The 138,843-nt window shown below is 46.6% G+C and overlaps 12 protein-coding genes across 20 annotated transcripts in view; 3 read left to right on the top strand and 9 right to left on the bottom strand.

The window, feature by feature from the left end:
- Window positions 1–3,772: 3,772 nt before the first annotated feature.
- Window positions 3,773–14,079, bottom strand: masp1 (MBL associated serine protease 1). The gene is made up of 12 exons (XM_061782463.1): window positions 13,319–14,079; window positions 12,135–12,363; window positions 11,773–11,956; window positions 10,435–10,566; window positions 9,899–10,095; window positions 9,692–9,839; window positions 9,224–9,339; window positions 8,507–8,588; window positions 7,605–7,739; window positions 6,713–6,960; window positions 5,735–5,914; window positions 3,773–4,505 (listed from the first exon to the last, which is right to left on the bottom strand). Exons 1-12 carry the CDS (start codon window positions 13,321–13,323, stop codon window positions 4,110–4,112), a joined length of 2,052 nt encoding a protein of 683 aa, XP_061638447.1. The 5' UTR covers window positions 13,324–14,079; the 3' UTR covers window positions 3,773–4,109.
- A 5,439-nt stretch (window positions 14,080–19,518) lies between these two features.
- Window positions 19,519–26,644, bottom strand: tsen34 (TSEN34 tRNA splicing endonuclease subunit). The gene is made up of 5 exons (XM_061780879.1): window positions 25,295–26,644; window positions 22,441–22,699; window positions 22,075–22,198; window positions 20,648–20,947; window positions 19,519–19,941 (listed from the first exon to the last, which is right to left on the bottom strand). The coding sequence occupies exons 1-5, from the start codon at window positions 25,342–25,344 to the stop codon at window positions 19,757–19,759; spliced, it is 918 nt and encodes a 305-aa protein (XP_061636863.1). The 5' UTR covers window positions 25,345–26,644; the 3' UTR covers window positions 19,519–19,756.
- A 145-nt stretch (window positions 26,645–26,789) lies between these two features.
- Window positions 26,790–43,974, bottom strand: eif2a (eukaryotic translation initiation factor 2A). Its single transcript, XM_061780878.1, has 16 exons — window positions 43,861–43,974; window positions 42,742–42,811; window positions 42,595–42,666; window positions 41,868–41,986; window positions 41,513–41,612; window positions 41,311–41,393; window positions 40,116–40,189; window positions 39,891–40,035; window positions 35,478–35,594; window positions 32,622–32,778; window positions 32,457–32,541; window positions 30,404–30,724; window positions 28,850–28,954; window positions 28,164–28,277; window positions 27,315–27,380; window positions 26,790–27,000 (listed from the first exon to the last, which is right to left on the bottom strand). Exons 1-16 carry the CDS (start codon window positions 43,886–43,888, stop codon window positions 26,935–26,937), a joined length of 1,722 nt encoding a protein of 573 aa, XP_061636862.1. The 5' UTR covers window positions 43,889–43,974; the 3' UTR covers window positions 26,790–26,934.
- Window positions 43,975–44,427: 453 nt separating this feature from the next.
- Window positions 44,428–47,044, top strand: LOC133481778 (stress-associated endoplasmic reticulum protein 1). Its single transcript, XM_061780880.1, has 3 exons — window positions 44,428–44,730; window positions 45,406–45,478; window positions 46,665–47,044. The coding sequence occupies exons 1-3, from the start codon at window positions 44,647–44,649 to the stop codon at window positions 46,703–46,705; spliced, it is 198 nt and encodes a 65-aa protein (XP_061636864.1). The 5' UTR covers window positions 44,428–44,646; the 3' UTR covers window positions 46,706–47,044.
- Window positions 47,045–54,580: 7,536 nt separating this feature from the next.
- mmp23bb (matrix metallopeptidase 23bb) lies at window positions 54,581–65,641 on the bottom strand. 4 transcript variants are annotated; one of them, XM_061782163.1, is made up of 10 exons: window positions 65,563–65,641; window positions 60,572–62,972; window positions 59,540–59,637; window positions 59,268–59,434; window positions 58,622–58,681; window positions 58,243–58,410; window positions 58,006–58,170; window positions 57,738–57,848; window positions 57,535–57,658; window positions 54,581–55,689 (listed from the first exon to the last, which is right to left on the bottom strand). In XM_061782163.1, exons 2-10 carry the CDS (start codon window positions 60,626–60,628, stop codon window positions 55,497–55,499), a joined length of 1,143 nt encoding a protein of 380 aa, XP_061638147.1. In that variant the 5' UTR covers window positions 60,629–62,972; window positions 65,563–65,641; the 3' UTR covers window positions 54,581–55,496. The 4 variants fall into 4 exon arrangements, with proteins under 4 accessions (XP_061638147.1, XP_061638148.1, XP_061638149.1 ...); XM_061782164.1 differs by having other exon boundaries at window positions 59,301–59,434; XM_061782165.1 differs by lacking the exon at window positions 58,622–58,681.
- Window positions 65,642–66,348: 707 nt separating this feature from the next.
- LOC133482392 (segment polarity protein dishevelled homolog DVL-3-like) lies at window positions 66,349–73,951 on the bottom strand. Its single transcript, XM_061782462.1, has 11 exons — window positions 73,930–73,951; window positions 73,780–73,881; window positions 73,184–73,266; window positions 72,723–72,792; window positions 70,481–70,824; window positions 67,956–68,032; window positions 67,821–67,888; window positions 67,662–67,742; window positions 67,455–67,583; window positions 67,224–67,388; window positions 66,349–67,037 (listed from the first exon to the last, which is right to left on the bottom strand). The coding sequence occupies exons 1-11, from the start codon at window positions 73,949–73,951 to the stop codon at window positions 66,862–66,864; spliced, it is 1,317 nt and encodes a 438-aa protein (XP_061638446.1). The 3' UTR covers window positions 66,349–66,861.
- rnpepl1 (arginyl aminopeptidase like 1) lies at window positions 73,358–85,893 on the bottom strand. 2 transcript variants are annotated; one of them, XM_061783233.1, is made up of 13 exons: window positions 85,447–85,893; window positions 84,756–85,337; window positions 84,278–84,418; window positions 82,306–82,457; window positions 82,119–82,235; window positions 81,059–81,294; window positions 80,842–80,955; window positions 76,506–76,618; window positions 76,332–76,425; window positions 76,024–76,257; window positions 74,662–74,804; window positions 73,780–74,361; window positions 73,358–73,664 (listed from the first exon to the last, which is right to left on the bottom strand). In XM_061783233.1, exons 2-12 carry the CDS (start codon window positions 85,251–85,253, stop codon window positions 74,131–74,133), a joined length of 2,073 nt encoding a protein of 690 aa, XP_061639217.1. In that variant the 5' UTR covers window positions 85,254–85,337; window positions 85,447–85,893; the 3' UTR covers window positions 73,358–73,664; window positions 73,780–74,130. The 2 variants fall into 2 exon arrangements, with proteins under 2 accessions (XP_061639217.1, XP_061639219.1); XM_061783235.1 differs by having other exon boundaries at window positions 85,492–85,893.
- Window positions 85,894–87,217: 1,324 nt separating this feature from the next.
- rpl35a (ribosomal protein L35a) lies at window positions 87,218–94,338 on the bottom strand. Its single transcript, XM_061783236.1, has 5 exons — window positions 94,244–94,338; window positions 92,525–92,563; window positions 91,688–91,840; window positions 91,401–91,545; window positions 87,218–87,311 (listed from the first exon to the last, which is right to left on the bottom strand). Exons 2-5 carry the CDS (start codon window positions 92,533–92,535, stop codon window positions 87,288–87,290), a joined length of 333 nt encoding a protein of 110 aa, XP_061639220.1. The 5' UTR covers window positions 92,536–92,563; window positions 94,244–94,338; the 3' UTR covers window positions 87,218–87,287.
- A 510-nt stretch (window positions 94,339–94,848) lies between these two features.
- lrch3 (leucine-rich repeats and calponin homology (CH) domain containing 3) lies at window positions 94,849–111,608 on the bottom strand. Of its 4 annotated transcripts, none has more exons than XM_061783231.1 (19): window positions 111,261–111,606; window positions 106,115–106,259; window positions 105,877–106,003; window positions 105,694–105,799; window positions 103,859–103,995; window positions 102,980–103,089; window positions 102,751–102,844; window positions 102,529–102,619; window positions 102,308–102,450; window positions 101,824–101,882; window positions 101,681–101,726; window positions 101,516–101,611; window positions 100,121–100,174; window positions 98,864–98,897; window positions 98,679–98,786; window positions 98,514–98,608; window positions 98,290–98,427; window positions 98,141–98,218; window positions 94,849–96,744 (listed from the first exon to the last, which is right to left on the bottom strand). In XM_061783231.1, the coding sequence occupies exons 1-19, from the start codon at window positions 111,529–111,531 to the stop codon at window positions 96,592–96,594; spliced, it is 2,085 nt and encodes a 694-aa protein (XP_061639215.1). In that variant the 5' UTR covers window positions 111,532–111,606; the 3' UTR covers window positions 94,849–96,591. The 4 variants fall into 4 exon arrangements, with proteins under 4 accessions (XP_061639215.1, XP_061639216.1, XP_061639213.1 ...); XM_061783232.1 differs by having other exon boundaries at window positions 98,864–98,894; XM_061783229.1 differs by lacking the exon at window positions 94,849–96,744 and adding an exon at window positions 97,698–98,011 and having other exon boundaries at window positions 111,261–111,608.
- Window positions 111,609–117,652: 6,044 nt separating this feature from the next.
- Window positions 117,653–132,587, top strand: abcf3 (ATP-binding cassette, sub-family F (GCN20), member 3). 2 transcript variants are annotated; one of them, XM_061781483.1, is made up of 21 exons: window positions 117,653–117,808; window positions 120,233–120,380; window positions 120,463–120,539; window positions 120,615–120,670; window positions 122,453–122,550; window positions 122,740–122,862; window positions 123,922–124,188; window positions 124,716–124,796; window positions 124,878–124,937; window positions 125,006–125,062; window positions 125,173–125,195; window positions 126,727–126,782; window positions 126,853–127,053; window positions 129,077–129,153; window positions 129,248–129,292; window positions 129,379–129,511; window positions 130,119–130,207; window positions 130,323–130,414; window positions 130,494–130,626; window positions 130,696–130,783; window positions 132,193–132,587. In XM_061781483.1, exons 1-21 carry the CDS (start codon window positions 117,682–117,684, stop codon window positions 132,349–132,351), a joined length of 2,190 nt encoding a protein of 729 aa, XP_061637467.1. In that variant the 5' UTR covers window positions 117,653–117,681; the 3' UTR covers window positions 132,352–132,587. The 2 variants fall into 2 exon arrangements, with proteins under 2 accessions (XP_061637467.1, XP_061637466.1); XM_061781482.1 differs by having other exon boundaries at window positions 122,453–122,862.
- Window positions 132,588–134,571: 1,984 nt separating this feature from the next.
- On the bottom strand, window positions 134,572–136,538 carry polr2d (RNA polymerase II subunit D). Its single transcript, XM_061781486.1, has 4 exons — window positions 136,384–136,538; window positions 135,609–135,789; window positions 134,895–134,990; window positions 134,572–134,820 (listed from the first exon to the last, which is right to left on the bottom strand). The coding sequence occupies exons 1-4, from the start codon at window positions 136,454–136,456 to the stop codon at window positions 134,742–134,744; spliced, it is 429 nt and encodes a 142-aa protein (XP_061637470.1). The 5' UTR covers window positions 136,457–136,538; the 3' UTR covers window positions 134,572–134,741.
- Window positions 136,539–138,065: 1,527 nt separating this feature from the next.
- Window positions 138,066–138,843, top strand: part of LOC133482003 (protein FAM222B-like) — a 6,544-nt gene continuing 5,766 nt past the window's right edge. Inside the window, exon 1 of the mRNA XM_061781485.1 lies at window positions 138,066–138,385. The gene's annotated coding sequence lies outside the window, so the exon portion shown is untranslated. The remainder of the gene's footprint in view (window positions 138,386–138,843) is intronic.

Here is a 138,843-nt window from a genome sequence, read left to right as displayed (position 1 = left end):
AACAGAACAAAGTTTCTCGAAGGGAGAGCGAAAGAAAGACAAAAGACAAAGCACTCATTGTAAACAGGATGAGAGAAGTCAATCATTACATTATCTACAACAATGAAACATTCAATATGAGTGTTGCATGGGGCTGCAGTGCTACACCCTGTGAGGGAAGGACAGGACAAGGACAAGATAGAACAGGACAAGGACAGGAGAAGAAACAGGCAGGACAAGGGTCGTGAACCCAACTGTACGACTGTACTCCAGTACGAGAGTATAAGTGAGGGGATACACACGCGATATGCATATTCATGAGTTATTTGCAGTAAGTGCGTGACCCCACACCCAGTGAAAGAATGCTAGGGGTGTGTGTCTGCGTATACATGGATTCACTTTACCAAAGCTAAACTCAACCACAAACTCCCTAAATACAAGCAGCACATCGACTGTCCTACCAGGGAAAATAACATTTGAGACCACTGCTACACGACGCTAAAAAACGCATAGCGTGCTATACCTCGTGCAGCCCTGGGCTCGTCTTAATTCACTTAATACCGACGTACAGGCAAGAACCGAAATGCGCGAAGCCCACAGTGAAAACAGTGAAAAAGTGGACCAATGAAGCCAAGATGGAACTTCAAAGCGGTTTAGACTGCACAGACTGGAGTGTCTTTGAAAATTCAGCTGGCAGCCTGGATGAATATACGGACACTGTCACATCCTATGTCAGTTTCTGTGGAGATGGGTGTGTACCAACAAAGTCATTTCGCACATTCAATAAAGATGAGTTGTTGTTGCCAGTGTTGTAGCTGAACGAGTTCATATTTTGGGCGAACGTAAACCGAATTCACTTCATTTCTGCCAGTTGAACGTTATTGAGAACGTTCATTCTCATTCTGGCGTCGGTGAACGGTTTTCGAACGAAAGTTAATTTTCATTCACGAATGCCAGGTTTTCCATGGGAAAATGAAATGCCAGTATTTTAAGGGGCATAGCCAGTCAGCAACATCCATGCATCCATCCATTTTCTGTACCGCTTCTCCTCATACAGGTCGCGGGCGTGCTGGAGCCTATCCCAGCTATCTTAGGGCGGGAGGTGGGCACACCCTGAAGTGGTCGCCAGCCAATCACAGGGCACATATATATACAAACAACAGTTCGCACTCACATTCCCACCTACGGGCAATTTAGTTTTTTCAGTCAACCTGCCACGCATGTTTTTGGGATGTGGGAGGAAAGCGGAGAACCTGGAGAAACCCCACACAGGGAAGGGGAGAACATGCAAACTCCACACAGGCGGGGCCCGGATTTGAACCCCGGTCCTCAGAACTGTGAGGCAGATGTGCTAACCAGTCGGTCACTATGCCACCCAGTCAGCAACATATTGAGAAAAAAAACAAAAAAGAACTATGAACTCATTGATTTTTGCAATGGTAAACTTAGTTCAACATTTTGAATTATGAACTATGAACTGAACCAGTTTATTTTTGGAGCAGTGAACGGAACTTTGAACTAGTTTGCGTAGAAAAGGAACTTTCGCAACACTGGTCATTGCGCTCTTGGGAGTCATTTTGGTTGGCCGGCCAATCCTGGGACAATTCGCCAGTGTTCCCAGTTTCATCCATTTGGGGATAATGGTCCTGACCGTGGTCCGCCGGAAACCCTAAGCCTTGGAAATGGCTTTGTTAACTTCTCCAGATTGAGCAAGATTTCACTCTCTTGGTTTTTCATTTGTTCTTGAATTTCTTTGGCTGGTGGCATGACAGGTTTGGATTATTTTTCTTTCTTGAGGCCGGCTGGGCAGCTCCTGGGCCTCGTTTAGGAATTCCTTACAAAACAAAGTTTGGCTATCTGTGACAAATATACCCAAACATAGTAATGTTTAAATGTGTAATTCATTCTACAGCAAATGACCACACAGTTTGTGTGATGTCATGAAAATAATAAATGTTTGAAGAGCCAAAACCTTTTGTTTACTGTTATAGATAGGCCAGAGCTACTAAAACATCAGTTTTTCATTGCTGTATCCAGCACAACCACAGACGGTATGAAGATTACATTCAATCTAAAAATATGAATGTATCGGTTATCGGTATCGGCCATGAAAAGCAGAAAATGAACGGTATCGGTTGAACTTTTTCATATCGTGCAAGATTAGCTGGATTAGGGTTACGAGGGTTACTGGCCTCACTTGAGCCAATCGGAAAGATGATCCCCGACAGCAGTTTGATGGATTGTCACAAAATTGGTCGGACATGCCCATTAAGGGAGGCTGCACCAAAAGGTCTCAACGAGCTATGCCCGCAATTGAACAGGACGTTAGCCATTTTGGACGGCTATTTTGCCCACGCCGTCATGGCTGCTTTAAAATAGATTATTTTGGACTTGGAATATATTTCAATTACTAAATGACGTGTTGGTCTCAATGCAAACGTGCGTGCAAAGGTTTTGCATGTTGTTGTTTGCTTGTTTGCGCATCCATTGGCTCGTCTTTGAACTTTTGCTTTTCTTATCCGAGCGAGAGGACCCACAAGCACTTGGAGGAGAAGGTGTTTGAATTCCACAAAGCCATTTACTGACTAAAGTTTCACTCTGGAGTTTTTTAAATTATTTTTATTTTTTTTAAAGTACTAAGAAAATACCACTGTGTATATATATATCAAACATGCATCAAGAATAGTCTTAGACAACAGCAGCAATGTGAAAACAAAATAGCTTCAATAATTATAAGACTAAAATTACTATCCGTACAGAAAAAAAAACAGCTGTATACATGACCGGTTATAAAATATAGAAAGGTGTGAGGTGAAAAAAACTGAGTGAGAGAACTAGTAGACATTCCAACAGCTTCTTCCCTCTTGCGATCAACTTCTTGAACACCGAACCTACGATTCCATTGCAACATGCTGGCAATTGTTTGACTTGAGTTTGTTGTCCCATTTCTGTGGGGCCAATTCTACATGACTCGTGCACTCACTGTAGTCGTCTCGCCACGCTGCACTATTTGCATATCAATACTGGCCACTCATGCCAGAGTAGCATCTGCTCCATTGGCACACGGATTGAGGAGTATCTGCAACATTTGCACAATCGACATTGTCCCAGATGATCGCACTACTCGTCACTTTAAACCGCATACACTCCTTGAAGTCTCGGCACCCTTTGCACAAATGGTCATCGCGCCGGACTATTGCAATATCAGTCATTCCAACTGCTCTAAGTGCTAGAGTACTCTGCATCTTTTTGCACAATTGTCCAAAAAAGAAAATAAAAAAATGTACTGGCATTACCAGACAACTAACTAGCAACCCTTTATTGCTCAGTGACTGTTTTTACTCAATGTCTTCCTGTCTCCAAAGTGTTGTCGTACTAGAGCGGCTCCAATTACCGGAGACAAATTCCTTGTGTGTTTTTGGGACATACTTGGCAAATAAAGAGGATTCTGATTCTGAGAAAAAGGACAGAAAAATTCAACAAAAAAAACGCCAGGGACTTCCGTCAGCAAAACTTGCCGTCGCACAATGTCAAATTTGAAGCCGTGCTGTCTTCGAACGTAAGCTTCATTTCATCTCACCTTGACCCCATGACCTTTTCCTCAAAGGTTATTTGAGATTTGACTTTCTGAAGTGGCCCGAGAGCAGGGGTGTGAAACATACGGCCCGCAGGCTGGTTTTGGGGGTTTATGCTGAACCGCAGGATGAATTTGAAAGTGTAAAAATACATTTGGAGTTGGAGAGAATTATTATGCTCATGTAAAAGTGGGTGGGTGTGAAAATAATTTCTAGACCTTCATAAATGGATTTAATTGTAATATTTTTCAGTTCCAAATACCTGTGACTTAACGTTTTGTGCCTTTAAATACAATCATTCTGATCAGGTATTATGAACACATGTAGATGATAACCTGAAGCAAATCGTTAAAAGATATGAGGTTCATTTTCGACATCATCAAAAAATGACAAATATGAAGATTTCCTCATGTACTTGCGTAGTTTTGCGTTCAAACTTATAATGCATGCAATGACTTTGTTTTGTTTCGGCAACGTGTCAGCCACAGTGTTCTCTATATTTACACTATATAGTCGTGCAAGAATTGTAAGACACGTGTTTTGTGTGTGATGTAGTCATATGACCACCAGGAGGCGCTCCTGTATCCATTTGAGGTATTTGTTGACACGCGTGTAGACGCCGTACACCCGACGACTGCCGCACTCCTCGGGCCCCGCCCACGACACCAGGCCGAGCGCCGCCCACTGCCGGCTGACGGGGTCCTGGGCCACAAAGGCGCCCCCGCTGTCGCCCAGGCAGGTGTCGCGCCCGCCCTCATAGAAACCAGCGCAGAACATGTTGTCGCTAATGTTGTAGCCCCCCGCGCGGGCCGCGTAGCTGGCACGGCACTCGTCCTGCGGTACCACCGGCAGGCGGACAAACTGCAGCAGGTTGGAGGTCACGTCGGGGTGCGACACGCCCCACCCGGCGACCACGCCCAGAGAGTGGGGCAGTGGGGTGGGCGCGTCGCCCTGTGGGACGCAGAGGTGGGGGGGAAGTCACAATCAGAAACAGAATCATCTTTATTTGCCAAGTATGTCCAAAAAACACACAAAGAATATATATATATATATATATACATATAAACATATATATACATATATATATATATATATATATATATATACATACATACATATATATAAATAAAATTTAACAATAGTATCGTTAATGTTTTTTTCTGCCACTGATATAATGATAGTAAGCATAAAAAAAAAAAAGAATTGTACACCTTACAAATTCAGCCCTGGTAATCAGGTATATGGGCACAACTGTGTAATGTTCTCTCATTTACTAAATAAAAGTAGGGCTGCATTTCACAATAAGAGCAAGTCAATGGAAAGAAAACTTATATAAGCGGCATTCCCACATTACCGGTCACCTTTCATTGCTCCGTGACTTTCCGTGCATTGTTTTTATGTCTCCAAAATATTTTCTGTCAAATGGGTGTCTGTTGTTGTACTTGAGCGGTTCAAACTACCGAAGACAAATTCTTTCTGTTTTTGACAAATAAAGATGATTCTGATTCTGAATAGTGCTTAACTTCAGAAAAATAAAAAAAATAAAAAAAAAGGTTTGAATTTCCCCCCCTCTCGTCAAGGTGCTAAATCTTGACACAACAATGAAGTCTCAAACAAATGTACATATTTTGATTTAACAAATCTTAACTGAACCGTTTTAGAGGTTATGTTTATTCAAAACCTTTGTTTTGGTTCATAATGGCCTTTCACATATTATATGCACTTTTAAAAAGTGAGAAGAAGAATCCAAAATGGCTACCTGTTCCATTTTAAACACCATTTGTTCCAAATCTTCTCTTCCTTTGCTGCTCATTTTCTGATCTCGCTCTGTCTTTCACTCAATTTACACGCTCTCGCTCTCCTTGTCTCTGTCTGGTCTGTACACAGTCAATTATTTCAGTGATTACCGCCTGCGATGCAGATTTGATTGGCTGTAAAGTGTGGGGGAACGCGCATGTGATTGGTCGGTACGGTTCATCACTACCGTAAATCCTGAAATATGTTTCGCCGCTTAAAATAGAAGCACCCCGTATGACTTGAATCATAGCCTTTTTTTTTTTTGGTTGGGTCCGTTTGGGACTGCTATATACACACACACACACACACCCCCGCCGCCCACCACCCAACCAACCAACCCCACCCCGGCTGAGGGGTCACATGACCCCCACTACTTCCCGCACCTGCGGCGGCAGGCAGACGGGACGGACGGCGTCGTTCAGCTCCACCCTGACGCTCAGCTTCACCAGGGCGACATCGTTGTCGAAATCGCTGGGCCGGAAGTCGGGATGGATGAGCACCTGGGAGACGGCCAGGCCCGCCGACGCCTGCTTGTCGCGCACGTCCACCACGCCCGCCAACACCTTGCAGATAGCGCAGCGTCATGTCACCACCCAAATCCCCTCGAGTACACACATTACCCTACTTACATTTGATTTTATATATATATATATATATATATATAGTTTTACCTGCCATTCGCAGGGCACGTATAAACAAACAACCATTCGCACTCACACCTACGGGCAATTTAGCATCTTCAATTAACCTACCATGCATGTTTTGGGGATGCGGGAGGAACCCGGAGGACCCGGAATAAAGCCGACAAACTCCGCACAGGCGAGGCCGGATTTGTACCCGGGTCCTCAGAACTGTGAGGCAGATGTGCTAACCAGTCGCCCACCGTGCCGCCTACATTTAAACTTAGTAAGATTCAAACACCAAAATGTTCATCCAAATTTTATTATTTGATAGCTTAATGCCAGAACGCCAAATACGGTTTCATGGAAATTAGCATGAATGTTGTGTTCTTCTAAATCTTCAAGTAACTGCTGGTATATGATTACTGTAACATCAATGAAAAATTCCGTGAGCCCAGCTACGACATTTCACATTGTACAGTATGTTAGCCTTAAGCTAGTGGACTATTCGTTGGTCAATATCAAATGTTTTGGTTTTAAATTTTGCTCTTGAACTACACAATCTTGTCCAATGTTCTCTTTTGATTTGTGGAGACAAGTCTGCGTTGCCTCTTATTTTGCCACCCACGCCCCCCGTGCAGTGCCACGCCCATCCCGTTTTGTTCACGGTGGCCGGAAACATGATTGGAATAAGTAGATTTAGGGTGTTGCCTGTCATAAAGTCTGTCTGCGTGGCATCACCTTAACGTGTTCGGGGGCCACGGGGACCACCCGGCCGTCGCGGCGGCGGGACCGCAGGACGTGGGCGGCGGTCAGGACCCACGTGTCCGACAGCAGGGCGCCCGACCCGAACCGGCGCTCCGCAGGAACGCGGCTCAAATCCTCCACGCTCAGAAGAACCTGCCAGGGGAAGTTTCCGGGCTCGGCCGCGCGACCGCCGACGATGCGCTTCACCTGGACGGCCAGAGGACGGGACGGACGGCCACACGCTAGCGGGGGACAGTGAACGAGGCGACGTGACAACATTCCAACGTGACAGCGTAACAACAATGACAACGTGACAAAACGCAACCGTGACAGCCTGAGCTAATTCTAGGCAGGCAGAAATGTTATGAGGGCATCATGTAACAGCATATTTACATACATAACTTTATTATTACATTTTTCTTGCTGATAAGCTTGTTTTTCTTCTTCCAAAGCAATTAGAAGCAGCGAGCCCTGGATATTTCTAACCTGTGGGACTGTACGTTTTTTGTAGATACAGACAGTTGTTGTCATATTCCAATATTCTTTGATACGCCCTCACCATTCCGTGAGCGTGGCCTGCTAATTCCAACAAGACCAGCAATAAGATGCCTCCCTGTTTGCTGTGGTTGACAAGCTCACAACCCCCCCCCCCCCCCCCCCCAAATCAGATACCTCCAGAACTTCTAACAGCAAATAAATGCAATGAATTGGCTCATTTTATTTAAAAAAAATCTTAAATCCATCAGTTTAAAAATCAGCCGAGGTGTAGAGGGGGGCCGGTTTAGTGGCCTCAGTATTGCATCTTTGCTTTTTGCAGATGATGTGGTTCTGTTGGCTTCACCATTGACATTCTAAACACACCGAGTACGAATGCAATTGTGTTTACCGTGTTCAGGGTGTATTTGTCGGTGGCGCTCTTCGCAGACGTAGCGGGCGGCAGCGCCAAATCGGCTTCCATTGTCATGGTTGCCAAGCTCAACTTCGGCTCCGCCCACCACCGCCGGACACCCGCAATCCACCCCTGTGATGACATCACACGCAGAGGCGGAGCTTCACTTGACAGTGAGTGAAGACCCAAGAATTGAAAACAAAGCAATCGCACCAGCCAAAAGAAAAGTTTTTCCGAATTAGCCATTTATTGGCCATAAGCACAAGAAACCATCCAGACGGTGAGTTGATTTCAATGTGACGCCGCACACCTTTAGCAACCACATTTGTTCGTAGATTTGTGGAGGCACAAAGCATGAGTCAATTAGTTGGTTTTGTATCAAACCAATGTCCACAAAATTGACAGAAGAAGTGTCAAGGAAATGCAAGAGTTATTTACATTAGCGCCGTGGACATGGAGATTATTATTAACTTCAGAGTGATGTTACATTGAATACAAGAGCTTGAGGGGAGGTCTTCTGGTCACTCGTGAGCGGAGATAAATTTGTTATTTTATTATTACATTTGAACACGTTTCTAAATCCACTTGAACATTGAAGATAAATACTAATAGCATTGGTCCTGTCAAAAACGCAAACATAAATGATAGAACAGCGCTACCCGTGGCAAGATATTGTTGTGGTAGATCTCAGCTTACATTCTGTGGGAAAAAAGTGACCTTGGCCTCACTTACGACATCATCACGTTAACATCAACGGGGCCTGGTCTCCGTGGAAACAGAGGGCTTTCAACAACATGGCAATGACTCCGCTGATTGGCTGCAGCTTGACTTTAGGGAAGCGAAGGATTGATTGCAAGTCTTTGACAGAGAAGAAGTGACGGATCCATTTCAACTCTTACTTTGACAGACAGGAAGTGTGGCGTTCCAGGTGCCGTCTTGCTGACAGCGCAGCTCAAACTCGCCGTCCACACGCTCGCCATCCTGTGCCAAACAAAAACGATTTATTAGCTAGCACGAATGCTACTTCCTGTTATGCCAATGATCATAGCACCATGGTCAGGCTGACCGTGAACAATTTTTATGGGTTTTTATTCCATGTTGTGATGTAATGTGGCGGCACGGTGAATGACTGGTTAGCACAGCTGCCTCGGTTCTGAGGACCGGGGTTCACATCCCGGCCTTGCCTGTGTGAAGTTTGCATGTACTCCCTGTGCCTGTGTGGGTTTTCTCCGGACACTCCGGTTTCCTCCCAAATCCCCAAAACACGCGTGGTAGGCTGATTGAAGACTCTAAATTGCCCACAGGTGTGAATGGTTTGCTTTTTCTGTGCCCTGCGATTGGCTGGCGAACTGCTCAGGGTGTACCCCGCCTCTCGCCCGAAGATAGCTGGGATAGGCTCCAGCACGCCCGTGACCCTTGTGAGGATAAGTGGTATAAAAAATGGATGGCTGGATGGCTGGATGGATGGATGTAATGTGTCAAGTGCTAATGCTAATGCTAATGCAAACCCAACATCAGAGGTTGGCCCTCCAGTGGACGGTAACGAGAGAGATGCTATCGAAGCTAACCTGTCTAGCGTGTACTTTAAGCTGAAAGGAAAGAGGAAGTGACATCACCTTGATGAGCGCGAAGCCCGGCCAGCACGAAACGCGGACGCGGTCTCCGGACGAGTACTCGGACCGTAGCGGTGTCACCGTGGCGTTAGCTGCAGGCGAGAACACTGACTTACTGTCTCTGCAAAATAAAAGCGACAGAGGAATCGGCAAAAATCGAAGTTTGTCAGCTGAACTCTTGTTGCTTGTTGAAGGCGTTTCAAGTCCATCTTCGCTTCTAAATCTTAGCTGTGGAGTTTCCCCAAAGATTGTCTCAAAACAATCGTTAGGCAAAACGGGTTTTTGCCAGCCACACCGGGAACAACGACAAAAACAACAACAACTACGGTATGTGACCTCAGCCACCACAAACATAAATTGTACAAGTTCATCACTCAACCTACCAAACCAACCAATTACGTGACCACAACGGCAGAGAGTGAGGGAGCAACAGACAGCGTGTGTGTGTGTGTGTGTGTGTGTCTAACCAACCCTCTGCGGTGTATGTGATCCTCCACCCGATGTTTTCTCCTGTGTCGTCGCTGTGAAACAAGATGGCGACGGTGTTGGTGTCCGTCTGGATGTCGCCGGGTGATTGGCGACCGCAAAACGGGCCAAACTCGCCGGCGGCCGCTCGGATCTGAAACGCACGCGCACACTCACTCGCTCTGCTCTGGACACGTGCGTGTGCGTCCGTACCTTGACGTAGTCGTACGGGCACGTGACTTCCGGGTGATCCTCCACATCAAAGGTGTGGTCGAAGTGGAGGCGGAGTTTGAGTCCTGGCGCCACCCGAATGAAGTACGAGCACTCAGAACTCTTGGGGTACGACGACGGGAAGTTCACGCTGCTCACGGAACCGATGCGCTCGGAAAACACCAGGCCGCTGCACTCCACTGCAAACACACGCACACACACAATTGTCACATTCCCACGCCCACACAAAGATTATACACCTCATCAATCAAACACTGCGAGTGTGACATGAAAGATGCAGTACATGTAAATATTTACCAGCAGTCGGCCTTCACTATCAGTCACACAGAGGTTACACGCACACACAAACATAGTTGTTGTATCTCTTGTGTAGCTTAAAGGTTTCAAAGGTTGTGAACATGTTTGAATAATCTGGCGCTGGTCCTAATTGTGAGCAATTTTGTTTGGACCAACAAGTGTGCCTTCGTCACGCATTCAGTGGCGGGAAAAAGCCTTCAGTGTGTGCGTGTGTGTCAGACCTGCGCACGTGCGCTTGTCGCGGTGCAGCAAGTAACCATGGCGACAGGAGCAGTAGAAGCCGCCCACGTAGTTGTGGCACAGGTGGTCGCAGGCGTCCCGCCCGTCCACGCCCTCCGCGCACTCGTCCACGTCTCGGGTCACAGAAATCACACAAGTCACAAATCGCCAAAGAAATCGTCAATCGTCCATCGCGCCTTCTCAACCGGTATCGCGGGTGCGCCGCGGCCGATCCCGGGCGACTGTGGCCCGGGTGCGGTCACCAGCCAGTCATGTACGGACGACGAGGAATCGGTCGCCGGTCCATCGCCCAGAGCGGATCTTGGACATCCGGTCAGCCCCGAGCGTGAAAATGTTTCAAGTCTAACCCTAAAAACGATTCTTTGTTCTCATTGAGCATTTGAGACCTTTTCCATTTCTGAAAATGATCTCTTTGCACTGGATTGTTTTGTTTGTTTTTGTCATTTTAGTGAGCTGTGTATTCATTTTCTGTACCTTGTTTGTACAGCAAATGCTTTGAATCCTGTAAAGCACGTTGAGTTCGCCTGTGTATGAAATGCGCTGCAGAAATAAATTGGCCTCACAGCACCTGTGGCAAGGGAAACCCAGATCCCGTTTTCGGCTATCGGCAATGCATTACGCGCCGGGTCAAAGATTGGTCACGCAGCGCCGCGAGAAGCGCACCATACGGACGTTCTTCCGCTCGCAGATACGAAAAGGTAGACCCGACACGGCCATTTTTGGGAGGTCGAAGTCGTCAGCGCTTTCCACTCGTGTGGACCGACAATGCCAGCGTCCAATTACGACAAGGGAACCGTGAGTCCCTTTTACATGAAAAATATATTGAAATATATTCTTTTTTGCTTTTTTAACGATGTTGTGTATTGATAGCATACGGTTTGACGTTCACAAAACAGTAACCCTCGTGAGAATTGATTTGAGGTATGAGCAAGTTACGACTTCATTTCAGCGTCAACCCCACCAACATGGCCGCCACGTCGGTTAGCCGGCCGGCTACAGCGCGACGGCATACCTGCCCGTTCATATCTTTCGCTTTTGCGCTTCTGTGAGCAGACCTGCGGCAAATCGAAAAAGAGTCACATGAGTTGACGGAAATTTTGGACGCAGACGAATTGTTCGTAAAAGCGTAAAGACAAACAATGGAATAATCGCCAGTTAATGGGACAAACGCCCATTCACACCTGTGGACAATTTGTTCATTGAAGCTCACATGCTAACACGCGTTTGGAAGGCGGGAGGGAGGCAAAAGCCACTCGAGGACGAGTTGAGATTCCAACGCGTGCTAACCGCCGGCCCGTCGCGCGAGCGGATGGACGCACCTGCCGCGCTGTAGTGAGCTCGGAAGCCCGAGAAGTTTTCCTGGTTCGAGAAGTCGGACGAGAAGACGACGCTCAGAACGTTTCCGGGGGAAGCGAGCGGCGCCGGGCCCGGAACCTTCTCCGGGTCCGAAGCGTCGCCGCCGCAGAACACGCCCAGAGGGGAAGCCCCGCCCCCGGCCTCCACCTGCACACAAGCGCGTGACATTGCACGTCAACGATTGCCGTACGCGTGTGCCTATGTCTGCTTGCGTACATGTTTGTGTATTTGTTCACGTGCGTGTGCGCAAGGGTGTCTATCCGTGTGAGTGTGCTTCACATGTGAGCGTACTGAGCATTTTTGTGTACGTGTGCGGGCATCTCACCCTGACGTAGTCGTACTGGCACGAGTCGGAAGGTTCCAGGTCAAAATGGCTGAAGTGGAGTCGCACACGGAAGCCGTGGGGAACGCGGATTTCCCAGCGACGTCGCGTGTCGTCGGGATAGCTCGCCGGGAAGTCGGGCGACTGGAAGCTTCCGAAGGGTTCGGTCAGCGACGCCGCGCGTGAGGCCTCCGCCGCACCCAGCAGCACGCACACGCACACCAACAAAGGCCTGCGTGCACGCACGCGCAAAATCATCGATAATCAATAAGCACCAATAACAATTCAGCGGATGAGTAAAAATCTTCTCGACGTTTTGACTCGTCAGTCGAACGATCGGTGAGTCCAAAGCCTTGGAAGTCTTCTTGCAGTTCAACGAGCTCGCAGCGGGATTTGCTCATGGGTTCCGTCCCACAAAGTTGCGCACTCACGCCTGTTTCCCACAAGTTGCAAATCAGGGAACAAATGTAATCCAACCTAATTGACACGCACATTACAGCTCAGTCAAGCTCACCCAAAACATTTCGAGCCAAACTGAGAACGTTTGACAAAGCCAAACTGGACACGCCCTCCCCACACGTACATTTATTTTCATGTATTTCTTCTTCAAATGTTTTATTGTCATTGTATATACCGTCAATGCATGATGAATTTTTATTTTTTTGCTCCTAGTGAGGAGAAGCGGTAAAGAAAATGGATGGATGTGTTCTTCTCCAGATGCATAATGAGGTGAAATTGACTTTATAAAACCTGTCGGGTTTCGTGACCTCAGCCGCACAATCTTCCTTTCATTTTGGCCATGTCGTTCTTATGTGCAAATAAAACAATACATCACTCAAACAAGGACTCCAGGCAGTCATCTGACGCTGCAAGTTAATGAAGACAGACGACCACGGCAATTCATCAGACGGTCACTTCAAGCCAGCAATCAATCCATCAACGGCGTAATCAATAAATACGAAATGAGTCAAAGTGGGGTCGTGACGGAAGCTCGATCAAACTTCGTCAATCACTCAGTTGCGCAATCACTCCATCATTCAATAGCGTCAATCCATCAATCGGCGAGTCGAGGTTTGACGGCGACAATCATCAGCGAATCGAACTTTTACCCAAATCACCATGACGACAGTCCAACAACAAATCAATCGATAAGCAATCAACCCATCAATGAATAAAGACAAGCTGACCTCATCCTGCTGCGTCTTGCATCCACAGAGTTCGGCGCGCGTGCGTGCGTGCGTGCGTGTGTGTGTGCGTGTGCTCGCGCTGGAATGTTGACGTCACGGGGCAGCGCGGACCGGTCGCCATAGAGACCGGGCGGAGGGGCGTCCACACGAGCGTCTTTCGGACGCCTGCGCACAACCGGACGAGTTGGTGTCGGACCCTCCCACGCACGGAGAGACTCCAGATCTGAGAGGAATGACGTCACCAGCTTGAAATTGTCCAAATCCTAAATATTCTCAGATTCCTCCAATAATGTAATTTCTTCTCCACTGATGAATGCCGCTCGAAACGCACTCAAGAACTCGGGAGGCTCCCATCTGCCCTCGAAAACAAAACGGAGACAACGAACAACTCAAAGCCAAAGACATCAAACTGAAAAGACGTGACTCTTGAGGCCTTTCACACTGCACTTGGCAAAGCGGCTGACTCTCATTCATTGTGTGTGTGCTGAGGGGGCGTCGTCATGGAAAAGGTTTGCTGCTATTTTGTCACACACTAATCATCTCCTAAACTCAAAGCACCTGCCCGGGTTTCCCCAGGTGTCATGAAATTGCTTCAGTTGGGTTCCATAGGGGAAGACTGCAGACTTGACAAGTGGCCAGAAGACCATCATTGATAGCCTCCATAGGATGGGGAAGCCACGAACGTTCAGAGCTAAGGAGGCTGCTGTTCACAGAGTGCTGTGTCCAAGCATATCGATGGAAGGACAAAATGTGGCGGGAAAAGAGATGACCGTGGGCTTCGGCGGATTATCAAACAGAGAAGATGAAGAATCTAGCAGAGATCCAGAAAGAGCGCAATGAGTCGGGAGTCACGGCTTCAAAAACGCATCCGGGAGACGGGCCACAACTGTCGGGTTCCTCGGGTCGAGCCGCTTCCGAGTCTGAGCCGACGTAGAAAGCGTCTCCACCGGGCCGAGGAGAAGACGGACCGGACGCTCGGCCGGCGGTCCGAGGTCCTCTTTTCCGATCAAAGTAAAGTGCGCCTTTCATTCGGGAATCAAGGTCCGAGGGTTTGGAGGAAGACGGGTGAAGAACAGATCCCAAGCTGCTTGAGCTCCAGTGTGAAATATCCAGTCAATGGTTAAGATCATCACCTGCCACCGTAGGGGACCTCGGTTCAAGACCCCGACTGGACCATCCGCCGACATCCCCCAGACTCATGGCTGTGGGGTCCTTGAGCAAGAAATGCTCCCCGGGTGCTTCAGCTGCCCCCTGCTCCAGTGTGTTCCGCTAACTTCATGTGTATGTGTTTGTGTTCACTGTGATGGGTAAAATGCAGAGAAGAAATTTTGTGTGCATGCATGTTCATGACAATAAAAGCTGATTTTTCTTCTTCTTTCTTAAATCCAAGGTCAGCGCAACAGTCTCGCAGAATGTTTTAGAGGACTTGACGATTCCTTCTCCTGAGGATCTGTATGGTGATGCAGCTTTTGTGTTTTTCGTCCGTCCTTGGAGACCTTACACGACTCACTTACACAAGGGGAGACCTGCTAACCATCAAGGAGGCTACTCCGGACTTTCTGTCACCAACTTTCAAATATCCGCTCAGTTTCCCCCCCCCCCCCCCCGAGTTACTCACCGAAGCGGCGTCCGCGGTTTTCGGCGCATGGAGACGGAAGCGGCGCCACAGAGGGAAGCGAGGCGGCATTCAGGTGAAACTCCGCAAGAGAGGACACAGATTGGCGTTCCCGTCGATCCACCTCGCGAATGTACGCTCCCTACCCAACAAAATGGACGAGCTTCATCTTCTGTTAAAGACCAGTAAAGACTTCAGACGTTCCGCGGCAATGTGCTTCACGGAGACCTGGCTTTGTGACGCTGTACCCGATGGCGCCGTCATGCTTCCCGGCTTCCACATTCATCGAGCGGACCGCGACATGGAATCATCGGGGAAAACAAAGGGCGGCGGGATAGGCCTCTATATCAACGGAAAATGGTGTACGGACGTCACGGTGCTCAGCACACACTGCAGCCCGCATTTGGAGTCGCTATTCTTAAACTGTAAACCATTCGACGCGCCACGTGAGTTCACATCATTCATACTGGCTGGAGTCTATATAACGCCTCAAGCTAACACGAACGCCGCATTGCTAACGCTCGCCGAACAAGTCAACGAAATTGAAAAAAAAACACCCGGACTCACCCCTCATTATTCTCGGGGACTTTAACAAAGCTAAACTCAACCACAAACTCCCTAAATACAAGCAGCACATCGACTGTCCTACCAGGGAAAATAATACTTTAGACCACTGCTACACTACGGTAAAAAAACGCATACCGTGCTATACCTCGTGCAGCCCTGGGCTCGTCTGATCACTGCTTAATTCACTTAATACCGACGTACAGGCAAGAACTTAAATGTGCGAAGCCTACAGTGAAAACAGTCAAAAAGTGGACCAATGAAGCCAAGATGGAACTTCAAATCGGTTTAGACTGCACAGACTGGAGTGTCTTTGAAAATTCAGCTGGCAGCCTGGATGAATATACGGACACTGTCACATCCTATATCAGTTTCTGTGAAGAGGTTTGTGTACCAACAAAATCATTTCGCACATTCAACAACAACAAGCCGTGGTTCACTGCTAAACTTAAGCAGCTTCGCCAAGCTAAGGAGGACGCATATCAGAGCGGGGACAGGGCACTGTATAATCGAGGTAAAAACCAGGACACTTTCACACCACACACCCACCCGGCCGCACCCGCGACCACAATCACACCTCTGACTTCTGCGTTAACCATCCATGAACAGGATGTGAGACGCATCTTCAAACAACAGAAGATTAACAAAGCGGCAGGCCCGGACCATGCGTCCCCATCCTGCCTCAAAGTCTGCGCGGACCAGCTCGCTCCAGTCTTCACTCAGATCTTCAATAGATCTCTGGAAATGTGCGAAGTTCCATCCTGTTTCAAACGCTCCACCATCATTCCAGTCCCCAAGAAACCTGCAATCTCGGGTCTGAATGACTACAGGCCTGTCGCTTTGACATCTGTGGTCATGAAGTCCTTTGAAGGTCTCGTGCCGGACCACCTCAAGAGTGTCACAGGTCCCCTGCTGGACCCCCAGCAGTTTGCCTACCAAGCGAACAGGTCTGCGGATGATGCAGTCAACATGGGACTGCACTTCATCCTAGAACACCTCGACAGTGCAGGGACCTACGCGAGGATCCTGTTCGTGGACCTCAGCTCAGCGTTCAACACCATCATCCCTGAACTCCTTTCATCCAAGCTTCTCCAGCTCAGCGTCTCACCTGCCATCTGCCAGTGGATTTACAGCTTTCTGACGGGCAGGACACAGCAGGTCAGGCTGGGGGAGGCCACCTCATCCACACGCAGCATCAGCGCTGGGGCGCCCCAAGGTTGTGTCCTCTCTCCGCTGCTCTTCTCTCTCTACACGAACGACTGCACCTCAGCGAACCCGGCTGTCAAACTCCTGAAGTTTGCAGATGACACCACTGTCATCGGCCTCATCAAGGACGGTGACGAGTCTGCATATCGACAGGAAGCGGAGCGGCCGGAGCTGTGGTGCGGCCGACACAACCTGGAGCTGAACACGCTCAAGACTGTAGAGATGATCGTGGACTTCAGGAGGCATCCTTCAGCTGCCCCTCACGTTGTCCAGCTGCCTTGTGTCAACCGTCGAGACCTTCAAGTTCCTGGGAATTACAATCTCTCAGGACCTGAAGTGGGCGACCAACATCAACTCCGCCCTCAAAAAGGCCCAGCAGAGGATGTACTTCCTGCGGCTTCTGAGAAAGCACGGCCTGCCACTGGAGCTGCTGAGGCAGTTCTACACAGCGGTCATCGAATCAGTCCTGTGTTCTTCCATCACAGTCTGGTTTGGTGCTGCTACAAAAAAGGACAAACTCCGACTGCAACGGACAATCAAAACTGCTGAAAGGATTGTCGGTACCCCCCTACCCACCCTTGAGGACTTGCACGCTGCCAGAACTAAGACAAGAGCGTGCAAAATCCTCTCGGACCCTCTGCACCCCGGTCACCGGCTCTTCCAGCTCCTTCCCGCAGGTAGGCGCTACTGATCAATGCAAACTTGAACTAGTAGACATTCCAACAGCTTCTTCCCTCTTGCGATCAACTTCTTAAACACCTAACCTATAATTCCATTACAACAAGATGGCAATTTTTTGACTTGAGTTCGTTGTCACATTTCTGTGGGGCCAATTATGTATTACTCCTGCACTCACTGTAGTTGTCTCGCCATGCTGCACTATTTGCTGCTCCATTTGCACACTGATTGAGGAGTATCTGTAACATTTGCACGACCGACATTGTCCCAGATGATCGCACTACTCGTCACTTTAAACCGCATACACTCCTTGAAGTCTCAGCGCCCTTTGCACAATGGTCATTGCACCGGACTATTGCAATATTAGTCATTCGAACTGCTCTAAGTGCTAGAGGACTCTGCATCTTTTTGCACAATTGCTTTTTGTCAATGTCTTTATGTCTCCAAAGTGTTCTGTAAATTGACTGTCTGTTGTACTAGAGCGGCTCCAACTACCGGAGACAAATTCCTTGTGTGTTTTGGACATACTTGGCAAATAAAGATGATTCTGATTCTGATCTTCCAGCGGGACCTGGCCCACGCCCATACCGACAGAAGCACCAAAACCTGCTTTGATGCCCATGCCACCACTGCTCGACTGGCCAGCCAACTCGCCGGATCTAAACCCCATTGAGAATGGATGGGGTATTATCAAGAGAAAAACGAGGGGCGCCAGACCCAAAAACAAAGAAGAACTGACAGCAAGGATCAAGGAAATGTGGGCTTCACTAACACCCAGGCAATGCCACGGGGCATTCAGGCTGATTCATGCAAAGGGATTCCCAACCAAGTATTGAAGAGGAACATATCGTTTTGAAAGTGACATATTTTCATTGATTTAATGTGAGCCAAATTGCTTTGTAATAAGTAAATGGTGATGTCTTCTCAGTAGTCACAATTTTTTAATTCCTGATTTTGTGGGTTTCATGAGCTGGAAGCCCAAATTATGAAAAAACTAACAAATAAATACTTGAAATTGTTGAAATTGTGGGCCCTGTATCTATAATTTATGAAAGTTTCACTTTTTGAATAGAATGATGGAAATGAACTTTTCCATGATATTGAAATTTTTGGGAAAGGGTCTGTACATCCTCTGCTGAGCCTTTTCCAGGATGGAGTTGATGTTGGTCTCCGACTTCCTAATTTATTGTTGGTGTATGTGTGCCTAAGTGTTCCTGTTTTCTCATTGGCAACTTTTCCATGGGCCTGTCAGTTTCCGAGTGTTCTTTGCGTCTGCCGTTTCCTCCTTCAGCCTACACATCGCTCACTCCCCCCGAAACGTACACAAAGTCTGACGATGGTATGACTCGAACCCGGTCTTAACCTTTTCAATATCTTTGAAAAGATAAGTGAGCGCTTGCAGTTACGGCTAGCCGATGTAAGCTAGTAGGCTACGTACATGATGCGTACTCGGGTTCGACATCGACCGTCGGCAGCGCCGCCCTTCACTGCCAGCAAACACTCTTTGCTTTCCACGTTCTAAATGTTTGGGCCTTTTATCCTTCGTCTGTGTGAAGCCGCCGACATCGTCGCCGCTCGGCTGACTGCCGAACCATGAACGAGTCGACTCCGTCTCGCGGCAGAATGGCACGCGACCAGAAGGAGCCAATCACAAGCGTCGGCTTGATAAATCAGAGCTCTTGGGGCTATTTTGCAAACGTAACTAAAGTCGTAACCCAGGAAATGTCCAAAAGCAGCTGTAATTGTGTGAATGCTCAAGCAACACTTCAACAGGTTCGAAAAATTCAGAACTTCTTCAAAACACATTCCCGTATTCCCCACATTCCACATTTCCTATTTTATGATGTTAAAAGACCCCCATTCTGCCTTCTTCCACATTTCTTCACCAATTCAAACCATTCCACTTCCTACACGTTTTCCACATTCTGCACTGTGCAACACTAAAATACCCGCATTTTAGCCACAATAAGACTAACTCTACATTTTTAGCTCCAGTTATCTTATTTCTCAACCGTTTCAACTTCTGCATGATTTCAATCAGCATTGCAGCATTCACACGCAATTTTTCCAGGAATTGCACCTCGTTGAATTCCTTCTTCCTAATTTTCTCCCAGCAATGTAATGGATTACAATGATGTCAATTTTGTCATGATGCAATCTAGTTGCAATCCAGTTTTATTTATTGAGTGCTTTAAAAACAACAGTTGACCAAAGCGCAGCATAAATGAAAGAAAGCAAACAACTTTCCTCACACACCTCACTTGACAAGTCTGTCTTGAGGGAACGAGCTCAGCAGCGCCCTCCCGGGGGCGTGCGCGGTCTCTGCGGCGGCCTCAGACCGGCACCCGGGAAGTGCGGGTCCCGTCCTCGTCCAATCAGACCATCCCGCTCCACCGGAGCGATGAGTACGTCACGCCGTCGTCGCGCGGCGAGCACAAGAGGACGGTCTTCTTGACGTTGGAGCCCAGACGGGCCACGGCCAGAAGGTCCAACAGCGACACGCGCTCGTCTGCGCGCACGCACACGGCGATGAAGTGTGCGTGGAAGCGAAGAGGCTCGCCTGCATGCACAAAAAAACAAAGACGAAGAAAAATCATCCTTGTGGGCTTTCGGGCCGGGAAGCGCGTGGAGATGATGCACAGAAAGGCCGACAGGTGATTAGAGTGGCCGCTAACGGCCAGCCGATCAACGGAAATGACCCAAAGTCGCCGACTGCACACACTTCTTTATTTCTTTACTTCCTGTTTGACTTCCCTTAACTCTTTCCTTTCTCCCTTGTTTCCTAGCCTCCTTCTTTCCATCTCCCCTTTATTTTTCTTATTTCCTTCTGTCCCCTTGTATTTCCTTCCATCTTTTTCTTTCATTCCTTCCTCTTCCCTTCATTCCTATCTTCCTCCTTCTTTCCTTTTCCCATTTTGTCCTCTTTTACTGCCCGCTTTCTTCCTCCTTTATCTCCTACCTTTCTTCATTCCCTCATTCTACTGTCTTCTTTTGATTTCCTTCCTTCTTTCCTTCTTATATTTCTTTCATTCCTTTCTTTTTCCTTCATTTCACCTTTCCTTCCAACTTCCATTTCTGTCCTTCCTTCCACCAAGGTACCGTACGTGTCTGACTAATGATAAAGCGTCCTTGGCAATATCTGGATTTCAAAAAGGAGAACAAAACAAAATGATTAATAGCAAAGTTGTAATTGGACTTTCGACATCCTCGCACTTCAACGCATTTTGGGAATGGAATTTGAAAAGCGGCGATCCCCTCCAACGTACCGGGATAGACCAGGAAATCTCCGCCAAACTTCCCGGCCGATGTCAAGTAGAAGCCCCGCCCCCTCAGGTCCGCGAACACTCGGTACCTGGCGTCGGGTCGCGGGTCGGCGGGCCGGCGGAGGGCGTGGCCGTCCGGGCCGTAGGTCGGCCCCGCCCCCTCGCCGCCCGCCAATAGGTGTGCGAGCCCCGCCCTCGCCGTGCTCAACTGGACCGTCATCGCCGAGCGTGGGAAGCTGAAGTTGTGCTCCAGAGCCTCCAGGCGGCGCCGCCGCCGCCCGTCCTCACCGTCGCCCTCCGACCCTGAACGCAACAGCGAGACGTCACAACACACGCCCACTCTCTTTCACATATACTGTACACTCCCTCACTCACATTTGCACACAATGACTTTCATTTTCAAAAAACGATTTCCTGATCCCGAGATCCCCGTCATCCGCTCTGAGGAACATGCTGAATATTTTGGCAGGAACATTTCGATTTTGTCAGGAACATTTGCGCCTCAGCCAAAACCTCTCCGCTCGCAATATGCGCTCGGGCTTTCACGTGTCCATGTCATGGGTGCGTGTGTTCCGGTTGTTGTCTTCCCCCTGTCTCGTACACACCTGCTCCTGAGAGCATCTTCCTCCCCCGTGCCTCGTTTACCGTAATTACCCCTTGCATTTCACCTCCTGTCACATTCTTTCTGGTCTCTTGTTCGTTGTACCTTGTCGTCACGTTCCAGCATTCCTTGTTTCCACGTCACCGACTCATAGTAAGACTAGACCCTGTTCCGATTATTGACCTTGCCTCTTTGCCTCACGTATTTTTGATACTGTTGCCTTTTCGGATCGCCTGCCTGTGTACCGACCTCTGATCGTTTATTAAACCTCTCCTTTTTGAAACTGTCCATTTGTATCGGAGTCGTGCATTTTGGGTCCTGTCCTCTGTTCCGTTCATGACAGAACGAACTGGCCATAGTCCACCAGTCCATTGACGTAGGCCATTTGTCCGTGGCTCACGTGCAGTACAACGAACACCGTTTCCTTCCAAATTCGAAGGCACGACGCACAGGAATTTCGCCGTCTAAACTGGCCCAGGCGTCACAGTTTTTTTTACATCCACAAGACGGGGAGCGACCTGCTGGTCGTATGGAACTTTACGCTTCGAAAGCTAAACTGGCGCGCTACCTTTGGCTCCGACCAGAAGCTGTAGGCCAATCAGATGTTGCGCTGCCTTAATTCAAGCGCATGATTCCTTGTGTCAGCCAATCAGAAGCCACGCAACATACGTGTCAAGTGAGTGACAGCCACTCGCTGGGTCTTCGTAACATTTTCCACTTCGTCGGAAATACTGAAATTGGAACACACATACACATACCGACTCACTCACACACACACACAATCTCTCTCACACACAGTCAGCGGTTGCCAAGGCGACGGCCACCTCACCTGGGTCCGACGAGCCGAGCGCGCGTGCCATAGCCAACTTCCTGTCGCGCAGAGCGAGGACTCGCTGCTCCTCGTAGCTTCGCCGCAGAGTCTCCTGGAACAACGTCACCTGCTGGCCCGCGTCCTGAACACAGCGCACGCCGGTCACACACAAGCACCGCCCACGCAAACCGGAATCCAGTCATACGTACATCAGTCTCGAGTCCGTCTTGAGCGTTCGAGCTTCAAATGTCAAGCGTTTTAACTCTAACTCTGCTTTTGCTCAGAAGTCCAAGTCCAGTCTCGAGTCGTTAAGGTTTTTTTTAGTCAAGTCGCAAGAAATCAAAACAGTGATCCCAAGTGGCAGTGTGAAACAAACGCACCCACCGCTTGCGTGATGGCCGCCTCGGCAGTGGCGCGGTGCCGGTCCAGAAGTCGCTCTTCCACGGGCAGCAACAACAACGGGCGCCCCATTCGCACGTTCTGCCGGGGGGTGCGCGGCAGCGAGCCGAGCAGCGCCCCCACCAGGCCGAGAGAGCGCACCGCAGCCACGTCCTCCGTACGCCACACCAGGGGGGCGGAGTCACAGGGACTGACGCACACGGCCCGCGTGCGAGACTCCGCCTCTTTGGCAGACATCTCCGCTCTGGAAACACAAAACGCACTCAATTCTGTGGGAAGACAACGCCGCACCTCGACATTCACATTCAAAGAATGCTTTTCTTTGTGTAGAGTAAACCAGGCTTATAGTGTATATTAAAACACCCCCCCCCCCCCCAAAACAAATACATATTCTAAATAAATAAATACAGTACACACCACAAACACATTACAACACTTGACAGTACACAGCATTCCAAAAAAATAAATCATCCCACAAACCTTAAGGACACTTGCCCAGCACCACAGCAGCGCCTTGAATAATAAAATGCTCAATACTAATGAATCATAAATAATATCAACTTGGGTGCTATTAAGCTGCAATAACTGTTGCATCCAATACACACTTCATCACATGACAAGAAATCGTTGCGTTGGGAGTCTTGATAAGGGCTAAAAGGGTGTCAGTCTGTTGCGAGGAACTCGAAATCTCCTCCCAGAGGGGCAGCAGCTGCAGCTCACAAAATGTGTTGGATTGGAAAAGTGACTGCTGCTCATAAACAAAGTGGAGCACTCAACAAATTCCTTGATGTCAACCTGATACGCAACTGCGTGATCGTCTCTCAGCGGTAAGCCAAGAATAGAGAAATTGATGTCGTCCTTATCAGGGCGGGCTCTTATGCGGTCGGGCGCTAATTGACCTCCACGTAGAGAGGGCATGATCAACTCTAACATGCTGTGTACGATTTGGTAGAATGAAGGGATTAACATTCATATTTGACAGTTTCTTAATCTAAAGGATGAGCAAAAATCTACTAGGAGTAAGCGAGCATCAACTTTCAGCCAGACCCGGCCAACCGTGGACTCTTACATTCACGCCGCGCTCTGCTGCCGGTTGTCTAGCGACCCTGAAAAACACCCGACCGCTACGCTATAAAAAATACGAGTTAATACTGCCACTTTATAGTATAGTACATTCCTTTTTCCATGCAGTGAATTAGGTCTCCACTTCTGCCACTGACGTCACACCAGGATATGGAGGAGCGTGTCGATTTTGGCCATGAAAAGGGCGTGTTCCAAAGGCAATGAGTTACAGTATTTACCAATTGCTCCAAAATGGATTGATATTATTGGAAATGACTGCCAGTTTCATTTTCGGCAGCAAAAAATACATCCAATCTACTTGCCAGTGGAATATGGACAATTAAGACCCACAGTCCCTCTAAAAGTGAAATTCACTGCCATCCCTCGGGACCCGGTGCGAATCCCCAAACAACGTCAGCCTCTATCGCGAAGGGACAAACTGTGGCGGGGCTTCCAAGCATGTGTCGAGAAATCCAGGAAGTCACTTGCGAAGCGTCAACCAAAGCGCGAGTGGCTCATGCCAGAGGTAGTTCTATACAGCCGTCGTTTATGGGGAGAGATACGTTTCAAAAATATTTGCACGTTTTTCAAATCCACGAATATATCTGCGATTTACACGTTTTTTTCATATCCATGATTCACAAATATATCTGCGATTTACATGTTTTTTTTAATGTTGTGTCTGCATCTATCATAACTTAGCATTTGTAAATATTCAATTTTGCTTGTGAATTGTTGGAGGTGTGTTTGTGGATCAGCACAAGTAAACAATAAATAAATAAATAAAGCACACGTGAGAAGGTTCTCCCTCCATCCACTAGGCGGCAGTGTTGCTGTCTCCATTGAGAGCCAAGACACATATATATATATATATATATATATATATACACAAACACACACACACACACACACACACACACGCACAGGCGGAGACTGGTTATGCACATCTGCCTCACAGTTCTAAGGAACGGGGTTCAAATCCCGTTTGCATGTTCTCCCCGTGCCTGCGTGGGTTTTTTCCAGGGACTCCGGTTTCTTCCCATGTCCCAAAAACATGCATGTTAGGTTGATTGAAAACTAAATTGCCCGTAGGTGTGAATGTGTGCGTGAATGGTTGTTTGTTTATATGTACCCTGCGATTGGCTGGCGACCAGTTCAGGGTGTACCCCGCCTCTCGCCCGAAGATGGCTGAGATAGGCTCCAGCACACCCGCGACCCTTGTGAGGATAAAGCAGTACAGAAAATGGATGGATGGATGCAGCAGCTGAAATAAGTATTTAACACGTCATCATTTTTCTCACTAAATATATTTCCAAAGGTGCTATTGACATGAAATTTTCGCCAAAAGGTGGGCACAAGCCAAGTAATCCACACAAACAAAGAAAGTAGAACAAATAAGATCAGAAATTAATTTGCGTGTAAGAATTGAGAACCTGGAATTAGCAGGTACTGTTGTCCCAAGGAAAACGCGCTCACCACGCAAGAGCCCACTGCTTTTTTGTAAGCAGCTGCTATGACACTAAAGCTTGTTCAATCAATCTAATTAGCCCAAAAGCCACGGTGTTTCGAAGTCTTCATTCATTCCTGCCCAACGGAAGCCGGTCTTCTCCCGGGGGACCAGCGGCTCAGAACCACAGGCGAAAGAAATCCACCTCAATATCCATCCATCCATCCATCCATCCTCCACCTCAATACCCAAATAAATTAGTTACCTAAAACTAAAAGAACCTTGAACTGCCAGCCGAGCGCTTCATTCAAACGAATTTAAGGTACTCACGTGTACTTGCTGATCACAGTATTGAGTTTATTTGGAGCAGAAGATGACATTTTGCACTTGAGGCATAATTACGTCACATACGTTATAACTGCAAACTTCAAACTTCAGTGCTCAGCAGCCAAAATATTGCCAATGACCACCTAGCCTAGCGTAGCGTGAGTGCCGTAAAGTGCTGCCGTGTTCGGGTCTACGACACTACGAACGCCACTTGACTGCCAGCTGAATGGTCCAATGACAACCAAGTTATTATAGTCGGCCAACCTTTCTTTGTTACGTCATATATCAGTTTCCGGGAATGATGGCGTACTTCCACACAAACAGGTTTGAAAGACAAAACAAAAAACATTCATTAAAAAAAACAAACAGATGACTTAAGAAAACATTTGTTAAAAATGGCTGATTTAAAAAACAAAAAACAGCTGATTTATAATTTAAAAAAAACTTTTTGCACAGCCTCGTAGTGTTTTATGCGTGACAAGGTTGACAATAAAAACACATTTTATTAGCAAAGTTTAATATAAATATGAATTTGACCCATAAGCTGCTTTTTAAAAAAATATTTTACAAGGACTTTGAAATATACTTGCAGTCAATAAGCGCCTGCCAAAATCAGAAGGCTGAAAAGTCCATGTGAAATATCATTTGTATGTATCAAATGTAATGCAGGTTTTCCCATGCTTCATTCAACTTTGCGTTTCAAATGTGTACTATTTTAACTCGTGAAACTTCCTGTATAATGTGCAAAATGTTGAATGTAAAGTTGACTTTGCAGCCCTAATCTGGCAATGTTGCTATATTAACTCATTGTAACCCGGTTTATTATTGATGCGGACTCTGACTTCACTCTTCATTGGACAAATGTGTTCTTTGGTTTCTTCAAATTAAAGTGCGTTGTGAATTTAGTGGCGATTCTTGCAACATTTCATATCCACAAATCTAAATGTAGTCATTTAAAACCTTTTTTATTTTTGAGAATGAAACCAGACCAAATATGAGTACCACATTTAAGTCTAAAACCAAAAAAGCGGTTAAACCTTGTCTTATGCTCTTACATAAAATCCCTGATTCCTCTTTTGAATTATGTCTTGACTATATTGTTTGTTTTGATTTCTTGTCTATTGACCTTCATCAATAAAATAAAAAAATATGACACATAGCTAAAATTATTAGCAATATGATGTCGCTTTAATACTTTTGACACTACTGATGGTCCATCTTTGTTTTTGTTTTCCTCTCCTGTCTGCAGCCACGTCGACGTCGCAAACGAGAATCTGTTAATTATCTTACCTGGATAAAGAAAGGTTACATAGAATATACAAATACAAAAATAATTGATTTGATTAGACTTACGGCAACTAGCAAATAGTGGAGCGCCTCAATTTAGTCAACATTGCACTTGTCTTTACAATATATTCAACATGGGAAAGCATATTAAGCACACTTGATACTTACATTTTTCTCCAAGTTTATGATTCAATTTTAAATAAGAAAAAAGTATGGAAAGAGGCTTTTATTGTGAAAGTCGTAACATGTTGCTTAGCAACCTGTGAAAGTGACGCCCTTGCCGTTTCCTCCCACAATCCTCGGCAACATGCTTCTTCAGCCACACCGATTCTTGCCTGTGTGTGTGTGAGCGTGTGTCAGTGTTGCAGGTGCAATTTTTGGAGCTCCTCCAGCAGCTGATCCTCCTTCTGCATCTTCTCCAGCTGAAACAAACAACAACAACAACGGGAAGTCACAACGACACTCCACAGGAAGTCCCATTTCCTCAGTTTTTTTATTGGCTGTGCCTTGCTCAAATGGCACGGAAGGTTTTGTTTGCTGGTGGGCCCATCGCAGCTTTTGCCATACGCAAATAAGTCATGTGATGTCATGGTGGAAAGGCCTCTTTGGGTTTGGTACTTTGTTGTTTTTACTACACCATTCATATCAGCATTTATGTGGGAATTCTCCTGCTGTGTCAATGAAGTTTCCCTCACAGGATGAATCGATTATCTATCTATCGCTGTGATGAGCTGACCTGGTTCTTCTGCAGAACCTTTCCCGTCGCTTGTTGCTCCTTCAGCTCCTCGATCGCTTTCAACTTCTGCAACAACAAATGAGCACAAACACGTTAGAAACAAGCACAAAACAACTCAAAAGGTTGAAAAGAGGCCACCAGACTCTTCTTGAACAAACAAGAAGAGTCTGGTGGCCTCGTTTCAATTGGTGCAGGTCACCACGACCTGGATGACCGACATTCTACACAGACAAGAAATAAACATGTTACAAACATGTGACACAGTCAAGGCTTCTTTATACTCATGGCTATCGAGCGTGCAGTTTGCATTTATAGTCGAGCGCAACCTACGCGCGCAGTTTGGAAAATGTACTGCAGTTCCCCTCCAAGTCGCTACGGCTGGTTTGGCAAGAACACCACAGGGTGGAATTTCCTCTGAATTTTCTGGCCATTTCCGGTAGCCGTTTTGAATGTTCTTTCCGTAACAAGGAACAAAGCAACAACAATGGCATGGAACAGTGTCTGCTAGAACAAATGTACCTAGATGACCAGGATACGATTAATTATGCTGCAAAATCGATCAAGAAGACGGCGGTGGTTATGTGGAACCAATGGGAAGGCTGAGTACGTCATCACAGCATGTGACTGAAATGGACCAATCACGAGAGATGATCTCCGCGGCATTCTACGCGCAGCAACAACCTTTGCAGTGCGCGCGTCAAGTGATGCAGAGGCGCCGTGCGATCCAATGCGTCGGTCATGTGATGCAATGCTGGCGTTGTCGGCCGCGCGAGTATAAAGAGGCCTTCACACCCCATCATGTGACGTTTGTCAGGACGTGACTGTGTGGTCACATGACTTCCTGTTGACCTTCTTGACGTTCTTGATCTTCTTGTCCATCTCGAGGTCGCCGCAGGTCTCCGTCGATTGGCTGTTGGTGACGGGGGCGGGGTCAGAGGGCAGCTGGGCCTCGGGCTTGCTCTCCTACGGAAGACAACGCAAACGATAACATCAAAACATCGCATGGACAAAATCTTGCTAACAAACTTGTTGCTATGGTAAGATTCAAATCTGATGTAAAAGAACAAAAAAATTTTTTTCCTATAGTAACATGTATAGCAACAATGTAATCTGATTTAAAAGAAAAAAAATGTGGCTATAGGAATGTGATGAAAAGAGCTTGTTGCTATGGTAATACCAACACTGAGGCTTAACACAACTGTTGAGCGTGACTTATCACAGGACTGCGTGACTTATCACATCATGAACTTCATGACCTTTAAGACATCATTACCTTCAGTGACTTGATGACCTTCATGACTTAATGACATCATGGCCTTTATGACATCATGACCTTCATGTCTTAATGACATGACCTTCATGACATCATGACCTTTGACTTCATAACATTCATGACATCATGATTTCATGACATCATAACCTTCATGTCTTAATGACATCATGAACGTTATGACATCATGACCTTCATGACTTCATAACCTTCATTACTTCATGACAACATGACCATGACATCATGACCTTCATGTTATTGTGACCTGTTTGGCAGCTTTTCGCGCTTCTCGCTTCTTCTGATTCTTCAGCGCCGCTTTGGACAAATTCTTGTCGGACGGACGCGCGTTCTGAGGCGCCTCCTCCTCGTGCTGACACATACAAACACAATTTGTTATTGGTGGCATCAAGTACAAACAGGAACCTTTTTATCACGATAAGCTTGTCAAAAAGCCAAATCAAAACAATGTGCATGTCAGGCCAATGTCACTAAAGAAATTTGGTCAGCGCATAGAGTCCCCTCCAAAAGCCTAAAGTATTGGAACAGCAAGGTCAATTCCGATCAAAATATGAATATGAGACAAGTTCCACAATCCACTGTTCGAAGAAGACTTCGAGAGAAGCAATATACAGGCCATACCATCCCATCCATCCATCCATCAATTTTCTACCGCTTATCCGAGGTCGGGTCGCAGGACCAGTAGCTTTAGCAGGGACGCCCAGACTTCCCTCTCCCCAGCCACTTCATCCAGCTCTTCCAGTTGGATCCCGAGGCGTTCCCAGGCCAGCCGAGAGACGTAGTCACTCCAGCGTGTCCTGGGTCGTCCCCGGGGTCACATTCCGGTGGGACGTGCCCGGAACACCTCACCGGGAAGGCGTCCGAAGGCATCCGAATCAGATGCCCCAGCCACCTCCTCTGGTGAGCCAACTCACCAACAGGTGGTGGAAAAAAAAAAAAAGTCTTCCCACTCCCACAGAGAATGATCCCAATCCAGAGACAAAATTTGACAGAATTCCGCTCCCTTCTCTTTTTCCCCTCTTCTTTACTCCTACTTAATCCTGCTCTGTTTTTCTTCCTCAGCATAAAATATGCAGTACAAGTCTGCCTTAGTCACCGTATGTAATAAATCCGCTGAATTACCCGAATGATCCCGAAACTAAAGTTTTTTTAACAAAAGCTGTAGTTGTTCCTTTGTTTAGCTCGATGCTGAGGGGAAATGTTCTAATATCGATTTGATGAAAATAAAATATAACTGCATTATGGTTTCACTCCCGTCCATTCCTGGTGATTTTGCTGTCATAGTTCACGCTCCCGCCCAATCGCGTGACTGATAGTGAAATTCACTCCCAACCCGCGGGACCCACGGAACCTGTTGGGAATCCCCCCAAAATGTCGGCCTCTGGTCGGAACGTGCCGAACGCGCGCTCTCAGCGTAGAGATAGGGATTGAATTTCTGATCGCACCCTCGTCGGGCACCCAAATGTTTCTGTACTGTATATACTTTTGAAACAGACAGTACATATCATATTGGAATGAAAGCACGCCTTCATCACAACCCCTTGGTACCCGTCAAAGTTTATACAATGTGAACGGCATATGTAGACTTTTCAGAATTTTTTGGGAGAAAAACTTGCATATTATACGCGAGAAATGATGATGTTTGTGTGGGGTATATAAGCAAACTGTTTATTCTTGTGATTTAGATGAAGATCAGAACACGTTTTAGGACCAATTTATGCAGAAATTCCAGAGGGTTCACATACCTTTTCCTCCAGTGTATTCACAAACAACCTCACAGTCGCTCACACGACGATCTCACCAGCTTGGAAGTGGGCGCGGCCGGCAGGTGCCTGAGCGCGGGCGGTCTGTAAGCCGGGGCGGGCGCGTCCGCCCGGGTGGCCGCCGTCTGGTAGCGGACCGGTCTCTCGGGGAAGGTTCCGTCCGGGAAGGACTGCCAACGGACGTCCCACAGCTCACTCCCGGCAGGCGTCTGGTGCGCGTGCACCACGGCGCCCGTGTAGTGACACACCTTGAAGCCGTTGCCCACACGCAGGCGCGGCGCGCACGTCGCCGTGACCATGTGCTCGCCGTCGGGACACCAACTGAACTGAGTGGCGTCGGGAGCCTGACATTTGGACACCTGCACGCAACACACACATGCAGTATCTTTGTGTGTTTTTGTGCGATTGTGTTACGGCTCCAGTCGTATTCGGATTGTCAACAAAGTGATGCATCGTTTTAATAGTTTCAAAAGGTAATCAATCGTATCGATAGTAGGAAATAACAATGGATTTAAGCACAGCGGGCTTTATGCGGAGGTGCTTATGTTTTATTTCCAAGAAAAACGCTTGTAATTCCTTTTTACTTTGCTTGATTTTTCAGTTAGCACACGGCAGTAAGCACTGTCAAGGCTACTTCTTGTTTCCTTTTCTACGCCCCACATCTAGTCACTCCTTTTTGTAGTGCCCCTAGTGGTTGGACGAGACACCACAGGATGTGTACGGGTTGTTTTTTAAGCACTTTTAACGTTTAAGATCTGTCTGGTAAGATGGCAGATGAGGAGGAGGCTGGACGCTGCTTCAGCCTCATCTTTGTACTACAAAGCTCAGGTTTGTTCAATTATTTAGCTCTCTATGTTTTAATAACACTATTCCTAAAAGATTTTCCTCGTGAGAGCTTCGTTTCTAGCAATTTGGGTCTAGCTCGGGACTCCTTACAGTGAAAACATTTTTCCAAGATCTCACTCGTAATTCAAACTCCAATTAAACATCTGTTTTCGAGGGAAAAAAACTGAAATCATAGCTGAAATAATATAAATAAGTTTTCCCCTTCATTTTATTGCAAAGCAATAAAATCAACTTTTATTAAGCAGACTCTTAGTCCATTAGTCATTAGAAAACACAATAAGACATAGTAGGAAAGATCATCAGGAAAATCTTTCTATATTTAATGACCATTATTAGTTTTTACCCGCTTCTCTTAGAAGAAGCAACAAGAATCTAAGAACTTTCACCTGCACTGTCCATTATTCAAGTATTTATTTCACAGTCACTCGGGATACATTTTTGGCAAAAAAAGTTACTGAATCTATTTCCAGCTACTGAATCGTTTGGGATCATATCACTCAACGAATCAATAACCGACCTTGAATCGAATCGGCAATCACAAATCATGATACGAATCGATTTGTTGCTAAAACTAATCATTACACCCCTACCATGTATTTGATGTATTCATATATATGTGCATGCATATTATGAAATGTTGGCTGGTTGATGGGCGGCTCAGTGCGCTTTATTATTTTGTTAGCGGTTCCATGTGTTGAAAGGACCCCATTGAAAATGAGATGATGCATTTCTCCGTGTAGTCCGGTTTCCTCCCACATCCCCAAAACATGCAGGGTAGGTCAATTGGGGACTCTAAATTGCCCGTAGGTGTGAACGTGACTGTGAATGGTTGATTGTTTATATGTGCCCTGCGATTGGCTGACGACCGGTTCAGGGTGTATCTCGCCCGAAGATAGCTGGGATAGGCTCCAGCACGCACGTGACCCCAGTGAGGATAAGCGGAACAGAGGAAGAATGAATGAATTTGCTCATAAATTCTTTAAAAATCAGACGTGATTTTTGTTGTTTTCATTTTGTCTGTTATAGGTGAGCTATACCCATGATGAAAATTACAGGCCTCTCTCATCTTTTTAAGTGGGAGAGCAATTTGTGCCTAACTAAATCTTTTTTTGCCCCACTGTATGTACAGCTGCACTTGTTTTTTAAAAGTGCGATAGAAATAAAGCTAATGCCTCTTGCGTGTGTACGCGTGTTTGTCTTTAAGTGTGTGTTTGCGAATGTGTGTGTTCTTGTGGCGTAGCCAACCTGTTTGTACTTCTTAGCGTCCCAAACTTCCATCTGTCCTCGAAGATTCCCAAATCCGGCCAGGACTAGGATGTGACCCTGTGGACTGGACCCGCCCCCCGCCAGACTCTCATTTGGGGGGGTGGAGAAGGAGATGACGGGGTAGACACAGTGGCGTGTCCTCACCTGTAGTAGGCGGCATTGCGAGGTCCGGTCCCGAAGTCGAAGACGGCGTCGCACTTGAAGTTAAAGATGGTGGCCTTGGCTGGCATGAAGCCGTAAACCACGCAGAACTCGCTGGAGTTTGGACTCCAGGCCACGTCGTAGATGGGACCGTTTTTGGCTGGCGGGAGAACCACGTGCCCAGTCACCGACTCAGCTTCACAAAAGAACCACTCCCACCCCACCATTATCACAATCATGGAGGATTGCTGCTTTTTTTGCACCCAATCCGATGTGACCGTCACCAATTCTCACATTGGGACGGACGAGAAACAGGAAATATGAGTTTGCTTTGGGGCCATCTTCAATCAGGACCTTTCATCATCTTGACACGGTTACCACCGCTATCAACATTAGCTTCTCCTCCACTATCACTGCACACTTTTGAGGCATTTGACTTTTGAGGTGTTTGACCTTGGACCGTTTGATTACTGGGGTGTTTGAGTTTTGGTGTGTTGGACTTTTGAGGTGTTGTACTTGAATTATTTGACATTTGAGACATTTTGACTTTTTAACAGTTTGATTTAGAATGATTTAACCTTTGAGGTGTTTGAGTTCTGGGGAATTGGACTTCGGATGTCTTTATGTCTCCAGAGCGTTCTCTGTCAATTGACTGTCTGTTGTCGCACTCGAGCGGCTCCAATTACCGGAGACAAATTCCTTGTGTGTTTTTTGGACATACTTGGCAAATAAAGATGATTCTGATTGTGGAAGCCTTTGACTTTTGCGTTGTTTAACTTTTGACTTATTGCGCATTTGATGTGTTTGACTTTTGGGAGTTTTGGCTTTCGAGTTGTTTGACTTGTGAAACTGAGGTGTTAAGACTTGAATTGTGACATTTTTTAAATTTTTTTACTTTTGAGGTGTTTGAGTTTTCAATTAGATTTTGGAATGATTTGACTTTGGAGCTATTTGAGTTTTGGGGTGTTTGACTTTTGAGGTGTTCAACTTTTGAACAATTGTAGAATGATTTAACTTTTATGGTGTTTAAATTGTGTGGTGTTGGACTTCGGAAGCGTTTGACTTTGGGGTTAACTAACTGATAGGCTGTGGCTCACTAGGTAGAGCAGGTCGTCCAGTGACCGAAGGGTAACCGGTTCGAATCCCTGCTCCGACTGTCCGCATGTGGACGTGTCCTTGGGCAAGACACTGAACCGTAATTTGCTCCCAGTGGGCCTTGCAGTCGCCCATTGGTGTATGAATGTGAGGCTTTGTAAAGCGCTTTGGGCACTGTGATGCTGTAGATAAACCGCTATCGAAGTGCAGCCCATTTACCATATAACAACTGATTTCAGATTTAAGGTGTTTGACTTTTGAATCATTTGTCTTTTGAGGTTCTTTTTTGAATGATGTAACATTTGAGGTGTTTGGCTTTTGAATATTTAGATTTTTTAATTATTTGACTTTTGAGTCGAATTGGTTGATTTTCCGATGACTTTCTTTTGAGGCGTTTCACTTTTGATCTGTTTGACAGCCGTCAACGTCCACGGCTGCCTCGAGCAGAGCTTTCTCTGCAAATCATTGCATTGGCTGCCCGTGTGTTTCAGGACCAATTTGAAGGTTCTTTTGCTGGTTTTTAAGTGTCTTAATGGTCTTGGGCCTTCTTATCTCTCAAGAGTTGGTTTAACCCTATGAATCCTCGTGGGTCCTGACTTCCTCCGGTTCTGGCCTTTTAGTTAAGTTATAATTCAGTTGTTTTCCTTCCATCGGAATGAGAATGCAGTGCTGCGTTTTGACTGCCACTTCTTCCGTGCGGCTCCTCGGGCTCAACTATCAGACGCCTCTTTCCATAGAGATCGTGGTCTCGGTGGAGGGCTACGGACTTCCGTCCCCAATGCGGCGAACGAGGCTCCCGCCGGGGACCGTGTGCAGCTCTGCAGCAGTGGACGGCGTCCCGTCTCTGTGGCTGAACGAGGCTTGGACCGTCTCCCGCGATACATGCTCAACCCAGTTTTGTTTTTTATTGGTAAAACGTCCTTGGGTGTCATGAAAGGCACTATATAAATTCAAAATTATTATTATTATTATTATTCCTAAAGTCAGGACCCGCACACGGTGAGGCATCATTCCAGTTTCATAGCCCCAGTCTGAGGAATAACCTGGCGGAGCACCTCACGGCTGCAAAGAATGTTCGGTTTTAAGAACAGGCTCAAGACCCACCTTTTTAATTTTGCCTTTAATTCCGATTTAATTTAACTTTACACTTACCTTTAAACCGTTTTGTTTCCTTTTTAACTTTCATATTTATCTTATCATTTACTGTATTTTATCTTTATGCTATTTGTATAGTTTTGGTTGCATTTTCTATAAATTTTCATGGAACTTTGGCTTTTCTAGCCATATATCTTTGATTATCTTTCAGTGTCTCCTGAGAGGGAGCCCTGTGCTGGGATGGACCTTGGTCGTGGTCCTCAGTCGCCATACGCGGCTCCTCTTACGCAACTGCACCGGGGCTCCTCGCGTGTCGGGGTCTCGCGACCGCGGTCTGCTGCCTGCTCTTGGTGCAGACGGCGTTTCCTCACCTGGATTCTCTGTGGCCCTGCCATACTTTGTTACATTATTACCTTATTATTATTATTATTATTATCATTTTTATCTGTCTGTGCATTTGAGTGGCAGTGGAAATTGATTTGAACTATGTAAAGCAATTTGAGTTGAGAAAAGTGCTCTATAAAGAGTTTGATTTGATCATCTTGAAGTTTAGCAGCATGCTTCCTTCAACGTCCAGCCCACAAGGAGCCCGACGTATTATTATCGCGACGTCATTGCGCTGATTCCAATTCTGATGATTGTGTCGATTGTGAATGTGCCGATTCTCACGCAGCTGCACGAGCGCCGTCTCTCCGCCGACGTGGAGGTAGTGCAGCGTCTGCTCTCCGTAGTACGACGCTCCGCTCTTGTCCACCTCGGTGCTCGCCGTCACCAGCACGGCCGACGCTGCCACGAAAACAACGCACATCAGGAAGTGACATCGCGAGGAAGTCTCAAGCGTAAAACGTTTCAAGCAATTCCCGAGTTAGACAATTTTGCTCTGTCACATCTGCACATTAGCCACTTGGCACTCACCATTTGTACTTTTGCTAGGTGTTCACACAACAATGCAAAAACACAAATCTGACCTTCTGAATTCATCTTATTTCTAGTAAAAACATCTTACTGTACGTATTGTAAGAGAATTTTGACTTTTTCTCAATTTTCAGCAAGACAAAATGTCTTGGTTTAAGTGACAAAATCTGCCAATGAAACTAGCACTAGCAGTAGCAGTAGCAGTAATCTGGGTCTTTCGTTGTGACGCACAAGCCCATGACGTACCCGAAAGGTTTCAGCATTTCTCCCAAAATGCCGAAGAGGAATGCGATGCGGAACCTGCGAGACAAACGGAGCCCTTGGCGGCAGCACGACAAGTAACACACGAGCATCTAAAAAGGAAGCATGTTGCGGCTGAATTCCATTTGCGATGAAGAACTGCTATTTGGCTAGCTAGCTGCGATTATTAGCGTAAACGACGGAGAACTACTTGCTTAAAGCTGTAAACGCTAACATTAGGGTAACAATGACGATTTTATGAGCCTTAGCTAACAGGTTATGCGTTTGATGTAACATAACCACATATAGCGGCTGAAATAAGTATTTAACGTGTCACCATTTTTCTCACAAAATACACTTCCAAAGGTGCTACTGACCTGAAAATTTCCCCAGATGTTGGAAACAACCCAAGTAATCCATACATACAAAGTAAGTAGAACAAATAAGCTCAGAAATTAAGTTGCGTGTAAAATGTGAAATGGCACGGGGAAAAAGTATTGCCGCTTTAATTGTATTTTTTTTCTCTTCGTTTTAAATGTTTATAAGCTGTTCTTTTCTTTGCTTAAATGCTTTTAATCATGTAAAGCACATTGAATTACCTTGTGTATGAAATCCGCTAAATCAATACATTTGCTTTGCTTTGGACGCCATAATATGCACACCACGTTTGGAGGAGAAATGGCACTGCAGAGCAACCTAGAAACACCATACCAACAGTGAAGTTCGGAGTTGGGAACATGATGGTGTGGGACTCCTTTTCAGCAAATGGTACTGGTAAACTTCACATTATTGGAGGGAGGATGAATGGGAAAATGTACAGAGACATTCTTGACAAAAATCTGCTGCCATCTCTGAGGATGATGAAAATGAAACAAAGGTGGACATTTCAGCAGGATAATGATACAAAACATACTGCCAAGGAAACTCTCAATTGCTTGAAAAGAAAAAAACAAAGCTGCTAGAATGGCCAGCCAATCACCGGACTTGAATCCAATCCAAAATCGATGGGAAAAACTGAAACTCAAGGCCCATAAAAGAAGCCCGTGGAACCTTCAAGATTTGAAGACTGCTTGTGTGGGGGAAGGCGCCAAAATCACACCAGAGCAATGCATGCGAATAGTTTCTCCATACAGGAGACATCTTGAACCTGTCATTGCAAACAAAGGCTTTTGTACAAAGTGTTAAATAAATAGGAGTTGGAGTGTTTGCTACTTTTTGCCTGTGTCATTTCACATTATTACATTACGACTACATTAATAGCACATTTGGAAATTCAGTGGGGCAAAAATGGAGTTATTAATTATGATGAAAAACAAGTATTTGTTCAAACACAAAAGTTCATCTCAATACTTTGTTCTATACCCTTTGTTGGCAATGACAGAGGTCAAACGTTTTCTGTAAGTCTTCACAAGGTTTTCACACACACTGTTGCTGGTATATACACAGACTTTCAACTCCCTCCAAAGAGTTTCTATGGGGTTGAGATCTGGAGACTGGCTAGGCCGCTCCAGGACTTTGAAATGCTCCTTACACTCCTTCGTTGCCCGGCACTGTGTTTGGGATCATTGTCATGCTGAAAGACCCAGCCACATTTCATCTCCAATGTCCTTGCTGACTCACCGGAGCAGCGACAGCACCGGGACTCACCCCTCATTATTCTCGGGGACTTTAACAAAGCTAAACTTAACAACGAACTCCCTAAAGACAAGCAGCCCATCGACTGTCCTACCAGGGAAAATAAAATTTTAGAGCACTGCTATACTACGCTAAATAACGCATATCGTGCCAAAACAGTGAAAAAGTGGACCAATGAGGCAAAGATAGACCTTCAAAGCTGTTTAGACTGCACAGACTGGAGTGTCTTTGAAAATTCAGCTGGCAGCCTGGATGAATATACGGACACTGTCACATCCTATATTAGTTTCTGTGGAGATGTGTGTGTACCAACAAAGTCATTTCGCACATTCAACAACAACAAGCCGTGGTTCACTGCCAAACTAAGGAGGACGCATATCAGAGCGGGGATAACCCTAACCCTAACCCAGACCATGTGTCCCCATCCTGCCTCAAAGTCTGCGCGTACCAGCTCGCTCCAGTCTTCAGAATCAGAATCATCCTTATTTGCCAAGTATGTCCAAAAAAAACGTACAAGGAATTTGTCTCCGGTAGTTGGAGCCGCTCTAGTACGACGACAGACAGTCAATTGACAGAGAACACTTCACACAGATCTTCAAAAGATCTCTGGAACTGTGCGAAGTACCATACTGTTGTGTCCTCTCTCCGCTGTTCTCTCTCTACACGAACGACTGCACCTCAATCCAACCGGCTGTCAAACTCCTGAAGTTTGCACGACACCACTGTCATCGGCCTCATCAAAGACTGTGACGAGTCTGCATATCGACAGGAAGCGGAGCGGCTGGAGCTGTGGTGTGGCCGACACAACCTGGAGCTGAACACGCTCAAGACTGTAGAGATGATCGTGGACTTCAGGAGGCATCCTTCGCCACGGCTGCCCCTCACGCCGTCCAGCTGCCTTCTGTCAACCGTCGAGACATTCAAGTTCCTGGGAGGGAATTACAATCTCTCAGGACCTGAAGTGGGCGACCAACATCAACTCCGTCCTCAAAAAGGCCCAGTAGAGGATGTACTTCCTGCGGCTTCTGAGGAAGTGACCCAATACTTCTTTTCCACCATAATTTGCTAATAAATTCTTTAAAAATCAGACAATGTGATTTTCTGGATTTTGTTGTTCTCATTTTGTCTCTCATCGGTGAGGTATATCTATGACCCATGCCCTGCAGTTTCTTCCTTAGGCATGGGTGGCGCTTTACGCCCTGTGCTTCTCTCTCTTCCAGCAATCAGCATCACCTGTGCCGCACACCTGTCTTCAAGCTGCTCTGATTACGACCTGTATTCAAAGCCAGTCAAGCCCAGCAAGCCTTCGCCTGAGAATAGACAATTGTCTGTGACTCACCAGCCGACACTCGTACTTTCAGGCCACTCCACCTGCTCACGTTCCCGCTCCGTGCTCGCTCCTTGCCCTGCCGGGTCCACATCCCGCCTTGGACATCCTTACCCTGTGCCAACTTGCAATATCCATCCCTCCATTTTACTCCGCTTATCCGAGGTCGGATCGCGGGGGGCAGCAGCCTTAGCAGGGAAGCCCAGACTTCCCTCTCCCTAGCCACTTCCTCCAGCTCTTCCGAGGGGATCCCGAGGCGTTCCCAGGCCAGCCGAGAGACACGGTCTCTTCAGCCTGTCCTGGGTCATCCCCAGGGTCTCCTCCCGGTGGGACGTGCTCACCAGGGGAGCATCCGGGAGGCATCCTAATCAGATGCCCGAACAACCTCATCTGGCTCCTCTCAATGTGGAGGAGCAGCGGCTCTACTCTGAGCCCCTCCCGGATGACCGAGATTCTCACCCCATCTCGAAGGGAGAGCCCGGACACCCTGCGGAGGAAACTCATTTCGGTCGCTTGTATCCGGGTTCTTGTTCTCTCGGTCACGAACCACATTTTAACATGTGAAAAAATATGGAATTTACCAAATTTGGACATAGGTTTCAGCCCGACGCCAGCGCTATGAGCCGATTAGTCGACTCATCGCAAATATAATCTGTGAATAGTTGACTATCAAAAGAATCGTTTCCGGCAACCCTAATGCTTTACATAATACATTATAGAGTGCTATTTTTTCCTTTTAAAAAAAAAAAAAAAAAAAATAGCCAATTGCTAAATCTGCAAGTACCGAATGGCAAATGTGCGGGAAAACTGTACTCCAAGTCAAGTGGAGTCTTTGACAAGTTTTAGTCGAGCAAGTCCCAAATCCTAAAACTGACGACTCGAGTCTGACTGGAGTCAAGTCACGCGACTGGAGTCAGCCCTCCCCCCCCCTCCTATCTTATATGGATGTGACAGCGCCCCCTAACCTTTTTTGTTCCACAGCATGTTGACACGGTCAGCCTTGAAGAAGCTCTTGGTGGCCAGAGCGGCACCGGGCCCTCCCAACTGCGGGTACTGGAACACTCGCACAAAGGACGGCGCCCCTTTGATGCCCGGGACATAGACGCACACCTGACACGCGAACAGCGACACGCACATGACCAATGAGGATGAGGCGGGGCCCGAGACCAGGCCAGCATTTCATTGGTCACCTTGCTGGGAAGACTTCCTGGTGAAAGCTCAAAGTTGGAAATTTTCTGCAAGTGAAGCTTGTTGGCGATGGCGTCTGTGGATAAACACACATTAGCATTAGCATCCCCGCTGGCAGGCTTAACATATGACTGGATACCGTTATTAGCATGCGTGAATAAAATATCAACATTACCATGTGACTAATATTACACAGCAGTGCCTTAAGATACGACTGACCCAACTTACAAGTTTTAGTTCTTCGTTTGGCCCATTTTTTGTTGACTTGCAAAAACCTGCGCTTTATGGTGGCTGTGCCTCAACTCAATTCACACAAGCAGAACTTTGTTAGTCAACAATTAACATAAAACAAAGACTATTACACATTGTGTATTTAAAACAAGAACATAACTCCCCCACTAGGTTAATGTTAAACTCCATTGACCAGTTAACAATTAGCATCCCAATAAACGGATATATGAACAAGCAGCGGAGCAATGCATAAACAGACAATATAACAGTTCTCAGTCATGTATTCTTTATCCTCTGCTCAGAACAACTAATATTAGTGCCGTACTGAGGAGCTCTGGGAAGAACTGAGACCATCTGCATGTACCGCATCGTGCTCGTTTTATACTGCCCCAGGTGGCCAGGACAGCAAACATAAAGAAGCAGCACAATGGCTATTGAACTGATGCAAAGTGTGACAAAAACTTTCATTCTTTTGAAATCTATTACATTATGTCATTACTGGGCGGCACGGTGACCGACTGGTTAGAGCGTATGCCTCACAGTTCTGAGGACCGGGTTTCAATCCCCGGCCCCGCCTAGCAGGGATAGGCTCCAGCACGCCCGCGACCCTCGTGAGGAGAAGCGGTACAGAAAATGGCTGGATGGATATGTCATTACTGTATTCTAATATAAAGTATAGCATTAAATAGTGCTATATTTTTCCATTCAAAACAAATGACAAAAGGTTTTGTCGTTTTTCTGGCAGGGGAGGCTGGAACGGAAGAAAGGGATTTCCATTTGTCTCAATGAGGAAGGTTTTTGGAGTTAAAAGCGTGGACACGGAACAAATTCAACTCGTATCTCAAGGCATCACTGGACAGCTTTTAGCATGTTTGCTAACATGGCTCAAGTTACGTTTATTGGCATGTCAGCTAATGCTATATCTATTAGCATGTTGGTATATTAAGTGCGTGCGTGCGTTGTTACTGAAGTCGTTGTCCTCAAAGAAGTGCAGCTCGTTGCTGACGATCCTCACGGCCACCTTCTCGTCTTGAGACCAGCTGGGACACCTGCACAACACGAACGCAGCTCGTCAAGCTCCCGCATGCTAAGACACGCTAACCCCGCGTACGGAACGAACCTGCGCAAAGCAGGCGAGAAGAGCGCCTCCCCCCACCCACCCACTCACCAGGCCTCCGCCTTCTTCTGGAACAAAGCTTTGAGCAGGCTGGCGCTGGGCAGCTCCCACAGCCGAAGGTTGGCGTCGCCCTGAGCCGCCTCGGCGCTCTCTGACAACAAAAACGCCTTTTACAAATGACATCACCACCACCACTAGGGCCGTGTAGTACAGATTATTTTTTTGAATTTCACAAATACTCGCCAAATATAGCGACCAAATTGCTAAGCTGTCAACGCTCACTGTGTTTTGGTAAACTAGCGCTTCTCAGTTTGCAGCAATGTTGTAAGTATAAGCAGTGCACATCAGCAGAGATGTGCTTTGAACTACAGAAGCCTATAATAAAAACATCCTGTGGCGGTCTTACTGGTGTACGGCTGCCACGTGACCAGGATGTTGGTGAGAGGCGAGAACCGCAGCAGCGCCGTCTTTGGCAGCGCCAACGTGGCCACCGAGGAGCTGTCCGACGTCCGCACCACTGACACGCTGGCGGAACAGACACACGTATGCACACATACACAGGCAAGTAAGCAGTGTGTCCAGGCATCTGGTTTTTCACCCAGTTTCCTCCTCTGGTGTACCCCACGGCCCAGTGCCGGGACCTGGACTATTTTTCCTCTTCACGTAAATGATCTTTGTTAACAAGCTGTCAAATGCTGCTCACGATTTCCGATGACGCGTTCTTTCATCCCCTTGTGCTGTGCAAACTAGGGACTTCTTGCAATCTGCGAAGCCAATTAGGGCAGCGGGCATTTAGCTATGCTCGTCCTTCGGCCGTAAATGAGCTACAAAAGGACCTCAAATTGCCAGGACTTATTACGCTCGGAGAATTAAAAACTATTGTAAAGACTGAAAGCAGGTCTCACGGGCTGCGCAACCGTGTCTCTCATCTGAACCTGTTGTGAACGTTTTGTGAATGTTTTAACTAAACTTTGTAATGTTTTGCTGCCTTGCTGGCCCAGATCGCTCTTCAAAAAGATGTTTTAAACTCAAAGATGCTCATCTTGTCAAGAAAATTGACTGGCTGACTGAGCCTGGAGAGACCCGGTCGGGATCAGTGTGGGCGTACCGACCCTTTACGAGGACATACTCACACGTGTCCATTGCACCACGCCAACAGTGAGCCGTCACGGCTGAACGTCAAGCACCGGCTCGCACCGCCATCCCTGGGTGTGACACACACACGCACGCAGTCAGACGCCAGGTGATGACATCGCTGATGATGTCACCAATGATGTCACCTGGGGAAGGCGGCGTGCTCCTGGCAGATAGGGGGACCGCAGAGCAGTGACGTCCTGTCCGACTCACACACTGAAACAAACACACCTACACTTTTACACACACTCGTATCCAGACATACACAACCTCACACGTATACAGACTCACAAACGCGCTCTCGCTCTCTCTCTCTCTCTCTCTCACACACAAACACACACACAGGCTGGCAACCGTTCAACTGTTTAATCAATATTTGTGACTGTATATTTTCAGAATATGGGTTAAAAATTTATTTTGCATTCAAGTTTGTTGCAAAATATTTTTTCGCAATGGCTGGTTACTAACCAATTATTAGTTTGTTTGGTATTTTTTTAATGATTAAATAAAACCCAATAACAATTGCACAATATGACGAGGGGCCGATGTTTTACGTTAGGTCTAACTACACGTCAGTTACACATTAATCGTACTACGGCTGCAAAGAAAATTATTATCTCCCGAAAAAGGTTAAACTGACTATTTTTTTCCCATAAATTATGATTCCGTTATTGGTTTGGTCCATAACAGCTGTCTGAAAATCAACAAAAATGTTGATGATTGTTTTCCAAAGCAGATGTTTGCTTATTTGGTCTTAAAAAAAATAAAAACACAAAGATAATCAGTCTACAAACATGGAGGACAACAAAAAAAACTGAATATTTGCTGTCGAGATGCTGAAATCAGAGCATTTGAACAATTTTAAGTTAAATAACAGCCTGTAAATGATGAATCGATTAAAATAGTTGTGGATTCATTTGCTGATCAATTAGTTGTCGAGTAATCGATTAATTGTGACACATCTATTACCCGACCTATCATCAGTTTGTCTATGTGCCCTTACTTTGTCTGGCGACCACTTTATTGTTTATTGACAGACTCGAGCGTAATGAGGAGAAACCCTGCAGAAATGGATGACTCAAACTCTAGCGTACATGTGCGTTTGCACACTTTTTGTTCTGAAGTCACGTGGAGAGCACGCGTGAGGTTTGAAATGCGGCCGGACAGGAAAGACGCGAATGTTGTAAAACTTTTTTTATTTGTAATTTTTTGGGTTAATAAAGGTGAACGCGGCTGAAGAAGCAAAATAGGACGAAACACCAAACCTGCTAAGAGCGGCACTGGCGGCGCCATGTTCACGTGCCGGAAGCAGAACAGTCAGACCGGACATACGTCATAATGAGGTGTGTCGCTCAATGCCACGTCAGCGTGGAGCTTGGTACACGTATCTATTTGGGTTATATTTTAAGGTCTAAAGTTGGATAGTGCGTGCTAGTTGAGTATTTTTATAACTTTTTATCATAAATAGCCATGTTCACTAACTTAAATTGACTTCATTTTGAAACTTTCTTTGACTTTATTAGATTAAACGAGACTCCGGTTTCCGCCCACATTAAAAAAAAAACATGCATCGTAGGTTAAATGAACTCTAGCTGGGAGAAAGTCACTTTTACAAACTTCCTGTTTAAAAGAAAAACGGTTCAGCTAGTCACTTGCAAGGTGTCAAAAATACATTCTCTTTAATTTTCAAATATTAATTCTATTATAAACTGAGAGTTAACATCAACTCATAAACCATATCACATTTTGTCCTAGCACAACACGAGTAACAGTGTAACTTAAGATTTTATTTTGAAATCTTGTATCGGAAGTGAAGGTGGACACAGCGAACTTGATACTGGAAGTGGCGGCGGGTGGGCGAGACTTGGTCTTATTGAATACGTCGACAAGGGAGAGACGGTCCCACTTTCAAGACCACCTCAGCAAACTCCTAGAACTAGAGACTAACTTAGCAGCCAAACTCGTTCACTAACCTGCAACTGCAGCGAGCAGCTAAAAGACGTCAAGTAGCAGCAGCAGCACCACCACTTGAACAACAAGAAGACAACAAGATGGTGGCCAAGCAGAGGATTAGGATGGCCAACGAGAAGCACAGCAAGAACATCACACAGAGGGGAAACGTGGCCAAGTCCACGGTGAGGAGAAAAAAAAACAAAAACACACACACACAACTGAACACAGTCAAGCCACGATCAAATTTACACTCTGAACTTGTGTATTTTTTTAACTAGTGTAGTAGAATAACTGATTAAACTCTTGCACTTATGCAAAAGTCAAAAAGTACAGACTCTGAAATGTACAAAAATATATTTTTGTCTTGTATATAATATAAAAGAAGGAACTGCACACAAAATAGTTCCGTCGTCTATTGACTACTGCTGACGTTTATGCTGTAAAAACAACCAAAATGTTAAAGTAGCTCATGATAACAACTGGAAATATACACCATACTAGAATGTTGGTTAATTTTTTAAATTTTTTTTTTTAGGTAAGCTGGAGAATGTTTGTACGCCGGAAGTTTGGGGTTTTCAGGCAGGCGCACACACTTTTTTCGTAAGCGCTGTGTAAGATGTTGAATGAAGGAGCTAACTTTGGTTAAGTAAAGAGTAGATAGTACAGAACATCGCTTTTCAAATTCAGGGAGTAAAAGTAAAAAAGTGCTAATAATAAATGCTCAAGTACAGGTACCTGGAAAGTGTACTTGAGTAGAGTATGAAGTATCCGTGTACTTCGTTCCTTCCGATGAACGTCGGGAGTGTGAGGTGAAAGCGGTTGTCGTGCCAACGTTAACGCTCGTGTTTTTGTCACAGAGGAACCTGGTGGACGACAAAGGCGTCGGACCCTGGCTGCTCGCCCTCTTCCTCTTCGTCGTCTGTGGATCAGGTACCGCCGCCGCCGCTTGGCTTCGGACTTCACTCGTCAGTACTACTTGCCGAAACTAAAACGTTCCAATCCGCTACGTTCAGCTCCAAAGGTTCCTTGACTTTGGAAAGTAGCACGCATCGCTCCCAGCAGGGGGAAACACCACAATTTTCACCTATACAAGGTCCAGAGGAAGTTTCCGGAAATCTCGTTGATCTGGTTTTATTAGTGTCCCCGTTCCTCTGTCTTCATTTCCAACTGAACTGAAACGGAAACCTCTACTTGTTGGTAGACGTGCAATGTTTATTCGACAACTCATCAATTATAAAAAATACCTGACATCTCTTTTGATAATCGTTTACAGATCTTGACCTTGAAATTGTCTGACTCCTCAGAATTTCAGCCTCTCAACAGTAAATATTCTCTGGTTTCTGTAGTCCTCCATGAAAGCAGACAGATTCTTTGTTTATAATCAAGAAATTTGCAAATATCTGCTTTTACTTTGGGAAACAACAATCAAATGTTCTTTTTACCGATTTAATGACAAATGTTACAAACCAAACCACAAATGGAATCATCATCAATTTGTTCGTGCATTTGTTTTGCACTGTCAATATGAAATAAGCTTCTGTTTTTCAATAAAGGAATGGAAATAATATATCCGATTAATCAAAATCGACAAATGAATCCATTATCAAAGCAATTGTTAGTTGCAGCCCTACAGTCTAGTTGATCAGGTTCCTCGTTCATCATGTCCACCTTTACACGTTGGTACTTGTTGCAGTTGTCCAACTAAAAGGTTCCTATTAGATGTATGGAGCTGCAAAAGTCCCGCGCTCGGCAAGGCCGTCGTTGGGTTACCCGCAACTCCCGTTATACTCCAAAAGCAATCCAGCGTTTTGTCAGGTTTTTTTTTTAAATCGGCTTCTGAATTGAACATTTTCCAAGTGACTCATTTGGATGTTTTTGCCGACCAATGAAAAGGTCGGTAAGTGTCGAGCCTCGGCTTCGGCCCGACCCAAAATGTCAAAGTGCACCGTGTCAACACAACTTGACAATGATTTTTTAAACACTTAAGATGCTTTTGAAAATCTTGAACTGCTCGTAAGCCTCTTGAAATGTTTTGAAACCTTTTTCAAGTTTTTCAATGTGTTGAAAGGTTTTCAGGGTTTGGAATCACATTGGTTGTGTGTGCGCATGCATGCAGCTATCTTCCAGATCATCCAAAGCATCCGGATGGGCATGTAGTGATGAGATCATCATCGCACGGCCGACGATGACATCTGTCGCCATGACGCAACCCCAGCTGCCGACCTCACCGATACATTCCTGAACTTTGACCTGCGATCATTCCGGACCGGATCCGCCACACGTGTGGGACGTGCACGTGCACACGTGTGCGGTTGTTTGCCAAACGTGTCGCCGCGGATGACCTTCTCACTGTTGTTTATCTGTGCCAAAGCCCCCCGCCCCCGCTGATGAGGCCTTATTGGACAGACAGACGGGGGCGGGGTCAAAGTGCGCCTGATGACCAAAACACAGAGTGTGTGCGTGAAGGAGACAATAAAATTTGTTTTGAACACCGTGCATTGTCTCACGGCCATCCTAAGTGTTTCAAATTGTGTTGTGATTTTGACGTGAACCCCGTTTATGGGATGGCGGGGTTCCCTTCCACACCCGCCTACGGCAGGTGAAAATCTGCAATTTGAAAAACAAAAAAACATCTTGCATTGTTTTACACCTCCCACATGCTTGAAACAAATGATGAAAGCACACTTTTCAGACACATAGTAACCGATTTCAACACAAAAAAACTAATTGCAAGCATGAAATGTATGGAAAGTACTCTTGTAGCGTCCGTGCATGCATGTGCCTTTAAGAGGCGGGGTCTGGTGTGTTAAACTGTTCTGCCTGTGTTCGCTCATCTGAAAAGTGCACCGTTGACCGTGGCTCTCCCACATGTGCGAGCGTTACAGAAAGTATCGTGTCAAAAGCCAGGAAAAACAATGGTAACGTAGCAGGGGAACATTGTAGAAAGAATTGAAAAGAAAAACGAGGAGTTTTGGGGTGCCACCAGGGGCGTACCACCAAATTCAGGGCCCCACGCCCCCAAAAGAGAAATATGGACTGAAATACCCCTTAAAAGTTACATAAAGAGTAGGTCTATCAAACAGCTACATTTTGTAAGCAGATTAATCACATTTTAGAATTTTGATGAATCACAGGCGCCAAATCTGCGACATAATAGCGCATTTTGCTTAGAGGTGGTCAACTTGTGCTTGGATGAAGAGAGTTCAGCGCTACACTATATGCAAACGGGCTTTGTTTTATGGTAAATCCCTTGAAGCAACGTCGAGCACGCCAATCAGAATCCTCAATTTATCAAGTACTTTGGGGCAAAAATGTATTGAGGCACCAATTGTGCGAGTCCTACTTAAAAAGACGAGAGGCCTGTAATTTTCATCAGAGTTATACCTCACCTATGAGACACACAATGAGAAAAAAAATCCAGAAAATCACATTGGCTTTTAAAGAATTTATTAGAAAATGATGGTGGAAAATAAGTATTTGGTCAATAACAAACGTTCATCAATGCTTTGTTCTATACCCTTTGTTGGCAATGACAGAGTTCAAACGTTTTGTGTAAGTCTTCCCAAGGTTTTCACACACTGTTGCTGGTATTTTGGCCCATTCTTGCATGCAGATCTTCTCTAGAGCAGTGATGTTTTAGGGTCGTCGCTGGGCAACACAGACTTTCAACTCCCGCCAAAGATTTTCTATGGGGTTGAGATCTGGAGATTGGCTAGGTCACTCCAGGACCTTGAAATGCTTCTTACAAAGCCACTCGTTCGTTGCCCGGCGCTGTCTTTGGGATCATTGTCATGCTGAAAGACCCAGTCACATTTCATTTCAACTAGCAGACATTCCAACAGCTTCTTCCCTCTTGCGATCAACTTCTTAAACACTTGACCTACAATTCCATTACAACATGCTGGCAATTGTTTGACTTGAGTTCGTTGTCCCATTTCTGTGGGGCCAATTCTACATTACTCGTGCACTCACTGTAGTCGTCTCGCCACGCTGCACTATTTGCATATCTGTTGTTGACCAATACTGGCCACTCATGCCAGAGTAGCATCTGCTCCATTTGCACACTGATTGAGGAGTATCTGTAACATTTGCACGACCGACGTTGTCCCAGATGATCGCGCTACTCGTCACTTTAAACCGCATACACTCCTTGAAGTCTCGGCGCCCTTTGCACAAATGGTCATTGCACCGGACTATTGCAATATTAGTCATTCGAACTGCTATAAGTGCGAGAGGACTCTGCATCTTTTTGCACAATTGTCAAAAAAAAAAAAAAAAATGTACCAGCATTACCAGATAACTAGCAACCCTTTACTGCTCAGTGACTGTTTTTTTTTTTTTTTTTTGTCAATGTCTTTCTGTCTCCAAAGTGTTCTGTAAATTGACTGTCTGTTGTCGTACTAGAGCGGCTCCAACTACCGGAGACAAATTGGCAAATAAAGATGATTCTGATTCTGATTCTATAATCCCCTCGCTGATGGAACAAGGTTTTCACTCCAAATCTCACGATACATGGCCCCATTCACGGATCAGTCGTCCTGGTCCCTTTGTAGAAAAACAGCCCCAAAGCATGATGTTTCCACCCCCCGTGCTTCACAGTAGCTATGGTGTTCTTTGGATGCCATTCGGCATTCTTTCTTCTCCAAACGCGACAAGTTGAGTTTTGACCAAAAAGTTCTAGTTTGGTTTCATCTGACCATATGACATTCCCCCAATCCTCTTCTGGATCATCCAAATGCTTTCTAGCAAACTTCAGACGGGCCTGGACATGTGCTGGCTTAAGCAGGGGGACACATCTGGCACTGGAGGATTTGAGTCCCTGCATGGCAGCGTAGTGTGTTACTGATGGTAGCCTTTGTTACTTTGGTCGCAGCTCTCGACAGGTCATTCACTTGGTCCCCCCGTGTAGTTCTGGGATTTTTGCTCACTGTTCTTGTGATCATTTTGACCACACGGGGTGAGATCTTGCATGGAGCTTATCAGTGGTCTTGTATGTCTTCCATCCACCTCGCGAATCTACACTCCCTACCCAACAAAATGGACGCGCTTCATCTTCTGATAAAGACCAGTAAAGACTTCGGACGTTCCGCCGCCATGTGCTTTACGGAGACTTGGCTTTGTGACGCTGTACCCGATGCCGCAATCATGCTTCCCGGCTTCCATCTTCACAGGGCAGACCGCGACATGGAATCATCGGGGAAAACAAGAGGCGGCGGGATATGCTTCTATATAAATTGGTGTACGGAAATCACGGAGCTCAGCACACACTGCAGGCCGCATTTGGAGTCTCGCGAGTTCGCATCATTCATTCTGGCTGGTGTCTACATTCCGCCTCAAGCTAACACGAATGCCGCACTGCTAATGCTCGCCGAACAAGTAAACGAAATTGAAAAAAACCACCCGCACTCACCCCTCATTATTCTCGGGGACTTTAACAAAGCTAAACTCAACCACAAACTCCCTAAATGCAAGCAGCACATAGACTGTCCCACCAGGGAAAATAACATTTTAGACCACTGCTATACCACGCTAAATAACACATACCGTGCCAAACCTCGTGCAGCCCTGGGTTCGTCTGATCACTGCTTAATTCACTTAATGCCAACGTACAGACAAGAACTTAAAAGGGCGAAGCCTACAGTGAAAAAGTGGACCAATGAAGCAAAGCTGGAACTTCAAAGCTGTTTAGACGGCACAGACTGGAGTGTCTTTGAAAATTCAGCTGGCAACCTGGATGAATATACGGACACTGTCACATCCTATATCAGTTTCTGTGAAGAGGTTTGTGTACCAACAAAATCATTTCGCACATTCAACAACAACAAGTCGTGGTTCACTGCCTAACTGAAGCAGCTTCGCCAAGCTAAGGAGGACGCATATCAGAGCGGGGACAGGGCACTGTATAATCGAGGTAGAAACCAGCTGACTAAAGAAATTAACTGACTAAAGAGGAACCATGCAGCAAAGTTGGAAAAACAGTTTAGCACTAACGACTCTAAATCAGTCTGGCATGCATTCCCATCGCTGACCAATTACAACCGACGATCCCCCCAAGGTGAGAACAATAGCACACTAGCCAGCAACTTAAATACCTTCTACTGCAGATTTGAAAAGGACACTTTCACACCCCACACCCACCCGGCCGCACCACCGACCACAATCACACCTCTGACTTCTGCGTTGACCATCCACAAATAGGATGTGAGACACATCTTCAAACAACAAAAGATTAACAAAGCGACAGGCCCAGACTATGTGTCCCCATCCTGCCTCGAAGTCTGTGTGGACCAGCTCGCTCCAGTCTTCACACAGATCTTCAATAGATCTCTGGAACTGTGCAAAGTACCATCCTGTTTCAAACGCTCCACCATCATTCCAGTCCCCAAGAAACCTACAATCTCGGGTCTAAATGACTACAGGCCTGTCGCCTGGAAATCTGTGGTCATTAAGTCCCTTGAACGTCTCGTGCTGGACCACCACAAGAGCATCACAGGTCCCCTGCTGGACCCCCTGCAGTTTGCCTACCGAGCAAACAGGTCTGCGGATGATGCAGTCAACATGGGACTGCACTTCATCCTAAATCACCTCGACAGTGCAGGGACCTACGCGAGGATCCTGTTCGTGGACTTCAGCTCAGCGTTCAACACCATCATCCCTGAACTCCTTTCCCCCAAGCTTCTCCAGCTCAGCGTCTCGCCTGCCATCTGCCAGTGGATTTACAGCTTCCTGACGGGCAGGACACAGCAGGTGAGGCTGGGGGAGACCACCTCATCCACGCGCAGCATCAGCACCAGGGCGCCTCAAGGTTGTGTCCTCTCTCCGCTGCTCTTCTTTCCCTACACGAACGACTGCACCTCAACGCAACCGGCTGTCAAACTCCTGAAGTTTACAGATGACACCACTGTCATCGGCGTCATCAAGGACGGTGACGAGTCTGCATATCGACAGGAAGCGGAGCGGCTGGAGCTGCGGTGCGGCCGACACAACCTGGAGCTGAACACGCTCAAGACTGTACTGATGATGACAAAAAAGGACAAACTCTGACTGCAACAGACAAAGGATTGTCGGTACCCCCCTACCCACCCTTGAGGACTTGCACGCTGCCAGAACTAAGACAAGAGCGTGCAAAATCCTCTCGGACCCTCCGCATCCCGGTCACCGGCTCTTTGCACAAATGGTCATTGCCCCGGACTATTGCGAGATTAGTCTTTCGAACTGCTCTAAGTGCTAGAGGACCCTGCATCTTTTGCACAATTGTCAAAAAAAATAAATAAGTGAATACATTTAAAAATGAATACATTTGTACCGGCATTACCAGACAACGAGCAACCCTTTACTGCTCAGTGACTGTTTTTTTTTTTGTCAATGTCTTTATGTCTCAAAAGTGTTCTCTGTCAATTGACCGTCTGTTGTTGTACTAGACAAATTCCTTGTGTGTTTTTTGGACATCTTCTTCTTCTTCTTTTCCTTTCGGCTTGTCCTGTTAGGGATCGTCACAGCGCGTCATCCTTTTCCCATGTAACCCTATCATGTCTTCCCTCACGACATCCATCAACCTTCTCTTTGGTCTTCCTCTAGCGCTCTTGCCTGGCAGCTCCATCCTCATCATCCTTCTACCAATATACTCACTATTTCTCCTCTGGACGTGTCCAAACCATCCGAGTCTGCTCTCTCTCTAACTTTGTCTCCAAAACATGGAACCTCAGCTGTCCCTCTGATGAGCTCATTTCTAATTTTATCCAACCTGGTCACTCCAAGAGCGAACCTCAACCTCAACATCTTCATTTCCTCCAGCTCTGCTTCCTGTTGTCTCTTCAGTGCCACTGTCTCCATCTTTCTAACTGTTCCTCCAGCTGCTCCCTGCTTTCACTGCAGATCACAATGTCATCTGCAAACATCGTGGTCCACGGGGATTCCAGTCTAACCTCATCTGTCAGCCTATCCATCACCACTGCTAACAGGAAGGGGCTCAGGGCTGATCCCTGATGCAGTGCCACCTCCACCTTAAATTCTTCTGTCACACCCTCGTACACGTCCTGTATTATTCTAACATACTTCTCTGCCACTCCAGACTTCCGCTTGCGGTACCACCGTTCCTCTCTGGGTACTCTGTCATAGGCTTTCTCTAGATCTACAAAGAAACACTGTAGCTCCTTCTGACCTTCTCTGTACTTTTCCATCAACATCCTCAAGGCACATAATGCATCTGTGGTACTCTTTCTCGGCATGAAACCATACTGTTGCTCGCAAATACTCACTTCTGTCCCGAGTCTAGCCTCCACTACTCTTTCCCATAACTTCATTGTGTGGCTCATCCACTTTATTCCTCTATAGTTGCCACAGCTCTGCACATCACCTTTGTTCTTAAAAATGGGCACCAGTACACTTTTCCTCCATTCCTCAGGCATCTTCTCACGTGCTAGAATTCTATTGAACAAGCTGGTCAAAAACTTCCACCACCACATGGTTCTCTGCTGTGCCTTTGTCTTCCTAATCTTCCTCCCCACCACCAGAGTCATCTTCTTCGCTGTCTAGCCACACTCTCCCCTACCACTACCTTACAGTCGGTAACCTCCTTCAGATGACATCGTCTGCGCAAGATGTAATCCACCTGCGTGCTTCTACCTCCGCTCTTGTAGGTCACCCTATGTTCCTGCCTCTTCTGGAAAAAAGTGTTAACTGCAGCCATTTGCATCCTTTTGAAGTTTGGAGTGTGACTGTTTGTGGTTGTGGACAGGTGTCTTTTATACTGATAACGAGTTCAAACAGGTGGCATTAAGACAGGTAACGAGTGGAGGACAGAGGAGCCTCTTAAAGAAGAAGTTACAGGTCTATGAGAGCCAAACCAGACTCTGACGAATGAACACAGAACCAATTTGATGACCGCCGTGTAGAACTGCCTCAACAGCTCCTGTGGCAGGCCTGAATTGGTTGCCAGCCAATCACAGGGCACATACAAACAAACAACCATTCGCACTCACAGTCACACTTACGGGCAATTTAGAGTCTCCAATTAATGCATGTTTTTGGGATGTGGGAGGAAAGTGGAGTGCCCGGAGAAAACCCACGCAGGCACGGGGAGAACATGCAAACTCCACGCAGGCGGGGCCGGGGATTGAACCCCGGTCCTCAGAACTGTGAGGCTGACGCTCTAACCAGTGGTCCACCGTGCCGCCAGTCGCAGGGCACATAGAGACAAACAACCATTCGCACTCACGGCCAATTTAGAGTCTTCAATCAACCTACCACGCATGTTTTTGGGGTGTGAGAGGAAACCGGAGTGCCCGGAGAAATGCCACGCAGGCACGGGGAGAACGTGAAAACTCCACACCCCGGTCCTCAGAGCTGTGAGGCTAACCAGTCGCCCACCGAGCCTCCCAGCCCTGTACGTATGGCACACTATATGGCGCTGTGAAATACATGCACTGCTCGAATATTCCACCAGAGGGCGGTAATTGGAGCTGAACGAATGAGACGCACGTGTCTTTGCTTCAAATACGATACACAAGAAATACACGAGATGCTTGTGAAGATTTGTTTTGTTCAGGACTCTACTTTGAAAGAATTTCCATTCCCTGTCAATTGTTTCACGCTTGAGATGTCAAGCGATTCCTTGATGACTCGTTTGACTATTAGTGATGAATTGTGACTTTTATTCAACTCAAACCTTTTTAACCTCAAAGTGAGAATAAAACGGCAGCCCCGTTACCAAGGTCAGCAGCACCCGCCATCAAGACGATGATTATTATTCATGGTCCGCCATTGTTGTTCATTGTGTGTGCTTGTCAGTCATTTCTAATGAAAGTTTCTCAGCCAAAAAGGTCTCCACGGAAACGGCTGTTCCCACAGCAACCAAATGTTTTCCACCGAACGGCTAGAAAAGATGTCAACAATTTGACGTTCGCTTGTTAATACTCAAGATCAGAGGACCGCGATGTTAGCGTAGCTTGCATGTTAAATAGAAGTGCAGCACTTTTGTCTTCCAACTCAGATCGAACTTGGAAAAAAACAAAACAATCAAGATCAAATGAATCGCGTCTGATTAGTTTAATCAGTTACAACATTCAATGATTACATGAAAAATACACTAAGCGTTTTCATTTTCGCTGACAAATCGTTTTTGATGCTAACAATTGAATAGGATGAATTAAATAGTCAATAGTTACAGTACATTCAAAAGAATCATTCTAAAACTCAAAGGAAGCTTCCAGACCAGCAAAACAGCTTAGCTAGCAGGCCAGCTAGCATCTAAGCTAGCAAGTGTTTGTTAATGAAATAGTTTAGTACATTTTGATTTTCTACATGTCAAAATAAATTGATGGAATGGCAACTCGCTGGAGCCCCTGAACAATTAAGCGATAGCACGTTGTGTAGCGTCCATCCTGATTTTCATTGTTCCTGTGACAATGACAATAAAGTTCTATTCGATTTGATTCTATGCTAACAGGAGGTCCAGCGCTTTCATCTGCGCTCAGCAACAATTCTTATTGGAATAAAAACTACCAAGAAGTTAAAATTTATATGTTATCAGTTAAGTGTAACAACAATGAATGATTACAAAGTAATTGTTGTAAAAGTAAAGTGAAGCTTCCAGAACATTGAGCGAGCTCAGCTAGCAGGCATTTGTTTAGATAGCAGTTTTTAGACATGATCTTGATCTTAGCTTCCATGCTCACAACAGGTTCAGCACTTTCTTTCATTTAAAAATAGAACATTTCCATGGAAATTTGGAATGGGCCTGCTGACTCTTGCAAGTTTTTGGGGCGCTTTAAAACTGTTCAGCTCATTCCTGTGCCAACGTTTCTTCAAAATTTCACAGTCAATTTTTTACACATTCATAATAATCATTAAAAGTCCTCAAATAGTTTTGTCCCTTTGGAGCGTTTTCAAATCAATCATCTTGGGACTCGATGACGGCGGCGGTGAGCGACGACATCATCGTCCTCGGTCAGCTGTCGCGGTTGTCCGGGGTCCGGAGTCGGACGCGCCAGGAATCGGCGGCCGCGGCGTCGCCGTGGCGATGGAGGCGACAGGTGTACACGCCCTCGTTGAACTCATTGGCCACGATGCGGAGATCGTGACCTTTGAGCGCGATGTGGCCCGGGACAGAAGCCGCGATGCGCTCGCCGTCTTTGTACCAGCTGAGGACACAAGCGTACGTGTGTCGTCACGGTAACCGGGGTAAGCGGCACCAGAAGGAGCAGCACAATGAATTGGATAGCAGCATTAAATCATAATGCATTAATGCAGCCCTATGGGGGCACAAGCCGGCGCAAACCCAAGCCCGGATAAATGCAGAGGGTTGCGTCAGGACCGGCATCCGGCTTAAAACTTTGCCGAACAAATATAAGTATTCATCTAAAGAATTCCATACCGGATCGGTCGTGGCCCGGGTTAACAACGTCTGCCACCGGCGCCGTCAACCTGCAGGGCGCCGGTGGAAATTCAGCTACTGTGGGTCGAAGTCGAAGAAGAAGAGGTGGAAAGCGGGTTCTTCGTCAGAAAGAGAAGAGGAAAGCACAAAGCCTAGAACTGAATGTGGGGACTTTGAATGCTGGGACTATGACAGGAAAATCTCCGGAGTTTGTTGACATGATGATGAGGAGAAAGGTTGATATATTGTGTGTCCAGGAGACCAGGTGGAAAGGCAGTAAGGTGAGAAGTTTAGGGGCAGGGTTGACATTATTTGACCATGGTGTAGATGGGAAGAGAAATGGAGGAGGGGTTATTTTAAAGGAGGAGTTGGCTAAGAATGTCTTGGAGGTGAAAAGAGTATCAGATAGAGTGGTGAGACTGAAAATTGAAATTGAGGGTGTTATGTGTAATGTGATTAGTGGCTATGCCCCACAGGTAGGATGTGACCTAGAGGTGAAAGAGGAATTCTGGAAGGAGCTAGACGAAGTAGTTGTGAGCATCCCAGACAGAGAGAGAGTCGTGATTGGTGCAGATTGTAATGGACATGTTGGTGAAGGAAATAGGGGTGATGAAGAAGTGATGGGTAAGTACGGCTTCCAGGAAAGGAACTTGGAGGGACAAATGGTGGTAGACTTTGCAAAAAGGATGCAAATGGCTGAAGTGAACACTTTTTTCCAGAAGAGTCAGGAACATAGGGTGACCTACAAGAGCGGAGGTAGAAGCACAGTACAGGAAATCATACAAGGAAAAAGGTTAGCTAAGAAGAAGTGGGACACTGAGAGGACCGAGGAGAGGCAAAAGGAATACATTGAGATGCGACGTGGGGCAAAGCCCAAACAGGATATGATGAGGTGAGCGGTGAGGTGTGCTGTAGGTGTGACAGACGAATTTAAGGTGGAGGTGGGACTGCATCAGGGATCAGCACTGAGGTGGCGGAAATGAAGATGTTGAGGTTCGCTCTCGGAGTGACCAGGTTGGATAAAATTAGAAATGAGCTCATCAGAGGGACAGCCAAGGTTCGATGTTTTGGAGACAAAGTTAGAGAGAGCAGACTTGGATGGTTTGGACACGTCCAGAGGAGAAATAGTGAGTATATTGGTGGAAGGATGATGAGGATGGAGCTGCCAGGCAAGAGCGGTAGAGGAAGACCAAAGAGAAGGTTGATGGATGTCGTGAGGGAAGACATGATGGCAGTTGGTGTTGGAGAGGAGGATGCAGGAGATAGGCTGACATGGAAAAGGATGACGCGCTGTGGCGACCCCTAACGGCACAAGCCCATAGGAGAAGAAGATGAAATCATAATGCATTACCGGTTTCATACTGTTTAATAGTTTTTTTTTATTTTTTATACAAAGCTCAGTATTATAGAGGGCTGTTTTCTGTATTTAAAATGTATTTTTTATTTTGGGGGGCGGGGGGTGGCGGCTTGAAGGGGCTCCTCAGTCGAATGAAAGACCTCCAGAACACGCAGTGGCGTGCAAGAGTGGGGCCGAGGGAGCGGTGGCCCCGGTCGTCCGAACGGGTTTGGGTGGGCATCCGGTTTTAGTCGGGTGCCGTGCGGGTACGCTGACCTGACTCTAGGTGGCGATCGCGGGTTCTTGGTGCCGCAGCGGAAGCCCACCACCTTCCCCCGCGGGACCACCTTCACCCGGACGTTGGGGGGCGGCGTCGGCGTGGCCGCGGCTTCCGGAGGCTCTAGAAGGAAGGTCGGGACGGCGGAGTGAGGGGGGTCGCGGGGGTGGGGACGGGATCGGGGTAGGGGCGCCGGACTCACCGAAGCACAATTGGCAGCTGCGCGGGCACTTCTTCTTCATGAACCGCTTGCGACGCTCGCACAAACCCGAGCCGGCCCACGACGCGCACGCACGCTTCTCGTCCACGCAGCCTGATGACCGCAACGCACGCCGTTAACACGCACGCTCCCACAGATGCACACGGATACGCACACACCACTCACACACATGCCACACTCACACAATTTCACACACACACGAAGGCACTCACGCACACGCACACACAGTGCACGCACGCGCCGGTCTGACCGTAGAGCCTCCGAATGCCCGCGACGTCGTCACGGCCGATGTCGCGCTGGCCCGTGAAGGTGGCGTTGGGGTGCATGAGGGCGCGCGGGTCGCCCGAGTGCCACAGGCCCAGCGCGTGGCCGATCTCGTGAGCCGCCACCTGGACCAGGTCGTTGAGCCACACCCCTGAAGCGCACGCGCACAAGGTCAAGCGTGCGTCGCGTCCGCCGTCGGTCGCGCCCGCCGGCGCGCGTTTACCTCGTTTCCAGCTGAACCTTGACCTCCCGACGATCCACAACTCGTGCTTGTCGAAGTGGATCTCGCCGCGCGGCGGGAGGAACGCGTGAGCCAGCTCGCCATTGACGCCGTCGAAACACGGATGCAGGGGCGACGACCGGCAGTCCGAGTGGTTGAACGCATAGAAACCTAACACGCGCACACGCACACACATTCACTATGTCATCACTAATATTACAAATCCCAGAATGCTTTGCTCGTGTGTCGGCCCATCAGTCGTTAGCAACTATGCTGCCGGCCTCCTCGAGCAAATCGACACTTCCGCTTCCCAAAAATGGCCAAACGACGGATGGAAAACGGTTCACTTCCAAGGCAGGTGGGCGGCGGCTTGTCTGCTCACTCAAGTCAAAGACGGACAGACGGACAGACGGACCTGCTTGTCGTGTGCGGAGCAACGTGCCTGTAACAAAGAATTAATGTTTTGTTTTTTAAATGCCCTTTATCAACTCCTCGGCAGGGACTGTTGTTAGTTTGAAGTTTGGCTTTTTATTGAAGGACATTCTTATTCTTTGGGTTGTTTTGCTGTTGGCCTATGAAAAAAGATTTACATGAAAAAGAAAGGGAGTTGGAGATAAATAAATCGAAGATGGAGAGACAGAATTATCTATTTAAATGCAAAACAACAAACAAATACCACGGATGTCTTTTATCGCAAATTGGATTTCTCGTGTTTATAATATGAAAGTGAGTTTTTTCCAGATTCAAAATTGAAGTTTGTTGTCATATGGTAAACTTTAACGCTACATTTCTGGAGAGAAGGGAAACACGCACATGGCAGTGATTTTTCATCCAATATTGAGTTTGGCCCAATTTTTTATTTTGGCCAACCGCGAATTTGACGTTGACACACCTGGTGTAGATGAAGCGCGATATAGTAAGTGCAGTCCATTTACCAACGACCAGAAGCGCACACACACACACACATGTATTTAAGTGTGCGTGTGTCAGTGAGCGAGTGTACTCACGCTATGTACACACTCACTCACCGCCACACGCGCATTTGTCGACTTCCTTGGTACCGATGCTGATGTCTGCGGCGCATCCGTGGACCTCGGTGAAGCTGAGCGGCGACACGTCGCTCCATTTGGAGAAGGCCGCGCCGAGCGCCTTCCTGGTGGCGTCGGCGCTCAGCGTGTTCGGAAACGACTCCAGTCTACAAACGCACGCACAGTATTTCAGCGGCTACAGTAGACGTGAGCGAGCGAATTAATGGGCGTGTGTGCGGTGTTAGCTCAGCGCGCTAACCCGCTGGCGCCACCTGTACGTGATGTTTCGGTGCGTCCACTTGTGTCCCAGCGGGTTGATGGTGTAGCGCTTGCTAACGCGGTGGTGTGATGACGCGCTAACGGCAAACACCTGCAACAGCGTGACATCATCATGCACTTCCTCCGGTGGCCGCTAGAGGCCGCTCCCACGCCTCCATCCACTCAAATGAACATAGAGCCATGCTGCCCCCTACAGGAAGTGAGCAACTTGCAAGTTAGGCTGACATGGCAACCCGCCGTTTGAGCATTTATTCCATCGGCATGTCCTGCCCAATCCATTCAGTCATTCATTCATCTTCCGTTCCGCTTCTCCTCACACGGGTCGCGGGCATGCCGGAGCCTATCCCAGCTCTCTTGGGGGGAGAGGCGGGGTACACCCTGAACTGGTCGCCAGCCAATCGCAGGGCACATATGAACAAACAACCATTGGCACTCACATTCACACCTACGGGCAATTTAGAGTCGTCAATGAACCTACCGTGCATGTTTTTGGGATGTGGGAGGAAAGCGGAGTGCCCGGAGAAAAGCCGCGCAGGCACGGGGAGAACATGCAAACGCCACACAGGCGGGGCCGGGGATTGAACCCCGGTCCTCAGAACTGTGAGGCAGACGCTGTAGCCAGTCGTCCACCGTGCCGCCATAAATACAAATATATACTGTATTGATTTTGAATTGATCTGGTCAATTTTTAGGATATTTGGTGTTGGAGTCATTCAAAATAATTAAAAGTAATCCAGTTACATTGCTTTAATATTATGCTACTTGGATTATGTTACTAACTACATTTTTTAACAGGCAACGGAATATATTTTTAAAGTGACCCTCCCAACCCTGGACTCACTCGTAGTAGCTACTAGGAGCACACAACTAGTTGTCAACTAGTGCAGTTTTGCCTCACTAGAAACAGGAGGTTTTCCACCAGAAAGGACAAAGAGTGCACTAGTGTATGGACCTTAAATGCTCCTATTCATGACAACACTTTTTTTTTTTTGACCACACACAAACTCGGCCAAGACGAGACTGACCTGTGACGTCATCATCATCATCATCATCAGCAGCAGCAGCAGCAAGCGGACCTCCATGACGTCACACAGTCGGGTACGTGCCACGCAGCGATCAATCAATTGGAGATTTTATCACTTTCGCGCATCTGCTTTCCGCTTTCAAGTGAGCGCGCGCGTGTGTGGGTGCGACTTTTAGGTGAAGCGTGTGTGTGCGAAGTCGCAAAGGGGCGAGGCCAGGTCAGCCCCAAACTTAACTCTTCGTGCGCCCCCCCACTCAAGTGTCAATGCGGAAGTTGTGCTGACGCCACCAACGAACCTCGGGACGTTTCTGCTGACAGGCGCTCGGGTTCGACCGGTTCGAGCGTGGCCGCTGGTCATGTGACCTGCACTCTCCTGCTTTGATGGCAGAGTCCCTACGACGTCATCGCCGACCGTGGCGCAGTCGGTCGGTGGCAAGCGCTAAGTTTGACTACCAGGACTTAATATTGTAGAACAGTCCCGATTTTCACTCTCATCCATTCATCCAATTTCTAGCGCTTATCCGAGGTCGGGTCTCGCTACCCTTTCGAGCCCCACGGGTGCCGGCGCTCGCCTTCGAGCCCCGCCTCCAGAGGGGGGCCCCGGTGGGCAAGGGAAAGCTCCATCCATTAACATCTTTCATCATCGGGGTTTTCACACTCGAAATATCTGTAAATGAATTGCGACTAATGGGAACGACATAACAGATATCTTCAATCCCTCATTTCGCTAAGCGTACGCCCCCGCAAGGCCAAGATCGGAAGACCCGTCGGTTTTGCTCAATCAGGTCAACTTCTTGAACTCGGGCCACGTTTTTGTTACATTTTGCTACCGCTATTTCAAATAACCATGCCCTGAATTTTGAACAATGATGCCGTAACGTTCCATTCAATTCACAGTAAGCCAAGTTTGCAACATTTGATAAACCAACTGTGAGCAACTTGCCATCAAAACCTGACGTTTTCCCATTCAGACATTTGTCAACCCAGTGTTATGCCTTCAACTTCTGTTGAATTTAACTGCAGATATACTCGTGCCTTCAAATGCGAGTTGAATTTGTTCTGTCATCGCGCTCGTATCTCAAGTCACCTTTCCCCATTGAAATGAGTGTGAATGTAATGAAACCATTTTAGCCCCCAAATGTGTATTTCAACGTTTTTCAAGAAAAATTGCACTCGACTGTGATGTGCTACAGAAAAACACGCAATAAAAACTAATTTGCCACGTGCGAAACTTGAAACGCGGGAAACGCAAATACAAAACACCAGCGTAACTAATATTTGGGCCTTCTTCCCCTTCGATTGGCGAATCGTCGCCGAGTGTATTGGCGCCATCTAGCGGTGGGCGTCTGCAACGCACCCGTATCTTAAATTTTTGCTCATATCGCAGGACAACAAAAGAAAATAAAAATCGGTCGCGTCAAATCTGGAAAAGCAAGCACGGATATCCGGCACACGATTGAACATCTGCGCAAGTCCACTTTGGGAAACGTGACGGTGACAAAATATTTTCAACCGGCCTCAATTTCAATCCAAATTTTTAAATCAAGTTTGAAGTTGAAGATTATATCGGACGCAACCAACTGGTCAAACCGGTCTTGCACATATCTCAAAGCGGACTTGCAGATATTTGCAATTGAGTCGCGTACGTCCGCAACTGAATTGCAAACATCCGTCGTGACAAACCCGAACGGCAACCCCCCCGCATCGCAGATAGAGCTCGAGCAATGTGTCACGCAAAAAAGGAGTAACAACTGCAAAAAGATTCCCGCCCAAATTCCAAATGTGACGTCGACGACGTCCAAATGTTCCTTTCGGGAAGTCAAAGGCCGCTTTAAATGCGGCGAGTGGCGTTGGGCTGCCAGCAACTTTCAAACAGCTGAAGGATGAATATTTAATGAGCGCTAACACACACACCGAGCGAGCGTGCGTGTGTGTGTGAAAGGCAGCGTGTGGTGTTTTGGCAGCCGGGCGTCTGGTTGTCACGGAGACCGGGAGGCGCTCGAAAGTGAAGTCATCGAGCACGTTTGTGACTTTTCTCACCGCGGTGAGCCACAGACCCGCTCAACTTTGACCTCGTCCGTCTCCGGGAGTCAACAAACACGCAGGCGCACACTCGTTTCACACACGCCGACTTTATCGATGGCCGACAAGAAAAAAAGAGTCGTTGCCGTCAGCGCCGTTTTTTTCTTTAGGTTTCGATTTTCTCATTCAGTTCACAAAAATCAAAACCTAAAAAAACCACAGAGCAGCAGCGTTGTCTTTACGGTTGTCGTCATGGTAACCTGGCACACTTCCCGTCGACGCCGTCGGTCGTCAATCACGAGATCCTTGGACGTTCTCGTCCGGTCACGTGTCTGGGCGCAGAAGCCGCGTGCGCGGCGCTCGTCTTTTTGTCGCACATCCTGGAGAGGAAGACGACGAGGAAGGCGATTAGCCCCCGACCGTAACGAAATTCAACCAAACATTCTCCTAGCGGTGCTCCGATCGAACAGGCCGTTTACGTGGAAAACGTGCAATCTGCGCTCGTCTGTCGACGCTTTTCATTCCCGATCACCCGCGCCCTGCGGAGAATGTGTGCAGTGTCGCGCAAGGCTGGGCAATAAATCCAAATTTGAGCATCCGAGTTCAAGTTCCATCCATCCATCCATTTTCGCTTATCAGAGGTCGGGTCGCGGGGGCAGTAGCTTTAGCAGCGACGCCCAGACTTGCCACTCCCGAGCCACTTCATCCAGCTCTTCCGGGGGGATCCCGAGGCGTTCCCGGGCCAGCCGGAGGACGTAGTCTCTCCGGCGTGTCCCGGGTCGTCCCCGGGGTCTCCTCCCGGCGGGACGTGCCCGGAACACCTCATCTGGCTCCTCTCGATGCGGAGGAGCAGCGGCTCTATTCCGAGATCTTCCCGGATGACCGAGCTTCTCACCCGATCTCTAAGGGAGAGCCCGGACACCCGGCGGAGGAAACTCATTTCGGCCGCTCGTATCCGGGGTCTCGTTCTTTCGGTCACGGCCCGCAGCTCGTGAACACAGGTGAGGGGAGGAACGGAGATCGACCGGTAAACAGAGAGCTTCGCCTTTCGGCTTAGCTGGTCCTTCACCACGCCGGATCGATACAAAGTCCGCATCACTGCAGACGCCGCACCGATCCGCCTGGCGATCTCCCGTTCCGTTCTTCCCTCACTCGTGGACGAGACCATGCGAACGGTACTGGGAGCGATCGGCAGATCTCGCTCACGGATGATCGGTATCAGAATCGGCAGCGTAAAACCCTGATCGCGGCACGCCTAATTCTCCCCGAAAGACTTTTTCTGTTGTAAAGTGAGACAAATACTCAAGGACAAAATATTTAAACAGTCAAATGTTCTATCTGTAATTCAACAATATATATCTTGTTGTAAGTATTAAGGGAGCAATAAAAGTTATTTTATTCATGATGTGTTTTTAGAGCGTCTGCCTCACAGTTCTGAGGACCCGGGTTCAATCCCCGGCCCGGCCTGTGTGGCGTTTGCATGTTCTCCCCGTGCCTGCGTGGCTTTTCTCCGGGCACTCCGCTTTCCTCCTACATCCCAAAACATGCATGCTAGGTTAATTGACGACTCTAAATTGCCCGTAGGTGTGAATGTGAATGAGTGCGGATGCTTGTTTGTTTGTATGTGCCCTGCGATTGGCTGGCAAGCAGTTCAGGGCGTACCCCGCCTCCTGCCCGCTGATAGCCGGGATAGGCTCCAGCACGCCCGCGACCCGCGTGAGGAGAAGCGGCTCAGAAAATGGATGGATGGGTGGGCCGATCAAGCGGTTAACCCTTCTGCCAAATATGGGAATCGGCGTGTGGGTGTGGCCTGACGCAGACTTGGTGACTTCGCGTGTGAGTTGAAAGCTGACGTGATGACGAACGAAGCCCATTCCAAATGTTGCCATTTTCCAGCTCTCCACTAGTGCACGTACGAAGACAAACGCGACGACAATGACGCGGTCGAACGTTTTGCACTGCGGCCACGTCGCGATTGACGGCAGACGAGTCGATGAGTTTGAAAAGAACGACAACGGCTCAGGGCGGCTCGACCCGGACGAGAGCAGTCGGCGAGGGCCGCTCGGCCGTTTCATTAAGCCGACGTTTCAAAAGCGCCCGCTAACCCTTTTTTGGGGGCTGTCTTGAAGTTTCAAATCAGTGAAATACGCTGCATTCAGGTCATACCTAAATGTGGGAATTTCCCATTTCCAATTTGAACAGAGGACAGTGGTACTGTCTGACCACCTAAAGAACGTCAGTTAATGCCCACCTAACAGCATCAATAGTGGGCTACCGTGAAGTGCAGCAAAAATGAGGACTGATAATGATAATGTGTGTTGAAGAAGGCAACGGATTTCTCTGTGCAGGTCGAGTAAACCGTTTTTCAGACAACGGGGGGCGGCCTCGATTTTTGTTTCAACAAAGTATTATTTAGTATTCCACTCTTCTAGGTCGTGTGAAACACTTTTTTAAAATCTCTCTAGCCTTCCTAAATTCGACCTTAATGGTGCCAGGGTTCATATTAGAGCCCCCCAAAAAAAAGGTCTAAAAACGCCTCTTACTGATTACTACAATTTTGTTGCAGATAGCCGTAATTCACTAGCAGATATTTGCAGCTGAATTGTTGATCACTCTAATGACGAACCCCGTACACGTGACTGCAAGTGACGTCATTTGTCCTAGCCGAAATGTCGTTGCAGATATTCGACATTCAGTTTGCCTCGTCGCCATTGCGCTCCCTCCAAATGTCACGAGGAGCTGCCAGAAAGGCGTTGTTGAAATGTACCCCGAACAAAAAAATCTACATTGTCAACATTAGCTTTGAAACGTGGACGCCGGTGGACGGTGACGTCATCGTCGCAGCCTTACTGCAGTGGGACTCGCGCGAGCTCGGTCGGACACGAGCACGAAGACAACAAACAAACAAATATATTATATATATATATATATATATTTAAACCGTGGAAATTGTTGCGAGTTTGTCCTTACGCTGCGTGGAACGCCGCCGCCGCCGCCGCCGCCGCCATCGTCTCCTCCCGCCCTTCCGGTAAGAGAGCGCGGTCGGTGGCGCCCCCTGCTGCACTGATGGACAAACACCACCTTCCCCAGAGGAAAATTATACAATAAAAGCCTTCCTAAATTCGACTTTTTGCAACTCGTTTCTATGCAAATTCATCGAGAAAATGCTCTCGACGTCAAATTGAAAAAGACACCATAAATCACTTATTTGATCAATGTCCCATTGCCCAATTATTCTGGACTGAAAATTAATCAGGACTGTTTAATACTTCTAACACTAGTTTGCTATTCGAGAAGTCATCTTCTTGCCCCTACAAGACATCTTGAGAGAATGCTCTCAAGCCTTTGTCCACTTGGCAAATTCCATATTCACAAATCGAGAGCAATCTCATGTAAGCCAAATATATGTAGTTTTACTATGCACCAACAATTCGGAATAACTCAAGGTGATCGAGACAAATAAAAAGGCCATAAAAACAGCCACACTCTAAATCAAGAAAATATTGTGAAAACAATTTTAGACAAATTTAATAATGACTTGTTTCCCTATCCTTTTCATGTTACTGTTTTATCTCTTGCATGTGTCGTTTTTTTCATATACTGTACATTGTACATCTAAGACCTTTGATATAGCTATACCGTTATGTACTATTATTGAAATAAAATAAAGTAAGGGGAAAAAAGCCTTTGCCAGGAAGACATGCTGAAAGATTAAAAAATAATAATAATAAAAAAATAAATACCGGCATTACCAGATAAGTAGCAAACCTTTATTGCTCAGTGACTGTTTTTTGTCAACGTCTTTCTGTCTCACGCCATATTGGGTGAAAATGAACTCAAGTCAATACATTTGTTGTTTCATGGCTTAAAGTGGAATGACAACTTTTTGAGTTGAGCCACACACACACAATCTGCTCCATTTATAAACAGTGTGTATTCATGTATTTAACACGTGTGGACAAACAGGAAACAGAAAACTACATGACAACAGAAAAACATGGAGCCATGGGGAAAATTTGCTAGTGCAGAGACAAAAGGACATTATTATGGAACATGATAGCAACTTAAGGTCAGATTAGTCCCAAATGTCCTTGTGCTCAAAGTTGTCCTTTGTGGTCAGAATAGTCCCTTGCGGTTGACCTGGTCCCTGCGTTCAGAATGGTCCCCTGCAGTAGAACTGGTCCCTATGGTCAGAATGGTCCCTTCGGTCAAACTGGTCTCTTGTGGTCAAACTAGTGCCTGTGGTCAGCATGGTCCTTTTTGGTAAAACTAGTCCCTGTGCTCAGAATGGTCCATTGTGGTCAAGCTAGTCAGTGTGCGGTCAAGATGGTCCTTCTGATCAGACTGGTCCCCGTGGTCAAGACGGTCCCCTGAAGATGTCGTACAGAGGTCGGCTCCTCGCCCTCGCCCATCACGATGGTCCATTGGAGACATCTCGGTGAGGTCTGTGAGAAAGAGAACAGCGGTGTGAGTGGCGCCCCCTGGGTGGTGATAGGAGAAGGTACATGTGACTCACTGACTCATGTGGCCCGCAATGCGACTTGTGAGCCAGATATTCAGTGATTCACGTTATTCATACTCAAGTAACCAGTGACTGGGGATTCTTGAACTCATTCGAATCAGTGACTCACCTCCCACGACATAATATCGCTGCTGTGCGAATCGTTTGTGCGTTTGTGCGTTGACAGCGTGTCGGATGAATCGACGCTCGAGCAGCTCGGCAGCGTAACGGAGAGCGTCTGCGCGCTTGGCCACGCCCACCAGGTTCCGACGGAGCCAGCGGACGGCGTCGCTACCTGAGCCAGAAAAGCAACGGACGTCGGCGGTTAGCGGTCAGGCGTGGCGGCGGGCGTGCCACGTACCTGTGAAAGCGTCGGGGATGACGATCTTGAGCCACATCCGGTCCCGAACTGCCACGCCCGAATCAGACTTCATCATCGCCTTGACGACCGTCGCCATGTCGCTGTCCACGCTCAGATGCTCATCTTCGCCTGAACGCACCACGAACGCGCATCGATTGGCGTGTCTGTCAACTGGACGTATTTGGACAAACGAGGGTCACGCGGTACCGTAAGGTGGGCGGAGCTTCCCCGTCATGGCGGCCGTGTGCCAAACCCAGGAGGCGGGGTCGATGGGACGCACCGGCTCCCCTGTTGGACGGACCGCATGTTATTACGATATCGTCGTCGTCATCCTATTTGTTCTTTTGTGCGTTTGGGTTCACTGACCTCTCGGCAACATGAAAACGCCGGTGGGCTTCGGGTCCCAAAACTTCAACAGCGTCAGTGTCAGCGGGCTACGCGCACACGAGAAGGTGTGACAGATCCTAAGCTAATAAGAAGATAATTGTGGTGAGCACTCACCCTGGCTTCTTGACAGCATCTCTGAGGACCTGCACGGCCATCGAGCCGCTCACCTTCTCCAGGCTCACCTCGTTCACCTGACATCGTCGTCGTCGTCGTCATGGCACACAGACGTGATGTCATTGATGAGGTGACACTCGACGAACCAGGCCCTCATTTATCCAAGATTGTGCGGAACAGGTTTGAAGTTTGTTCGTAGGACTGAAAATGTGTTCATTTAGTTGAATTTGGAACGGTGGGATGACTGGTTAGCGCATCTGCCTCACAGTTCTGAGGACCGGGGTTCAAATCCAGCCTGGCCTGTGTGGAGTTTGCACGTTCTCCCCGTGCCTGCGTGGGTTTTCTCCGGGCACTCCGGTGTCCTCCCACATCCCCAAAACATGCGTGCTAGGTTGATTGAAGACTCTAAGTGAGTGCGAATGCTTGTTTGTTTGTATGTGCCCTGCGATTGGCTGACGGCCAGTTCAGGGTGTACTCGCCTCTCGCCCGAAGTTAGCTGGGATAGGCGCCAGCACACCCGCGACCAGTCAGGAGGATAAGCGGTACAGAAAATGGATGCATGGATAGTTTCATTTATAATTTTGTGAGTAAGTACAAACAAATGTGTGCTTATCAAACACACACGAGTACGTAATGAGTGTTGATACGGCCCACCTGTTCCATACTGCCACACTTGCCGAGCCTTAGCCTAATTTGCATGGACAAACGCCTCCAATTAACCCTATAATGTATGGAAAAGAATATCTTGGCGAGACCGAGACTGATTGAGGAACTTGTCTGACAAGTGGAAAGAAACCCAAAAACTACTGTTTGGAACAACCGCGTTACCAACAAAAGGGAAAAAAATGAGGTGGGACAGTGGGAGAATTTAAGCGTTGCTGCTGATTCGAACAGAGAAAAGAGCAGTCTCGCAAATCAAAAGAAATGCTTTGATGCCAAAAAACAGGTCACGGCCCACAGACAAGAGGAGGACACGCAATTATGGGCAGCCGCGTTGCAGGCGTCATCAGGGACACGTCGTCATGATACGCGCGGCCGACCTCAAGCACGAGGCGCACGACCAAAAAAAGAAAGGAAAAAAACAGATCCTCAGCAGAAGGAATCATCAAGTCCTCTAAAACATTCTGCGAGACTGTTCCGCTGACCTTGGATTTAAGAAAGCAGAGTTTACCTGCACTGGACATTGCAGCCCAAATCATGGCGGACTGCGGATATTTCACACTGGAGCTCAAGCAGCTTGGGTTCTGTTCTTCACCCGTCTTCCTCCAAACCCTCGGACCTTGATTCCCGAATGAAAGGCGCACTTTACTTTGATCGGAAAAGAGGACCTCGGACCGCCGGCCGACCGTCCGGTCCGTCTTCTCCTCGGCCCGGTGGAGACGCTTTCTACGTCGGCTCAGACTCGGAAGCGGCTCGACCCGAGGAACCCGACAGTTGTGGCCCGTCTCCCGGATGCGTTTTTGAAGCCGTGACTCCCGCCTCATTGCGCTCTTTCTGGATCTCTGCTAGATTCTTCATCTTCTCTGTTTGATAATCCGCCGAAGCCCACGGTCATCTCTTTTCCCGCCACATTTTGTCCTTCCATCGATATGCTTGGACACAGCACTCTGTGAACAGCAGGCTCCTTAGCGCTGAACGTTCGTGGCTTCCCCATCCTATGGAGGCTATCAATGATGGTCTTCTGGCCACTTGTCAAGTCTGCAGTCTTCTCCTATTGAACCCAACTGAAGCAATTTCATGACACCTGGGGAAACCCGGGCAGGTGCTTTGAGTTTAGGAGATGATTAGTATCTGAGACTTGGGCTGATTTCTTCACAGTATTCTAGCAGCAGTCTAGCAGAATGTTTTAGAAGACTGCTGAGGATCTGTATGGAGATGCAAATTTCATCTTCCACCAGGACCTGGACCCCGCCCATACCGCCAGAAGCACCAAAACCTGCTTTGATGCCCATGCCACCACTGCTCGACTGGCCAGCCAACTCGCCGGATCTAAACCCCATTGGGAATGGATGGGGTATAATCAAGAGGAAAACGAGGGGCGCCAGACCCAAAAACAAAGAAGAACTGACAGCAAGCACCAGCACCAGGGAATGCCACAGGCTGATTGCCTCAATGCCACGGCGCATCCAGACAGTGATTCAAGCAAAGGGATTCCCAACCAAGTACTGAAGATGAACATATCGTTTTGAAAGTACCATATTTTCATTGATTTAATGGGACCCTAATTTCTTTCTTCTTTTTTTTTTTCCTACAAAAACTGAGAAATAAATCGTGATTTCTTCACAGTATTTTCAACTTTTTTGAATTCCTCATTTTGTGGATTTTATGAGCTGGAAACCCAAATTATGTAAAAATAAACAAATAAATACTTGAAATTGTTTAAATTGTGGGCCCTGAATCTATAATCTATGAAAGTTTCACTTTTTGAACGGAGTTATGGAAATAAATTAGACTTTTGCGTGATATTCCAATTTCTTGGAAAGGGTCTTTCTGTATGTCGTACAAATGCAGTCGGTCGTACTCACCCGTATCAAGACGTCCCCCGCGCTCACGCGTCCGTCGGCCGCCGCGGCGCCGTCCTCCGCGACGGATCCGACGTACACGCCGCCGACGTACACGCCGCCGACGTCATCCGGACTTTCCCCAAGCACGCTGACACCCAGGAAGTTACACTTCTCTGCGCACACGCACGCACACGTGCCAACGCACACCCACAAGAACGCACGCGCACACGCATTTTTGTGAGGAAAGCAGCCACGACCGTACTGATGTCGTGACCATGAGTAGTATTCATGTCGTAGTTCATGTAGAAGCCTCGAGTTGTATTGTAGTCGTCGTGTAGCGGCTTTGTAATAGTTTTGTGGTAGTCATGTAGTACGGATGAGGTATAAATATGGTACGGTGGTCGTAGTGATGAAGTAGTAATGTAGTGGTGATGCATTAATTAGGATGTATGTGGTCGTAACTAATTAGTATGTACCGGTATGTAGTATTGATGTTGTACTTATTCAGTACTAGCAGCCCTGAGTAGCATTGAGGTTGCATGGATGTACTTCTGATGTTGTATTCATGGAGAATATATACAAGCCCAATTCCATTGAAGTTGGGACCTTGTGTTAAACATAAATTAAAACAGAATACAATGATTTGCAAATCATGTTCGACCTCTATTGAATTGAATACACGACAAAGAAAGGATATTTAATGTTCAAACTGATAAAACAAATAATCATGAACTTTAGAGAATTTTATGGCTGCAACACGCTCCCAAAAAGCTGGGACAGGGTCCTGTTTGCCACTGTGTTACATCACCTTTTCTTTGAACAACATTCAATAAACGTTTGGGAACTGAGGACACTCATTGTTGAAGCTTTGTAGCTGGAATTCTTTCCCTTTCTTGCTCGATGTACAGCTTCAGCAGTTCAACATTTTCAAAGGGAGACAGGTCTGGACTGCAGGCAGGCCAGTCTAGTACCCGCACTCTTTTACTATGAAGCCACGCTGTTATAACACGTGCACAAATGTGGTTTGGCATTGTCTTGCTGAAGTAAGCAGGGGCATCCATGAAAAAGACGTCGCTTGGATGGCAGCATATGTTCCTCCAAAACCTGAATGTACTGACATTGGTTTTCTGAAAGATTGAAGACTCTAAATTTCCCGTAGGTGTGAATGTGAGTGCGAATGGTTGTTTGTTTATACGTGCCCTGCGATGGGCTGGCAACCGGTTCAGGGCGTACCCCGCCTCCTGCCCGAAGATAACTGGGATAGGCTCCAGCGCTCCCGCGACCCTTGTGAGGATAAGCGGCTCAGATAATGGATGGATGGATGATTTTCTGAAGTGTTCCTGAGCCCGTGTGGTGATATCCTTTACGCTTTGATGTCGGTTTTTGATGCAGTGCCGCCTGAGGGATCGAAGGTCACGGGCCTTCAATGTTGGTTTTCGGCCTGGCCGCTTACATGCAGTGATTTCTGCAGATTCTCTGAACCTTTTGATGATATTATGGACCGTAGATGATGAAATCCCTAAATCCCTTGCAATTGTACGTTGAGGAACATTGTCCTTAAACAGTTTGACTATTTTCTCCCGCACTTGTTCACAAAGAGGTGAACCTCGCCCCATCTTTGCTTGTGAATGACTGAGCAATTCAGGGAAGCAATCATGGCACCCACCTGTTCCCAATTGGCCTGTTCACCTGTGGGATGTTCCAAACACGTGTTGGATGAGCATTCCTCTACTTTCTCAGACTTTTTTGCCACCTGTCCCAACGTGTTGCAGCCATCCAATTCTAAGTTCATTATTTGCTAAAAACAATCAAGTTGATCAGTTTGAACATGAAATATCTTGTCTTGGTAGTGTATTCAATTAAATATAGGTTGAACATGATTTGCAAATCATTGTATTCTGTTTTTATGTTTAACACAATGTCCCAACTTCATTGGAATTGGGGTTGTATGTAAACGTCATGGAATAGTATTGCAGTAGTAAAAAAGCGGTTATGTATCAGTTATATGGCAGTGGTGATGTGGAATGTGTATCACGAAAGCGTGGCATTTGAACAGGGGTGTGTACACTTTTTATATCCAATGTATCACTCTGTTCGTTCTATACTGGTGACGTACTCGTGTGACTAGAGTGCGGACGTGGTGCTGGTGTAGTGGTCACCGTAGTAGTGATGTAGTAATGTTAGGCTCGTGTACTGGTTATGAGGTCCCTATATGCAGTACGCCGTGTACAGCGTGAAGTACGTCGGCGTCGTGCTCACTCACCCAAGTTCAAAGTGACGGTCATCACGTTGCTCGATGTCGAGGAGTCGCTCACGCCGCTGACTGACTCTCGCTGACACACGCACACAAAAACAACGCGCGTTAACCATCGCGTTCACCGTGACGACAATCAATACTTGAAGTACTTTCCGAATCCCAAAAGTACGTTACCCTCTCCATCCTTTTGGATGCTGATGATGTTGCCGTGGCGACCAGCCCTTCTCTGCTCATCTCACACCAACGAGAGAACGTTTCGATTGGACGAAAGCGGCGGACAAATGTCAAGAAACTTGCCGTCAAAGTGATGAGTCAGCAAAATGTCCAACAACAAGGAAAAGAATCGCAATCAAATTGATCAAACAGGAGCGTTCCGTTCATCACCGCCGGATTCCTTTTCACACACAATATTGTGTGCGTGTAGACTTTTATGCACGGAACAATGGCGGCCCGGTCACGTGACTCACCACGGCCAACGGGAGAGCGCAGCGGCCGAGCGCAACGTAAAGAGCTTTACTGGAGCGGAAGATGCGGCGGCTCGCTCGGACGCCTCGGGGCGGGCGGGCGGCGCCGCGTCAGAGACGTCAAGATCAAGTCCGACCATGAATAGATGTCATCGTGACACAGAAAGGCGATTCCAGTTTTGTTTTGAATTTTTATTTGCACAAAATACACTTTCCCTTTGCTACTCGTGAAGATGCGTTCAAAGACACCTGGGAATTTGCCATTTCTTTGCAGCAATCAAGCGTGAGCAGAATGAAGAAGGCTCAATTGAGGCTACACTTCACGGAAGCCGACTGTTAGGACTATTATGGGATTGCGGCAGCACCTGCGCTTGGAGTCAAAGTTCACCGGGACAGACTACTCCCAGCTACAGCGAATGCATCGCCGTCTGCCCCAATCACACCCGCCCAGTGTACCGGTCGTGTTCGAGTCCATGTATTGATGCTGAAAAGATAAAGAGAGAAGACTCATCATTACAACAGCAGGTGGCGCTAATTCAGAAGAAAAGCCAGAAAACAAGGAAGAAAAAGATGAGCGGTCCGCAGGCGGGCGGACTCACCGAAGCGCAGCTGGCGGTGGCGCTGGCACTTCTTCCCGACCCGCTTGCGACGCTCGCACAAACCCGAGCCGGCCCACGACGCGCGCTTCACGTCCGCGCAGCCTGACAACCACAACGCACGCCGTTGACAAGGCACATTTACACTCTCACACAAAAAGCTGCACCAGGGCATTCAAACTGACAAAGAATCGGGATAAGGCGCCCAAATGAGCTACAGAAAATGTAAGAACAACAAGATGGAAAAGAAACAAGAAAAAGGGAACAGAGAGAAAACAAAGTGTTGTTTTTGTTTGTCGTCTTCACGATCTCGTTTGTTGATTTTGGCCTGCGAGCGGGAAGTCTCGGTCTTCCTCATGCCGACACGTTGACGTCTCGCAAAGAGACGGCGTCGGCGTCGGGGGGCCGCAGCGGCGTGAGGCGCGCGTGCGCGTCCTGTTGCCCCTGCGAGAGGATTTGCTGCAGCGTTCGTCGGAGGTTGGGGTGCAGACGTTGCCGAGTCTGCTGGAACGCCTCCACGGCCACGCCGTGCATGGCGCCCGTCGCCAGGTCCTCGTACAGGGGCACCGTGTACATGCGTGACGTCTACAACACGCACGCACGCACGCCAACGACAAAAACAACAATTCAGCATTACAACACAAATGCATACAGACAGACATACACATGCACACACACACAAACCAACAAACATGCGTGAACACATGCGCGCATGTGTGTACAAACGCACACACAAACCATGTACACGCACACAAGAGCATATATACATCCAGTCAGCAATACGCTAAAGCAAGTCATACAAACAAACACGCATATATACAGATATACACATGCGTAGACACACACACATAGACTGCAAAAGTGCGTGTGCATGCCGTTGCGTACGTGTTTTCGTAGGAAGTCGTTGAGTCGGGGCAGGTCGGGGTAGAAGAGGCTCCTGACGACCATCTGCAGCCAGCGCACTTGAACCTCCGCGTTCAGCCCGTCCAACAGCGACGCGTAACACGCGCGCAGGCGAGACATCACCTCTGACACAAACACACGCACACCGTTAGCACGTAGCATTTAGCACTCCGCCCATCACGATGTCGCCGTCACTGCGCCAAACTCTCGAAAGAGTCACAAAATCCAATGCAAAACCCACAGTCGACTAAAAAGTAACAATTGGACATTTGGAGCATTTCCTTCTCAGCCTGGAAGTCATCCAACTCCCGAATCACGAGAATTGGCAACATGACAAGGTTTGCCAAAAATGCAGAGTAGAATTTGCACTTCAACTTGAGTACAAGGCAGCAAAAATGTTGGAAATTGGATGAAATTGACTTTTTAGAGTGGGAAAAACTAAAATGTGTGACATCAAAATCTGGTGCAAAAATGCCATCAAATGGACGTAAAACAGTCGAACTTGATCATTTCTCAACATATGTCCTGGACCCTTTGGTTCCGTCTGCTACTCGTGGAAGCCCTTCTCCGATTGGCTGACAAGTTTCAGTTGAAAATATAAGCCGGTACGGGCCGAAATTCCGACGGAGGGGTTCTCCGAGCGACGTTTCAAACGGCGTTGCTTCGTTCGTTACACACATCAAAACAATCGGTCCGTTTTGTGCCAATTTTGCCGCTACCCGACTGAGCGTGTCAAACGCCGGACAATCTCAAGTCTAAGATGATCCTATAAGATTGCCCTTTGGTCTGAGGTGTGTTAAGGGTGGATTCGTCCCGATTTTAGAGTCTGAAACAGGTCGGTGCCGAAAATTTGTAAAAAATGAACGTGTTCAATATTAACGACCAAAAGTCTACATGTATGTGTGGAGAGCCAACTTCTCTCCGAGAATGCTGATGCAAATGGAATGTAGCCAATCAAGAGGCGTCCTGACTCGTCCTTATGTGTATACCAGGCTTTAAAAAGCGCAAATGGAAGATTATTAGTGAGAAGAGCAGCAGAACAGCTCACATACTTCTGTCATCAATTGTTTTTCCTCCTTCTTTTGGATTCCATCTTTGTGAGAAAATTCCACCAAGCTGGGGCCCACTTGTCACGTTTCGGATGTGAACGCGTATGCTTGCTTGGACGTGCGTGGACATCTGTGTCTCTGTGTGTGTGTGTGCGCTTTGCTGTTGTTAATGGCGTCGGCCGCATTGTTGTTTGTGTTTTCGTCCTGTCGACACTGAAAACAAAAACTCGCCCCGACTGATCTTTGTCGATTTCAATAAAGTTCGCACAACGATGATGATGAGCGCCTAGCGTACCGTGCGTCAGGGGGGTGTGGTCCAGCATGCAGTCCAGAAACAGAACCACCTGGAAGGTGCTCCAACCCGCCACGTCCGCCGTGGCGGCCGCCTCCTCCTGCGGCTCAGGGGCGCACCCGCGGGTCCACACGCGGATCAGGTCCCGGACTGGCCCGGTCAGCGTGCCGCCCGCCGACAGATCCGGTTCGCACGGCGGCGCCCCGCAGCCAGTCAGCCAGCGCTGGAAATCCACACCTGACAGGGAGGCCAAGGGTTAGTCAGCAGAGGGAGAACGGAAATCCCGGAATTGCAGACGCCCGCGAACGCACCTTCCTCCTGCGCCGCCTTGGGAAAGGTCGCCAGGAACAAGTCCAGGAAGTCCTGAGTCACCACGCTCTGGAACTTGAACTGGCTGATGTAGTCCTGTCGTCAACGCCATGCAACACTCTGAGTCAGCGAGCGAGCGTGTGTGTGTGTGTGTGTGTGCATGCGTGCGTACCGACCCGCAGGAATCCGTCAAAGCGTCTGACGTCCCCGCACAGCGACGACAAGTACGACACGAAGCAGAAACCTTTCTCGTACGTGAAAAGATTCATCAACGTGCTCGGGTTCACGCCTGCCCCAACAGAAACACGCAAATGTCAACAGTGCGCGCATGTCTGTGTGTGTGATGGGTAGGGTGTTGTGAGTATTAGCGTGTGTTTGTGGCCCTGTGCGAATGTGTGTGTGTGTGTGAACGTGTGTTTGTGGTCACATGCGTGTGCGTACGTCTGTGTATGTGTTAGTACGTACATTACAAACGTTGTGTAAAACAAACAAAAAACCAAATACAATGATCTTGCAAATCCGTTTCAACTCGTGGTGCAACGATTCATTCAGTCATTATATCGATTTCTATTCCTACGATTCAACTGAATCGATGTGTGCTCGGCAAGTTAGCCTTTGAGACGTAAATATATTGATCGAAATCGTTTTAAAAAGGTAATCAACCGATTCTATGGAGAGTGGGAAATAACGCACAGGATTTATACAGATGTGTGCATCTGTTGTATTCTGTGGGGCCAATTACACATTACTCGTGCACTCACTGCAGTCGTCTCGCCACGCTGCACTAGTTACATATCAATACTGGCCACTCATGCCAGAGTAGCATCTGCTCCCTTTGCACACTGATTGAGGACTATCTGCAACATTTGCACAATCAACATTGTCCCAGATTATCGAACTACTCGCTTGAAGTCTCGGCGCCCTCTGCACGATGGTCATTGCACCGGACTATTCCAATATTAGTCTTTCGAACTGCTCTAAGTGCATCTTTTTGCACAATTGTCAAAAAAAATAATTAAAAAATTAAAATAAAAAATGTCCCGGCATTACCAGATAACTAGCAACCCTTTATTGCTCAGTGACTGTTTTTGTCAATGTCTTTATATCTCAAAAGTGTTCTCTGTCAATTGACTGACTGTCTGTTGTCGTACTAGTACTATCGGAGACAAATTCCTTGTGTGTTTTTGGCCAGTCTAGTACTCACACTCTTATACAAGCGAACCACGCTGTCGTAACGCGTGCAGAATGTGACATGGCGTTGTCTTGCTGAAATAAGCATGGACGTTGCTTGGATGGCAGCATCTGTTGCTCTAAAACCTTTATGGACCTTTCAGCATGCATGGTGCCATCACAGATGTGAAAATTACCCAGGGCACTAAAACCCACCCCATACCATCACATGCTCGCTTCTATTCAACTTTGCGCTGATAACAATCCAGTTGGTCCTTTTCCTCTTTGGCCCGGAGGACACCACGTGCGTGATTTCCAGAAACCATTTAAAATGTGGACCGGTCTGACCACAGCACACTTCCAATTTGTGTCACTCCGTGTCAGATGAGCTGTGTCCAGAGAAAGCACCTGGCGTTTCTGGCTGTTGTTGATTTGTGGCTATGGCTTTGGCTTTGCATGGTAGAGTTTTAACTTGCATTTGTAGATGTAGCGACCAACTGTGTTAACTGACAATGGTTTTCTGAGCCCACGTGGAGGCAATACCCTTGACACAATCATGGCAGTTTTTAATGCAGCCCCGCCTGAGGATCGAAGGCGTCACGGGCGTTCAGTGTTGGTTTTTGGCCTTGCCACTTACGTGCGGAGATGTTTCTCGATTCTCTGAATCTTTTCTCAACTTTCCCTTTTGTTGCCCGTCTCAGCTTTTTTACCTGTTGCAGGCATCAAATTCAAAATGAGAGAGACATTCATCAGTTTGAGCATTAAATAGCTTGTCTTGGTTGTATATTCATTTGAATATATGTTGAAAAGGATTTGCAAATCATTTTATTCTTCAACTTCATTGGAAAGGAGGTTTGTAGAATATGGTAGAACAGTCCATTCATTTCAGTACTCATACATTATATAAAGCAGTGGCGGCCACACTTGTTTGCCTTGAGAGCTACTTTCAAATGACCGACTCAAAACGATCTACCTAGACTAAAAATGTTTTTTTGTATATGTATGTACGCACACACACACACAAACGCACGCACAGTGCCGTCAAAAAGTATTGACCCCCTTCTCAAATTCTTATATTTTTGCATAGTTTCCCCACTTTAAGGTCATCAACCAAATGTAAATGCAAATATAACCCAAAGTAACTTAAAATGCTGTTTTTAAATAGCGATTTCATTTATGAAGGGGGAAAAAAAACTATTAAAAGTTACATGGCCCTGTGTGAAAACCTAATGGCCCCCAAAACCTAAGAACTGGTCGGGCCATCCTCAGCAGCAACAACTAAAATCAAGCGTTTTCGCCAACTGTCAATGAGTCTTTCACATCTCTGTGGAGATAGTTCGGGCCACTCTTAGCAAAAACGGAGGGTTTTCGAGCATGAGCGGCCTTTTGAAGGTCATGCCGCTGCATTTCAATCGGATTCAAGTCCGTACTTTGACAAGGCCACCGCCAAACTTTCATTTTGTTTTATTAAGCCATTCAGAAGTTGAATTGCTGGAGTGTTTTGGATCGTGATCCTGCTGCAGAAGCCAAGAGCGCTTCAGCTTGAGGTCACAAGCTGATGGCAGAACATTCTCCTTAAAGATTTTCTGTTAAATTCATCGTTCCGTTAATCACAGCAAGTTGTCCAGGTCCTGAACTGACTAAGCAGCCCAAGACGATCACACTACCACCACCATGTTTGACTGTTGGTAGGATGTTCTTTTTCTGAAATGCTGTGCAACATTTATACCTGATGTAACGAGACAAACGCCTTCCAAAAAGCTCAACTTTCATCTTGTCAGTCCATATAATATTCTCCCAAAAGTCTTGGAAATCATTCAGATGTTTTTTTTGCTAAAGTAAAACAAGGCTTTATGTTCTTTTAGGTCAGCAGTGGTTTTGGCCTTGGAACTCTGCCATGGATGCCATTTTCCCCCAGTCTCTTCCTTATTATTGTGTCATGAACGCTGACCTTAAGTGCGGCAAGGGAGGCCTGCAGTTCTTTCCAAGTTGTCCTGAGTTCCTTTTTGTCCTCCTTGAGGAGTCATTGCTGCTCTCTTGGTGTAATCTTGTAGGCTGGCCACTCCTGGGAAGGTTCACCACTGTTCCATGTTTTCTCCATGTGAGGATAATGGCTCTCCCTATGGTTCGCTGGAATCCTGAAACTTTGGAAATGTTTTTTGCAACCCTTTCCAGGCTGATAGATGTGAATTACTTTATTTCTCGACTGTTCTTGAATTTCTTTGTATCGTGTTATTTTGTTGCTGCTCTTTTAGATCTTTTATCCGACGTGCCTTTGTCGGGACAGATTCTGTTTGACCGATTTCTTGATTTAATAGGTCTGGAGGTAATCAGGCTTGGGTGTGATCAGTGAAAATTAACCCAAAATTGTGATGAGGAAATATTAAATCAAGATTTAACAAGGGGGGTAATTACTTTTTCACACAGGGCCAAGTAACTGAATAGTTTTTTTCCTTAATAAATGAAATCGGCATTTAAAAAGAGCCTTTTAAGTTCACATAGGTTATATTTGTCTGATATTTACATTTGTTTGATGATCTTAAACATTAAAGTGGGGAAACTATGCAAAAATACTAATACTTTTTCACAGCACTGTGTGGACTGTAATTTCTTGTGTATAATGCGCATTTTTTTCTCCAAAGAAATTGTCAAAAGACAATAGTGCGCATCATACAAAATGGAAAAAACCTTCACATTATATAAATGTATGTCGCCATCTAGAGGTTCAGGAAAAGCTGCACACTTTCATTCCAAAATGTCACCACCACCTAGAGGTTATGAAAAAGGTGTAGCCTACACTTTCATTCCAATATGTACGTATGACTACATAATATGTACAGTTGTGCTCATAAATTTACATACCCTGGCATAATTTGTGAAATATATATATATATTTGTAAATATATGACTGAACAACAACCATCATTAGTTTCTTCATGGTTATGTTTTGTTTAATGACAATGTTTTTCTGACATGCTTGACCGTTTAATTTGAATCCCATTAAAACAAAATTCAATGTGTTTCGCCTGGTCCTTCATGTTTTCTTTGAAGAATTGTACCCATCTTACAAATTCTGCCTGGGTAATTAAACATATGAGCTCAACTTTGTGTTTTCTAATTTACTAAATAAAAGTAGGGCTGGGAATTTCAAAATAAGAGCAAGCAAATAAAAAAGAAAGTATTGTGTGTATATAAAGTGCTTAACTTCAGAATAATTCTTTGAAAAAAAACCAAACAAAATATGGGTAGAAGCAAAATCATGCATTGTAAAAATGCATTATACATAGGTAGAAGGATTTTCCAGAATTCTGAGGTCAACTTTGTATTGTATGTGTTTTGTACCGGGCTCCAGTTTGACTTGTAGACGACTGACTGGGTTGCTGTCGCCGAGCAGTCGCAGCTGTCTGTGCAGAGCGTCCAATCGTACGGCACTTTCCAGACACGTGAACGCAGCACCTGAGGAACGTGTACGGATGGGAATTACAAACGTCGTCGTTCGACATTTCCCAATATCTCATCCGACATCCGTCGGTCTCTCGAGCGCCGGCGTGTCGGGTACCGTAGGCCTCAGTGGTGATCCTACGCTGCGCGTACGTGGCGAGGCCTTCGCTCAGCCACATTTCCTCCCAGGTGGCGTTGGTGACGGCGTTGCCGAACCAGGCGTGCGCGATCTCGTGGACCACGTCGATCAGAAGGAAGTCGCTGCTCTCCAGGATGGACGCGATGATGAACGTCAGGCACGGGTTCTCCATGGCCACAATGGGGAACGCCGGCGGCAGGAAGACCAGGTCGCACCTGACGGACGCAGAGTCCGCAAGCGTGTCAGCGACGGCTCGCACCGCTCACATTGCCAATCGCGTGACACGCTCTTTGACCAGTGTTGGCGAGTAACTCATTACATGTGGCGACATTACATCATTTCATTACAAAATGTACGCAATTATAAGCCGTTACTGGGAGAAAATGTGTCATTAAATTAGTTTCTTATGGAAAGTTCCATGATTACAATTTTAGTTGCATTTGAAAAAAAGCTGCAAAAGCTCCCATTTTCTTCCTCTCACTTCCTCCTACTAAAGCCGACGCTTGTGATTGGCTCTCTGGTCATGTGCCATTCTACTGTAGTCTCAAACATGACCTATTTTTCCCCAAACTTGATATCCAAGCGCCACATTGTGGTGCAACCTTTTAGTTTGAAAGTTTGAAAAGGTTCCACTCACAGTTCCACTTCTGAACACATAAAAGAACATTTGACTTTTCAACATTTTCATCTTTATAACTGATATAATGGAACATTCATGCACTCATCGGGAGGAAAATGCTTCGAGCCGTTTTCCCGAATGTGGAACTAAATTGTGCATATACCAGATTGGCATAGCCCAAATGTTATTTTGGAATGTTGAAGGCGAAAGCGCCCCCCGTTGGCTAGGAGGTGAATCGATTCAGAGGATTTGTTGAATCCATACCCAACAGGGAGGGGAAGATCACCATTAGTTGCGCACGAAGCTATCCGGACCTCTCTCCTGACTAATCACATGACCGTTGACCAATCACACGACTGCTCTCATGACTCCTCACATGACCAATCATGTCCCTGCGGCGACCAATCCCACGCCACTGACCTCCCCCACAGGTACGGTCCGAAGAGTCCCTCCGCTACGGTCAGCCATCGCTCCACGCTGCCGCCTAGCTTCTTGGCGGCGCACGACAGCAGACACGGCTCGGCCCACACGCGGCTCCTGACGACACGAGAAGAACGACGTGAGCGGGCGACGGAGGGCAGAGAAAGTGCGACAAGACGGCGGGCACCTGGGTCCGACGTCCACGTGCTGGAGGTTTCCCGCCACCAGCGCCACCAGGTAGGCAGGCACCGGCGCGTCCATGGAAAAGTGGAACACGCGCTCTGCTTTGGAGTACCAACTACGGGACGCGCTCATCAGAACCGTCACGTCGTCCGGAACCTGGCAGGCACACACGCAAGAGTCATTTGCGTGATATAAGACATAAACGTAGTGCCTGGGCACCAAAACTTCATTGAAGATAGGGATCTTTATATAGTGGACCTCGATAAATGCCTAAAAAGCCCATTAAAAATCCCTTCGTATGAGTCGGGAGTCGTCAACGAGTCGCAGTCCCTTGCGTTCGCAATCATTCCTCATTGCCGACTCACGAATGTCTATGGAGCAGGGTGGCCCCAAACTGTTACGAGCCTTTCCGAGATCACACGAGCCGGAGAACTTTCGCTCGGCCGTGTGTGTCAATGACAAAATGAGTAGTATAAGACTACTTTCATACTTCTGCCCAGGACCATTGCAACATGCTGCCATTTTTTTTTTGTCTGAGTTTGTTGTCACATATCTATGGGGCCAATTATATATTACTCGTGCACTCACTGTAGTCGTCTCGCCACGCTGCACTAGTTGCATATCAATACTGGCCACTCATGCCAGAGTAGCATCTGCTCCATTTGTACACTGACTAAGGAGTATCTGCAACATTTGCACAATCAACATTGTCCCAGTTTATCGCGCTACTCGTCACTTGAAACCGCATCCACTCCTTGAAGTCTCGCCGCCCTTTGCACAATGCTCACTGCACCGGACTATTGCGAGATTAGTCATTCGAACTGCTCCAAGTGCTAGAGGACTCTGCATCTTTTGCACAATTGTCAAAAAAAAAAAATAATAATAATAAAAATAAAGAAATAAAAATAAAAATAATTTGTACCGGCATTAGCAGATAACTAGCAACCCTTTATTGCTCAGTGACTGTTTTTGTCAATGTCTTGATGTCTCAAAAATGTTGTCGTCTGTTGTCGTACTAGCGCGGCTCCAACTACCGGAGACAAATTCCTTGTGTGTTTTTTGGACATACTTGGCAAATAAAGATGATTCTGATTCTGAGAATGTGGCATTAGGGTTTTACGTGATGTTTATTAGTGAAAATTACGTGTATCGATTAGGGATGCCCCAACCTGATCACGTGATGCATCGGTTTTATTATTTTCTGACATTTTAGATGTCACCAAGAGACAAAACAATCAAAATGTACAAATATCTTGCCAAATGGAACAGTAATAGGTTTATTTTATATTAAACAATGCAACTTTTCAGGGTATTTCTAGTAACGGTATAAGTGAAAGAAAGAGACACGAAGACTGTGTGTGTTTGTGTGCGTTCATGTCACACACACACACACACACACAGTCTAAACTCTGTGTAATTTGATTCCAGTTAGTTAGCACCCATTATTTCTGTCATGTAATGTTGGTTTGACCTGACTGATTAGAATACACGATGTGACTAGAGCAGTGATTTCCAACATTATATTTGGACAGGGACTCGGTATCGGCGGATACTTAAAATTAAAGACTCGGGCTAGGGTGCAAAAAAAAATGCGATCAGGACATTGCTAGTTTCGATTGTTAGGTACTGGAAGTACGCTTTCTTTCAGAATAAGAGTATAGTACAGGAAGCGCTATGTTAAGTGTGTAAATGTTGCTAACTTAATAGCGTTCTTGCAACATAGCATTTGTACGCGTACTTATATGATTATAGTTATTCTTTTTATTCTCTGCAGTATTATCATGTGGCATGACTGACCTTTGACCCATTGAAACATTTCTTTGCAGCCCTTTAGGGTTTGTATTTGAGTAGCCCTGCTGTGGAGGGACCTGAAGTGCACTTTTTGGTCCATAATACCAAAATCTCTATATCGTGATTACAGAGTAGGGAACGATTGCGAACACAGCCCGGGTCGGACGGGGTCGGGGGTCACTCACACGAACGGCCGCCGTGTACGTGCTCTTGACGGCCGGAGAGTCGAAGCACGGGAAGAAGGAACGATTGGACACAGAATGACCCTGAGTGAAGACCAGAGGGCGATCTTGACCGCACGTCAGCTCAGAGTCCAACCACCACATCTGGAACACACACGCACACACATTACAGTACTTAGAATGTCATTAAACGGCAACACGCAAGTGTGTGTGTGTTGGTGTGCATGTATATACGTGTGTAGGTGAGTGCACACCAGTGTGTGCACATGGATGTGCGCGTGTGTGCACATGTGCACGTGTGTGTGTTCTGTATTTGTGTGCGTATCTGTGTACGAGTGTGCATGTGTGCGACGGTATGCATGTTGTCATGTTCAGTGTTCACGTGTATCCTGGATGTGTGTATGCATGCGTGTGCGTTTGTATTTCGTGTGTACGTGTGTGTACGTGTATACCGTACGCGTGTGCGTATGCGTGTTCTCACCGCGGGCCCGTCGGTGGCCGTGTACCTGACAGTGACCCGCACGTGCGTCCCGGCCTCAACGGGGTCAGGAAGGTCGACGTTGAGGGAGGAACCAAAGTCCGCGAAGGGTTCCAGGCGGAAGGCGAGGCAGGCGGGCTCCCGGCCGTCGCTCGTCTCGCAGTCCACGGCGTGGACCAGCAGGGACGGGTGCGCGTCCAGCACCAGGGTCCGGACTCCCGCGACCAAGGGCACCAGGTCCAGAACCAGCCAGCCGCTCATCTCCTTCAGCGCAAAGTTGACGCGCAGGTCCAAGTGGAAGTGACGCAGACGGAAGTCCACCAAGTTGGACGCCGACGCCACGTCCGCGGGCGGGCGCCGCCCAGACCCGCCGTCGGCGGCGGCGGGGGACTCCCCCGCGCAGCGTCCCCCTGCGGAAGGAGACTTGCGGCAGCAGCACAGCGAGGCGGGCGAGGGCGCTCTGGGCGTGGGCAAGGGCGTGGCACGAGCGGGAGCAGACATGGCACACGAACGTCATCAAAGGAGCGTCAAGTCAACCGGAAGCAGAAAGTCCAAACGCAACGCAACCTGATGCCGGACACGCAACTAAAAGCGGAAGTGGATAGATGACAGAATGCTAATTAGCATCATAGACAGCCGCGGGGGTTAAAAGTCAACAAACAACTTTAAAACCCAAATTAAAAGTCAAACCCACGCCAAAAGTCCACTTCACAACAGAACCTAAGCGCAGAACACGAACCGGAAGTCGACTTGGGAGGCTTTTTAGTCTTGTGTGCGAACATGTCGAGAAGATGATTGACACGTCGGGTGACGTTAGCATCGTGAGCACGCAAACAAAGTCCGCGCGGTCCTCGGTAGGCTTCACTCAAACATGCGGTCCGGTCCGGTAGAACCGGCCGTCGGTCAGTTCCGGTGTCGCTTCTTTCGGTTCCGCTCTTTAGGCTTCGGAACGTTCGGGACACTTCGAGCCTGCTGAGCCAGCAAACAGGAAGTAAAAAGAGCACAATAACTTTGTCGTGAGCGCGAGGGGGCGCGCAAGAGCCGGTTCAAAGGGCGTCGTCATGGTTATCCGCAAACACTCGGTTCTTTCGTTTAGAATTTCTTTTTACACAAACGCAGCATCGCGTTTTGTGTTTACTATTTCGACAGAAAATATACAAAAAAAAAAAAGCTCGTCGTAGCTGCTGTGCTAACACGATGTAGGTGTGTGACTAAACATTTCAAGCCACCTGTATATCAAAATAGAGGACATCATTGGATATATTTCAAAGAGTCGGATAAGGATTACTGAAGACAAATTTACTTGAAATCAATGTAAAGCAACAGGAAACCTGTGACCGAAACCTTGACTCTGGTAGAAAAATGGCCGGATGCTTCTTATTAGTTTCCACGTAAATGTGATCTTTACACAAATTTTTCAATGGCAGCGTCCGCTCGCCACAGAAAGCAAGAATAATAAGTTTTCAATAGTGGCCGAATCCGATGAACGTGTGGTTTTGGACGCCAAAATTGAGGAATATTTTCATCTTTGTCAGAACCACTGAAAAACTCAACCGAATTGAAAAATTCAAAAACAAGGTGGTGAAGGGATTTCCCAACATCGTCATCGGAAAACAGTAAGACAACGCACTTTTGGTGGACCTCTGCAAACTAAATGGCAAGAAAATGCCGGCCGGTTTTCTGGATTTAGTAAAGTAACTAACTTGCTCCCATTGTCGACGCACTTGCTCCTTCGCCACACGATGGCGCCAGATGACTTCAGGAAGTGGTAACCTCACCAATTAAGTTTACGTCCATATTGTCAAACATTTCACATTTCTTTTTCACTACCCTGCTCCTTTTATAAATTCTGCAAAAAATAAAAAAGTTGTTGAATATATTTTTGCCCTTTTACTGCCACATTTTCCCTCAGATTCCAACTTCATGTGACAGACGGGGTCCGAAGGGGGGGGGGCACATTTAACACTCAAAAGACTTGCATACACAATTAGGCTTCCATTTTGAAAAACTCTCACCCAATTTTGACAAAGAATTGTCTAAATACTATTATTTGGAGGGCATTTGTTAATTGTTTCATATTTTTGAATATGATACCTTCTTACTAATAGCCTTTTTTAATCATTTAGGTTATTGAGATTTTTGGGGAGATTTTCATTCTGATGATACCCTGCTCAAGAACATTAAAATAATTAAATAATTTCAACTACTGCACTACAAACCCAATTAAACAAAAAAGACTAACAAAGTAGGTAAATGAATATGAAAATTATTTGAAAAACGAATATCAACATCCATATTGTCACAAACTTGCTGAAAAGTTGTGACATTTTCAAACCCGACTGGCAGCTTGGAATAAGTGGAACAAATTGTGAGCTTCGACTCAGTCGCCTGCCGATGACGTCGTCGTTTCAAGATGGCCGCCGCTGCGGTGGAGGGCGTGGCCAACAAAACCAGACGAGAGCGTGTGGAGGCGTCCATCTTTTTTATTGTTTATTTACAAACAAAAATCCGCTGCTGGGTGCCGGTAAGACTTGCTCACACTCGAGAAGGGTACAACATCTGAGGAAAGCAAAACACAAAAAAATAAAAAAACATTCAGCATATCGTTATATAAAATAATAACAACAACAACAACACACAAACGAGACAGGAAGAAAGCGGAGGTCCCAAAATATCTTCCTACAACTTCCACCAGCCTGCTTTTGGAATAAAGCGAGTTGCCGAGCTGATTGTCGCCTCCCGACAAATCGTTCGCTTGTTGATTCACGTCCCTCGAGAAGCGTACATGTGGCCCGGCAGATATTTGGAATCAAGGTTGTGTTTCCATTGTTCTATTTAAAAATTGCCATTCATTTCAAGTACAAATATTACATGTGAACAGATTTTGTTTTGAGGATATCAGATTTGGACACAGCAGTAGGCAGAAACATCTTTTGAAGAGTTATCATATCATCTCTCATATGAAGGTCTGACATTTTTTGTTATTCACACCACAGTGATAAATAAACACGTTATAGTATACGACGACATTACTTGTGCACGTCGGCCGTAGTCTGACAAGTGTTTCGACGTAACGACAACGACACAGTGCCGTAAAGTATCGTGTGGGTGCGCGTTTTCTTAATTTTATGCTGAATAAAGGTCTCGTGAGCACCCAGTTGTCTGCGCATTATTTGACACAACAATCTGGCGATTAAGATCAACTTTGTGTCGCTGCCCTTGTTCTTCGCCGCCATTCCGTAATCTCGCTGCCGGCGTTAGCTTCGGTTATTGATTTGAGAGGCGAACACGTGTTTCCTGTCGAGCGTTTGTTGCGGGTTTACTTTCGTCATCTTAACAGTGTGTTTCGGCCGGTATATTCCAGTGCTAAAAGTATTTCGGTCCGAAAATGCGCTAAGTCACTGGAAATTAGGCTTTACACGATCAGGATTTTTGGGGCCGATCACCAATCGGCGAGTTTAAAAAAACGATAACCGATCCGATGACAATGTGTTTAAATTTAAATGACTTGTTCATTTACTGTGTATACTTGTGTACTGTACACTGAGTCAGGTCATGTATTCTAATCAGTCAGGTCAAACCAACATTACAACATGACAGAAATAATGGTTGCTAAATTACTGTAGTTAAATTACTTTATTGTAATTCAATTACTTCCCACACACCGAAACTTTAAAGCATGATTTGACAGAACGCCGGCATGTTTACGTACATCCGTTAGTGCTAGCACTAGTTTCCTAGGCTATATAACGTTTTGTTGCCTGCTTGGGAGCGGTTACGTATTAAAAGTACGTGAACATACCTCAAGCAAGCCTTGAATGGAAGTCCTCTCCCGAGCACCGGTCACCACCAGCACACCCCCCCCCCCCCCCAATCTTGTTTTTATAATACACACGACACAACCCATTGTTGTTGTCGTTGCCATGGTAACGAGTGTATCCGGTCGCCTTTTCGTCGACAAGATAAAGTCCAGTCATCGTTAAAGACGGGATGCGGTGGTATCGGAATACAAGATTTTATTACGATAGTCTGACATAGTGCAATCAAAGACATTCACTCCGCGTCGCCGCGTGCACAGTATATTTGAATCCAAAAGCTAGTTTATTTTTACCCTTGTCGCATGTCTTTTGACGTAGTACTGTAAATATCTGACGTCCAATGAAGTTATTTAATAAAAAAATAAAAAACATGTCAGCAGTGTGGGACAGACAACACGTAATGCCACCGGATCAGACGACAAATTTGCTCTTTCGCCATTGCATTGTCAGACTACTGCAATAAAATCTTGTATTCCGATACCACCGCATCCTGTTTTTTACGATCATTGGGCTTTATCTTGTCAACTCAAATGCGATCGGATAGACTCGTTACCGTGGCGACGACACCACAAGTGGAGCGCGCCGACTTTGTATTATAAGGACAAAATGGGGAAAAACGTGTGTTGGTGGTCACCGGTGCTCAAGACAAGAGAGGAAATACATTTAAGGTTTGCTTCAGGTACTTTTAATACGATATGGCTCACAAGGGGGCAATAAAATGTGATGTAGCCTAGCAAGCTAGTGGTAGCACGAACGGTTGGACGTAAACATGCCTCCGTTCTGTCGAATCATGCTCTACAGTTTCGGTGTGGGTGAAGTCATTTCATTAAAAATAAAGTGATCTAATTACAGTAAGTGAGCACCCATTATTTCTGTCATGTTGTAACGTTGGTTTGACCTGACTGATTAGAATACACGATGTGACTAGAGCAGTGATTTCCAACCTTTAAGGAGCCAAGGAACATATTTTACAATTGAAAAATCTCACGGCACACCAACAAACAAAAATGTCAAAAAAAGTGGATACATTAATGACTGTATTTACTTCCTGCCATCTAATAGAAGACCATTCATTTGTTCTGTCTGTCACTATGCCTCACTGGCATAAATAGGGGAACAAAGATACATTATTTATTGAATATATCATTTTTTGAACAATTGAGTACACAAGTATATACAGTAAATGAACAGGTCATTTAAATAGACATTCCTCCATCTTGTGATCGGAGATCGGTTATCGTTTTTTTAAACTCGCTGATCGGCCCCAAAAATCCTGATCGTGTAAAGCCTCGATATTTTATGTAGATTTTTTTGAAGACCACTACTCAAATCAGCTTTAGAATAAGTGTGTAACATAGCAAAATATTGAAAACGAAAGAGTGTGAATACATTCTGGTGGCACTGTATAAAGATCAATTTGTCATTCAAATCAACTTTTCAAAAAGCCCCTCCCTGAATACTTCTGAGTGACAAAGTATTGACAGATCTTCTTTTTTTTTTTATTTCTGTTTTGATGTTTAATTTAATCAATATGATGTCTACACTTTACACCAATCTGATCAGCTTGATCAGTATCGGCCGATAATTAGCATTTTATGATGATCGGCTTTCATGTCATAATTCGCCGATCCGATCAATGACATGATGGATCGGCTCCACAAAAGACATTTTACTCCGCGTCGCCATCGTGTACAGTATATTTGAATCCAAAAGCTAGTTTATTGTTAGCCCTGTCGCGTGTCTTTTGACATAGTACTATAAATATTGGACCGCCAATAGGGTTATTTAAAAAAAAATAAAATAAAAAGTCGGCAGTGTGGGACAGACTAGAAATAATGCCTGGAGATTAGACTACAAGGTAAATTTGGTCTTTCACGATTGCAGTATGTCAGACTACTGCAATAAAATCTCATATTCCGATACCACCGCATTCCGTCTTTTATGATCACTGGGCTTTATCTGGTCAACTCAAATGCGACCGGATACACTCGTTAGCATGGCGACGACAACAATGGATTGCACAAAAGTAAAAACGTGCGGTGGTCACCGGTGCTCGGGAGCGGACCTCATTCAAGGATTGTTTGAGGTATGTTCACGTACTTTTAAGACGATACGGCTCTCAAGCAGGCAACAAGTGCTAGCACTAGTGGTTGAGCGTTCTGTTGAATCATGCTCTAAAGTTTTGGTGTGTGTGAAGTAATTTAATTACACTAAGTTAGCACCCATTATTTCTGTTATGTTGGTTTGACTTGACTGAAAACCCCCCGAGAGGTCAATGTTTGACGTTTTGTCTAAAATGCTAGAGAATCCTTTTGAGGATACTCAATATACAGTACACAAGTATATACAGTAAACGAACAAGTCATTTCAATAGACACATTGCTCCATCTTGTGATCGGTTATCGTTTTTTTAAACTTATCGGTGATCAGCCCCAAAAATCCTGATCGTGTAAAGCCTAATGATGTCTGGGAATTATATTGCTCTGCTAATATAAGGTAGTGAGTTTTCTTTACAGAACGACTCATTAGAAGACATATCAGCTTTAGTGCCATTTCACGCGAGTTACTTAAGTAGATTTCCTGGCCAACGAAAACATGACACTAGCCAAAAATGATGCGGTGGATTCAGCAGGCTCGCTGCAGCCAAACAGCAGCACAGGGAAAGGCAGTGGAAAGGGCTCAATTGTCATCAATTCTCATCTGTACACATCATCCACGCATACACAAACCTAACAGTGTTAAACAAGCCACATAATACGAGCGAGTTAGTCAACTAAATCGACTTTTCCAGCACGCGCTCACGTACTGAGCCACGCACGCACTCACTCACCACTCTGATGCGATGTCCGATTGCTTTGGCAGGCAGGTTGCTGCTGAACTTTGCCCTCACCATCCCGCTGTTGCCGTGGGCGCGTGTCACCTTGCCCCAAATCACACGCGTCTTGTTGGGCTTGCCGCCCGGCGTCACTGTGTTCCTGTTACACATACACCAATATACACTATTTGGGGCTTTTGGATGAATTGGAGTGTTCGGCAGTGTCATCAGCAGGTTGCGGGCGAGCCACTGGACGAGTGACAGAAAGGGATGATACGGTGTGTGTGTGCACGCGCGCTGACTTTTTGGCCTTGTAGACGTAGGCGCATCGCTTGCCCAGGTAGAAGTCGACCTCGTTGCGGCTGTAGCAGCCTTCCAGCTTGAGCAGCGCCGTGTGCTCGCGCTGGTTGCGAAGGCCGCGCTTGTAGCCCGTAAAGATGGCCTTGCTCCACAGTCTACACGCACACAAAATAGACACAAAACACACACGTCACCACTAGCCAGCACGCCGACCCGGCTCGATAACACGACGACGTCGTCATCAAGTGCTACAATTTGGAAACGGTAGACGCCGGCCAGCACACATTTCATAAATGAATTTGATGGAATAAACATTGTATTGTGAAAAAAGAAATTAATTAAACAGCACATCCACATGGGTCTCGGTGGCCCGACACAGCACCGGACGGGCCATTCATGTCGCACGCTGGATTATTTTTTTTTCCATCACTGGAACAATCTGTGTGTTCCTGTGGATGGACTAGCAAAGTTTGTGGCCAAAATGTTGGCACTCGATACGTAGCGAGCGAGCCTCTTTCCAAATAGCCACACTTTCGCAGAAAAACTCGCGTTTTAGGGTTGGGTAAATGTGAGAACGTACATTATTCTGTATGTGCAGCATCAAACGCCAATAACAGGCTTGCGGCTCAGAGGATTCCATATATCCTATCGCTCAATGTGCGGATCTGAGTCGCCAACTGTCATGTTTTGGGCGACGGTTCGAGCACATTGCGCCGTGTGCGGCGGGCATAAAATGCTTGGCTGAAAAGAGTCCTAGTGAGGAGCAGTGACAGCTAAGTTTGAACTCTTAACCAACAGTTTGGTCCAAATCAATTAACTGTTTGCAAAAATCAGCTCACCTTCCTGGCATCTTCACTTTTCTTTTCAGGAGCGCTCACCTGCGCATGCACACAGAAAATATGCAGTTAAGAGATAGTTCCATTGTAAAATACAACATTCTGCTGATTATGTACACTCACAAAACAGCCTCCAAAGACCACAAAACCATGTAAACGGTTCAAGTGTAAAAGTATACTTCAATATTGGTAATACCCAGCTGGTGATCATGCAAACATCATTCCTTCCGTCGCATTTAGTGTCGATATTTGAACAATTCTGTGTCACTTTTAAAAAAGTTTGCGCTAGCGTACAACTGATGGTGGAAGTCGGACTTGCAAAAAGCAGGGGCGGCACTATGGGCGGGCCTGGATGTGCACAGGCCCACCCAGATTGACAGACTGCCCACTCAGTGAGAGTCATGAAAATATATATATTTTTTAAATATACTTTTATTTAAACGTTTCATTGTGCTTTTTAATTTATTGAATATTAAGAATTGAATATAGCCTAAACAAAAATAAAAACAAACTTCATGTTTCACGTGATTGCGCGTGCGACTCGACACTTGAGTTCCTTAGCAATCAGACAGCGGGTGGTTATGCTAGCGGAGCAGGTGTCGTTAAACAATAGCAAAACAATTGCCTATGAGCCACTTAAAAAAAAAAAAAAAAAAAAAAAAACAGGTGTAGAAAATTCGAGTACAGCTGCAGCGTTTGGTCACGAGACATTTATTGACTCGAGAAAGGAGGGGAAACACATCCTCGTCGCCATCCCAAGAGGAAAGTCACGCTAGCTCTTATGCTAATGATTCAGCTCCGACCCAGACCGGCATTGGTGGCGTCTAATGACTGTACACCTTTTGATTCCTCATCGATGGACGAACCAGCGACGCTGAACACGCTGTGTTCACTCAGCACATCAGAAGGAGAACTTTCCCACACTGATGGAAAGACTGGACAGCTGCTAGTCAGACATTTTTCCAAATATGAACAGTATGCTTAGGGTCATCATAACGCTCCCTTTGACATCCTGCAGCATCGAGACTTTCTCCGCAACAAACAGGATCCAGACGTGCCTGAGATCATCCATGCTGACCGGACGCCTCAATAATTTGACACTTTTGTCATTTGAAAAAGAAATAAGTGACAGTTCGGATTATGATGACATAATCAATGACTTTAAATCTAAGACCAGAAGACTCCGCCTTCTGTAATGGTAAAACAGTGGTTTTATTTTATTCCGGCACATGCATGATTGAGGTTATTCCGACCCGCTGTGGCATGATTGTGGTTGTCTCAGGAAGCTCTGAACTTAATTATGGTTTTTCAAATACACGTTTCCCGTTCGGGTCTTAACAGAAACAGGAGAACGAAAAATCAGTCCTATCTTGATTTTTCCAGGCCTACGCATTAGCCACGTTCTGGCTCCATCACTGGTGAGATGTAAAACACGCTAGCTAGAAAGCTAATAGGCTAAAGTTTTACAGAGGCGCCGGCGGGCGTCAAGCCAACGCAGACTTTGAGCCTCAAGAGTTCGGTCAAGACGGCAGGAGTTGGCCGCAGCTAACATTTAGCAGCAGAATCCGAGCTCAATCTCGGCCATCACCAAGGCCACAGAGACTTAAGGGGGCACATGATGGAAACACTACGCGAGGATGCGACTGCGACGGATCGTGAGCAGAAATAAGTCACGTTTATGAAGATTTCTAGACATTTTGTCACTCATGTTTGCCGTCTTACCTGCTCTACGAGCACAAATATGGCGAAAAGACCGCGCGCAAAGAATTCTGGGAAATTATTGGACAGGCGGGTGGCAACGGCGCGCCTGATCAAAATACATTTGACTTGTATTTAGTTCTAAAGCACACTTTTAATTAATATAACCGTTATAGTTAATAACAGTTGAAACTACAACTACAGTAGTTTTAAAACGTTTTACTTTTTTTAAAAAATTCTAACAAAATGTTGCCAGTTAAAGGGAGTAGGTAGGTAGTCTTATGGGGGCGCACAAATACTGCATTAGACAATAATTTGAAAAAAAAGAAAAAAAAAACTGCATTTGTTGGATTTAACGTTTTGATACTTGTTTAAAAATTAAGTCAAAAGATTATTATTTTTTTTAATTACCAAATGAACAAGCATTTTGCCCATATTGATATTTATTTATTTTTTTAACTAAACCATACACTGTACATTTCGATTCAAACATTTATTTACATTTCATGTCTGGAAGCATTAGCTACATATTTTTTCACTTCAATTATTTATTTGTATGCTTTTGTGTCTTTAAAGAGGAATACAAGCTTGATAAAAGTTGTGAACATAATCAGACATGTACAAGGATATTCCAATCCTAATATTTATTTGACAGACAGCCGTGTTGTTTTTTTACAGGCAAAGCGAAAATGAGTCAAATACATAGATACGCCGAAAGTGAAATAGGGGAATTTTCTTTGAAGTCTGACCATTTTCTTGGTAACCAACTCTTCTCACACACGTTAGTTTGTAACACGTGTGAGAATGACATGAATAGTTTGCGTCACGTGTAGGCAGAAAGGTTCCGTGTCATCTTGGCAACACCACACTCTCCATATCTTTATATACATTACTACACACACTTTCTATTTACACAATATATTTGTACACAAACAGGTTGCGCAGCCTCATCAACCAAACGTCCCAGAATGCAACAGGAGGCCCGACATGTCAATCACCTGATCGCCAAGGAGGCGCGGGATCACGTAACCTGTGATCTTGGGGAACATTCAAAGTGAACAAGATGAAAAAAACAAAAAAGGTGCAAAATCAAGAGACAAAAACATGTGATGGCGACACACAACAACGCGACAGATCCGCATCTTTAGCATAGCATGTGCTAGGGCCCTCACTTAGCAATCAGTTCAAAGTTCAAATACATTTCAACGGTTTTTGTCTGGTTAGTTGCGCATATCACATTAGCTGCATTACCTGAGGCTAACTGTTTGATATTGATATTATCGTACATCAATCCATCTTCCATACCACGGGTCACGGGCGTGCTGGAGCCTATCCTAGCTATCTTTGGGCAAGAGGTGGGGTACACCCTGAAGTGGTCGCCGGGCAATCGCAGGGCACATAGAATCAACTATCCATTCGCACTCACATTCACACCTACCGGCAATTTAGAGTAATCAATTAACCAACCCAGCCTGTTTTTGGGATGTTGGAAGAAACCAGAGTACTCAGAGAAAACCCACGCAGGCACGGGGAGAGCATGCAAACTCCACATAGGCGAGATCCTCAGAACTGTTGAGGCAGATGTGCTAACCAGTCGGTCACCGTGCCGCCCATTCATCATACAGATGATCTCAAATATATCAATCAATACATATCTTAGTGTCAACACCAAAACTTTACTATTCTTTGCCAATTGTTTTTTTTCGCCCACACTAATTGCTAGTAAACGTCAGCAAATATCCAACATTTGTTTACCATCATTAGTGTTAGCGCTGTTAGCAGGTAAAATAAATACAAATGAGAGTAGCTGATTGTGAACGTCATGTGACGTCACGATGTCATGTTGTTGCTTATGTGATGTCCTGTACACAAGTGTTAAGTTAAATAAAAAATATCCATCCATCCATTTTCTGAGCCACTTCTCCTCACTAGGGTCGCGGGCGTGCTGGAGCCTATCCCAGCTGTCATCGGGCAGGAGGCGGGGTACACCCTGAACTAGTTGCCAGCCAATCGCAGGGCACATAGAAACAAACAACCAGTCGCACTCACATTCACACCTACGGGCAATTTAGAGTTGTCAATTAACCTACCATGCATGTTTTTGGAATGTGGGAGGAAACCGGAGAGCCCCACGCAGGCACGGGGAGAACATGCAAACACCACACAGGTGAGGCCGGGGATTGAACCCCGGTCCTCAGAACTGTGAGGCAGACGCTCTAACCAGTCATACACTGTGCCGCCTAAATAAAAAAAAAAAATATGTGTACAAAAACTTCTGCAACGTTGCCGGTGTGTTGATGTTGTGAGATGCTAATGGTAACGGCGTGTCTAAAGATGGCGGATCTTCACGTGCTTATGCGGCTGCACGGCGATTACATGCCGGACGACGCTCCGGACGAGGTCGTGGTGGTCGTCGTGGCGACACCGTGTCTTGGCGGGGCCAAGCGGAGCAGCGCGCTGATGGTGGCGGCCACCTGGGGGAGCCCTTGTTCCTCCAGGATGTGACGAGGGAGACACAAGTCGCTCTGGACACACATGAACGCACACGCACGCACACACACAAGACAGAGGCCAAAAAGCAAAAGAATGCAAACGCTGATCAACACAACTGGAATGAGGCAAACAAAAGGACAAACCAGAATGGATGGGATTACGGGATTGGTCGCTCATGTTTAGCCTTTCACACAAACACCGCTGAGCGGTCGCCGTCCACGGCGATTGATACAGTCGATACGGTGTCCGCTCGGCAATCGTTGCCGTGAATGGTCTTCTAGCTAAATGGGATTGACCGCCGAATAGCCCGTCACAATAATTGCTATATCGACTAATCGTTCAATAAACAAAACGGACACGATAGTTTTTCCGGACTCGATAAATGGTCATTGGTCATACAGAGTTGGACGGCTGTGTCATTAGCCGCGAGTGGGCTCGTGGAACGCCGGCGGAACAGTACACTCTTGCCGGCATTGGCTCCGTCTGATACTCCACAGCCTTGCTCCTCGTGAAGCGTGTAGATTCACACACTTTAGGGAAGGTTAACTGTTTGTCGTGTTCGCGAGTTAATGAGCTAGCTCACGAGCTAACAACTAGCCTGCAAGCTAACGAGTTAAGGAGCTAAATCGCTCGCTCAGCGTTTCGCTCCGCGTTGTTGTTTGTGTTAGTCCCCAATTAACACAAACAGGTAAGTTAACCATTTATTATGAGGTAACGAGCTCACGAGCTAAGGACCTAAACGGCTCGCTCCACTGCAGCACCCGAGCCATTGTGTGTTTTCGTCCCCAATTAACACACACGGGAACATTAACTGTTGACTAAGCATAACCTCAGTGGGACACGATATTCAGCCAATAGTTGATGACAGCAAATATCAACATATATTTGATTGACAGGTGAAAGGCTCGTCTTCAGCGGACCAACCACACAGTAGCCGGGTTTCCGTGGAGACTTTGTCATTCTGGTTGAAATCATTCTGATTGAAAAAAAAAAAAAAAAAAACGTTCGCGTGGGCCTTTTATATTAATGATTTCAGAGGCATAAAAAAAGTTTTGTCGTGATAGTTTTGGGGAAGATATATTGTCTTAAAAAAATTATTGTGACAGGCCTAACCAGCGACCATTCAGCCACGCTTTGGCGACCAGTCTGTCTACGTCCAATGGACAAGATGGACGAAAGCAAGCGAGAGACAATAGGAAGGCGACCAAATGCGTCATGAGAACCCCCTGACGGAACACACGCGCTTCCCAGTGTGTGTGTGTGTGTGTGTGTGTGTTGCTGGTTGCTATGACAACCGTCCTGCACATGTGTGAAGGAGGGAGGGAGATGAAAGAGAAAGAAAGAGAAAGAAAGTCGTTAGTAGAAAAGTATCGAGTGAAGAAGGACGGATAGTCATCACCATCACCATCTTCAGAAGACGTTCATCACCTGAGACACGCCCATCCTGCGACACGCCTCCAGGAAGTTCTCCACGTTCCTCCGACATTTGGCCATGGTCAGTTTAGGCTGAGGACACACACACACAGGACGGTTGTCATAGCAACCAGCAGCACACACGCACAAGTATGCGCACTCACCACGGCGGGGGATGGGACATGTATGCTGGGTACCGATCGCGGGCGCACGTGATTGGCCAGGTGACACAAGACCACACCGTCAGTGAGCGCCGCGCGTAGGTCACTAGGCAACGAAACCTTCAGCCGGGCCTCGATGTCCTGACGACACAAACGCACGTCAGAACAAATCGCCGCTAACTGCCGAGCGGTTGCCAACGGCATGCGCCAATGAGGATTTGCAGCACCTTCCTGAGCCGCTCCGCCAGCTGCGCGTCGTGTCCCATCTCGGTGGGCGTGGCCGGTGCCTCGTCAAGCGTCTGCCGAGGGGCGACGGCGTCCCCTACAGGACAAGGCCGGAAGCGCGCGGGTCAGCTCGGCGTCACTGGTGGGAAGCGGCGACAGCGGCTCACCTCTCCTCTTTTCTTCCCGCTGACCGAGGCGATACAGGAAGCTCTCCGGGTGCACGCCGGTGCCACGACAGGACGCGGCGTCCGCCGGGTCAGGGTGGCAGGGATTGGCTGGCAACACAAAATAGGCGGAGTCAATGCAAGTGGAGAACCAACGACATGGCTTCTCACGGGGGGTCCGGTCTTACCGCTCTGCGACGGGCCGCCTCGCTCTTCGCCCTGCTGATGCGACAACAAACATGTTTCATGTTAGTGTTAGCATTGGCGGCAGGGAATGGTCAAAAAAAAAAAAGTTGAAAAAAAATGTCCGTTTTGGGGAAGGTTTTTGTGTATCACCAGATAATCTGGTCCAAAAAGGCTTTCAGTCAAACAGTAGAACTTGATAATTTCTCAATATATTTCTGAATTAGGGTTGCACAATTCATTGAATTTTATCATGATCACGATTTTGACTGCCATGATTAAATTAACCTGATTGTCAGCAATTTTTACACTTAAAATGTGGGCACTGCTGCATATGAGTCAGCCGAGCACCAGGGGGCGAACGCATGGTTAAAGGCTTCTTTATACTCGTGCAGACGGCGACCGCACGCGCTGTTTTGAAAGTGCGCTCCAGTTACTTTTTGGCTGGTTTATATTTAATGAGTCTTGGTAGTTGAATATATATGCGTGTGAGAGAGAGAGAGAGTGTGTGTTGCATGTTGCAGCCATAAAATTCCAAGTTAATAATCATTTGCTAAATACAATAAAGTTGATCAGTTTGAACATTAAATATCTCGTCTTTGCCGTGTATTCAATTAAATATAGGTTGAACATGATTTGCAAATCATTGTATTCAAAGATTCAAGTTTAACACAACGTCCAACGTCATTGGAATTGGGGTTGTATCACCTATCATTTATTCTTAATTAAATATTCATTCAGCCCTGAAAACCATTTACAAATTGTATGCTGAAAATGAGTGCAATAAAAATAATGTTTTTACCAACATGAGGAATAATCCTAAACCCTAGGAATTAATGTATTCTTATCATTGCAATAATCATGATTACAACATAGATGGAAATAATAGTGATCGTCATTTGTGCAGCTCTTCACTCAACACTTTTGTTTGGTCTGCTACTCAGAGAAGCCCTTCCCCAATTGGCTGACAAGATTCAGGCAACAATATCAAGCTCGTACGGACCGAAATTCCCAGGGAGGGTTCTCCAAGTGGCCGCGTCAAAAGGAGTGTGAAGTTTCAAACGGCTTAGATTAGATTAGATTATTGATGAGAAGAGCAGGCGAATACTTCATGTACGTCCGTCATCAATGGTGAATGTTTTTGTTGTGGAGGATTTTAGAGGCGTTTCAAGTGCTCATTCCATGTTTTTTTTAGACAATTCCACAAAGACGGCGGCCGCGTGTCACGTTGCAAATTCAATGGAGGTGCGGACGATTCTTACCATGAAGAGGGCGGAGTCATCTGTGTGGGTAGAGTGTCTGAAGGGGTAGATCTTCTACATGCACACACACACACACACACACACACACACACACACGATGTGAGCGCTCGATGATGAGGAGGCGGGGTGTAAGGATGGAGTGGGTGGGGCAACCTTGCTGCCCGGACTGGCCTTGTTTGAACTTTGCAAACAAAACACGTACACGATCTGGCCAACTTTAACTTCTGCAAAGCATCAATCACACGACACCATGGGGTGAGGCCGCAAAACAACGTCTCCCTTGTTTTCCTTTCACTTACTGTACGCCACCAGCAAATATTTCTCCTGACAAGCTTTTCCAGCAGTTTCCCCCGCAGCATGAACTTGTTTAAATTTAGAGAGAAATGATAGAGATTACAGGTGCAACAATTAATCAATTAATTAACAACAAATCGATTAACAAATGATTTCAAAACTATTCTGGAGCCCTTGTTTAACTTTATTGGTCCAAATCCTCAGAATTTCAGCCTTTTAACAGGAACTATTCTCCCATTTCTGTAGTCCTTTTCAAAAGAAGACATTTTTGACATCTGCTTTTAATTTGGAAAATAAGCATGTTGCGGACCAAACCAGGAAGTGACTCATCATCAAATCAAATTATGTTGCATGTTTGCATCTTCTTCACTGTCAATTTGAAATGATGTTTTTGTATAGCGGGATGGAAATTAAAATGTGTTTTTTTTCCTGAATTGATTCATCGGAAAATGTAATCTACAAATGAATCTATTATTAAAATAACGGTTAGTTGCAGCCCTAATAGAAATACATATCTATTCATAGATAATGTGGTGAAAATAAGTGAGTCCTCTTGGGGCAAAAAAAGAAAAAAAAAAAAAAAAAAAGAAAAGATGGATGCAAAACACAACCTTTGGTAAATTAGCATTTCCAAAATGAGCCGTTAACCTGCACGGATGAACTCTTTCCACACGTACAGGTGATGAAACGCCACATCTGCCAAATATTTGTCACCTGCCTCGGGTCAAACGTTTCAACATGTGGATAAACGTCGAACACAATTACTACAATGACTCTCGTCATACGCAAAGTTTGTGTTTCGTTGCAGTAATTCAAGTTGTGTTTTTTGAAAAATAGTCGCTGGAGGGCAGGTCAACACAGCCAACAAATGACTGAGCTAACGGAACCCACGTTGTTAGTGTAAGCAGGGCACATCAGCAAGGACACGCAAAGCCGCGAAAATAAAATCTAGAATTAGTTTTTTTCAAATCTTGCTCACAAAAAAACTTGATGATTGCTCAGCCCTTTGAAATATTTTTGCAATAACATATTTCATGGCATCTTCTACAATGCCGCTGATTGGCTGTGATGAAAAGCTGGCGTGTGATTGGTTGCCAGTACCTTGGCGTCTCCCTGCAGGGGGCGTGTCTTGTGTCTCTCCTCGTCGTACCTGAGGGCGGCCAGCTGAGCCTCTCGTCTCACCCGCTCCACGCCTCGCTGAGCAACACACACACACACACACGCAAAAGGTCAGGTACTGGTCAACGCCCGCTGACGTGGCCTTACCTGAATCTGGCTGCTAGGTGGCGCTGTGGCACCGTTCGAAACGCTCCTGACAGACAGACAGACAGACAGACGGGAAGGACACGTTCTTAAGCCTGAATAGTCACTAACCAGTGACATGCTTGCATATGTGCGTGCGTGACTACCTGCCCTGTCTCTGTCTGGAGTCGTCTGTTCTGGATACGCTGGCTTTACCCGGAGAAACCTGAACAAACAAACAAAAAACGACAAAAACAAACAAAAAACAAACTAATTAAACAACAAAAAGATATCAGAAAAAAACAAGAAAAACAAACACTCAAAATCCAACAAATGAAATGAAAAGCCAACAAATCACATAAGCAAAAACAGAAAAGACAAACAAAACATTTTAAAAATCGAGTAATTGAAAAACTAATTGAACAAAAATCAATGACAAAAAACAGACAAAAAGAAATGAACAATCTAACAAACGATATATCAAACAAACAATGAAAAAGAGACAAAAAAGAAAAACAAAAAATGAAATAACACGAATAAAAAAGAATTTATGAAAACCCGATTAGAGAGCCAACAAATGATAAACCCGTGGCACGCAAAGAAGGAAAAGTCAAAAGGCAAACGTTGACGTGGTGAAGCGCGCCGGCGTACCGTGTTGCTGCGTCTCTCGATGTAGGCCTTGAACTGTGAGCTGAGGCTGGCCCGGTCTCCCGCTACTCCTCCTCCCACGCTCTTCCTCTCTTCCTCTTCCTCCTCGCCAACGCCGTCGATGAAGTCGATCTGCTCCAGCTCGTCTGCGCACGACATCCGACGCACGCGTGTCACTTCCCCGCGGCGTGCCTCGCGACTCAATAACGCACGAGCGCGCTCACGTGTCCCGTTGGCCAGCAGGGGGGGCCCCGCCCCCGCACGCTTCCACTCTTTGTGGACGTCCGGCAAGCGAGGAGGAACCTCAGACGACTCCTTGGGAAGGAAGCACGCGCACCACATAAGTCGATCATGATGTCATATAATAATCACGTCTCTCCCATATGATGTCACCATAAGATAAAAATACTTTTGTGTGCTTAATATTGTGCGGCCGCGCTTCTAACCTCATTTCCTGACCATCTTTTGTCGCCGCTGTCCACACTGTTGAAGCCTGAATCCAACGCTCCGTATGGCCGACCGGGATACAGCTCATCAACGCTAACACACACGCACGCGCACGCACACACACGTACACGCAGCAGCAAGTGAGACTCCTTTTGCAGCGCCCAAAGAAAGTCGTCGTATGTGAGCGACTGACGACAGAGCGTGCGTGCATGCGTGATGAGTTCAGACCAGGAGCCGAAGTTTAAAGGTTGTCTGTCATATTCTGGGAGGTCAGGGGTCATCTTGGTGGCCTCCATGTTGAGGAACTTGAAGATGTGAACTTTGCCCTTTATGCAAATCTACACAACACAAAATGATTGATGACCAATAATAATCTCATGAATAAGCAAGTGTGAATGAGAAGGCGGCCGGGCGCGTACGCCGAGGTGACTTCCTGCGTTGGGTTTGGCAATATGGCCTTCAAATTAAATCTCTCTCAAAAAGTCCGACTTCTGACTATAATCGGCTTTTCCCTTTTGCGTATTAGAAGAAATGACAATTATATTATTCAAAACATTTTCCTTCTTGGGACTTTGTGGTCTATTCAATCTCCAGATACCAAAAGAGCTTTGTCACAGTTTTTTTTCCATAGCACCAACTTGCGTCAATGAGATTTCAAACATTTTTTGCAGGTCATTTGAAAATTAGCACTTCCTCTTGGGAAAGCAATATCTCTTTTACCGAAACACGATCCTCCATAAATGAACGTTACATTTAACATCATAAAATAAGACGTCAAACTGCACACAGTCCCTTCTCATGCTCTTTTTCTCACGTCGAGTTGTACAGGCAAACTCGGCAAAATATCGACTCTTGGAAGCACCGACCTCGGCTCAAACGTTTCCAACCTGAAGATAAACAAATGCTGTTGCAAAGCATAAAAACGTCTTGAGCGCCGCGACTGCCGTCTGCCGGGCTCCTTTCTTGTCATACGCAAAACTTGCAGGAAATGAAGAGTCAATAGTGGCTTTAAAAAAACGACACTAGATTGCTCGCGAATTGCTCAGTTCTTTCTTTTCAATGCTGCGTTTCCCCCAGGCCGACGGTATTTACGTCTGTGCGGGCTACCTGAGCGGGCGGTGTGTGCAGCGGGTTGTTGTCCAGCACCATGGTGTGCAGCTGCGACAGGCGCGTGTAGCACAGCGGGATGGACGTCACCTTGTTGCACGAGAAGTCCAGACGCACCAGAGGCAACTCGGCCAGCTCTGAAACACACGCGCACAACCGCACAATATCTGTGTGTCAAGGTTATTACAGTTTATGAAAACCGATCAAATAACCAAAACTGGAATGGAAAACAATTATTTTCATTCATTGAAATCAAAATTAAAAGAAAGGTTCAAATAAAATGATGAGCTTTTCAAAAAATGGCAACTAACTAAAACTGCATTCCTTGTTTACAAAAGTAAAAACAAAAACAAACAAAGCATAACACAATCCTTATCTCATCCCTCCCTGCAGTAATTATAGCGGCTACCTCTGGAGAAATCTTGACTTCAGATTTATTTTTCACGAAGTATGCAAATTGCCTCTTCCCTGCCTTACCCCCGGACATCGGGATTTTGGCCTGTTTTACTGCTCTCTCCTACTTGGATAGAGGGGTCGATCCAATCTGAGGCCGTCACCGTACGGATTCTGCACAGGTCTGAGGTGGACCGCTTCCCCGGAGGCGCTGCGGTCGAGGTTTCCGCATCAACCGACCGGGCCGGGCCCTGAGGGGGAGCCGCTTTCCTGAAGGTGTCTAGTTGTGGCGCTTCATCTCAATAAATGGACGTTAATTAACGATAAATGTTGCCCACTTGGCATCCATTGCAGCCTGCTCCTCGCCCCATCTGTGCCTAACCTTCTCAAGGTCTCCCCACCATCCCAAAGGGCTTCTTTGAGTTTTTCCTTGCCGATTGGGGGAGGGGGGTTTAGATCAGGAAATGTTGCCGATCTTTGGCAACCGTGGGCCTGTCAAGCCCTTTGAGACTCTTTTAGGATTAAGGGGGACAAATGAACTTTGTTTGGTGGCATCTCCAGAGATGTTTTGCTGATGTCAAATATGTTCCTTGGCTCATTAAAGGTTGGGACCCTTTTTCAGAAATCTGACATAAACCTAATTTTACAAAAGTGCAAAAACACTAAGCGATGGCAATAACAAAACCTAAGCATTCTCATGAAAAAAAAAATGTAGCATACCCACTTTAAAAACAAATTAAACCTAACTGAATTTGAATTTGAAAATTAAAAAAAATTAAAATTGCACCGGCATTATCGGATTACTAGCAACCTTTTATTGCTCAGTGACTGTTTTTTTTTTTCTCAATGTCTCTATGTTTCCAAAGTATTCTGTCAATTGACTGTCTTTTGTCGTACTAGAGCGGCTTCAACTATCCATCCATCCATTTTCCTTTACCGCTTCTCCTCACGCGGGTCGCGGGCTGCTGGAGCCTATCCCAGCTATCTTCGGGCGGGAGGCGGGGTACACCCTGAACCGGTCGCCAGCCAATCACAGGGCACATAGAGACAAACAACCATTGGCACACACATTCACACCTACGTGCAATTTAGAGTCTTCAATCAACCTACCACTCGTGTTTTTGGGATGTGGGAGGAAACCGGAGTGCCCGGAGAAAAGCCACCCACGCACGGGGAGAACATGCAAACTCCACACAGGCGGGGCCGGGATTTGAACCGCATTCCCCAGAACTGTGAGGCAGATGTGCTAACCAGTCGTCCACTGTGCCGGCCGGCTCCAACTACCAGAGACAAATTCCTTGTTTGTTTTTGGAATACTTGGCAAAATAAAGAGGATTCTGATTTTGAAAAAAAAAAAAAAAACAAACGATTAGAACTTCGGTGTGTGTGTGTTTGTACCTGGCGGAAAGGTGACGACGTGGTTTGTGTGTGTGCGTGTATACCTGGAGGAAGGGCAACCAGGTGGTTCCTCCTGATGTTCAGGTCTCTTAGCGCCTCCAGCTGGCCGACCTGAGAAGGCAGCGTCCTGATCTCGTTGCAGCTGACATCCTGCGGGGAGGCGGCACGATCAATCACCCGCGTCAACGTAACGTGTCGGTCGGCGACGACGGCCCGCTACTACCGACCAGCTCCGTCAGGTGCCTCAGCTGACCCACTTCCTGAGGCAGAGCCGCCAGCTTGTTGTTGCACGCGATCAGAACCTTCAGCGGGAGACCGCACAGCACCACCGGCAGCGCAGACAGCTGGTTGCGGCTGACGCACCCACCACGGGAGAGAGTGAGAAACACACAGAGAGAGCCTATGTGTGCGCGTGTGTGTGTGTGTGTGTGTGTGTGTGCGTGTGTGTGCGTGCGCGCATGTTACCTGAGGTTCAGGTAGGTAAGGGCCTGCAGGTTGATCATGTGATCGGGTAGAGACCTCAAACAATTCTGGTAGACGTTCAAACTTTCCAGCGACACCAGGAGACACACCTCCACCGGAAGATCGGACAGGCGGTTCCGAGATAAGTCTGCGTGCGCACACGCATAGTATTAGGTGAACGGCACGAGCACATCAATTACGATCATCTTCTTGTGTCACGTGATGGTCAAATAACAAACTTTGTGCGCGTGTGTTAATACAGTAAGAAAACTTGTGACTCGGCCTGAAAATAGAATCCCAACAATGGCCTGTCTGTGTGCGTGTGCCTGTGTGTATAGTTGTCGTCCAATCAGAGCGGCAGCATAGTATTATATTCATGGCGACGCTGGCGTTGTGATGTCGACATACTGTATTGTATGCACTAAACGTATACATACATGCACTGTACGAACTTATATAGTTGTAACAATTCATTGATTATCAAATTAATCCACAACTATTTTGATCATCGATTAATCAACTGTTGTCACCCGTGAGACAGTTTTACAGACGTTCAACATGTATTGTTCAAAAATTGACTTATGAATATCGTATTTTAAAAGCTAACTCCTCATGCTTGCGTGTAAAGGGTCTGAATACTTATGGCTATGTGATATTTCAGTTTTTCTTTTTTAATAAATCTGTTTTTTTCTGTCAATATGGGGTGCTGTGCGTACATTAAGGTGGAATAAAAATGAACTTAAACTTTAATTTGCAATATAACAGAGTGAGAAATTTAAGGGGGTCTGAATACTTTCCGTACCCACTGAAGATCCAATATATATGGATACATACATAACGCACACACGGCACTGCTCTATAACTTTTACACTAACTGCAACCAACGAGTTTTTAAACAATCGATGAATCTGTTGATTTGTTTTTGATTAATCAATGAATTGGATCAAAAAGTCTTTAATTTCCATGCCTTTATTCAAAAACAGGAAATTATTTCAAATTGACAGTGATTTCGTTCTTGATTTGGTGCATTAGAGCCGTCAGAAAATCTGCAAAAATGTTGATAATTAGTTTCCAAAGTCAACACAAAGTTAATCATTCTGCTTTCATGGAGCACAACAGAAATCTTAAAATATTTACTGCTGAGAGGCTGAAGTCTTGAGGATTTGGACAATGTTAAGTTAAAGAATGGCTCCAAACCATTGGTGTCAAACTCAAGGCCCGGGGGCCAGATCAGGCCCGCCAGATCAATTAACGTGGCCCGCGAGAGCAAATCATGTGTGGACTTTATGTATATTGCTAAAATACCAAAACTCCAAATTGTCTTCACTTTTAACAACATTAAGATTTTGCAAGCATTTTTTGCTACCAATTTTTTTTACCCTTTTAAAATCCATCCATCAATCCATTTTCCACCGCTTATCCGAGGTCGGGTCACGGGGGCAGTAGCTTTAGTAGGGACGCCCAGACTTCCCTCTCCCCACCCACTTCTTCCAGCTTGTCCGGGGGATCCCGAGGCGTTCCCGGGCCAGCCGAAGGACGTAGTCTCTCCAGCGTGTCCTGGGTCATTCCCGGGGTCTCCTCCCGGTGGGACGCGCCCGGAACATCTCACCAGGGAGGCGTCCGGGAGGCATCCGAATCAGATGCCCCAGCCACCTCATCTGGCTCCTCTCGATGTGGAGGAGCAGCGGCTCTACTCTGAGATCCTCCTGGATGACCAAGCTTCTCACCCGATCTCTAAGGGAGAGCCCGGACACCCTGTGGCGGAAACTCATTACGGCCGCTTGGATCCAGGATCTCGTTCTTTCGGTCATGACCCACAGCTCGTGACCGTAGATGAGGGTAGGAACGTAGATCGACCGGTAAATCGAGAGCTTCGCCTTTCGGCTTAGCTCCTTCTTTACCACAACGGACCGATACAAAGTCCGCATCACTGCAGGCGCCGCACCGATCCGTCTGTTGATCTCCCGTTCCATTCTTCCCTCACTCGTGAACAAGACCCCAAGATACTGGCACTCCTCCCCTTGGGGCAGGATCTCATCCCCGACCTGGAGAGGACACGCTGCCCTTTTCCGACTGAGGACCACGGTCTCAGATTTGGAGGTGCTGATTCTCATCCCAGCCGCCTCACACCGGACCCCCATTACGCTTCGGCTACACCTTGAAATTCTGTCCATAAAAGTTACGAACAAAATCGGTGACAAAGGGCAGCCTTGGCGGAGTCTAACCCTCACCGGAAAGGAGTCCAACTTACTGCCGGATATGCGGACCAAACTCTGACTACGGTCGTACAGGGACCGAACAGCCCGTATCAGGGGATTCGATACCCCATACTCCCGAAGCACCCCTCACAGGACCCCCCGAAGGACACGGTCGAACGCCTTCTCCAAATCCACAAAACACATGTAGACTGGTTGAGCGAACTCCCATGCACCCTCGAGGACCACTGCCGAGGGTGTAGAGCTGGTCCACTGTTCCACGGCCAGGACGAAAACCACACTGTTCCTCCTGAATCTGAGATTCGACTTCCCGACGGACCCTCCTCTCCAGCACCCCTGAATAGACCTTACCAGGGAGGCTGAGGAGTGTGATCCCCCTGTAGTTGGAACACATCCTCCAGTCCCCCTTCTTAAAAAGGGAGACCACCACCCCAGTCTGCCAATCCAAAGGCGCTGTCCACGCGATGAGGCGTGTCAAACGGGACAACCCTACAACATCCAGACCCTTTAGGAACTCTGGGCAAATCTCATCCACCCCCGGGGCCTTGCCACCGAGGAGCTTTTTAACCACCTCGGTGACCTCAACCCCAGAGATAGGAGAGCCCGCCTCAGAGAACCCAGACTCTGCTCCCTCATGGGAAGGCACGTCAGTGGAATTGAGGAGGTCTTTGAAGTATTCTCCCCACCGGCTCACGACGTCCCGAGTCAAGGTCAGCGGCGCCCCATCCCCACTATACACAGTGTTGATTGTGCACTGCTTCCCCCTCCTGAGACGCCAGATGGCGGACCAGAATCTCCTCGAAGCCGCCCGGAAGTCTTTCTCCATGGCATCACCGAACTCCTCCCATGCCCGAGTTCCTGCTTCAGCGACCACTAAAGCTGCATTCTGCTTGGCCAGCCGGTACCCATCAGCTGCCTCAGGAGTCCCACCGGCCAAAAAGGCCCAATAGGACTCATTCTTCAGCTTGACGGCATCCCTCACCGCTGGTGTCCACCAACGGGTTCGGGATTGCCGCCACGACAGGCACCGACCAGCTCACGGCCACAGCTCCGGTCAGCAATGGAGGTGCGGAACACGGTCCACTCGGACTCGATGTCCCCCGCCTCCTTGGGAACATGAGCAATGTTCTGTCGGAGGTGGAAGTTGAAACTCCTTCTGACAGGGGATTCTGCCAGACGTTCCCAGCAGACCCTCACAATACGTTTGGCCCTGCCACATCGGACCGGCAACTTCCCCCACCATCGGAGCCAATGCACCACCAGGTGGTGATCAGTTGACAGCTCCGCCCCTCTCTTTACCCGAGTGTCCAAGACATGCGGCCGGAAGTCCGATGACACGACCACAAAGTCGATCATCGAACTGCGACCAAGGGTGTCCTGGGGCCAAGTGCACGTGTGGACATACTTATGCTTGAACATAGTGTTCGTTATGGACAATCCGTGATTAGCACAGAAGTCCAATAACAGAACACCGCTCCGGTTCTGATCGGGGGGGGGGGGGGGCGTTCCTCCCAATCACGCCCTTCCAGGTCTCACTATCATTGCCCATGTGAGCATTGAAGTCCCCCAGCAGAACGATGGAGTTCCCAGCGGGAGCGCTCTCCAGCACCCCCTCCAAGGACTCCAAAAAGGGTGGGTCCTCTGAACTGCTGTTTGGTGCATAGGCACAAACAACAGTCAGGACCTGTCCCCCCCTCCGAAGGCGGAGGGAGGCTACCCTCTCGTCCACCGGGGTGAACCCCAACATACAGGCGCCGAGCTGGGGGGCAATAAGTATACCCGCACCTGCTCGGTGCCTCTCACCGTGGGAAACTCCAGAGTGGAAGAGAGTCCAACCCCTCTCGAGAGGACTGGTACCAGGGCCCGAGCGTGTGTGGAGGACAGTCCGACTATATCTAGTCAGAACTTCTCGACCTCACACACCAGCTCAGGCTCCTTCTCTGCCAAGAGAGGTGACGTTCCACGTCCCTAGGCCCAGCTTCTGTAGCCGGGGTCGGATCGCCAACGTCCCCGCCTTCGGCCGCCGCCCAGCTCGCACTGCACCCGACCCCTATGGCCCCTCCCACAGGCGGTGAGCCCATTTTAAAATAAATTGATTAATAGTCGAACAAGCAATGTTTTACTGGCTTCTGATTTCAAAACAAGTTATCCATCAATTTGTAGTGTAAGTGTAATAATATGAGGCCATCATATATTTATATGGGTTCACAGACTTAGTGGCCCTCCGAGGGAAACCATCACTACAATGTGGCCCTTGACAAAAATGAGTTTGACACCGCTGCTCTCAATGATTAATCGATGATCAAAAGAGTTGTCAATTTTAACTGACAATCGATTAACCGACAACTTATTGATTACTTGTGACACCTCTAATACAGTATATGGTACAATACAATACAGTGCAACGCACAGGCAACACCATTATATTCATCACGTCCACGTAACAATGACGTTTCTCTAAAGTGTTGCGCGGTGTATTATTAATGAGGTAATAATAACTTAGCAGTTCAAGATAGCTCAAAAGTGAGCGCCCAGCTCGTCAATGACGTTCGAATGAGTCGTTTAGAGCATAAACGCTGATGATTTGCGGGATGCTATGTGGGCTAACGCGCTAGCTTCGGCAAAGTTGACAAACTCGAAGGTGTCATAAAGTGAACGAAAGCTCGCGTTTCCGCGCAAACTCGACGAACACTTAACAGCGACTGAATGCGTCCGAAACGTCCGCATTTGTGACTTTCGGACTCAATCTCGTGCGCTTGCGGGGGCTGAAGCAACATGTTGATGTCGCACAGCCGAAGAACAACAACACTTGTCGGTCGGCTCTCAAGTTGCTCGGAAGTGCCGCTTTCTTCCGCCAAAGGTACGACACCGGCTCACCGGCTCAACGGCTCAACGGCTCAGTGGCCCCGCCGGGCTTTCGGGGGCGGACTCACCGGTCCGGGTGGTATCGGTCAGGTCGTGGTTGGCGGCGCCGCGGGGGAACTCCTTGAGCTTCCTGCCGCTGAGGTTCAGACACCCGGTGGCCGAGGCTTCGTCAAGAGCCCGGTCCAGAGAGCGGTTCCACGGCACCGGGCCCGCCGCCGACGCCCCCAGCCCGTTGTTACCAGCGACGAGGACGTTGTTCCCCGCGCCGGTGCCGCCGCCGCCGCCCGTGAAGCTGATTCCGGTGTTGTCCGCAGAGCCCAACAACACCGAGGCCGCCATTACACTCCGGTTGCTTGCTTCGCGCACACTGTGCGAATGCTAATGCTAACTCTCCCACCCAAAACTGAGAAGCTGCGCATGCGCACAACGGCAGGCGAGAAGAAACATTTATTTATTCTTCTTATTAAAATAATATTTATTGATAAACACACACGTAGTAAATAGAGAACAGTAAGTGTACGAAGTATACAAAAGACACTTGACAGAATACGAGTTAATTGTAAACAATATATAGGATTGTAACTGCTCTTATTATGTTTCCTCTACAAGTTAACTTTTAAAGAAATACGTATTTACGTGTACGGTATCTTGTTTGGCGGCACGGTGGCCGACTGGCTAGCACCACAGGTGGGTAGAGTAGCCAAATATTGTACTCAAGTAAGAGTACTGTTACTTGACAATAATGTGACTCAAGTAAAAGTAAATAAAAAGTAGTCCTCGAAAACATTCCTTGAGTAATAGTAAATAGTACACAGTGAAAAAAACTACTCAATTACTGAGTAAATGGTGAGTAACCTGATTTAATTTTATTTTTAATCAGCGCATGCACATCATCCATCTATCCATCCATTTTCTGCACCACTTATTCTCACTAGGGTCGCGGGTATGCTGGAGCCTATCCCAGCTAACTGGGGGCAGGAGGCAGGGTACATACACCCTGAACAGGTTGCCAACCAATCGCAGTGCACATAGAAACAAACAACCACGCACACTCACGATCATACCGACGGGCAATTTTAGAGTCTTCAATCACGTTGATTAGCCGGGTTGGCTTATCTAGTGTTAACACCTATGCTCGGGAAGCCCAATAGAAGACGTTGTGTATAGTCATGTGACTTAATGGTGTCATTTGATTGGTGAACAAGACTCAAACGTCACTAGCGCTTAAATTGGACTGGAGTAAACGTCGCCCAATGCGAAAGTCGAAGTCGTCTGAACAGATAGGTCACACACAAAATAGTTGATAAATAAGCAATAATTGATACATAAAAGTAGCTAGCGGCATTTACATTTTTTTTTTTTAGATTATTGTAACGGAGTAAAAGTACCGTTTCTTAACATAAATACTCGAGTAAAAGTAAAAAGTATGCAGTATTAAAACCACTTCGACAAGTACAATTTATCCAAAATGCTGCTTGAGTAAATGTAACGGAGGAAATGTCGCGCGTTTCGACCCACATCTGGTTAGCACGTCTGCCTCACAGTTCTGAGGACCCGGGTTCAAATCCGGCCTCGCCTGTGTGGAGTTTGCATGTTCTCCCCGTGCCTGTGTGGGTTTTCTCCGGGTACTCCGGTTTCCTCCCACATCTCAAAAACATGCATGCTAGGTTCATTGAAGACTTAAAAATTGCCCGTTGGTGTGAATGCGAGTGTGAGTGGTTGTTTGTTTCTCTGTGCCCTGCGATTGGCTGGCGACCGGTTCTGGGTGTACCCTGCCTTTCGCCCAGAGTCAGCTGGGTTAGGCTCCAGCACACCCGCGTGAGGATGAGCGGTACGGAAGATGAATGAATGAATGAGTAATACATTACCGTAAGATAGAGAGAATATGTTATTTCCCTAGAAACCTGTTTGCTCCAATTTCAAACAAACTTGGGCTTGGAAAATCCTTTAAAATGAAAGCAAAACTATTAAGATATCTTGAGTAATAAGGACATTACAAGCTTTTTTACCTCAGTAATTGATGCATTTTTTAAATGATAGGTAATGAGCCTTATTAATTTGTTTATTGAAACCTTTATTTAGTCAGATAAAGCAAATGTCCATTGGAACGAGGAGCGACAAAACCGGCAGTCGGAAAAAAATAATCTGATTTACCTTAAGTCAATTGGGAAGTAAATTTCGCCGATATTGTCAGTTTTTCAGTCAACTGTCCATACTTTTTGTGCTGTAAGGTTTTTACCATTATAGTATGGGTTCCTTGGCTCAATAAAGGTTGTGAAACACTGCTGTACAGTATTTTGTTGTATTTTTTAAAATGAACTTTATGAAACGACGTATTGCATATTTGAAAGGGGGAATGAAATACTCAATTTTTTACATGCAAATTCTATCAGCTTTCTTAGTTGGGCAGGCAATAATCAATTGCAAGTGTAGTTCAGTCTTTGTAAACGTACTGAAAACGCCGTTTGAATCTACTGTAATACCCTCGTATGTGGTCAAGAATGACACAGTCGCCGATGCACTTCAGTCGCTTTATTACCACGTCATCCTTGAGGACGTCCGAGGACATTACAGTCCTGTACATCAGAATCAGCTTTATTGGCCAAATACGTTGCAAGACACGCAAGGAATTTTTCGCCGGTAGTTGGAGCCGCGCTAGTATAACAACAAACAGCCACTGTGATGAAATATACATTTAGGACATCAAACACACAAGTGTGGAGAGTCATAGAGCAATGGATGAGTACCGCTAGTGTGGTGATGCTGACATGTTGGCAATTGTGCAAATGATGCAGAGTCCTTAAACACATAAGTGGCTAGTTGTTATGAACGACAGTATGCAAATAGTGCAGCATGATATAATAAGGAGTGTACAAATAATGTAGAAGTGTCCTGAGAGAGATGTGCAAAATTGGCACCATGTTGCAATGAAATTGTAAGTTAACTGTTTAGGTCTGAATGTAAAACTTGCCTAAAATACTTACAAGAGTTATAACGTGGACTTTTTCACTGTTATCTTTGTTACTCTTTACAAAAAAACAAAAATAACAATACATAATTTCCGTTAAGTTTAATGTAGATAAATGTTGCTTGATTCCAGGTGTGATGGAGTTTTTGGGACTTTGAAAGACTCCATCCCAATGCAAACCTATGGGGGGCACAAGCCAGTGCAAACTGTAGGCCGGTCTCAAGCCCAGATAAATGCAGAGGGTTGCGTCAGGAAGGGCATCCGGCTTAAAATTTTGCCAAACAAATATGAGCATTCATCCAAAGAATTCCATACCGGATCGGTTGTGGCCCGGGTCAACAACGTGCTGCAGGGCGCCGGTGGAAATTCAGGTACTGTGGGTCGAAGAAGAAGAAGAAGAAGAGGTGGAAAGCGGGTTCTTCGGCAGAAAGAGAAGAGGAAAGCACAGAGCCTAGAACTGAATGTGGGGACTTTGAATGTTGGGACTATGACAGGAAAAGCTCTGGAGTTGGTTGACATGATGATGAGGAGAAAGGTTGATATATTGTGTGTCCAGGAGACCAGGTGGAAAGGCAGTAAGGTGAGAAGTTTAGGGGCGGGTTGAAATTATTTGACCATGGTGTAGATGGGAAGAGAAATGGAGTCGGGGTTATTTTAAAAGAAGAGTTGGTTAAGAATGTCTTGGAGGTGAAAAGAGTTTCAGACCGAGTGATGAGTCTGAAACTTTAAACTGAGGTTTTGTGTGTAATGTGATTAGTGGCTATGCCCCACAGGTAGGATGTGACCTAGAGGTGAAAGAGAAATTCTGGAAGGAGCTAGACGAAGTAGTTCTGAGCATCGCAGACAGAGAGAGAGTCGTAATTGGTGCAGATTGTAATGGACATGTTGGTGAAGGAAATAGGGGTGATGAAGAAGTGATGGGTAGGTACGGCCTCCACGAAAGGAACTTGGAGGGACAGATGGTGGTAGACTTTGCAACAAGGATGCAAATGGCTGCAGTTAACACTTTTTTCCAGAGGAGGAAGGAACATAGGGTGACCTACAAGAGCGGAGGTAGAAGCACGCAGGTGGATCACATCTTGCGCAGACGATGTCATCTGAAGGAGGTTACCGACTATAAGGTTGTGGTAGGGGAGAGTGTGGCTAGACAGCGAAGAAGATGACTCTGGTGGTGGGGAGGAAGATTAGGAAGACAAAGGCAGAGAAGAGAAGCATGTGGTGGAAGCTGAGACAGGACGAGTGTTGCGCGGCTTTTTGGGAAGAGGTGAGACAGGCTCTCGGTGGACGGGAGGAGCTTCCAGAAGACTGGGACGCTGCAGCCAAGGTGATCAGAGAGGCAAGCAGGAGAGTACTTGGTGTATCTTCTGGCAGGAAAGGAGAGGAGGAGACTTGGTGGTGGAACCTCACAGTACAGGAAATCATACAAGGAAAAAGGTTAGCTAAGAAGAAGTGGAACACCGAGAGGACCGAGGAGAGGCGAAAGGAATACATTGAGATGTGACGTGGGGCAAAGGTAGAGGTGGCAAAGGCCAAACAAGAGGCATATGATGACATGTATGGCAGGTTGGACATGAAAGAAGGAGAAAAGGATCTCTACAGGCTGGCCAGACAGAGGGATAGAGATGGGAAGGATGTGCAGCAGGTTAGCGTGATTAAGGATAGAGATGGAAATATGTTGACTGGTGCCAGCAGTGTGCTAGCTAGATGGAAAGAATACTTTGAGGAGTTGATGAATGAGGAAAATGAGAGAGAAAGAAGAGTAGAAGAGGCAAGTGTGGTGGACCACAAAGTGGCAATGATTAGTAAGGAGAAAGTTAGAAAGGCATTAAATCAGAATCAGAATCATCTTTATTTGCCAAGTATGTCCAAAAAACACACAAGGAATTTGTCTCCGGTCGTTGGAGCCGCTCTAGTACGACAAAAGACGGTCAATTGACAGAGAAAACTTTTGAGACATAAAGACATTGACAAAAAAAAAACAGTCACTGAGCAGTAAAGGGTTGCTAATTATCTGGTAATGCCGGTACTTTTTTTTTTCAGAGGATGAAAAATGTAAAGGCATTTGGTCCTGATGACATTCCTGTGGAGGTCTGAAGCATTTAGGAGAGGTGGCTGTGGAGTTTTTGACCAGCTTGTTCAATGGAATTCTAGCGCGTGAGAAGATGCCTGAGGAATGGAGGAAAAGTGTGCTGGTGCCAGTTTTTAAGAACAAGGGTGATGCTCAGAGCTGTGGGAACTATAAAGTGGAATAAAGTGGATGAGCCACACAATGAAGTTACGGGAAAGAGTCATGGAGGCTAGACTCAGGACAGAAGTGAGTATTTGCGAGCAACAGTATGGTTTCATGCCTAGAAAGAGTACCACAGATGCATTATTTGCCTTGAGGATGTTGATGGAAAAGTATAGAGAAGGTCAGAAGGAGCTACATTGTGTCTTTGTAGATCTAGAGAAAGCCTATGACAGAGTACCCAGAGAGGAACGGTGGTACCGCAAGCGGAAGTCTGGAGTGGCAGAGAAGTATGTTAGAATAATACAGGACGTGTACGAGGGTGTGACAGAAGAATTTAAGGTGGAGGTGGCACTGCATCAGGGATCAGCCCTGAGCCCCTTCCTGTTTGCAGTGGTGATGCTTAGGCTGGCAGATGAGGTTAGACTGGAATCCCCGTGGACCATGATGTTTGCAGATGACATTGTGATCTGCACTGAAAGCAGGGAGCAGCTGGAGGAACAGTTAGAAAGATGGAGGCATGCACTGGAAAGAAGAGGAATGAAGATTAGCCGAAGTAAAACAGAATATATGTGCATGAATGAGAGGGGTGGTGGGGGAAGAGTGAGGCGACAGGGAGAAGAGATAGCGAGGGTGGAGGACTTGAAATACTTGGGGTCAACCGTCCAGAGCAATGGTGAGTGTGGTCAGGAAGTGAAGAAACGGGTCCAAGCAGGTTGGAACGGGTGGAGGAAGGTATCAGGTGTGTTATGTGACAGAAGAGTCTCTGCTCGGATGAAGGGCAAAGTTTAGAAGACAGTGGTGAGGCCAGCCATGATGGACGGATTCGAGACAGTGGCACTGAAGAGACAACAGGAAGCAGAGCAAATGAAGATGTTGAGGTTCGCTCTTGGAGTGACCAGGTTGGATCAAATTAGAAATTAGCTCATCAGAGGGACAGCCGAGGTTTGATGTTTTGGAGAAAAAGTTAGAGAGAGAGAGCAGACTTGGATGGTTTGGACACGTCCAGAGGAGAAATAGTGAGTATATTGGTAGAAGGATGATGAGAATGGAGCTGCCAGGCAAGAGCGCTAGAGGAAGACCAAAGAGAAGGTTGATGGATGTCGTGAGGGAAGACATGAGGGCAGTTGGTGTTCGAGAGGAGGATGCAGGAGATAGGCTTACATGGAAAAGGATGACGCGCTGTGGCGACCCCTAACGGCACAAGCCCATAGAAGAAGAAGAAGAAGAAGAAGAAGAAGAAGAAGAAGAAAGACTCCATCCCCCAGAGTTCCACGCGGCGTTGTCGCGACGCATGATGACGTATGCAGGTTTCGGACGGCTGCGTCCCTGTGGCGTGACCATCATGGCGGCGACGTACGTGGAGATCCTGAGGAGCGAGTTTCCTGACATCGACTCGGAGTTGTTCGACTACATCACAGGTGAGAGTCCGGCCTCGCAGCCGCCGTGTGCCGGCTGTCGAGTCGCTTTCAGTCGGGGTTGTCGTCGCCGTCTGGTTCCGGGCCACAAGAGCGGGACGAGTCCGCCCGTGCACCGGCTAGGCATCCTGCTAGCTGTTAGCAGCTAATGGGCTAACCGGCTCAGATTGGTGTTCGCTTGCCGGCTACGCGACTCCACGCCAACCGGCCGCGGTTTTTCTGAAATGCTGCCAAGAAACCAAAATGGATAAACCGAAAGCCCTACTGATGTCAAGTATCATGATATTTTACGTATTTTCTGGCTTTAAAAGTCTAATTTAGAAACGGCTAGTGAGAATCAGGTGCGGCATGTTTTCATAATATTCCTTGAGTCAGTAATTTACATGACACCGGTGTTATCAGGGCTTGTAAGGACGATTCGAGTGATATAAGTATCTTTTTTTCTGAGAGAAGTGTTTAGAAAGTTAGGAGTCGTTCTGGAAGTCATAATAATGCTAACAGCCATTACACGTTGCTAGGAGTAATGTGTGACCTGAGAAACCTGTAAGGTTGTCATCATGAGGGTTACGTTCATTTCGAACGTTAACTCATTCACTTGAAGTTGATTCCAGAGCAGCCAATCTCATCTTGCCAGCCATTTTCGTGCACTTTGAGGATCTTTCAAAATCCACAATGAATATGACAACAGAAGCCGCGAACCTACCAAAAGAACGAATACGCGCTCCTTTTTCAACAGTAAAAAAAAAAAAGTTTGTTTGTCGCTTAACTTTGCGTTTTCTGTTCTTAAATAATCCGCAGGGGAACAGAACATGGGTTGGTTTCACAAAAAACACAGCTTTGTGACCAAAAAGCAGAGAAAAGGAGCTTTTGTGAACAGAAACATGTCAAGCACAACAGTGACTTTGGCGCCGATATTTTTTGCTTTTGTGACACCTCAAACTATAAAACAACAAAAACTGAGAGAGGGCTTTTGATGGCAAAATCTTTCACTCACAGTTATACAACTATGAAATGCGCCGTCAGCAATTCTTACTCACCGCATGGCTGGAGTTGAACGTCACTGGCTTTTTACATGGTGTCATTGGGGTCATCTTTTCTCACGATGGAGACACACACTTTCTACTGCCTATCGACACATACTCTTTTTATGCCATACATATACAGTTGAAACCACGTCCTGTATTTTCACGACCATAAGGCGCACTTAAGTTGCGAGCGGCATGGGAGCGATGGATGGCAGATGGCGAACACAGCTTTACTAAGACGAGGCAGCGCCGAGCGAGTTACGCCACAATTTGTGAATGGATTGCGGATGCTCGGGCTAACGTGTCTGCTTGCACTGTTGTTGGAGCTTTCGTAAAAGCCGGCATCTTTTCCGAGGAGCCGCACAGCAACGAGACTGACTCCGACAATGACGAGAGGAAACCCGGCGTGTTTGATGGAGAACTTGCCCAGCTGTTCATTTCGGTGTCAAACTCATTTTTGTCTCGGGCCGCATTGTAGTTATGATTTCGCTCAGGGGGCCGTTAGAACAGTGAAATGTTTAATCACCAAATCATATTATTGTGTAATGGTTACACAACAAAGTGAGGGATAACTAGTTTTGAAATCAGAAGACAACGATAATAGTTTAAGTACTGTAGAAGAAGGGTTTGGTAACACAAAAATGCAATACCTCAACATTGTTTATTATTATGACAATTTGGAATTTGGGTACAGATTTTAGCAAAAATCACGGAAGTTGATGAGTATGATTTGCTTTGGCGGGCCACATAAAATGATGTGGCGGCCCGCATCGGCCCTCGGGCCTTGAGTTTGACACCTATGATGTAGAGAGACTCATGCTTTTTTTTCACTGTCTGACATGAAAGTAGACTAAACTTTTCCTGTTTTAGATCAATGAGTATTAGCAAAATGATTTCTATTTGCTAGATGACAGAATAATGAGAGGATTTTTTTCGACCATTTTTCATTACGTTCATTAAAATGCATCTTTTCATATAGTGTATGTAAACTGTACATACTCTGTTCGCATGTGAGGTGCCTCAACGTGTCCCACTGCCAACATTGGCATTTCTCTCCCTCATAAAAAACATAAGATGCGATTTGCCCCCTAATTGTCGGCATCTACTCAAAAGCTGCGCTGATCTCAAATCCAAATCGAAGCAATTCAACGGCGCCATCGACAGGCAGCTGTTTGTCATTACAGTGGTTTAGAAAGTTGAATTAGACGGACGAGCTGGGCGAGACCCTCTTTCATGGGTTGAAAAACGCACTTGACGAATACATTTGTCAGCTACAGTAAATTGTTGGATTCCACATGACCAATAGTAACATCCATGGCAGTATTCCAACAGAAGAAATATGGAATGATGATCGAATTCTGACATTGTGGATGGAAGTGACGATTGCGTGTGTGCACGTCAGGCGTGTTGGACGGCTGCGGGGCCGACTTCGAGGATGGCGAGGAGGTGTTTGAGGCCGTGGGCGGCGTCCTACAGGAGGTGTCGGCTGACAGTAAAAACGAGGACGACGTCCGAGACATTTGCCTGCAGATGTTCAACACGCTGCAGCTGTGAGCACCGTCCGACTTGCCCACATCGTCACGAGCATCTGATACATCTCCTTCTTCCACCTGCGTGTGTGTGTGTGTTCAGGAGTCGCTGTCCTGCCTCCCAGCGTCAGGTGTTGCTGGATGCGCCAGTGCAGCTTTCCCAGATGTCCATGGATACAAGTGAGCTGTCGCCCATGTGCACAACACGTGCGTACGTTGGCTTTGTGTATTTGACGTGTGTTTGTTCTCTCTTAGCCTCGGCCAACAATGACGTTCAGGGCATCTGGATGATGAAGCGTCCTCTGAACACGGTACGTCTTCCTCTGCTGGCGTCCTAACCGTGTCTCAACCAAGCACGGCCACTATCACGTTCTGACGAAATATCACACTTTCACTGTACCACGGTATTGCAATTACAACTTTAAAATGTAGTATTTTGAAACGATTGGGTAAATCGCAATTTTTCCCCATTGAACGTACTCTGTAGCTACAGCCACCTGCAAAAGTATTCGAACGGCAAGGTAATTTGTTTTTGTTGTATACTGAAGACATTTTGGTTTCAGATCAAAAGATGAATATGAGGCAAAAGTTGAGAATTCCAGCTTTTATTTCATGGTATTTACATCTTGATGTGTGAAACAACTCAGGACAGAGCAGCTTTTGTTTGAAGCCACCCACTTTTCAAGTGAGCAAAAGTATTTGAACATGTGACGCATTGGGTGTTTGTAGTTGCTCAGGTGTTGGCTTTTAGATCGATTTCTTAAACATTAGATAGTGCTTGTATATGGCTTTGGGTTTCACCTGTGAAAACTGCATTTGGTGTTAAGCAAACATGATGACCTGAGAGCACTGTCTACGGTAGAAAAGCAAACCATTTTGAAGCTGAGAGAAGAGAAAATCGATTAGAGCGATTGCACAAACATTGGGCGTAGCCAATACAACAATTTGGAGTGTCCTGAAAAAGAGAGAAAAACTACCGGTGTGCAGAGCAACCGTCATCGAACAGGTCAGCCAAGTCTATCAACAGCAATTGATGACAGAAACATTGTGAGAGCTGTGAAGAAACGCGCAAAGACAACAGTCAGTGACATCACTTCCCACCTCCACAGGGCAGGGGTGAAAGTATCAAAATCCACTGTTCGAAGAAGACTTCGAAAGAAAAAATATACCGGTCATACCACAAGATGCAAACCACTCATCAGCAAAAAGAATCGGAAGGCCAGACTGGATTTTGCAAAGGAGTACAGAGATGAGACGCGCAAGTTTTTCTGGACTGATGCGACCAAGGTTAACCTCTACCAAAGTGATGGAAAGGCCAATGTATGGAGAAAGAAAGGATCTGCTCATCTGTGAAGCATGGGTGGAGGTCATGTCATGGCTTGGGCTCGCATGGCTGCTTCTGGAACGGGTTCACTAGTCTTTATTGATGACGTAACTGATGATGGTAGCAGCAGAATGAATTCTGAAGTCTACAAAACCAATTTGTCCGGCAATTTACAGAAAAATGCATCCAAACTAATCGGGAGAAGCTTCATCATGCAACAAGACAATGACCCAAAACACAATGCCAACACAACAAGGGACTTCATAGAGGGAAAAAGTGGCAGGTCTTGGACTGGCAAAGTCAATCACCGGCCCTTAACCCAATAGAGCATCCATTTTACCTCCTGAAGAGGAGACTGAAGGGAGAAAAACCCAGAAACAAACAAGCACTGAAAGAGGCTGCAGTAAAGAACTGGAAAAGCATTTCAAATGAAGAATGCAACAGTCTGGTGAAGTCAGTGGGTCGCAAGCTTGATGCAGCTATCACAAGTAATGCCAACAAATATTAAATGTTATTCATTCACTTTAAGTTCATTTAATAATGACTGTTCCAATACTTTTGCACTGAGTACCAAAAAAAAAAAGCATCACATAATGCTGGTGGAACATTTTAGCGGTTTTGAAACCGTGACATTTTAAAAACCACAGTACACCTTGAAACCGGTAACCGTCCCGTGCCTAGTCTTCTCTGAACTCAGATGAATTTCAAGATCACTTTTAAAAACAATCATAGCTGAAACATAGAAGAGGTTGTCTTGTGTGTCCCTCAGATGGTGGACACCAAGAAGCTGGAGAAGGCCGAGGCCAAGCTGAAAGCCAAACACGAGCGTCGCAACGAGAAGGACTCGCAGAAGACGTCCAGTCCGCTGTCGGTTTTTCTTCCGCCCGCGACTGTTTCTCTGTCCTGTCCATCTGTGCTATCATGTCCGTCTGTCTGTCCTATCGGTGTTGTCCTGTCTGTTTCACTTCTCTGTCCGTCTCACGCTGTACTGTCTGCGCTGTCCAATGTTTCTTACTGTCCTGTCCGATTTTGCGGCTCTGCCTGCGGTGCCCTTAGTGTCCTTGAGGAAGCGTCGGCCAGTCAGGCCAGCAGTAAAAAAGAAGGACGAGCAGAGCAGGCGGGAAAGAACCGCAGCTACGACATCCGCATTGAGAACTTTGACGTGTCCTTCGGAGAGAGGTGAGGACTACTGACGACTCGTGAGTCCGTCCGATGTACAGTGCCGACCTGTATCGTGAATTTTCCCTTTTGTAGTCTCATCTCACAATGCATCTTGAATCCCTAAGGCCAATAAGGAGTCGGGAATGAGTGAATGATTGGGAGCCCATTTAATTCACTCATTCTTTACTCCCTAAATACCACAACGGGATTTTAGTCAACTATATTTTCATGTCGATAAAATTCCCCATATAGCGGTGCCTCGAGATACGAGTCACTCAGCATACTGGTTTTTCAAGATGCGAGCCATCCGAAAGCCATTTGACTTGCGAGCATAAACTTGAGATACGAGCACTGTGTGGGGGCTGTGAACCCAACTCACTTCACAAGCAGCAGTTTTGTAAACCGTGAACAATTCTTTTAAAAGAGGTTTCAAGCTTTTTAATGCCACATCCAATTGAAGTTTACTGTCAAACTAAACATAAAACAGATTTTTTTACACATTTAAAACAAGCAAACAAATTTGCCTTGGAAATGCCTGCTGGTTTAATGCGAACATCATGGAAAACACAATTGACAGGGTAATGATTAGCATCCATAGTCAGTGTTATAAGCCTGAAAGCACAAACTGGTGCAACACCACCAGGCCAGGCTCCGCCTTTTAAAGCCACACACATTCAAAGTCACAGATACTACAATGAAGAACGTGAGGATGGCAACTCAAAATGGACAAAAATAATACAGGAGCCTTACATGCATTTTTTGTATTGTATGTTTAATAATGCAAAATCAATTGTTAAGCCATAACTTGAAGAATCCATGGGATGATCAGTATAATTCTTAAAATATCGATTTGACACCATCCCTTCTCTTCTCAAATCTCTTTTATAGAGGGCTGCTCCACGAGGGGGTGCAAATTGCCCATACAAACGCTAATGATTTAAACGTCAGGTTGCATAGCAATAGCATTTCACTACGTAGGCTAGAAATGCCAGGCTGTGGAGCCGCACATATTGCACATACCAGAAGATGATGCCACCGTTCAACAGGTGTCTTCTTTCTGCTCCGTTTCATCCTCAGGTGTCTTCTTCAGGGCGCTGAGCTATCTCTGGCGACGGGGCGGCGCTATGGTCTGATCGGCCGAAACGGTTTGGGCAAGACCACGCTGCTGAAAATGTTGGCCAGCCGCAGCCTGCGCGTTCCGCCGCACATCTCCATCCTCCACGTGGAGCAGGAAGTGGCGGGTGACCACACGGCGGCGCTGCAGAGCGTCTTGGAGAGCGACACGCTCAGAGAGGGCCTGCTTGGAGAAGAACGACAGCTCAACGCGCGCATCGCCAACGGAACGTGAGTACAGGCAGTACCGGACGCCCGCACTCCGACAGCAGCTTCAACCGCTTCCCGTTTTTTGGAGTGGATGCACAACAATTGGGGTGGGGTCTGTGTGCTGACAGACTTTCACGAAGCTAACAACAGGGCAGGATTGTTGCCGCCTCAGTGTCCCGATCTGCAGCTAATCATTGATTGATGGGGTGTGGGTTCTCCATCTCCCACTCCACAAAAAAGTGTGCGTGTGTGTGTGTGTGTGTGTGTGTGTGTGTGTGTGTGTGTGTATGTATGTATGTATATGTATGTATATATATATATATATATACATATGTATATATGGGGTGCTGTGTGTACATTAATGAGGGAAAAAAATGAACTTAAATGATTTTAGCAAATGACTGCAATATAACAAAGAGTGAAAAATTTAAGAGGGTCTGAATACTTTCCGTACCCACTGTATGTATATATATATATATATATGTATATGTATATGCGTGTGTGTGTGTGTATATATATGTTGTGATTGTCTGTGGGCTTTGTTTCAGAGCTGAGGGGATGGAGAGCGTCCGCCTGTCAGAAATTTACTGCAAACTGGAGGAGATCGAAGCTGACAAAGCCCCCGCTCGGTAACTCTGCGTGCGTCATCCAGTAGGACTGTTGATCAACTGTGACTGTCGTTGATCGATATCTGTATGTCGTCCAATCAGAGCCTCTATCATCTTGGCTGGTCTAGGATTTTCTCCGAAAATGCAACAGCAACCCACCAAGTGAGTTGACACACGCACGCGCCCACATATACCTGCGTACACACACACATTGAATGTTGTGTGCGCAGAGAGTTTTCCGGAGGCTGGAGGATGAGGTTGGCCTTAGCGAGAGCTCTCTTCGCTCGGTAAGTTTCTTCCTTGTTTTTAGACAGCTGAGAATGTTGTGCGTCACACTTGACTTGTCGCACGTATCACATGTTCAGTAGTTTGTGTGTGTGCGTGTCTGTGTCATCAGGCCTGACCTGCTGCTACTTGATGGTGAGTCACATGACCTCAGCTCTCCGATCACCGACGGTTGGTTAGTAGTACAGCAGTGTCTCGACTTCTGGGTTGACTTTGTTGCCTGACCAAACACAATTTACTTTTACTTTCCAGCGGTGCCTTGAGATACGAGTGAGCCAACGTAGTTTTTTTTCGATACGAGTCGTCATTCGGACGATTCTTTTTTTGCTGTTACTTGCGAGCCCCAACTGGAGATTTTGAGTCTGTATGTCAGCTCGACTCACTTCACAACGACAAGCGGCAGTTTGGCAGATGGTCATTCGTCTGAAAATGTGTGTAAAGCTATTTGTTAGTTAATCACTTTTTCCGTCTTCCTTGCGCCATTTTTTTCCCCCACTTACCTCGAGCGGCGGCGTTTCGAAAGTTCGAATAGAAACGAAGGCCTTTCATTGTCACATTACACACACAGATTGTCATTTCACTACAAAATGTACGCAATTGTAATCCATTACATTACTGGGAGAAAATGTGGCATTCAATGAGTTTAATTTTAAATTACATTTCCATGATTACAATTTTAGTTACATTTGAAATTAGTTTTTTTTTCCCCATAGCACTTTCTCCCACCTTCTAAAGCCAACGCTTGTGATTGGCTCTCTCTGGTTATGTGCCTTTCTGTTGTAGTCTCAAACATGACATATTTTTCCAAATATGACCTCCAAGCGCCACCTTGTGGGTAAATGTTAGTTTCTCTAAGATTTTGAAGCTGTTCGACTCATAGTTCCACTTTTTAACACAAAAGGACATAGACTTTTGATCAGTTTCATCAATTTTGTAATTTATGGAACATTCACTTATCTGGGTTGTCATATGAAGCGATATTGTCTAAATTGTGCACATTTGTCATGAGGCCAACATGCTATGATGTTTTCGACATGCTGTACACATACAATCCAACAAACATTTTTCATTATGCATTTACTTTTCATCATGTTATTAGTTTATTTGCGTAAAGAACAAATATTTGTGGTTAATTCCAAAATAATGATCTATGGTTTGAATCCACTTTTCAGGGGAAACATCCAAAGGTCTGGTTGATGCATTCATTCAAAATCAAGAAAAGTAATCCATACATCTTGAAATATAATTAGTTGGACCACTTTGATTAAGTTATTGAAATAGTTACTGTACTATGAAATTTTCATCAGGGCAACTTAATTTTTACCAACTACATTTCCAAAGTCGTCTTCCCACCACTACACATGTACAATGAGATTGAAACCAGCAGGCATGTAAGATATAAAATGAAATCAAGTAAAAATTGTAAAATATTTACAAAGATGAATAATGCATGAAGATAAATAATGGTATTGTGGTCTCAGTAGACACAGTATATTGCTATTGCACAATGTTCCAAGCACATTGAATGTTGCTCTGTCATATGAATATTATAACTAATATTTTGGCTCATGACACAACGCAAAAAAACAAACGCTCATAACTGGAAAAACCCCAAGGTAGAGGAGGTACTGCTGTACTGCAATTGAATGTGTGCCGGTGTTTCCAGAGCCGACCAACATGTTGGACGTCAGCGCCATCCTGTGGCTGGAGAACTACTTGCAGGTCTTGGCCGCCGTCATTGCAAGTAATTGGCAGCAGTAGCACAGAGCTAATGTAAATGCGCCCCACCCAGACGTGGCAGTCCACCGTTTTGGTAGTGTCCCACGACCGCAACTTCCTGAACGCGGTGGTGACGGACATCGTACACCTGCACTCGCACAGGCTGGACAGTTACCGCGGCGACTACGAGAACTTTGTCAAAACCAAAGATGATCGACTCAAGAACCAACAGCGAGAGTACGAAGCGCAGCTGCAGTACAGGCAACATATACAGGTACCACACACACAGCAATCACATCGTTAAATGGAATGAAAATGAGCTTTCTCCTTCAATTGCGCTGCTCATTGTGGTGTGTGCGGACTTTATCATCATAAATGTGGTTATTTAAAGGTCCCTTATTTTGACTATTTAGACCTTCATAGAGTGACTCGCTAACATGTATTTAGTATCAAAGTGTCAATTTCATTTCAAAAACACCGCTGTTTTGTCATCAGTGTGTCCAGAAAAGGCCCCTCAGACAGTTACTTGTTTGAGCCCGTTTTGTATCTGCTTTGTCCATATTTGGCCTTTCCTCTGATTGGTTGCCTCCGTGTAGAAGAGCCACTTGTGAGAGTACACGTGTTTGTTATGTCAACAACGCTGGCTGGGGAGCGGTGAGGTAGGCGGAGAGCTTCGCTAGTGACGTGGAGATAAACTCGAGAAATTCCAATAAGCTGCTTTCTGGCCTCTCGGGAAAAACACGTCTGGAACTCAGGAATGCGTTCGCTATTTGAATTGATATTTCACGGTTACTGAGGCACCATAGAGCCAATATAACATTCCATATACAGACCCTTTCCAAAGAATTTGAATATCATGGAAAAGTTTATTTCTATAATTCCATTGAGAAAAAAAAGGTCAACTTTCATAGATTATAGATTCAGGGCCCGCAATTTAAACAATTTCAAGTATTTATTTGTTTATTTTTACATGGTCTTCCAGCTCATAAAACCCACGAAATCAGGAATTCAAAACATTATAATACTGTGAAAAAAAATCACCATTTCTCAGTTTTTGTCGAAAAAAAGAGAAATTAGAGTCACATTAAATCAATGAAAATATGGTACTTTCAAAACGATATGTTCATCTTCAGTACTTGGTTGGGAATCCCTTTGCTTGAATCACTGTCTGGATGCGCCGTGGCATTGAGGCAATCAGCCTGTGGCATTCCCTGGTGCTGATGCTTGCTGTCAGTTCTTCTTTGTTTTTGGGTCTGGCGCCCCTCGTTTTCCTCTTGATAATACCCCATCCATTCCCAATGGGGTTTAGATCCGGCGAGTTGGCTGGCCAGTCGAGCGCTGATGGCGTGGGCATCAAAGCTATCCATTGCGCAAAGGGCAAAGAAATGCTAACTGTTAGCCCGTGTGTCCATGGAGTTTCCTGTGGTTTGTTAGCATTCTGCTAGCGGAGGCTCGGATTGCTTACTTGAAATACACAAGGTGTCATTGTTTAGTTTTTAACTTCAGCTTGTAGTGGCATTAAACGGCTCGAAACCTCTTTTTGGAAGAATTTTGACTCCTAAAATCTGCCAAACAGTCGCTTGTCGTCAAGTGACTTGAGCCACTATTGCCGCCATGCAGCGCTCTCTATCGCGAGCGAACGCCCAAAATCAGCCGATCGATGGCTCGTATCAAAAAGCACTTGTAAGTCGGGGCACTCGTATTTCAAGGCACCACTGCACAAAAAACCCAAATGACATCTGCAATACTCATTTTCAATGTCAAAAGGGTTTTGTTTTATTTTGTACGGGTCTTTGAGTTCGTCCAATTGCCGACTCCTGCACTATGCACGACTGCACTAGTCCACTCCATAAATGATACTACACCACTGCGTGCCATGCAGTACAGGTACGTGATGAACCGGTAGTAGTGTGCTTAAGTAGCGTTAAAGGGGAATGAAAGGCAGAAACTGTTTTTGCAAGAATAGCATGAATGTGTCTCCACTCGTCAAATGGGATTGCGTCGGTGGAATAAGAATTCAACAGATGAATTCGTCAATTCTCATCCATCTCAAGGAGCCGCCATGGTGGGCAAGATCGCTCTCTGCTGTCGTCCGAAATTAACGTCGCAACTTCGTGCACGTTCCGATAACTATCATAGCTCGGGGTTGACTACGTGATGGTTCAAAGGGATGAAATAATCTGTTTGAATTCTTATTCCACCAACGCAATAGTCATCAGAATGCCGTGTTTCGACGAGTGCCCCCCAAAATTTGGGCTTGAGTTTTCCATTCATGGTGTGTTTGTGTGTCGTTTCAGGTGTTTATTGACAGGTTTCGCTACAACGCCAATAGAGCAGCTCAAGTGCAGAGCAAACTGAAAGTGCTGGAAAGACTGTAAGTGCTCGTGAGTACGCCAACAGTACACCGCAATCATCATCCTCATGATTCAAGATACGCAATGATTTGTGACGCTGATGTTTGCTCGCAGGCCCGAACTGAAGCCCATCGACAAAGAAACTCAGGTCACTTTAAGGTAAAACTCCAGGAGCGGACGGACCGCGCATGCGATGTGCCGTACGACAAACGCCGGCATTGATTTTGGCTATGGTTGCATGCCAGGTTTCCAGAGAATTTTGAGAAGTTGTCTCCTCCCATCCTGCAACTCGACGAGGTGGATTTCTACTACACACCCGACCAGCACCTCTTCTCCGGACTCAACCTGTCCGCCGACCTCGAGTCTCGCGTCTGCATCGTACGTCTTCGTGTCTTTGACGTAGCTTCAACGCTTACATCTGTCTCGGACGGGCCTTAGACCTGTCTTGAACGTGTCACAGACATTTCTTGGGCATTTCTTAAATATGTCTTGGAAGCTGTGTCATTAATGTCTCGTAGACCTGTCTCGTAGACATGTCATAGACGTCTTAAGTGTGTCGTAAATGTTTCTAGCAAGCATCTTATACATGTCTTGGAAGCTCTGTCATAAATAGCGTAGACCTGTCTTAGACATGTCATAGACGTCTTAAGTGTGTCGGAGATTCTAAAACGTCTCTTGGAAGTGTCATAGACCTGTTCCAAGCGTATCTTAGAGGTGTTGGACGTTTCGTAGATGTTTCTTATATGGAACTAAATTTAAACATGACTTGGATGTGTTTTAAATGTCAGACATGTTTTGGACATTTCTGTGATTTGTTTTACACGTCGGACAAATTTTGGACGCGTTTTCCGTGTCTCAGATGTGACTTAGATTTGTCAGATGTATTTTGGATGTGTCTTAGTTTTACACGCGTCTTAGACATGTCATACATGTCTCTCGGACGTGTCTTGATGAAATGCGTCTTAACGTTCGGCGCTCCCATCAGGTGGGTCAAAACGGTGCCGGGAAGAGTACGGTCCTCAAGCTTCTGATGGGCGAGCTAACGGCGATCAGCGGAGTGCGCCAAGCTCACAGGTGTGGATGTTTCATGTACTGACGTGTAGCGAACAGCCTGCACCTTGACTTAGCAGTTGATTCTTTCCACCACCGTACTGGTGACATAACTGACGTTGCGTGCGTCCGTCCGCAGGAATCTGAAGATAGGCTACTTCAGCCAGCACCACGTGGACCAGCTGGACCTGAACGTTTGCGCCGTGGAGCTACTGCTCAACAAGTTCCCCGGTAGGTAACGGCGGCGGCGGGCAACCGTGCGCCCCGAGTGCAAACGACGACTTCCCGATGGACGTCTTTGTCGCCGCAGGTCGGACGGAGGAGGAGTACCGCCACCAGCTGGGGGGTTATGGCATCACAGGAGAGCTGGCCACCAGGCCCGTCGCCAGCCTGTCGGGAGGGCAAAAGAGTCGGGTGGCCTTCGCCCAGATGACCATGTCCTGGTATGTCCGTCGCTGGTGCCGCCGCCGAGACTGCCCTCTGATGTGCCCGTCCCTGTACTCCTCTTTCAGCCCAAACTTCTACATCCTGGACGAGCCCACCAACCACCTGGACATGGAGACTATCGAGGCTCTGGCCGACGCCCTCAACAAGTTCAAAGTCAGTCCGCCAATGAGAAACATTCAACATCTGCTTGTCGACTTTTGGCTTGTTACATTTGCATCGCGTGACGTTTGAATGGCCAGCACGGTGAAAGACGGTTAACACATCTGCCTCACAGTTCTGGGGACCGGGGTTCAAATCCCGGCCCCGCCTGTGTGGAGTTTGCATGTTCTCCCCGTGCCTGCGTGGCTTTTCTCCGGCACTCCGGTTTCCTCCCACATCCCAAAAACATGCACGGTAGGTTCATTGACGACTCAAAATTGCCCGTAGGTGCGAATGTGTGCGCGAATGGTTGCTTGTTTGTATGTGCCCTGCGATTGGCTGGCGACCAGTTCAGGGTGTACCCCGCCTCTCGCCCGAAAATAGCTGGGATAGATGCCAGCACGCCCGCGACCCGAGTGAGGAGAAGCGGTAAAGAAGATGGATAGATGGATGGATGGATGGATGGATGGATGGATGGACGGACGGATGGATCGACGGACGTTTGAATGACTTGACTTTTGGGTTGTTTGACTTTAGAATGATTTGACTTTTGTACATTTGATTTGATTTGATTTTTTTTTTTACGTTTTTCAATGTTTGACTTTTCGTGTTTGACTTATGGGTTGTTTGACTTTAGAATGACAGTGGACCCTCACACATTCACGCTTTGGCACCCACAGATTCACTTATTTTCAGATTTTTGTTTCAGATTTTCTACAATTTTTTTTTTTCCAATTTGTCAATTCTTTTTGGGGGGAGGACAGGGGGGCAACCCCGAAAATGGCTATTGCCGGTGTATCCCGACATTCAAGAATTTATTGAATTAAATATAAAATACATAGAATGTAGATTTTTTTTTCAAAATGTAAAAGTCTTGAAATTCTGCAAAGTATAATGTGCGGCAATTATTTTCAGATTTTTGCTCGCCACCGTAAATGGCGGGGGTTCGCCCTATTTGACTTTCGAGGTGTTTCTGAATGATTTGGCTTTGGGGCGTAGGACTTAAATTATGAGTTTGGGGTGTTTGAGTTTTAAATTTCGTTGGACTTTTTTAGTTTTTGACTTTGAAGGTGTTTAACTTTTGGGTTTTACGACATTTGAATGTTTTGACTTTTTAGTTGTTTGACTTAAGGTGTTTGGCTTTTTGGTTCGGAGTTATTCGACTTTAGAGTTAGTGTTTGATGGAATTATTTGACTTTGGAATTCGGACTTTTGGGTGAAATCACGTTTGAATGATTTGACTTCAGGGTTATTTGAGTAGAGGTGTTTGACCTTTTGAATTATTTGACTTTTGGGTTGTTTGGCTTTAGAATTATGTGACTTTTGAGGTGTTTTGGACTTTTGGAATGATTTGCCCGGGGTGTTTGTGGGTGTTGGGGCACCGCTGTCTCTTTGCTGATGATGCGCCGACGTGGCTTTGGCAGGGCGGCGTGATCCTGGTGTCGCACGACGAGCGTCTCATCCGTCTGGTGTGTAAAGAGTTGTGGGTGTGCGAGGCCGGCAAAGTTTGTCGGCTGGACGGCGGCTTCGACCGATACCGCGACGTCCTCTACGAGCAGTTCAAGAAGGAGGGTTTCCTGTGAGAAGGCTGCCTCGCCTCGCCGCGCCCGCCGCTCATCCGAACCGCCCGCCACCGCCTCCCGTGAGAAAGGACCGACCGTGTGACTTCCTGGTTTCCAAGAGACCGGCTCCAGAGGGGGAGGGGCCGAAGGGGTCCAGCATTGATAATTTTTTTTTGGGGTTCATTTTAGCGCTCAGATGTTCTATTTACTAACAAAATAAATGTCACACATCATGTGACCACCTCCATTGCGTCGCACCTTCGCTTCCTGTTTCGTCTTTCGGAAGCCAAAGAGGAAAAACAAAAGAACAGGAACAGGAACTCCCTCTCCACTACATCAGGGGTATCCAACTCGTTTTTGTTGCGGGCCACATAGTTGAGGTTTCCCTCGGAGGGCTGTTATGACTGTGAACCCGTCATCGCCTCTTATTATTACATGCACAACAACAAGATGGATAACTGGTTTTGAAATCAGAAGTCAGTTCAAGGTTCAACTATTATTCAATTTTCAAAGGGGGCTTGGTGACCACAAAAAAAAAAGGTTTGCAAATAGCTTAACATTCTTCGAAGTGAAAACAATTTGCAGTGTTGGTATTTCAACGAGAAACATGAAACCAAGGCACCGTCGGCTTTCGTGGGCCCGATCTGGCCCTCGGTTTTGAGTTTGACACGTGTGCGCTACCGTTTCCGAATGCAGTCGGAATGAGTGTACCGCGGCTCGCCAACTTCATTCCGCTCACACTTGGTTGAAAAGTTCTTTGTGAACGTTTTCTGAAAACAAGAAGCGATCAATAAAAATGCGTCTCGACCTGTACCAGAGGCAAAATTTGGATCGTGCGCGCAAAGGGGAAGGACGGCCAGAGCGACTTCGCGGGGGACTTCGTTACTGCCCTTTCCTTCGCAGCACGACAGACGACCGACAGCCGAGGCAAGTTGGGAAAGCTGAAGTTTTGTGGCTATTAAAAGGGATGTGAATGGTTACTGGTCCAACAAGGGGTCGGAACGGGCTCGTCTCAAACATTTCACGTAAAGAAATGCTTAACGTCTAAAAACTGCAATCGTCACCCATCAACCTCTGAAAACATAAGAACAATCTTCCCAAGAATTTGGATTTTGTGGCTGTTAAGCGTTTTCCTCCCCATAGGCGCTCACTAAGAAAAAACAAGGTCGCTGCTAGCAGCTAAATAGAATGTAGAAGGTGGTGCTTGTTTCAGACTAAGACTTTTCCTCATGAAGTGAAAACGCGTGACGTGCGTACAATCCAAAATATTGGGAAGATCATTCTGACATTTTCAGAGGTGCCCTCATCAATTTTGCTGATGATTGATAGTTTTGGGACATTAAGCTTTTTCTGTACTGTGAGCGTCTATGGAGAGGAAAAGGCTTAAAGGTGCCCTCTTGTCTATTTGGACCTCCACAGAGCGACTCTCCAACGTGGACTTAGAAAAGTGCCCGTTTCATTTCAAACACCACCTCTGGTTTTGTCATCCGAGTGACAGAAAAGGCTCCTCAGACAGCTACTTCTGTTTGACCCAGTTTTGTCCATATTTGGCTGAGACCGCCGCCTTTCCTCTGATCGGTCGCCTCCATGTAGAAGAGCCACACGCGTTTGTTTTATTGACAGCGATGGCTCGGGAGCGGAGAGGTAGGCGGAGATCTTCGCTAGTGACGTCGATAAACTCGAGAAATTCCAATAAGCTCATTTCAGGCCTCTCGGCAGGAAAGCGGGGACCATTTGAATTCATATTTCACGTTTACTGAGGCATCATATAACATCCCAAATGCTAGAAAAAGTTGGTTTTGCAAAATACAGGACCTTAAACATCCATAAAACCCAAACTATTGGACCGATTGTCCTATTTTTGGAGAGAAGTTTGCATACATGATATCCACATTTTATTAACCACTGATCACAATTTTTGGACATTGACGTTAAGTGTTCTTGGCAGTCCAGATGTCTCCCGAAAGCCAGATAGCTAGTTTAGCATGTGAGAAAAAACATTCTTAGAATTGTACGCATGTCAATGCAACTTGTACTTGGGAAATCAGGAGAATGTATTTGTAGCCCTCAAGCATTTTTTAGTGCGCGATGGAGGTCAGATAATGTTCGTGTAGCTGCCGTTGCAATTAAAACATGACAAAGCGTACCGAGATGTCTGCGCATTGATTTCGAGGCAGCGACGACAATGTTTCAGATAATGACCTTGTTTCTTTACTTTGTGCACCCCAACTTTCACTGGGAATGAATGAATGATTTTATTTCTTCTCTTCCACCATCTAGAACTTTGTCTTTATGTTCATGTTCAACTTAAGGACATTCATATTTGTTTTATTGTTAGCAGAAGCTTTGAGAACTGTAAAAAGAAAAACGTCAAAACATTGGCACAGCAGGCAGCCGACCGCTAGGTGGCGTCAGTACTGGAAGCTTCTCTTCGTCTGGATGTCATCCAGAATCTGCTGCAGCTCCTCGTCTTCAAAGCGGCCCTCCAAACTAAATTGGACAATAAAAACAGTCAGTGCGATCGTTGTACGGTCAGAACGTTTGAGCTGGAGGTCCGGGCTCACCTGGGGATCAGGGCCTTGGCTTCCTCCGCCGCTTCAGGACACAAGTTGGCCAAACTGGCCAACTCGAACTTGTGGAGCTTTTTCTGTAAGAGGAGGCTGCGGAAAGCGAAACAACACAAATGAGTCAGCTCGACATCCAATCCTGTGGCTATGTGGCCATTTTGGAACATCTGGCGAGCAGAGGTTAACCCCAAATATCAGGCGTGAACCCGCACACAGTTAGAGTGAAAATCCGCGAGTAAATTAATCATTTAAAAAAAAAAAAGTTTACAGACAGAAAGCACTATCACATCGACCCAGTTCCTTGGCACCAAAATAATGTCAGTGATGCTTTTGTCAAAATGGACCTCCTCCACTCGTTTGAATAGGGTTGTCACCAAAGTGACACATTCGTCAAAAGGAAACGCAACTCACTTTGACACAGTTCCTCGACGCCGAAGCGCTACTTTTGCCGAAATGAAGCTCCTCGACTCACTTCTACACAGTTCCTCGGCACCAAGACAATGCCAAAGCGAAACTCATTGAAATATTTAAAAAAGTGAGTTTCTCAGCAAATGACGTTGGAAAGGTTTAAAAACAACAACAACAAAAATGTGCGAATATGCCGGCTTCGCTAATCGGGAACGATTCGGACTCCATAATCACCCCAAAGAGATTTTCAGTGGACTTTTGAGTAAAAATGTGGCGATGAGGGAGTCGGGAAGGGTGAGCCACCTGCGCACGGCCGTAATGGTCTCGCGGTTCTTGAAGCGGCTGAAGCGCACGGTGTAGTTGAGGGTCTTCATGAAGACCTCCGAGAGTTCCTGCTCGTCCTCGGCGCTCTCGTTCTGCTGCTTGCGGTGCTCCAGCAACATGCGCACTTCAGAGTTCAGCAGCGTCTCCGAATTCTCAAACTCTGAAACGCAACAACACGACTCAGTGAGTGCAAATGGACTTTCTGAAGACGTGGGGAATGCTCGTCGACATTCGCGCAACAAACACATCATCGACAGCACGCTGCATTCTCCTCAACTTTCAAATATCACCTCCCTGCCTCGCATTCAGTTTTTTCTTCACTAGTCATCTGGTCCACGTTCATCATTGTGAAACAACACTCTCACCAAAACATTACAAATACCATCAAATCATGTTCAAAGTACAGAAAGGGCCCAGCCCGACTTGAATGACACATTATTTGTAAGAATTCAGTTCAAGTATCTCTTCGGAGACAAACGACTAAAGGAAAACGGTTACGGCGGAAATCCCCAAACAAAAGGGCGCACGCGGGTGGATGGAGACCAGCTGGCGAGAATCGGAATCAGAATCATCTTTATTCGCAACAAAAGGGCACACGCGGGTGGTGGAGACGAGCTGGCGAGAGTCAGCTGGGAGAATCAGAATCAGAATCATCTTCATTTGCCAAGTACGTTCAAAAGCTCAAGCACGGAGAGATATTACGACTACAAATGGAGATCGTGTCGAGTGTGTACTTTGTGCAGGCCTACTATACCTTTGGGAAAGAGCAGCTGCGAGGCATCTTCTTCCACATCGCCCACATGCGCCGCCGAGCCCGCGGACGCCATCCGACAACGGCGACGCGAAGAAGAAGACCGGAAGCCCTCGCTCAATTTCAGCCTTCAAGCAACAATGGCTTCCGCCCCGCTCAAACTGCACTAGCGCCACCAGGTGCCCGGCGGCCACCCCGCGCAGGCCTGCCGAGGATCGTTGCCAAAAGGCCCAGACAATTCAACTTGATTGTTCCTGCACGGACATTTGTTTTGCAGGCGGCTAAAAACATAAAGACACAAGAAAAACGGTCACACGATAAAACCAGGACCATCGTTGTATTTGTATTCATGAATGTTCAAATTCAAATTCAATTGTGTGATGGTTGGAGTTACAAATGAATTTTGCACTGTACACAAACAAATGGGCGACCCCCGCTGACACCGGCAAGGGTCCCAGGCTCCCTCGAGAGGCAATAATCGCTGGCACGTACAATGTCCCCATTATTATACATTATTGTATGTGGTTTATTTAACGCTTTAACAATACAAACATGGCAACAGTCAACTCGCTTTCCATGAGACGTTAACATTACTGCCAAGGGAGCAGTAGCCATACAACCATAAGCACCCCCCAAGCATGTCAACAACATAAAATGACGCCATTAAAGACAAGATATGTTTCGCTTACTGCAGTGGGGAATTCCTTCAGGATGGACGTTCAATAGGAGCTATAGCGTTGGTCTTTTGTTTTTTGATGTAAATTCCAATTAAAAAACCAAAATGAACTTGTTACGGCCCAAGAGCTTTGTACAAAGCTTCTCCTCATTCTTCTTTCGAAGAATGAGAGTCCTAAAGAGGCGGCACTTCTGCCTCCCAGTTGTGAGGTTGCGGGTTCGAATCCCGGCCCTGCCTGTGTGGACTTAGCACGTTCTCCCCGTGCCTGCGTGGCTTTTCTCCGGGCACTCCGCTTTCCTCCTACATCCCAAAAACATGCGTGCTTGGTTGACTAAATTGGCCGTGAGTGCGAATGGTTGCTTGTTTCTATGTGCCCTGCGATTGGCTGGCGACCAGTTCAGGTGTGCCCAGAGTCAGCCGGGATAGGCTCCAGCACGGTACGGAAAATGAATGAATGGATGGAGAATTTTTATGGTCACGCTGATTATTGCTCGTCCATTCTCCACGGGCGCCTGGCTGCGAGTTGAGGTAAGGAGCCTGTCGTGGACGCCGCTTTGATGAAGAAGAAGAATCCCCTTTTATTGTCATGAACATGCATGCATGCACACGAAATTTGTTCTCTGCATTTAACCCATCACAGTGAACACGTTAGTTGAACACACTGGATCTTAACCATTGGGCCATGGCTGCCCAATAAATGATAAAAATAAATATTGCCAGTCTTTTTTATTTTGCTCATAATGTACGGGTGGCACAGTGAACGACGTCTGCCTCCCACTTTTGAGGACCGGGGTTCAATCCCCGGCCCCGCCTGTGTGGAGTTTGCATGTTCTCCCCGTGCCTGGGTGGGTTTTCTCCGGGGCACTCCGGTTTCCTCCGACATCCCAAAAACATGCATGAATTGGAGACTCTATATTGCCCGTAGGTGTTAATGTGAGTGCCAATGGTTGTTTGTTTCTATGCGCCCTGCGATTGGCTGGCAACCAGTTCAGGGTACTGTACCCCGCCTATTGCCCGATGATAGCTGGGATAGGCTCCAGCACGCCCGCGACCCGCGTGAGGAGAAGCAGCTCAGAAAATGGATGGATGGATGGATGTTGTAGGACAATATCCATGTGGCCATGTGGTCATGCAGCATTTGTGCTTTTAGGCGACCCTGATTATTTCTCAGGCATTCTCCGCGGGCACCTGGGTGGCTGTTAGCAGAGGTGGGGGCCTCTGTGCTAGCAGCGGCTACTTTGTCGCCGATTAGGCTCAAGGTGCAAATGTCGTCGTCGCCGCTCCACAAGACGAAGACGAAGACGAAGCTGAAGCTGTCACGTAGCTAGAGTAAGTACTCGACGTGCTTTACGGATTGCACTCTTTTGGACACCCTTTGCCAGTGGCTAGCGCTAGAACTAGCGCTAGCTTAGCTGCAGCACAGAGACGCGAACGACAAACGTCACTTGAGCGTTGGAATTTGCCATGTTCTGCCAAATTGCGGAACGCTATTCATCGCTTCGTTTCACTCTGTATAGAACCACAAGAGAACGCTCTTTGCTTGGGACATATGTTGCTTGGCTTAACTACTAATTGTGACCATAAAATCAGTTCTATATTAGAAATCTTATACTCTTGGCGAAATGGCATATTCACAAATGTCGATAAACTCATCGAAAAATATGTATTTTTAAAAAAATATAGTCAAGCAATATATTAGGTCCATTAGGCAAACTTGATAGATTTCATGTGCTCCGTGTAATGTATTTCTGTAATGAGACTGACTTTTTGCCTGTTTGTATTTCAGC

This window comes from Phyllopteryx taeniolatus, chromosome 8, assembly GCF_024500385.1.
Source record: "Phyllopteryx taeniolatus isolate TA_2022b chromosome 8, UOR_Ptae_1.2, whole genome shotgun sequence".
Taxonomy (NCBI): domain Eukaryota; kingdom Metazoa; phylum Chordata; class Actinopteri; order Syngnathiformes; family Syngnathidae; genus Phyllopteryx; species Phyllopteryx taeniolatus.
Note: the sequence above shows the minus strand (reverse complement) of the source record. Positions and strands in the feature narration are given on the sequence as shown.

Excerpts from the sequence above, each read along its gene's own strand:
- masp1 (XM_061782463.1), bottom strand. Across the intron at positions 11,957-12,134 it reads GCCAGTACGACTACGTCAGG|GTGGAGGCCGGGGGCGGGGC; the intron begins GTGAGATGCCCG and ends GCTTGTGTGCAG. Across the intron at positions 10,567-11,772 it reads AGCTCACTACAGCGCGGCAG|ACGTGGACGAGTGCGCGGAG; the intron begins GTGCGTCCATCC and ends CTGTGACCCGAG.
- tsen34 (XM_061780879.1), bottom strand. The coding sequence starts at position 25,344 with ATGTCATCTTCTGCTCCAAATAAACTCAATACTGTGATCAGCAAGTAC. Across the intron at positions 22,700-25,294 it reads ACTGTGATCAGCAAGTACAC|AGCGGAGATGTCTGCCAAAG; the intron begins GTGAGTACCTTA and ends TTGTGTTTCCAG. Across the intron at positions 19,942-20,647 it reads AGATTTCCTGGTCTATCCCG|GCGAGCCTCTTCGCTTCCAC; the intron begins GTACGTTGGAGG and ends TTGTGCATGCAG.
- eif2a (XM_061780878.1), bottom strand. The coding sequence starts at position 43,888 with ATGGCGCCGCCAGTGCCGCTCTTAGCAG. Across the intron at positions 42,667-42,741 it reads GAGCACGCCGCCTTCCCCAG|GGATGGCGGTGCGAGCCGGT; the intron begins GTGACATCATTG and ends TGTCACACCCAG. Across the intron at positions 28,278-28,849 it reads CGCGAAAAGCTGCCAAACAG|GAGAGCAAGCCCGAGGCCCA; the intron begins GTCACAATAACA and ends TGTCTTCCGTAG.
- LOC133481778 (XM_061780880.1), top strand. The coding sequence starts at position 44,647 with ATGGTGGCCAAGCAGAGGATTAGGATGGCCAACGAGAAGCACAGCAAG. Across the intron at positions 44,731-45,405 it reads GAAACGTGGCCAAGTCCACG|AGGAACCTGGTGGACGACAA; the intron begins GTGAGGAGAAAA and ends TTTTTGTCACAG. Across the intron at positions 45,479-46,664 it reads CTTCGTCGTCTGTGGATCAG|CTATCTTCCAGATCATCCAA; the intron begins GTACCGCCGCCG and ends GCATGCATGCAG.
- mmp23bb (XM_061782163.1), bottom strand. The coding sequence starts at position 60,628 with ATGGAGGTCCGCTTGCTGCTGCTGCTGCTGATGATGATGATGATGATG. Across the intron at positions 58,411-58,621 it reads TCTGTCCGTCTTTGACTTGA|GTTTCTATGCGTTCAACCAC; the intron begins GTGAGCAGACAA and ends TGCGCGTGTTAG. Across the intron at positions 57,659-57,737 it reads CAGCTGCCAATTGTGCTTCG|AGCCTCCGGAAGCCGCGGCC; the intron begins GTGAGTCCGGCG and ends CCTTCCTTCTAG.
- LOC133482392 (XM_061782462.1), bottom strand. The coding sequence starts at position 73,951 with ATGCCCTGGTGCAGCTTTTTGT. Across the intron at positions 68,033-70,480 it reads CGGGGGACGTCTTGATACGG|GTGAACGAGGTGAGCCTGGA; the intron begins GTGAGTACGACC and ends CGACGATGTCAG. Across the intron at positions 67,889-67,955 it reads GATGCTGTCAAGAAGCCAGG|CCCGCTGACACTGACGCTGT; the intron begins GTGAGTGCTCAC and ends GTGTGCGCGTAG.
- rnpepl1 (XM_061783233.1), bottom strand. The coding sequence starts at position 85,253 with ATGTCTGCTCCCGCTCGTGCCACGCCCTTGCCCACGCCCAGAGCGCCC. Across the intron at positions 82,236-82,305 it reads CACGTGGACGTCGGACCCAG|GAGCCGCGTGTGGGCCGAGC; the intron begins GTGCCCGCCGTC and ends TCGTGTCGTCAG. Across the intron at positions 76,426-76,505 it reads GCTTTGACGGATTCCTGCGG|GACTACATCAGCCAGTTCAA; the intron begins GTCGGTACGCAC and ends CGTTGACGACAG.
- rpl35a (XM_061783236.1), bottom strand. Across the intron at positions 91,546-91,687 it reads TACGTCTACAAGGCCAAAAA|GAACACAGTGACGCCGGGCG; the intron begins GTCAGCGCGCGT and ends TATGTGTAACAG. Across the intron at positions 87,312-91,400 it reads TCGGACATCGCATCAGAGTG|ATGTTGTACCCTTCTCGAGT; the intron begins GTGAGTGAGTGC and ends TGCTTTCCTCAG.
- lrch3 (XM_061783229.1), bottom strand. The coding sequence starts at position 111,531 with ATGGCGGCCTCGGTGTTGTTGGGCTCTGCGGACAACACCGGAATCAGC. Across the intron at positions 101,883-102,307 it reads TCGAGAGACGCAGCAACACG|GTTTCTCCGGGTAAAGCCAG; the intron begins GTACGCCGGCGC and ends TTGTTTGTTCAG. Across the intron at positions 98,428-98,513 it reads TGGCGGAGCGGCTCAGGAAG|GACATCGAGGCCCGGCTGAA; the intron begins GTGCTGCAAATC and ends TTGTGTCGTCAG.
- abcf3 (XM_061781482.1), top strand. The coding sequence starts at position 117,682 with ATGATGACGTATGCAGGTTTCGGACGGCTGCGTCCCTGTGGCGTGACC. Across the intron at positions 124,938-125,005 it reads ATGCAACAGCAACCCACCAA|AGAGTTTTCCGGAGGCTGGA; the intron begins GTGAGTTGACAC and ends TTGTGTGCGCAG. Across the intron at positions 126,783-126,852 it reads GGCTGGAGAACTACTTGCAG|ACGTGGCAGTCCACCGTTTT; the intron begins GTCTTGGCCGCC and ends CGCCCCACCCAG.
- polr2d (XM_061781486.1), bottom strand. The coding sequence starts at position 136,456 with ATGGCGTCCGCGGGCTCGGCGGCGCATGTGGGCGATGTGGAAGAAGAT. Across the intron at positions 134,991-135,608 it reads ACCATTACGGCCGTGCGCAG|CCTCCTCTTACAGAAAAAGC; the intron begins GTGGCTCACCCT and ends CGCTTTCCGCAG. Across the intron at positions 134,821-134,894 it reads GCCAAGGCCCTGATCCCCAG|TTTGGAGGGCCGCTTTGAAG; the intron begins GTGAGCCCGGAC and ends TGTCCAATTTAG.